The 144,179-nt window shown below is 39.7% G+C and overlaps 3 protein-coding genes across 3 annotated transcripts in view; 1 reads left to right on the top strand and 2 right to left on the bottom strand.

Annotated features, from left to right (window-relative positions):
• PRKAA2 (protein kinase AMP-activated catalytic subunit alpha 2) overlaps positions 1 to 49,289 on the top strand; it is a 73,268-nt gene extending 23,979 nt beyond the window's left edge. Inside the window, exons 2-9 of the mRNA XM_068964887.1 lie at positions 18,919 to 19,060; positions 31,853 to 31,946; positions 32,526 to 32,670; positions 33,904 to 33,991; positions 35,369 to 35,593; positions 44,980 to 45,484; positions 47,669 to 47,795; positions 49,051 to 49,289. Coding sequence (XP_068820988.1) covers positions 18,919 to 19,060; positions 31,853 to 31,946; positions 32,526 to 32,670; positions 33,904 to 33,991; positions 35,369 to 35,593; positions 44,980 to 45,484; positions 47,669 to 47,795; positions 49,051 to 49,289 — 1,565 coding nt within the window. The remainder of the gene's footprint in view (positions 1 to 18,918; positions 19,061 to 31,852; positions 31,947 to 32,525; positions 32,671 to 33,903; positions 33,992 to 35,368; positions 35,594 to 44,979; positions 45,485 to 47,668; positions 47,796 to 49,050) is intronic.
• Positions 49,290 to 62,127: 12,838 nt separating this feature from the next.
• On the bottom strand, positions 62,128 to 98,936 carry LOC138070258 (FYN-binding protein 2-like). The gene is made up of 10 exons (XM_068961403.1): positions 98,843 to 98,936; positions 91,709 to 91,820; positions 83,120 to 83,218; positions 80,422 to 80,450; positions 78,690 to 78,750; positions 69,322 to 69,405; positions 66,287 to 66,368; positions 62,928 to 63,084; positions 62,788 to 62,821; positions 62,128 to 62,233 (listed from the first exon to the last, which is right to left on the bottom strand). The coding sequence occupies exons 1-10, from the start codon at positions 98,934 to 98,936 to the stop codon at positions 62,212 to 62,214; spliced, it is 774 nt and encodes a 257-aa protein (XP_068817504.1). The 3' UTR covers positions 62,128 to 62,211.
• A 7,787-nt stretch (positions 98,937 to 106,723) lies between these two features.
• On the bottom strand, positions 106,724 to 140,063 carry LOC138070250 (FYN-binding protein 2-like). Its single transcript, XM_068961390.1, is given in 5 exon segments — positions 106,724 to 106,840; positions 110,198 to 110,312; positions 132,972 to 133,005; positions 135,228 to 135,389; positions 139,331 to 140,063. Coding segments are annotated over 5 exon segments (1,161 nt in total).
• Positions 140,064 to 144,179: the final 4,116 nt, after the last annotated feature.

Genomic DNA, 144,179 nt, shown 5'->3' with positions numbered 1-144,179 from the left:
TATTTCGTTAGATATGTTAATGTTCTAAATTATGTGATATTAAAATTGCATGGAGTATTTAAATGAATTAACATATCACAACACCCTTATGGCAGAAAGTGAAGAGGAACTAAAAAGCCTCTTGATGAAAGTGAAAGAGGACAGTGAAAAAGTTGGCTTAAAGCTCAACATTCAGAAAATGAAGATCATGGCATTTAGTCCCATCACTTCATGGGAAATAGGTGGGGAAACAGTGGAAACAGTGTCTGATTTTATTTGAGGGGGGGTGTCTCCAAAATCACTGCAGATGGTGATTGCAGCCGTGAAATTAAAAGACACTTACTTCTTGGAAGAAAAGTTATAACCAACCTAGATAGCATGTTGAAAAGCAGAGATAATACTTTGTCAGCAAAGGTCCATCTAGTCAAGGCTGTGGTTTTTCCAGTGGTCATGTATGGATGTGAGAGTTGGACTGTGAAGAAAGCTGAGCGCCGAAGAATTGATGCTTTTGAACTGTGGTGTTGGAGAAGACTCTTGAGAGTCCCTTGGGCTGCAAGGAGATCCAACCCATCCATCCTAAAGGAGACCAGTCCTGGGTATTCATTGGAAGGACTGATGCTGAGGCTAAAACTCCAGTACTTTGGCCACCTCATGTGGAGAGTTGACTCATTGGAAAAGACCTTGATGCTGGGAGGGATTGAGGGCAGGAGGAGAAGGGGACGATGGAGGATGAGATGGCTGGATGGCATCACTAACTCAATGCACATGAGTTTGGGTGAACTCCGGGAGTTGGTGATGGACAGGGAGGCCTGGCGTGCTGTGATTCACGGGGTCACAAAGAGTCAAACACGACTGAGCGACAGAACTGAACTGCACTGAACTGAGCTGATCTTGACAAATGGCTGAGCTTTCTCTGCTTGGATATCGGATGGTGCATGCTTCTGAGTTTTAATCCTGATGCTTCTCCTTCATAGTTGAACGACTGTGGGCAAATTCTTAACTGCTCTGTGCCCCATTGTCTTGGTTTATCATTTATTTCCAGCCTTGGTAATAGGAAAACAGTACAGGGGACCTTGCCTCCAGTCTCTTCCCCTGTAGTATTGAGAGATGAACTGAAGAATCAGTAGATGTTAGTGTTACACATCCTGTCAAAAAAGTATGCTCAGGGTACAGTAATATTAAAAAGGAAAATTTCAGTGTAGGCTTGAATGGTGAGAAAGGTGGAGATGAGAGGGGCTTCGTGGAGCAGATGACTGTTAGTTGAAAGAATTTGTATTGATTATTCCCAGTTATGCTCCCAGAACAATATAAAACAGTTTCACACTTCTGTATAACAGCTGTTCACCTTATCAAATTCTAAAAGGATAGATGGGTTTTCTATGTAGAGGATCATAGAAAACCCTAAAGACTCCACCAGAAAATTACTAGAGCTAATCAATGAATATAGTAAAGTTGCAGGATATAAAATTAACACACAGAAATCCCTTGCATTCCTATACACTAACAATGAGAAAACAGAAAGAGAAATTAAGGAAACAATTCTATTCACCATTGCAACAAAAAGAATAAAATACTTAGGAATATATCTACCTAAAGAAACAAAAGACCTATATATAGAAAACTATAAAATACTGGTGAAAGAAATCAAAGAGGACACAAATAGATGGAGAAATACACCGTGTTCATGGATCAGAAGAATCAATATAGTGAAAATGATTATATTACCCAAAGCAATCTGTAGATTCAGTGTAATCCCTATCAAGCTACCAATGGTATTTTTCAGAGAACTAGAACAAATAATTTCACAATTTGTATGGAAAAACAAAAAACCTTGAATAGCCAATGCAATCTTGAGAAAGAAGAATGGAACTGGAAGAATCAACCTCCCTGACTTCAGTCTCTACTACAAAGCCACAGTCATCAAGACAGTATGGTACTAGCACAAAGACAGAAATATAGATCAATGGAACAAAACAGAAAGCCCAGAGATAAATTCACACACCTATGGACACCTTATCTTTGACAAAGGAGGCAAGAATATACAATGGAGAAAAGACAATCTCTTTAACAAGTGGTTCTGGGAAAACTGGTCAACCACTTATAAAAGAATGAAGCTAGAACACTTTCTAACACCATACACAAAAATAAACTCAAAATGGATTAAAGATCTAAATGTAAGACCAGAAAATATTAAACTCCTAGAGGATAACATAGGCAAAACACTCCGACATAAACCACAGCAGGATTCTCTATGACCCACCTCCCAGAATATTGTAAATAAAAGCAAAAATAAGCAAATGGGACCTAATTAAAATTAAAAGCTTCTGCACAACAAAGAAAACTATAAGCAAAGTGAAAAGACAGCCTTCAGAATGGGAGAAAATAATAGCAAATGAAGTAACTGACAAACAACTAATATCAAAAATATTCAAGTAACTCCTGCAGCTCAATTCCAGAAAAATAAAAGACCCAATCAAAAAGTGTGCCAAAGAACTAAACAGACATTTCTCCAAAAAAGGCTTACAGATGACTAACAAACACATGAAAAGATGCTCAGCATCACTCATTATCAGAGAAATGCAAATCAAAACCACAATGAGGTACCATTTCACACCAGTCAGAATGGCTGTGATCCAAAAGTCTACAAGCAATACTTGCTAGAGAGGGTGTGGAGAAAAGGGAACCCTCTTACATTGTTGGTGGGAATGCAAACTAGTTCAGCCACTATGGAGAACAGCATGGAAATTCCTTAAAAAATGAAATAGAACTGCCATATGACCCAGCAATCCCACTGCTGGGCATACACACTGAGAAAACCAGAATTGAAAGAGACACATGTACCCCAATCAATGTTCATCGCAGCACTGTTTATAATAGCCAGAACATGGAAGCAACCTAGATGTCCATCAGCAGATGAATGGATAAGAAAGCTGTGGTACATATACACAATGGAGTATTACTCAGCCATTAAAAAGAATACATTTGAATCACTTCTAATGAGGTGAATGAAACTGGAACCTATTATACAGAGTGAAGTAAGCCAGAAAGAAAAACACCAGTACAGTATACTAACTCACATATATGGAATTTTGGACTCCGTGGGAGAGGGCGAGGGTGGGATGATATGGGAGAATGGCACTGAAACATGTAAAATATCATATGTGAAATGAATCACCAGTCCAGGTTTGATGCATGATACAGGGGCTGGTGCACTGGGATGACCCAGAGGGATGGGATGGGGAGGGAGGTGGGAGGGGCGTTCAGGATGGGGAACACATGTACACTCATGGTGGATTCAAGTCAATGTATGGCAAAACCAATGCAATATTGTAAAGTAAAATTAATTTAAAAAAATTTTTTTAAAAAAGGAGTCTGCCTGCCAAGCAGGAGACTTGGGTTCAGTCCCCGGAGAGGGAAATGGCAGCCCATTCCCGTGGTCTTGCCTCGGAAGTCCCATGGACAGGGGAGCCTGGTGGGCTACAGTCCACAGGGTCTCAAAGAGTCAGACACAACTTAGTGACTTTGCGACTCCATGGATTGTAGCCCATCTTCCTCTGTCCAGGGAGTTCTCCAGGCAGAAATGCTGAGGTGGGTTGCCATTCCCTTCTCTAGGGGATCTTCCTGACCCAGGACTTGAACCCGGGTCTCCTGCACTGCAGAAAGATTCTTTACCATCTGAGCTGCCAGGGAACCCCCAAACAACAACAATACTCTATTACAATAATGTAATGGATTATACATAATTATATGGTGAAAGTGAAGTCGCTCAGTCATGTTCGACTCTTTGTGACCCCATAGCCTACCAGGCTCCTCCGTCCATGGGATTTTCCAGGCAAGAGAACTGGAGTGGGTTGCCATTTCCTTCTCCAGGGGATCTTCCCGACCCAGGGATTGAACCCTAGTCTCCCACATTGTAGGCAGACGCTTACTCTATTACAAAATAAAAGTAAATAAGTAAAAAAAAAAAAAGGATAGATGTGGTAAGTCTATATGTTTCAGTCACTTTAGAGAGTATTTTGCATAATTAGGCTAGAGTTTGGGAAAAACAGAATGGACCACTGAGTGATAACTTTGTAGACTCCTTTAATCCAAGAAATTATATGAGCTATAAATTATAGTGTATTTCCATTAGTTCACAGATGGCAGTTCAGCAAAATTGGAAATTTGAAATGTTAAAACATTTTGCGTATTTTTCTGTTTTAGTTCCACACATAAGGAATGCCATATAATATTTCTCCTGTGACTGACTTCACTCAGTATGACAGTCTCTAGGTCCATCCATGTTGCTGCAAATGGCATTATTTCATTCTTTTTAATGGACAAGTAATACTCCATTTTAGATACATACCACTTCTTTATCCATTCCTCTGTCAGTGGACATTTTACAAATGAACTTACAAAACAGAAAGAGACTTACAGAGGAGTTTATGATTGCTGAGAGGAAGGGGGACTGAGGGAGTTTGGGATGGACCTGTACACACTGCTATATTTAAAATGGATAACTAACAAGGACCTATTGTATAGCATATGGAACTCTGGTCAATGTTATGTTGCAACCTGGCTGGGAGGGGGGTTTTTGGGAGAATGGATACATGTGTATGTATGGCTGAGTCCCTGTGCTGTTCATGTGAAACTTTCACAACATCGTTAATCAGCTATACCCCAATACAAAATAAAAAGTTTAAAAAATAAAAATTAAAATATTCTGGACAGGGTATTATTGAGACTCAGCTGCGAATGACAGGAATTTTCAAAATAAGAATGGCTTAAACAAGATAGTATTTTACTCACTTTTAACAGTCTGAGCAGGTAGTTCCAGGCTTTAGGATGGTGGAAGGATCTGAAGAAGCTGCTGCTAGGGACATTTCTGCTGGCATGTCATTGGGCAGAGCATAGTCACATGGCCATATCTACTTACAAGAGATACTGGAGGCAGTCTCTACTTTAGGTGGATATATATTCAGGTGTAATTTGGGAGTCATATGTCTAGGAAAGAAGACTGGAATAGATATTGGGGAACACCTTACAATGTGACAGTTAATTTGTTCACCACTTATATCCCAAGTGCTTGTAATTGCACTTGATACAGAGTGTGCCATAGTAGGCATTCGTTAAATAGTTGTTCCATGGATGAGTGTTCTTTATTGCTCCTGTCAAACTAGATATTGATCTGGATATTTATATATATGATATACACAGTAAATTATGGCAAATTTGTTCACCCTTGGTTTTTAAAAATGTTTTGCTTTTTTTAATCTGTGTTCTTTCTTCATAATTAAGGTATCCCTAAGTGTTTTCATATAGATTTGCTATCTATCATACAGAATCCTTTATTGCTGATGTTTCTTCTCACTAAAACTTGGAGACCTACTGAATCTCTCTTAACATGTGTCCTTGATCAGGATAGTCCTACCATGTGAATGGTGCTCAGTAAATGTTTTTAGATTGAATAAATGAGTGTTCCTGGCTTGGTTATGGCTGACTCTCTACGACCCTATGGCTGACTCTTTACGACCCACGAGGCTTCCCCACCCGTGGGATTTTCCTGAAAGGAATGCTGGAGTGGGTTGCCAATCCTCCTCCAGTGGATTTTCCCAACCCAGGGATCAAACCTGCATCTCCTACAGTGCACGTGGATTCTTTACCACTGAACCACTGGGGGAAGCCCAAATGAATGTTAAATGTTAATGAATCCAAACTTTCATCAGTTAATTTCCCTAGAAAAGTTTACAGCTGTAATACACATAAAAGAAATTCTTGGTCTTAAATCTGTTTATATGACAAGATTTTAAGAAATATTCATTCAGATTTCAGGTGGGATGTGATTATGAGACAACTATCTGTATTTAGTTATCACTAAGTACTAATTCACTTAAGTTATTAGGTAATAGAGGCTATTGTATTTCAGCAAAAAAGGGGGCATTCTTAATGCATTTGAATCTTTTGACCTCAGATAACCAATTAACTTATCATTGTGCTTAACTCTTTGAAGAGATGATGCCATTTCCTTCTTTTCTTTCTTTCTTTACTGGAGTATAGTTGGTTCACAGTGTTGTGTTAGTTTCAGGTGTACAGTACAGTTTTAGTTATATTAATACATGTGTTCCTGTATTTTCAGATTCATTGTCATTTAGGTTATCATTGAATATTGAGTAGATTTCCCTGTGCTATATATCAGTTCCTTGTTGGTAGTCTATCTTATATATAGTAGTATGTGTATGTTACAGCATCGGACCTTGCTTCTATCAACAGTCAAATCCACAACTGGGTATTGTTTTTGCTTTGGCTCCATCCTTTCATTCTTTCAGGAGTTATTTGTCCACTGATCTCCAGTAGCATATTGGGCACCTACTGACCTGGGGAGTTCCTCTTTCAGTATCCTATCATTTTGCCTTCTCATACTGTTCATGGGATTCTTAAGGCAAGAATACTGAAGTAGTTTGCCATTCCCTTCTCCAGTGAACCACATTCTGTCAGACCTCTCCACTATGACCCACCTGTCTTGGGTGGCCCCATGGGCATGGCTTAGTTTCATTGAGGTAGACAAGGCTGTGGTCCTAGTGTGATTAGATTAACTAGTTTTCTGTGATTATGGTTTCAGTGTGTTTGCCCTCTGATGCCCTCTTGCAACACCTACCATCTTAGTTGGGTTTCTCTTACCTTGGACGTGGAGTATCTCTTCACAGCTGCTCCAGCAAAGTGCAGCCACTGCTCCTTACCTTGGATGGGGGAAGTGGTCAGACAGGAGATGGCAAGAGTGCACGTCGACATTCTAAGAATCAGTGCACTAAAATGGACTGGAATGGGTGAATTTAACTCAGGTGATCATTATATCTACTACTGTGGGCAGGAATCCCTTAGAAGAAATGGAGTAGCCATCATGGTCAACAAAAGAGTCTGAAATGCAGTACTTAGATGGAATCTCAAAAAAAAACAGAATGATCTCTGTTCGTTTCCAAGGCAAACCATTCAATATCACAGTAATCCAAGTCTATGCCCCAACCAGTAACACTGAAGAAGCTGAAGTTGAGTGGCTCTATGAAGACCTACAAGACCTTTTAGAACTAATACCCCAAAAAGGTGTCCTTTTCATTATAGGGTACTGAAATGCAAAAGTAGGAAGTCAAGAAACACCTGGAGTAACAGGCAAATTTGGCCTTGGAATACAGAATGAAGCAGGGCAAAGACTAATAGAGTTTTGCCAAGAAAATGCACTGGTCATAGCAAACACCCTCTTCCAACAACACAAGAGAAGACTCTACACATGGACATCACCAGATAGTCAACACCAAAATCAGATTGATTGTATTCTTTGCAGCGAAAGATGGAGAAGCTCTATACAGTCAAGACCAGGAGCTGACTGTGGCTCAGATCATGAACTCCTTATTGTGAAATTCAGACTTCAATTGGAGAAAGTAGGGAAAACCGCTAGACCATTCAGGTATGACCTAAATCAAATCCTTTATGATTATACAGTGGAAGTGAGAAATAGATTTAAGGGCCTAGATCTGATAGACAGAGTACCTGATAAACTATGGATGGAGGTTCGTGACATTGTACAGGAGATAGGGATCAAGACTATCCCCATGGAAAAGAAATGCAAAAAAGCAAAATGGCTGTCTGAGGAGAACTTACAAATAGCTGTAAAAAGATGGGAAGCAAAAAGCAAAGGAGAAAAGGAAAGATATACCCATATGAACACAGAGTTCCAAAGAATAGCAAGGAGAGGTAAGAAAGCCTTCCTCAGCAATCAGTGCAAAGAAAGAAAAACAATAGAATGGGAAAGAATAGAGATGTCTTCAAGAAAATTAGAGACACCAAGGGAACATTTCATGCAAAGATGGGCTCCATAAAGGACAGAAATGGTAGGGTCCTAACAGAAGCAGAAGATATTAAGAAGAGGTGGCAAGAATACACAGAAGAACTGTATAAAAAAGATCTTCATGACTCAGATAATCACAATGGTATGATCATTCACCTAGAGCCAGACATCCTGGAATGTGAAGTCAAATGGGCCTTAGAAAGCATCACTACGAACAAAGCTAGTGGAGGTGATGGAATTCCAGTTGAGCTGTTTCAAATCCTGAAAGATGATGCTGTGAAAGTGCTGCACTCAATATGCCAGCAAATTTGGAAAACTCAGCAGTGTCCACAGGACTGGAAAAGGTCAAATTTCAGTCCAATCCCAAAGAAAGGAAATGCCAAAGAATGCTCAAACTACCACACAATTGCACTCATCTCACACGTTAGTAAAGTAATGCTCAAAATTCTCCAAGCCAGACTTCAGCAATATGTGAACCATGAATTTCCAGATGTTCAAGCTGGTTTTAGAAAAGGCAGAGGAACCAGAGATCAAATTGCCAACATCCGCTGGATCATCAAAAAAGCAAGAGAGTTCCAGAAACATCTATTAATAAAGCATCTATTTCTGCTTTATTGACTGTGCCAAAGCCTTTGACTGTGTGGATCACAGTAAACTGTGGGAAATTCTGAAAGAGATGGGAATACCAGACCACCTGACCTGCCTCTTGAGAAACCTGTATGCAGGTCAGGAAGCAACAGTTAGAACTGGATATGGAACAACAGACTGGTTTCAAATAGGAAAAGGAGTATATCAAGGCTGTATATTGTCACCCTGCTTATTTAACTTATATTCAGAGTACATCATGAGAAACGCTTGGCTGGAAGAAGCACAAGCTGGAATCAAGATTGCTGGGAGAAATATCAACAACAGATGACACCACCCTTATGGCAGAAAGTGAAGCGGAACTAAAAAGAGTCTTAATGAAAATGAAAGACTGGAGTGAAAAAGTTGGCCTAAAGCTCAACATTCAGAAAATGAAGATCATGGCATCTGGTCCCATCATTTAATGGGAAATAGATGGGGAAACAGTGGAAACAGTGACAGGCTTTTGCCAGGAGCCAGCGTGAGGAATCCCGCCTATGACAAGGTCATGCGGCAAGAGGTCTGATGGCATGGCTAATCAGACCTCAGGTTTTCCCCCTGGAATTTCCTGAGCATACACCCCCCAAAAAATAAGAATCTGCCTGCTTTTCCACTCTTCTGATATTCTCTGGAAAAAGTCAAATCAGGGCTTTAGTCTTCTGCATTTGAAAGGGATGTTTCAGTTAAAACCCCTCTGATAGCTCTCTAGCTTGCCTAACAGGTTCCCCAGACTGCTTACAGCTTGTGAATTGCTTACAACCCCCCAACAGCGAGAGGCACAAAGCTGAAAAGCATCTTAAAGATACAGAGCCTTTTCTAAAGAGTTAAAAATTATATTGGTAGAGGGTTTTCACTGTTGACTCAATGACTGCTGCCAGACCTCCATATTCTTTATCTTTTAGGCACCTGGAAGGATGTTACTCAATGTAAGCAGGATGTAGAAAAAGATACATAGTAGTTTTGATGTTAGCAACACTAGACTTTTGAGTTAATTGCTTCTCTTTTGCTGTAAATCACTGTACTCCCTCTACTTGTTGTAAGTTACTGTATCCTTGCTATGTAAGAATGTAACTTTATTTAGTGCTTTCTGAGAGTGGCACCAGACTTTGGGAAGATCAACACAAAAAAGTCTTCTAGTTAACAAACCCTTATCAGAAAAAAAGGCTGTAAAATGTTAATTGGCCCTTTTGGCTGGAAGATGATGTAAATTACCTAAGATTTGTGTATACAATTAGGTATGCAGAGAGAAAAGCCTGGTTTTAATAAGAGTCTGGACTGCTAATGCTGCATAACTTTGTGTTACCCATTGATCTCCATGTTTTATCAAAAGTATAAAAGGCCTTCTGAACAATAGAGGACAGAGCCAGTCGCTGGACTTGTTTCCCCCGTGTCTCTCTCTCTCCTTTTTTCCCTTTCCCTCCCTCTGCTCTTTACTTTAATTTTAGGCTGAATTTCCATCTGGGGCGTGGAGGCTCACCAAGTCCACTTACTTGCCCTGGCTGTTAAGACCTGCGCAAAAGGGAGCCTAAGGCGAGGCACCCTTAGATATTCAAGCGAGCGCCGGTGGCCCAATGTAGATGGTGCAAATTCCTTGTCTGGAATTTTATTGGTCTTCTGCGTAATCCAAGCTATTCAGCCCTCTTTCTCCACTTAATCTTCCTACTACACTATTTCTTCCTAATCTAATCTTATATTAATAAATAAATAAGTTTTCCTTGCCAACTCCGTCAATTCCCTGGATCCACCGGGGCTGGACCCTGGCAGACTTTATTTTGGGGGGCTCCAAAATCACTGCAGATGGTGCCTGCAGCCATGAAATTAAAAGACGCTTACTCCTTGGAAGGAAAGTTATGACCAACCTAGATAGCATGTTGAAAGCACAGACATTACTTTGCCAACAAAGGTCCGTTTAGTCAAGGCTGTGGTTTTTCCAGTGGTCATGTATGGATGCGAGAGTTGGACTGTGAAGAAAGCTGAGCACTGAAGAATTGATGCTTTTGAACTGTGGTGTTGGAGAAGACTCTTGAGAGTCCCTTGGACTGCAAGGAGATCCAACCAGTCTATTCTGAAGGAGATCAGCCCTGGGTGTTCTTTGGAAGGAATGATGCTAAAGCTGAAACTCCAGTACTTTGGCCACCTCATGCGAAGGGTTGACTCATTGGAAAAGACTCTGATGCTGGGAGGGATTGGGGGCAGGAGGAGAAGGGGACGACCGAGGATGAGATGGCTGGATGGCATCACTGACTCGATGGACATGAGTCTGAGTGAACTCCAGGAGTTGGTGATGGACAGGGAGGCCTGGCGTGCTGCAATTCATGGGGTCGCAAAGAGTCGAACACGACTGAGAGACTGAACTTACTGACTAACTAACTGATGTGTATGTTAACCCCAAGTTTCTGATTTATCCCTCCCTCCCAGGTTTCCCTTTGATAACCATAAGTTTGTTTTAGTATCTGTAGATCTTTTTCTGTTTTGTGAATAATTTCATTTATGTGATTAAGAGATTAGGTTCCTCATATGAGTGATATCATATGATATTTGTCTTTTCCTGTCTGACTTCATTTAGTAGGATAATCTCTAGGTCCATCCATGTTGCTGCACGTGGCATTATTTTGTTCTTTTTTTATGACTTAGTAATATGCCATTGTATGTGTGTACCACATCTTTATCCATTCCTCTGTTGATGAACACTTAGGTGGCTTTCATGTCTTTGCTCTTATAAATAGTGCTGCAGTGAACATTGGGGTGCATGTATTTTTTCTAATTTTGTTTTCTGCAGATATATAGAGTGGGAATTGCTGTGTTGTATGGTAGTTCTATTTTTAGTTTTTTAAGGAACCTCCATAGTGTTCTGCATAGTTATACCAATTTACATTCCCACCATCAGTGTAAGAGCGTTCCCCTTTCTCCAGTGTTTGTTAGTTTGTAGACATTTTAATGATGATGACCGTTCTGACCAGTGTGAGGTGATACCTCATTGTAGTTTTGATTTGCCTTTCTCTGATAATTAGTGATGTTGAGAACCTTTTCCTGTGCTTTTTGTCCATCTCTATGTCTTATTTGGAGAAAAGTCTATTTAGATCTGCCCATTTAAAAAATTTTTTTTTCATATTGAGCTGTATGAGCTGTTTATATTTTGGAGATTAATCCCTTGTCAGTTGAATTGATTGCAAATATTTTCTCCCGTTGTGTGGACTGTCTTTTGTTGATGGTTTCCTTTGCTGTGCAGAAGCAGTTAAATTTAATAGGTCCCATTTACTTAATTTTGCTTTTTTTTTTTTAAATTTAAATTTATTTATTTTTATTGGAGGCTAATTACTTTATTGTATTGGTTTTTGCTCTACAAGGTGGATCAAAGAAGATTTTGTCATGATTTGTGTCAAAGAATGTTCTGCCTATGTTTTCCTGTAAGAGTTTTATAGTGTTCAGTCTTACATTTAGGTATTTAACCCATTTTGAGTCTATTTTTTGTCAATGGTACAAGCAGATTTTCTGCTTTCATTCTCTTGCTTGAAGCTGTCCAGTTTTTCCAGCACCACTTATTGAAGAGATTGTCTTTTCTCCATTGTGCACTTTTGTGTCTTTGACATAGAGTAATTGATTATAGGTGCATGGGCATATTTTTGGGTTTTCTGTGCTGTTCTGTTGATCTGTATTTCTGGATTTTTCTTGCTGCCAGTATCACACTGTTTTGATTCCTCTAGCCTTGTAGTATAGTCTGAAGTCAGGGAGCCTGATTCCTCCAGCTCCATTTTTCTTTCTGAAGATTGCTTTGGCTATTCAAGACCTTTTGTGTTTCTATAAAAATTTAAAATTTTCTGCTAGTTCTGTGAAAAATCCCATTATGCCATTGGTAATTTGATAGAGATTGCATTGAATTTCTAGGTCGCCTTGGGCAGTGTAGTCATTTTGACAATATTGATATTTCCTATCCAAGCACATGGTATATCTTTCCATCTGTTTATATCATCCTCAATTTATTTCATCTGCATCTTATGGTTTCCATACTACAAGTCTTTTGTCTCCTTAGGTAGATTTATTATTAGATGTTTTATTCTTTTTGATGCAGTGATAAATTGGATTGCTTCCCTAATTTCTCTTTTTGATCTTTTGTTGTTACTCTATAGGAATGCAACAGATTTCTGTGTATTAATTTTGTTTCCTGCAACTTTATGAACTCTAGTAGTTTACTGGCAGCATCTTTAGGATTTTTTATGTATAGTATCATACCATCTGCATATAGTGACAGTTTTACTTGTTTTTCAGTTTGGATTCCTTTTATTGTTGTGGCCAGGACTTCCAAAACTATTGAATGAAAGTGGCAACAGTGGACGTACTTGTCTTGTTCCTGATCTCAGAGGAAATGCCTTCAGCTTTTCATCATTAAGCATGATGGTAGCTCTGGGTTTGTCATATATGGCCTTTACTATGTTGAGGTAGGTTTGTTTTGTGCTCACTTTCTGGAGAATTTTTATCATTTGTTGCATTTTATTGAAAGCTTTTTCTGCATCTATTCAGATGCACATACAGTCTTTATTCTTCAGTTTGTCAGTGTCGTGTATCACACTGATTGGTTTTCATATATTGAAGAATCTTGCATTCCTTGGAGAAATCCCCCTTGATCATGTTGTTTGATCCTTTTAATGTATTGTTGGATTTGATTTGCTAGTATTTTGTTCAGGATTTTTGGATCTATTTTCATCAGTGATAGCCTTCAATTTTTCTCTTTATTTTGGTGGCATCTTTGTCTGATTTTGATATCAGGGTATTGGTGGCCTCATAGAATGAGATTGGGAGTAATCCTTTCCTTGAAACTTTTTGGAAGAGTTTCTGAAAGATAGGTGTTAACTCTTCTCTAAATGTTTGGTAGAATTAGCCTGTGATCTGGTCCTGGACTTTTATTTGCTAGATTTTTTTTTTAACTTTTTATTTTGTTTTAGAGTATTGGTGCAGAGGTTAAAGTGTCTGCCTGCAATGTGGGAGACCTGGGTTCGATCCCTGGGTCGGGAAGATCCCCTGGAGAAGGAAATGGCAACCCACTCCAGTATTCTTGCCTGGAGAATCCCATGGAGGGAGGAGCTTGGTGGGCTACAGTCCACGGGTTGCAAAGAGTCGGACATGACTGAGCAACTTCACTTTCACTTTCATAGCTGATTAACAATGCTGTGACAGTTTCAGGTGGGAAACAAAGGGACTCAGCTATACACACACACACACACACACACACACACACACACACACACACACATATATGTACACATGTATCCATTCTCCCCATACTTCTCTCCCATCCAGGTTGCCACATAACATGGAGCAGAGTTCCTTGTGCTATATAGTAGATCCTTGTTGGTTATCCATTTTAAATATAGCAGTATGTACAGTGCTAACTGTTTTTTCCTAACTATTCCTTCCTCCCATCCTTTCCCCAGCAACCATAAATTCATTCTCTAAGTCTGTGAGTCTGTTTCTCTTTTGTAAATAAGTTCATTTGTATCATGTCTTTTCAGATTCTATGTAAAAAGGATGCAATACAGTGTTTCTGTTTCTCTGACTGACTGACTTCACTCAAGGTGACAATCTCTAGGTCCATCCATGTTGCTGCAAATGGCATTATTCATTCTTTTTAAAGGCTGAGTAATATTCTATTGTATATGTACCATCTCTGTCAATGGACATTAGGTCGCTTCCAGGTCTTGGCTTCATAGACAGTGCTTCATTGATCATTGGGATTCATGTATCCTTTTGGACCATGTTTTTCTCCAGATACATACTCCTGGGAGTGGGATTGCATGGTCATGTGCTTGCTAAGTTGCTTCAGTCGTGCCTGACTCTTTGGAACCATATGGACTGTAGCCCAACCAGGCTCCTCTGTCCGTGGGATTCTCCAGGCAAAAATGCTGGAGTGGGTTGCCATGCCCTCCTCCAGGGGATCTTTCCGACCCAGGGATTGAACCTGCATCTCTTAAGTCTCATGGATTGGCAGCCAGGTTCTTTACCACTAGCCCCACCTGGGAAGCTCCTGCAGGGTCATATGGTAGCTCTATTTTTAGTTTTTTAGGAAGCCTACGTACTATTCTCCATAGTGGCTGTACCAATTTACATTTCCACCAACAATTTAAGAGGGTTCCTTTTTTTGCACTCTCTTTCTGCTGGAAGATTTTTAATCAGTTTCAGTTTCATTAATTGTGATTGGTCTGTTCATATTTTCTGTTTCTTCCTGGTGCAGCCTAGTTCAGTCTTGGGAGTTTATACTTTTCTAAGAATTTGTCCATTTCTTCTAGGTTGTCTGTTTTATTGGTATATAATTGGTTGTTTGTAGTAGTCTCCTAAATGCCTTTTTCTTTTAATTTCTGTAGTATCCATTGTAGCATCTCCTTTTTCATTTCTAATTTTACTGATTTGCGCCCTCTCTTTTTCTTGATGAGTCTGGCTAAAGGTTTGTCAATTTTGTCTGTCTTTTTGAAACACCAGCTTTTAGTTTCATTGATCCTTTCTTTTGTTTTCTTCTCTAATTCATTTATTTCTACTCTGATGTTTATGGCTTCTTTCCTTCTGCTAGCTTTGGGTTTTGTTCTTCTTTCTCTAGTTGCTATAGGTATAAAATTAGGATGTTTATTTGAAATTTTTCTTGTTTCCTGAGGTAAGATTGTATTGTTACAAACCTCCTTCTCAGAATTGCTTTTGCTATATCCCATAGGTTTGTATCATGGTGTTTTTGTTGTCACCTGTCTTTAGGTTTGTTTTTTTTTTTTTAATTTCTTTGATTTCTGCTATGATTCATTGGCTATTTAGTAACATTGTTTATCCTCCATGTGAACGTGTCTTTTTTTCTTTTACGTTTTTTTTTCCGCCTGTAATGGATTTCTGATCTCATAGTGTTGTGGTCAGAAAAGATGCTTGATATGATTTTAATTTTCTTAAATTTCCTGAGGCTTAATTTGTAGTTCAAGATGTGATTTATCCTGGACAGTGTTCCATCTGCACTTGAGAGGAAAGTGTATTCTGTTGCTTTTGCAGAGAGTGTTCTATAATTATCAATTAAGTTCATCTGGTCTAATATGTCATTTAAGGCCTTTTGTCTTCTTATTGATTTTTCTGCTTCGGTGATCTGTCCATTGATGAAAGTGAGGTGTTAAAGTCCCCTATTACTGGCAATTTCTCCTTTAATGGCTGTTAGCATTTGCCTTATACATTGAGGTAGTCTTGTGGGGGGAGGGGGGGTGTAACATTTATAAATGTTACATCTTCTTGGAGTGATCTCTTGATCATTATGGATCCTTGTCCTTCCTTGTCTTTGTCAGCGGTATTTATTTTAAAGTCTGTTTTGTCTGATATGAGTATTGCTACTCTATCTTTCTTTTGATTTCTCTTTACATGGAATATCTTTTTCCATTCTCTCACTTTCAGTTTGTATGTCCCTAGATCTGAAGTGGATCTCTTGTAGACAGCATATATTTGGGTCTTGTTTTTATATCCATTCTACTAGTCTATGTTTTTTGTTTGAAGCATTTAATCCAATTACATTTAAGGTAATTATTGATAATGTATGTTCTTATCACCATTTTGTTAAGTGATTTAGCTTTTATTTTTGAAAGTGAAAGTGTTAGTCACTCAGTTGTGTCCGATTCTTTGTGGCCCTGTGGACTGTAGCCTGCCAGGCTCTTCTGTCCATGGAATTCTCCAGGCAAGAATACTGGAGTGTGTTGCCATTCCCTTCTCCAGGGATCTTCCCAACCCAGGGATTGAACGCAGGTGTCCTGCATTGCAGACATATTCTATACCATCTGAGCCACCAGGGGTCTTTTTTATTCCCTTCATTTTTTGTTCTCTTTCCTTGTGATTTGATATCGATCTTTAGTGTTGTGTTTGCTTTTTCTTTTTTGTATGTGTATCTATTATAGACTTTTTGTTTGTGATTCCGAAGAGGTTTTAGTATAGCAGTCTGTATATGTACAGGATTGTTTTAAGTTGCTGGTCTGTTCATTTCCAATACATTTTCAATATCCTGCATTTGTACTCTTTTCACAATCCCTGGTTTTGATATCAGATTTATGTGTGGGTAATTTCCCACCTTTGTTTTATGTTTGCCTTTACCAGTGATCTTTCTAATTTGTATTGTTCTTGTTTCCAGTTGTGGCATTTTATTTTTTGCCTAGGAAAGTACCTTGAGGGTTTATTGTGATGCTGGTTTTGATGGTGCTGAAGTCTCTTTTTAATTTTTGCTTGTTTGTAAAATCTGTTGATTTCTCTGTCAAATCTGAACAGTAGCCTTGAAGGGTAGAGTATTTTTGGTTTTGGTTTTTCCCCATCTGCACTTTGAATATATTGTAGTACTCTCTTCAGCCTGCAGAGTTTCTGCTGAAAAATCAGCTTATAACTTTATAGGGATTCTCTCATATATTATTTGTTGCTTTTCCCTTATTATTTTTAACATTTTTTCTGTCTTTAATTCTTGTCAGTTTGATTAATCTGTGTCTCAGCAGGTTCCTCCTTGAGTTTATCTTATAGGGGACTCTTTGTGCTTCCTGGATTTGAGTGTTTCTTTTCTCAGGTTAGGGAAGGTTTTGTCTGTAATAGCTTCAGGTATTTTCTCAGGCCCTCTCTCTCTCTCTTCTCCTCTGGGACCCCTGGGAGCCCAGGATGGTAGTGATGGCTTGTGCCTGTCCCTGGAGCTCCTGTAGGTGGTGATGGGGAGAGAAAATATGCTCACCATTCTTCTTTATCCATTCATTCATTTGTTGATCGACACAGGTAGTTTTCATATCTTTGCTTTTGTGAATAATACTGTGATGAACATGGTAGTATAGATACTTCTTTGATATCCTATTTTTATTTCCTTCAAATACCTACAAGGGGGTTGCATAATCATATTGTAGTTCTTTTTTTTAGCTTTTCAGGAACCTCTACACTGTTTTACATAGTGGTTACACCAATGTACATTTCTGCCATCAGTGCACAAGGGTTCCCCTTTCTCCACATCTTCACCAACATTGTTGTCTCTTCAGTTTTAATGACAGCTATTCTGACAAGTGTGAGGTGATAACTCATTGTAGGTTTGATTTGCATTGACTTGATAATTAGTCATGATTTACCTGATGATTACCTGAAGATTTTGTGTATTTGGCCATTTGTATACCTTGTTTGGCAAAAAGTTTATTTAGTTTCCTTATTCATTTTTCAAATCACATTTGTTTCTTTGCTCTTAAATTGTTAGATAATTTACATAATTTGGATATTAACCCCTTATCAGATGTGTAATTTGCAAATATTTTCTTCCATTTGGTAGATTGCCTTTTCATTTTGTGGATGGTTTCTTTTGCCATGAAGAGGCTTTTTAGTTTGATTTAATCCTACTCATTTATATTTGCTTTTGTTGCCTTTGCTTTTGTTATCAAGTTCAAAAAATTATTGCTAAGGTCAATTCTAGGAGATTACTTCATGTTTTTCTCTGGAAGTTTTATGGTTTTTTGTTTTAAATTTAAGTCTTTAATCCAGTTTGAGTTGATTTTTGTATAATGTATGAAATGAGGTCTACTTTCATTCTTTTGTATGTGGCTATCCAATATTCCTAGTGCCATTTATTGAAGAGATTATCCCTTCCCCTTTGTACGTTTTTGAGTCATTTGTCATAAATTAATTGACCTTAATTATGCATGAGCTAATTTTGGTGCTGTCTATTCTATTCCATTGATCTCTGTGTCTGGTTTTATGCCAAGACTGTGCTCTTTTAGTTATTACACCTTTGTAAGATAGTTTGAAATAAAGAAGTGTGATACATCTAGTATGTGCAAAATACTGTGCTAGACACTTCCTAGCAGATTCAGATGAATACTGACTGTCTTATTTGAGGAGGGTAAGAGCTACCAGCTCTTACCATATGATTTTTCAAGAACACAAATATATATAACAGCCTGAAAATGGTGAAGGAACATGAACTTTGTCAGTATACTGTGAAAGTTTGAAAGAAATAGAGATTCCATCAAATGTGGGAAAACAAGAAACCTTTATAGAAAAGGTGAAAAAGGGCTACATGTGAATTTTCTGATGAAATGGTACTGAAACTAGTTATGAGTTTTAATTTATTATAGCAATTATTTATTCTTTCATAATACAAGTGATTGAATTAACCAGAGAAGAGGAAGAGAGGAACAAAAAATAGTAATTCTATTCTATCCAAAAGATGTTTCAAATTCATACCTATACTTTTAGATATGAAAATGGAATTCAATAATCCTTTCCACAGATACTTAATTAACATCTCTGTGCTGGGTGCTGAGGATACAGAGAAGATAAGATACAGTTTCTGTCCTTCAGGAGCACATACTCCAGTAGAGTAGACAGACATGAAAAGAGGTTATTTTCTGTTCTATGCAATAAGTGATATTAAAGTGGTAAATATGAGGGAAAAAATTTGGAGTTACAATGGAAGGAAGCATGGATAAATGATTACATTGCTATGATGGCAAAGTTATTTTCCTTTTTCTTTTCTCTAGTTGGAGAGCATCAACTGACAGGCCATAAAGTGGCAGTTAAAATTTTAAATAGACAGAAGATTCGCAGTTTAGATGTTGTTGGAAAAATAAAACGAGAAATTCAAAATCTAAAACTCTTTCGTCATCCTCATATTATCAAACTGTAAGTATTTCTGCACCTGATTACATGAGAGAAACTGTCTCAAAATATCATATTTGAATTTATAAATAATTATCTATTTTTAGTTAAAACTTTCATAAATATACAGTTTTTCATATTTACATTTAACAAATGTAATTCATTTAACCTCATTATCCTTTTTTGCATGCTTCTGGTTTAGAATTAAAAGTCTAATTGTAAATTCTCTCTTATCTCTAGTATTCATGTAATTTAGGACTTTGCTATTTCTAGATTTATTTTATAATTGTTTTCTAGTCACTTCTAATAAACAGGATATTTTCTTTTTGGAAAAGGTAGAAAGTAACTGTTAAAGATTATCTGCCCATAATATTATTTGCAAAAATGTCATCATTACTTTAATTACTGATAATAAAGTCCTTAGGAAGGCAAATTAATATTTTTTTGGATAAAGCAAGTTACCAACTTAGAAGGTAAATAAATTAAGAGTTTAATAAATAAGTAAGTAATTTGAAAGATAATTAACATCATCTAGACTCATAGAAAATTTAGACATTAAGTATGCAGGATTATTCTTTTACATCATTTGAAGTTGTGTTTAAAGTGGCTGAAATAGCTCAGTTGGGAGAGCATTAGACTGAAGTTGTGTTTAATATTAATTGTGAAAATGTAATATGCTAAAACACTGAAGACTGTCTTTATTTTTTATCTTAAAGCTTGGACAGAGTTTAATAAAGTAAATATTAGTCTTGTTGAGTAACTGATAATGGCTAGAAACTGTATTGAGCATTTTACATATATAATTTCACTTCATCCTCTCACTAAGTGTGTAAGGGATATTATTATCTTCATTACACAGATAAGAAAATCACATATTTAAAGAGTATCAGCAACTTGACCAAGGTCAAATAGCTAGTAAGTTGCAGAGCTAGTCGTTAACTTAACATCTGATTTCAAATGGCATGCTATTAACCTCTATTCCAGGACTGAAAAAACTGAGAAGAAAAGCAGTATTAATATCTTGGAGACTTTGCTAGTTAGTTATTAGTTCAGTTCAGTTCAGTCACTCAGTCGTGTCCGACTCTTTGCGACCCCATGAATCGCAGCACGCCAGACCTCCCTGTCCATCACCAACTCCCGGAGTTCACTCAGACTCACGTCCATTGAGTCGGTGGTGCCATCCGGCCATCTCATCCTCTGTCGTTCCCTTCTCCTCCTGCCCCCAATCCCTCCCAGCATCATAGTCAGAGGTTATATTTAGTCTAAACTTTTTAGTGAGCTGTCTTTAGGTATCAACGTTGATGAGGAACAATCTGATAACCCTGTAGAGGTACTTTGTTTACCAATAACAAGATTGCATAACAGCTGTGGTAGACAATAGCGCCCCCGCTGACACCGCCCCCTCCTGCGCCAGAAAAAGGGAAGATGTCCTAATCTCCAGTGAGTGTGTTACATTACATGGCAAAGGAAAATTAAGGTTATGAATGGATTTAAGGTTGCTAATCATCTGACAGAAAGATTTTTCTTGGTTATCTGGGTGGTTCCAGGGTAATTCAGTAGTCCTTAAAAGTGGACAAGGAAATCATAAGCCAGAGGAAAATGATTTGAGATGGAAGCAAGGTCAGAGAGAAGGGATATGAAAAGGATTCAACTGGCTGTGCCTGGCTTTGAAGGTGGAGGAAGGGGGCCATGAGCCAAGGAATGCAGGCGACCTCTAAATACAAAAAAGTAGATTTCCCCTAGAGCCCCCAGAAGGCAATGAAGCCCTGCTGTGCCTTGATTTTAGCCCAGACAGGCATGTATCAGACTTTTCCCTTTAAAACTGTAACATAATACGGAATACATGTGTGTTGTTCTAAGCACACTAAGTTCTTAGTATGGCAGCAATAGAGAACCAATAGAGTAGCATTCTTGAAATCTTTAGGTGACTGGCTGATCCAGTTATTGCTAGGATTTGGGACACGCATTTAGTCTTTTCTATAACCAGATGTATTTATTGCTAGGGAACCAGTGCAAATTGGTATATTAAATGAAGGGGCCCCTCAGTGTATCTTACTGACAGCATAAATATGCCACTGACTCTTCAGAGGAGGCTTTTGCAGGGGTTTGGTGTGCCATTGGATGACCTGTGATGACTCAGTTTTCTCATCATTCCGATGAAGACTTCGTTCTAACAATAGGCTTCAGTGTCATTTGATCTTCATTTGAAGGTCACTTGATCATAAGCACAAAGAAGAAATGAGGTCCCTGAAATTGCATGGCTGTACTTGATTTTAAGGTTATATTATCTAAGACCTGTGGTCTAGATGATCCAAGTATATACAGGTTTTTAAAGATATCACAGGAATTAAAATATCACCTATGTTCGCTCTTCTATTCTTTGTTTCCTTAACTTTAAAATGGGGATACTACATGGGCTGTTTGAGAATTATTGCGTTCTCATTGTTATAATGCCTGCTGGTTGAAGTGCATTGACCCAGAAGCAGGGTCAGTGATTTCACTCCTCTCATGATTCCAAATGATTTTCAGTTAAGTGAACCAGTTCATGTTTGACTTCAACTTCATGTTAATAATTATTATATTCAAGTTAATGAATAATTGAGTGGATGAATTTAGCTTCTAAGATAAATCTCTTCGCTCTTCCTTCCTGAGTGGTCACTTCCTATAAGAGGGGAAAGCTGCTAAGCCAGGCTAAAACTGTCACATGCCAAAGTGAGAGTGGAGAAAGGAGAGATCTCTGTATTCTTTGTTTCTTGACCTCATCACATATATAATGCAAACCCTGAAAGATGCCAAGGAAACTTTGTTCATTTAGAGCATGAGTTCTAGTTGCTGTTTTTTTCCTATAAATAAATAATTTTGTAAGTAAGCAGTTGCAATTGTCAAAAGGACTTAAAAGCTTCTTTTTGATGTTATAGCTACTAGTGTTTTCTTGCTTCCATTTCTATAACTATTTATAGTTTTCTGACTTTGGTTTGACTACTTACCCCATTCTGTTTCAGAATTATTTCATTATGTTCTGTTTTGTGAAGGAGTACTAGGATGTTCTCAGGATTGGTTCGAAGGTTAAAGTTTTTGGCTACCAGCCTAAGCTTAGTCCATTCAACCACATTGCCTCTTTAATTGTGGATTTGATTTTTTGTTTTAAAAAGGCACTCATGTATCCTTGCTTCAGAATAAACTTGCTGACACAGCCTTCTAACAGTGTTAGTGATTTAAACAGGGAGAGAGACCTGATCCTTTTAGTGGTGTTGTTTGTTTTCTGCAATCTTGGACTATGCAAGTGAGCCAAGAATAGTTTCCTTGCTACAGAATGGACTTCTAGAATAAGCAAGAAAGTTTGAAAACTAAATACTGAAAATGAAGGTTGTATGTTGTATAACTTCTCTATTAACTCAAAATGAAAAAACCCACGGGGAGAAAATTAAAAGGAATAAACAGGATTGAAAGGAAACTCCAAACTTCCCACAAACTAGAATTTGTTGAATTGATTTTTGTCCTGGTTTTTCATTTCCCCATGGTTCTTAGGGAAATTTCACTTTAACTGGTCAAAGGATCAATACTTCCTAATTTGGCAAAGATGGTTTTTGCCTACCAACTTTTAAATATCTTTATCTTATCCACCTCATGGACAGCTTTTAACATTTTTCATGAACACCACCTGAAAATGTTGTAGTCCCTAGGTTTCTATGGCACCACGGTTTTCTGATTTTCTTTTTACATTCTTGCCTTTTCTTGAAACTTTCTTTTATGAACCCTTCATTGTCTGCCTGGCCATTAGATACTGATACACTTCAGCATTCTGAGCTAGTGTAATCTCAGTGAATCCTTTCTGGGTGAACTCGTCTGCTACCATGGTGTGATTTGTCATCTCTATCCTAAAAATTTACAAAACTATGTTTCTGCTGAATTCTGAACACATTCATTGAACTATTTATTGAGTGTTTCTGTTCTGAAATCAAAGAGCCATTTGAAACTAAGTTGAATTTTTTCATATATATGTATATGAAAAATTCATATTAGTTTATTGAATTCAGCTTAGTTTATATATGTATATAATTCAATTTAGTTTATATATATATATGTTTATGTGCATGAATGAAATAAATTTGTGTGCATGAATATTAGTTTATATACATTTTTGTATGCCTGAATGAAAATACTGATCACACAATTTCCAAAGCCTACAACTTGAGCGTCATATTTAATTCCTCTTCCCTTACCCCTTACATACAATTGATCATTAAGTTCTACTACTTCTTTTCCAGTGTCTCCTAAGTCTGCCCATTTCTCTCTGCTCTTATTGTTACCATTTTCTTACTTGTTGTATTTCAAGTGTTGCTTTGCTTGGAAAACTTTACCTATATCTCCCTTCCTCTAGGCTCCCAATTCCAACTTGTCCTTTAAATACCAGCTTTTAAATGCAGTTACCTCTAGAAAAACTACTTTGCCTTAGCCGTAACACACTGGGTCAAGTTTCATCCTCTCTGTTTCTAGAGCACCCAGAATTTCAGCTTTTCCAAAGCCCTGGACATTACATTGTAATTGCTCATTTTCTTTTTAGTATCTCCACAAGATTGAATTCTTTAGGTGCAAAACCAGTATTTGTTTTCATCTTTTATTCAGCCAATTTTTATCGGGTACCTAGTATCTGATAGGCACTGTTCTAAGGCTTTGGGAGTACAGTAGTAAAAGACAGGGTCTCTCTGTGCCCTTGAGATGTTTATGGCTGGCCTTATCTAGCAGTTCACAATAGCAAGTAAACAAATTAACCAGACTATCTTAGGCATTGATAAGTGCTATACGGAGAGTGAAACATGGTGCTGTCCTAGGGTGTGACGAGGAAGGAGGAGGTGCTAATTTAGATTAGGCTGTTAGCAAAGCCTCATTGAACAGAGATAAGGCTTAAGGATTATAAAGGTTTAAGGATTATAAAGATCTAGCCATTTGAAAATCTGGGGACAGTATTTGTAAAGCAACCTCAGAGGGGTGAAAGATTGAGTATTGTAGGAAAAAGAAGATGGCTATAATCTGTAATGTCGAGAAAGGAGTGAGTGATGGAAAGAGAGGTAATTCATGAGGTCAGAGAGTGGACATGGACCACATATCATAGGATCTTGAAGAATTTGCTGAGAGATTTAGATTTTGTTCAAGAAGCTGAGGGAGTGAGAAAGTTGGAGGAGAGACATGGCCATAGTGTAGAATGGGTACAGAGACAGAAATAGAAGCAGAGAGACCAGTTAGGAAGCTGTTGCTATGGTCCAGCTGGGAGATTAATGATGGCTTTAGCCAAAATGGTAGTGTAGATTTTTGCTGTCCAATACAGTAGCCACCAGCCATATGTGGCATAAATTTTAATTAAATTAAAAAGACTTTTGGTTCTCTGGTCATATTAGCCACATTTCAGGTGTTTTAATAGCCACGTGTGGCTAATGGCTATCATATTGGACAGTATGATAAAATATTTCCATCACTGAAGAAAAGTTCTGTTTGATGGCACTGGTCTAGCTGGAGATAAAACTGTCAATTCAATGTATATTTTAGAGGTAAAACTAATAAATTACTGAGGAAAAGAAAGGAAATGAGGAATCTTCTCCTTTTTTTTTGCCTAAGCAACTGGAATTTGACTTGACCAATTAGGTGTTGATGATGATACCATTTTCTGAAATAGAGGAGAACCATGTTGGGGGTTCAAGTGAATGTTAATGATCTGCCTTGGCTGTGTTAAGTTGAGCATCCCACTAGTTATCTAAGTGATAGTGAAGATTTGTGCCGTCAATATCATCTTTATCTCCTCAGCACCTAGTACAATAGTAGCTGTTCAGTGGTTACTCTGTGTACGAAGAAGTGGCATATGAACAAGGTCCTGATGGTTCTAGAAAAACAATGAAGCAAAAGAATGAAAGTGTAAGGAACATGGTATGGTGGGAACAAGTAGTCTGGTTTGTCTAATGCACAGACTGTTGTATAGCGACATGGAGGAAAATAAGGCCAGAAAGTTAGCTTGTTGATACATTCATTCAACAGATAGCACTGGGGATGCATCAGCAAACAAACAGATGTCAACAACAAAATCTTTGCTTTTATGGAGCTTATATTTGTGTGTGTGTGCGTGCACTTGTGTGTTTGTGGCATTGAAGAGTTAGACAATAAATCCTATATTAATAAAATATGTTATTATTAGACAGTAAATAGGTGAGGAAATATGCATGCAGATATTTGGAGGGAGGAAATAACAGATGGCGAAAACTGAACATACAAAGGCTATGAGGTGGAAATTGCTACAGGTGGTAGATCATAGGAGTAGAGTGATCTGGGGGAAATGGAGTAAGAGGTGTAGTCAGAGACACAGAGGGGAGCCAGACTGGATAAGGGTATACCAGACCATTGTAAGAGCTTTGGTTTTTAACTCTGAGTAAAAGGAAAGCCACTGGAAAGTTTTGACCAGTGGTGTGATATTATCTGACTTATGTTGAAGCAGAGAAATCAGATTAGGGGTCAGTTGCAGTATTCTAAGTGAAAGAGATGGTGGCCTGGATTAGAACATAATGTGGAGAATATTGAGAAGTAAGCATATTTTATATATATTTTCAAGGTAGAGAACAGGATTTGCTGACAGATGTAGGTTATGGGGACTTCCCTGGTGGCTCAGATGGTAAAGAATCTGCCTGCAATGCAGGAGACTTGGGTTCGATCCCTGGGTTGGGAAGTTCCCCTGGAGAAGGGCATAGCAACCCATTCCAGTATTCTGGTGTAGGGAATCCCTTGGACAGAAAAGCCTAGCAGGCTACAGTCCATGGGGTCACAAAGAGTGAGACACGACTGAGTGACTAAACACAGCACAGTAGGTTGTTAGACGAGAGAAGTCAAAGATGACTCCAAGGTTTGCTGTTGTGGACAAATAAAAAAGTGGAGCTGCCATTAATTGAAATAGAAAAGATTGTAGAATGAACAGATTTGCAGTGGGGCTTTAAAAGCAAGAATTTGATTTTTTTTGAAGTTGAAATACTTATTAATTATCCAACTAGAAATGCAAATAGTTTATTTGATATGTGAGTCTGAAGGTAAGGAAAAAGCTGTAAACTAGAGATAAATTTGGAAGTCATCAGCATATAGATGGTATTTAAGATATTTAAGGGCCAAAGACTAGATGAGATCCTCAAGGATGTGAATGTGGAGTGTGAATTCCATAACCCACTTCTTGCTCCATAAGAATTCAAGGGATTGACCTCTAGGGCACCATGACGTTAAGATGTCTGGGAGAGGGGGAGGAATCAGCAAAAGAGAATGAAAATGAGCAATTAAAATGGCTGGAGGAAAACCAAGAAAGTTTTTGGTGTCTCGAAGCCAATTGGAAAACATATTTGAAGAAAGAGAGATTATTAACTTTTCCTTATACTGTTGAGTATTGGGTAAGATGAGACTGAGAATTGACCATTAGATTTGGCAAGGTGGAAGGTGCTGGTGTCTTTGAAATTTGTTGGAATAGCGGAGGCAAAAACCTGTTAGGAAAGAATCTGAGATATAGAAGGGGAGATAGTAACAACAGCGTGTTCAGGGATTTTAGAGAAGAGAGACATAGGAGTGGTAGCTAGAGGGAAGTGTGAGACCTAAACAGTATTTGTTTTTTAAGATGGAAGATATTATAGAATGCTTGTGTGTCAAAGAGGACAATACAGTCAAGAAGGAGAGATTGATACAGGAGAAAGAATAGCTAATTGTAGAAACCAAGATCTTCAGAATGTGGGACAAAGGAATCCAGTGCATAATCAGAGGCATTAGTCTTAGTATGTGACCCTGGAGTAAGTGGCTGTGAGTAGAAGAGGGAAAGAGAATGAGAACTAAGCAGTCAAGGAAATTAGAGGGCATATATTGGACAGATCATCTACATGGATATCTTGTTCACCCAGAATGATGACAACGTTCAGTTCAGTTCAGTCGTTCAGTCATGTCTGATTCTTTGCAGCCCCGTGGACTGCAGCATACCAGGCCTCCTGTCCACCAGCAACTCCTGGAGTTTACTCAAATGCATGTCCATTGAGTCAGTGATGCCATCCAACCATCTCATCCTCTGTTGTCCCCTTCTCCTCCCCCCTTCAGTCTTCCCCAGCATCAGGGTCTTCTCAAATGAGTCAATTCGTCACATCAGGTGGCCAGAGTATTGGAGTTTCAGCTTCAACATCAGCCCTTCCAATGAATATTCAAGACTGATTTCCTTTAGGATGAACTGGTTGGATCTCCTTGCAGTCCGTGGGACTCTCAAGTCTTCTGCAACACCATAGTTCAAAAGCATCAATTCTTCGGCACTCAGCTTTCTTTATAGTCCAACTGTCACATCCATACATGACTCTGGGAAAAACCATAGCCTTGACTAGAGGGACCTTTGTTGGCAAAGTAACATTTCTGCTTTTTAATATGCTATCTAGGCTGGTCGTAACTTTCCTGCCAAGGAGTAAGTGTCTTTTAATTTCATGGCTGCAGTCACCATCTGCAGTGATTTTCAGTTCAGTTCAGTTCAGTTGCTCAGTCGTGTCCCGACTCTTTGCAACCCCATGAATCGCAGCACGCCAGGCCTCCCTGTCCATCACCATCTCCTGGAGTTCACTCAGACTCACGTCCATTGAGTCCATGATGCCATCCAGCCATCTCATCCTCGGTCGTCCCCTTCTCCTCCTGCCCCCAATCCCTCCCAGCATCAGAGTCTTTTCCAATGAGTCAACTCTTCACATGAGGTGGCCAAAGTACTGGATCTTCAGCTTTAGCATCATTCCTTCCAAAGAAATCCCAGGGTTGATCTCCTTCAGAATGGACTGGTTTGATCTCCTTGCAGTCCAAGGGACTCTCAAGAGTCTTCTCCAATACCACAGTTCAAACGCATCAATTCTTCAGAGCTCAGCCTTCTTCACAGTCCAACTCTCACATCCATACATGACCACAGGAAAAACCATAGCCTTGACTAGACAGTAGACCCCCCCAAAAAATAAAATCTGCCACTGTTGCCACTGTTTCTCCATCTATTGGTCATGAAGTGATGGGACTGGATGCCATGATCTTAGTTTTCTGAATGTTGAGCTTCAAGCCAACTTTTTCACTCTCCTCTTTCACTTTCATCAAGAGGCTCATTAGTTCTTCACTTTCTTCCATAAGGGTGGTGTCATCTGTGTATCTGAGGTTACTGATAGTTCTCCTGGAAATCTTGATCCCAGTTTGTGCTTCATAAAGCCCAGCGTTTCTCATGATTTACTTAGCAAGTAAGTTAAACAGGCACAGTGACAATATACAGCCTTGACATACTCCTTTTCCTATTTGGAACCAGTCTGTTGTTCTATGTCCAGTTCTAACTGTTGCTTCCTGACCTGCATGCAAATTTCTCAACAGGCAGGTCAGGTGGTCTGGTATTCCCATCTCTTGAAGAATTTTCCACAGTTTGTGGTGATGCACACAGTCAAAGGCTTTGGCATAGTCAATAAAGCAGAAATAGATGTTTTTCTGGAACTCTCTTGCTTTTTCGATGATCCAGCGGATGTTGGCAGTTTGATCTCTGGTTTCTCTGCCTTTTCTAAAACCAGCTTGAACATCTGGAAGTTCACGGTTCACTATTACTGAAGCCTGGCTTGGAGAATCTTGAGCATTACTTTCCTAGAGTGTGAGATGAGAGCAATTGTGCAGTAATTTGAGCATTCTTTGGCATTGCCTGTCTTAGGGATTGGAATGAAAACTGACCTTTTCCAGTCCTGTGGCCATTGCTGAGTTTTCCAGATTTGCTGGCATATTGACAACATTATTAGTGGGAAAAAAGACATTAAGTCAGACCAATGATATACTCAGAGGAATCAGCAGCTAAATTTATTGGAATCACTGCTTTTCTCTTATACCCAAAGATGTACAAAGCATAAAAGTGGCTGAGGCTCCTGTTGATAAATCAGATCAGCCTACAGTAAGGTGACACCGTGGATGCTCTTGCTGTTCACTGTTCATTTTATTCTATTAGTTTGGTGCCTGTTAGGATTGCTCGGAGAAGGCAATGGCACCCCACTCCAGTACTCTTGCCTGGAAAATCCCATGGACGGAGGAGCCTGGAAGGCTGCAGTCCATGGGATCGATAAGAGTCAGACACGACTGAGCGACTTCACTTTCACTTTTTATTTTCATGCATTGGAGAAGGACATGGCAACCCACTCCAGTGTTCTTGCCTGGAGAATCCCAGGGACAGGGGAGCCTGGTAGGAGGCCATCTATGGGGTCGCACAGAGTCAGACATGACTGAAGTGACTTAGCAGCAGTAGCAAGATTGCTTCTTTAGAACCTTTTTTCGCCCCTAGAGTTCTCAGGGTAAGTTCCCTGTTCACAGTTCATTTGAGAAGACTCAACCTTATTTGCCAGTTACATTAACCTATAGAAAGTGGGGGGTACCTTTTTCATCCCAAAAACTAGCGGCTGCTATTATAAATATTTCTTCTGAAAATCTGTAATCATTTTCAGATGTGGAAGCTATAAAAGTATAGCTTTTATATTTTACCTTTTTTTCTATTTCTTTTTATATTGAAGTATAGTTGGGTCACAATGTTGTTAACTATTTTACTTTTTACAGGTATTAATTTATATATGATGTGTCCTCTCTTACAATATATACTATGTAGTTATATCACCAATTTCTGGCCGTTTTTTCCTTCCTCTTTAAAGAATAGTAATCAGGACCACCATTTAGAGCTTTCTTTTTTGAACATTAATAATAAACAGCGCCCCATCTGGGAGAACTCGTTACCAAAAGCCTACCCTGCTTCTGACACATCTTGTGTGAAGGTATGCTGCCTGTAGGGTGGCATCTGGGCCACTTCTTAGCCCCTGCTTGTGCCTTCCACTGGGTGCCTTTAAGCCATGCACAACCACACAGCTATAAATAGCAGCTCTTAATAGAAACTCAGTGTAATTCAGATATTTCTAATAATCAACTAGATATAACTAATCCTTTGTAAACAAAGCAGAGTAGAACAGTTGTTCATTTATGTGTTAGATGCAACCATCATTGAAAACATTAATACTATAGTCAACATGTTTTTAAAGTTTTCAAAACTCTGGTAAATTGTGTGTGGATGTGGATGTTATAGTTTTTTAGGAAAAATTTTGACAAATAGAGCTAAGATTCTTTATTGTTTTATGTGCTCAGCTTTGAGTGCCTAGGACATATATATATTTTCACACGTATAAACACACACATACATACATCTGTTTAATTTTGTATTATGGAAGTTTCATAATGCATACCAAAAAAAAGTAAAGTGGTAAAGCCTTATATGTCTATCATTCAACTTCAGCAATTATCAGTGTATTACTTTTTCTGCTTCTTCCTGCTTCTCCCACCCCAAATTATTTTTAAGCAAATCCCAAATAGTATGTTTTTAATCTGTAAAGTAAAAGTGTGAAAGTGTTAGTCACTCAGTCATATCCAACTCTTTTTGACCCCATGAACTATGGACTGTAGCCCGCCAGGCTCGTCTGTCCATGGACTTTTTCAGACAAGAATACTGGAGTGGGTAGCCATTCCCTTCACCAGGGGATCTTCCTGACCCAGGGATCGAAGCTGGGTCTCTTGTATTGCAGGCACATTCTTTACCGTCTGAGTAAACTTTTAATCTGTAATCTCTTCAATATCTACTTTGGAAGGTAAAGGCTGTATTTTAATAAAATAAGCACAGTTTAGTATCATCTAATATTTTAAACAGTTAAATATTATCAACCAGTCATTCAGACTTTCTTTTCTTGTTTTATTAATAGTTTTTAAAGTTGGTCTGTCTGAACTAGAATCAAAGCTAGTCTATACAACATGTCTCTTAATTTACTTTTAATCTATACCTTCCTTTCCTGTTTTGAATTTTTTATCTTGAAGACGGGATCATTTGTCAACTTTAAGATTTTGCTGATTGTATCCATGTTGATAACATTTTCCTTTCCAAGAATATTTTTCACTGTTATTTAAATATAACATACCTCAACTCCATAGTTCAGTTCAGTCACTCAGTCATGTCTGACTCTCTGTGACCCCATGGACTGCAGTATGCCAGGCTTCCCTGTCTGTCACCAACTCCCAGAGCTTTCTCAAAGTCATGTCCATTGAGTTGGTGATCCCATCCAACTATCTCATTCTCTGTCGTCCCCTTCTCCTCCTGCCTTCAGTCTTTCCCAGCATCAGGGTCTTTTCTAATGAGTCAGTTCTTTGCATCAGATGGCCAAAGTATTGGAGGTTCAGCATCAATCCTTCCAATGAATATTCGGGGCTGAGATTGACTGGTTTGATCTCCTTGCTGACCAGGAGACTCAAGAATCTTCTCCAGCACCACAGTTCAAAAGCATCAATTCTTTGGCACTCATCTTCCCTTATAATTGAACTCTCACATCCATACATGACTACTGGAAAAACCATAGCTTTCACTAGATGAACCTTTGTTTGCAAAGTAACATCTCTGCTTTTTAATATGCTGTCTAGGTGGTCATAGTCCATCTCCATAGACTACAAACACATTTTTGCTTAAATGGAAAAATTAATTCTTAATTTAGTTGTCAAGGAATGGATGATTTCCTAGATTTTGTAAACATGAAAGGTGGGATCTGGAGGGAAGTCTGTAAGCTGAAGGACCTAACTGAGTTTTATGAACCTCCATGTTTATAACTCTGTGATTATTTTGATAACACTATATAATTTGTTGACATCTTAAAGTATTATAAAACACTAGAATATCAATTTATAGTAGGAATGAACACACTAGGCTGATTTTGGTTAAAGTAATATTTTTATTATATTTTTCATTGACAAAAAAAGATACCAGGTGATCAGTACTCCAACGGATTTTTTTATGGTAATGGAATATGTGTCTGGTGGTGAATTGTTTGACTACATCTGTAAACATGGACGGGTGAGTAACATTCTATCTAGTACAATAAACCCTTAAGCAAAAAAAAAAGAGGAAAGTAGTAAGAAATAGCAAACCATAAAGATATCTTCAAAGTTGAGATTATTTCTGTAATAATGTCTAACTAAACATACAGAGTATTAGATGTATTTTCTTTCTTAAAGCATGCACTTTATGACACACTGATTTTAGGAAATATATTCTACTTAATTGCCAACATGAAAAGCCTATGCTTTTCAAAGTGCAAAATCAGTTCCATAACATCATGCTGAAGCTTCAGATATTTCCTTTTCTTAGCAGTTTCACTTAAGTTCTATTTTAGATTGTTTTACGTGTGAAACATTGTGCACATTTAGTAGTAGTATTTGCAAATGAACTGTGACAAATAGCAGCAAAGAAAAGCCTGTCGATTAATATGTTGAGCTTGCATGCAAATTTTTGCCTTGTTTGTCTGATTTGTTGAGAATTCTAACACAATTCTAATTGCTTATTACTCAGTTATATTTAGGTTGATTGTGAAACTAAAACTTGCTACGTAGATGTCCCAAATGTTCTTGGTATACTTTCTTCTATACCTGATAGGTTGAAGAGATGGAAGCTCGGCGGCTCTTTCAGCAGATTCTGTCTGCCGTGGATTACTGTCATAGGCATATGGTTGTTCATCGAGACCTGAAACCAGAGAATGTGCTATTGGACGCACAGATGAATGCCAAGATAGCTGATTTTGGTATGTAACTCCAGAGTTGTTCAGAAGTGTACTAGCTGCCTTTACAAGTGTGACAGTACCAACTCTTAATGAGCTAAAACTTTGAATTTCAAGGATGTAAATCCTATATTGTGAAAAGGGATTAGTCACACAGTCTGCACACTAGCTTGTTCTGTTCATTTAAACCACTTTCTAAAAATGCAAGTACATCTAGAGAAGTTAGAGAGCTGGTATCAAGGTAAACCTACTCAATCTGAATTCCCTCCTGAGGAGATGAGACTTGACTGTTTTTTGTGAGGGTTATAAACCCCCTTTGAAAATCTAATGCAAGTACGGGCTTTTTCCTGATAAATGCACTTAAATGGAGGTTCGTGAAAATTTCCATGCAGTTGTGGAGCATTGTAATCCTTCTGAACTGATGGAGGAGGAATGTCAGTAGACTGCGTAGTAACATCTAACAGCTGTTGATAAAAGAATAGCAGTTTTTGTTGGGGGTAAAATAAAGGATAAAATGTAATTTTTATGACCAAACATTTTCTGGGATCAACATACCTGGACAGGGTGCCATAGTTGGGGAAAGGGTTTAGGAAGTGAGAGATTATAGAAAGAGATGAAAAGGTGCCAGAGTTCAGCATTATTTAGTTAACATTTTTGTCTGTACCTTATCTTTAAAAGTCAGGAAATTCCTTTCCCTATTTCTCTTTCTTCTCTAATCATAAACCTCATTTAGTGCTGTAGTTCAACTGGATTTTGGTTCAGTAGAATATTTTTTTTATGTTGAATTAAAGCTTTCCAAATTAAAAACCTTTGGAACATGATCTTTATAAATTGGAGCCTATCTGATTTCTACCTAGAGATATTTTTTTAAAAGGCCTATGAAAGCAGAATATAAAAAAGTGATAGTAATCTCTATTTTCTTTCACTTGGAGAAATGGGTAAGTAGTATTTTGATGCTTTTATGTTTGAAAAAGTATGCATAATTTAGAATAACCTCATATTTGAGAAATGAATCAACATTCTTACTTAGGAAAGGAATTTCAGTCTTATGTGTGATGTGCTTTAGCTTTTTTGGTCATGTATAAGCACTCTGAAATGGTCTCTTTCTAGTCTAACAAATACTTTCTACTGCTTTTTAAAATAAGTAGACATTATGATATTTGAGGCACTACAGACTTGATGTTATTCCTTTTGCATTAATCCATATTTACTTTAAACATATCTGGCACCAGCTAAACATACTACTTTTATTTTTAGGATTATCTAACATGATGTCAGATGGTGAATTTCTGCGAACTAGCTGCGGATCCCCAAATTATGCAGCACCTGAAGTCATCTCAGGCAGGTAATATAGTATATCAGTGAAAAGTAAGCTTTTCGTAATGTTTTGTTCATTCTGATTACATTTAACTTTAATATATTCTCTTTGGAAGATAAGGTTTTTAATAGAAGCACATTGTCCCTTTAATTTTTCCGTCATTGAAGACAAAAGAGTTATTTTAAACAATTTTTAAAACATTTAATTTTGATTTTGTTATGAATGTATTTAAGGAGTTTTTCCATTAAAATTGAAAAAAACTCTTGATTTTTTTTTTTCATTTTAGGCAATTGCAGCTAGGAAAGCAAACATTTGCTAGTGTCATTATTTACTTATCAGACACAGTCTTTTAATCGTACTTTATATACTCTTATAAAGCATGCAGAGTATATTTATGTTGTCTTTGGAAGAATGAGGTTTTGAGGGGAGACGTTATTGTCATTTCATGAAAGCAAACTGCACAGGAGAAGACTAATTATTCTTGTAACTTACTCATTGATACATTTTTTAAATGTTTATACAGATTGCAGTGATAAACTCAAGTCTTCTTTGGTGTCCAGTGTCTGATCTTAGATTAACAGAATTCTGTGAGAGAAAATATAAAACAGTTATCATTGCATATATAGGAGCTTGGGCTACATAGCAAACACTGTAAACATTGGATAGTGATTTTTATTGAAATGGATTATACTGTTTTAATTGGAATTCTAGAGATTTACTTTATTACCTGAGGCTCGGGTTTGAGTTTGGTAATGTGCCGTCAGGGGAATTTTAACACTGTAGAAAGGTGAGAGACAAAAGGAACAACATTCTAGGCATAGGTTTTCTGGATAAAGGTCATCTCAGCCCCATGAGCCACCAGGTGATTTGAATGAGAGTAGTAGGTATGCAGGATAATGTGATACAGCATGAATACCATGAAAGAGAACTAGTTAGGTACTTTACTATTTCAAATATTCTTTAAAATAGGTCTGTCAGGCATAAACATTCTATTTTTTATGCATTGTCTTGTCTTTTAATTGCTTTATGTAAGAAGATTTAGCCTATACACTATATAGTATTGCTTTTCTTAAAGTTTATGGTCATCCACTTTGATGTTTCTATCAAAAATCAACCATAGAACGTTTTATACTTTTTAATTAGTAAGTTCAGTTTAGTTTGCATCAAGTACACATAAGTACTACTTTCTTTTGGGAAATTTGAATAGCAGTGGGTTAGACCAGTTGTTCTCCCTGGGGAACAACCATTGAGTGTTGGGGAGTGGCCACGGATTGCATTGAAGAGCTTGGAAAGCAATACATTCGGAGTCCGCACGGTGTACACAGGTACACGGAGAAGAAGTGGGGTGCATGCAGTTGCGAAGTGACGCTTACATTTCAGTTTTGTGTTGTCGTCTCCCCCTAGGCTGTACGCAGGTCCTGAAGTGGATATCTGGAGCTGCGGCGTTATTTTGTATGCTCTTCTTTGTGGCACCCTCCCATTTGATGATGAGCATGTGCCTACACTGTTTAAGAAGATCCGAGGGGGTGTTTTTTACATCCCAGAGTATCTCAATCGTTCTGTTGCCACTCTCCTGATGCATATGCTGCAGGTTGATCCCCTGAAACGAGCAACTATCAAAGACATAAGGTGAATATTCTTTTTGTGACTATTAAGTACGTATTCTAGTATTAATATTAGTACCACTAACTGAACGCTTGCTTTATGTTAGGCACTGTAACACTTTATACGAATTTTACTTTCCTTATTATATAAACCTGGCCCTGTCATTCAACTTTTAATTATTTCAGATTGTGTCCCAAACTTTTCAGTTAAAGTAGCAAAGCATACAAGGCCTGTCATAGTAAGGCTATGCTTACTTCTTCCTGCTCTTACCCCTTGTACCAGAGCTCCAGCCACAGTGAACTTTTCCTTGTTCCTCAAATATAATGATGCATATTTTATGCCTTCATGTCTTTGTTTATATTACTCCTTTGCCTCTAATACCTTTTCTGCCCTTTCGGACCTGAAAGATTTCCATTCGTCCTTTAAAATTTCTGCTCACTTATTACCTGCCTGGTGAAATCACTCCTGATTCTCCAGGGCATTGTCAGTCGCTTGCACTTCTGTGATTTCCACACTTTGTTCATGCGTTCATTCTCATTTCGTATCTAGCTGTTTTCAGTGTATCTTTCTCCTCTCTTGTAATTATAAAAGGGTAGAGGGAGTGTCTTAGCACCTTTGTATATACAGTGCTAGAAGGCCTAAAAATACAGTAAACATTCAGAAAGTATTTGAATACGTTTCCAATGGAAAAAAACAGGGTGAGAGTTATATATTTTACATAGAGTTGATGAAATAAACCATAAAGAGTTTTGCTAAGATTTTGAATCCAAAAATAGCCTCTAGTGGGTTTGCTGTGAAGGATTTCTTGTTATGTGAGAAACTCTGGAAAGTGCAGTTGCTGGTATTACTGTGAATATGACCTTTATATAGCACACACAAGTCAGGATGATTCATTGCCCTCTGTGTTTTATTTATCAGTCATATTTCTTAGAGGGTTTTTTGTTCTTACCTAACATTTCATCAGGTATTTATTTGCAAATGCATTCTTTTAACATCTTTCCTGAATACTCTGCCTTGTCTTCATAAGTCAGACTATGACTCTTGAAATATTTAAATGATGGCTAAGGTAGTTTGTGTGACTGCTGCTGACCTCTTTTGCATTTTTGTTGCATTTGTGTCTTCTTCCCTCAGCCTCTGTTAGTGTTCCAGGCCTCATACATAAAAATGTAAAATTGTATATTAGTACCATATTTAGTTTTGGAATGGAAATGAACAACTTAGCAGGGGAAAATTCTTTTGTGTTCATAGTTCTTTAGAGTAAATAGGTCACTTAGTTAGCTTTTCCTTAGAGCATTAAATATGCTAATATGTATATATTCTTGTACCTGTTCACATCAGCACATATACTTAGAATAATAAAAGTACTGATTCTGTTCTATTAAACAGGTACCTGTATATTCACAAGCTTTAGAACAATGTAAATAAAAACTTAACAGGATAAGTTGATTTACATATATGTGCGTGGTGTAAAAGAGTGGCAACCATCTCAGTACTTAAAATTGTTGTTGTTCAGTCGCTCAGTCATGTCTGACTCTGTGACCCCATGGACTGCATCATGCCAGGCGTCCCTGTCCTTCACCATCTCCTGGAACTTGTACAAACTCATGTCCACTGAGTCAGTGATGCCATCCAACCATCTTGTCCTCTGTCATTCCCTTCTCCTTCTGCCTTCAATCTTTCCTAATATCAGGGTCTTTTCTAATGAGTCAGCTCTTCACATCAGGTGGTCAAAATATTGGAGCTTCAGCTTCAGCATCAGTCCCTCCAATGAATATTCAGGACTTATTTCCTTTAGGAATGACTGGTTTGATCTCCTTGCAGTCTAAGGAACTCTCAGGAGTCTTCTCCAACACCACAGTTCAAAAGCATCAATTCTTTGGTGCTCAGCCTTCTTTATGGCCCAACTGTCTCATCCATACATGACTACTGGAAAACCATAACTTTAACTAGACGGGCCATTGTCAGCAAAGTAATGCCTCTGCTTTTTAATATGCTGTCCAGGTTTGTCATAGCTTTTCTTCCAAGGAGCAAGTGTCTTTTAATTTCAGTAGTAACTTGAATTTATAGTTTTCATCACTTTAAAATTTCTTCATATTCCGTATTTAATGTTTGGAAATTCTTCGTTTGACAAAATATACTTCAACAGAAAGAGTCACTAATTTATTGAATGATTTTATATAACAGGTATTTTGCTAGATACTTGACATATTTTCTTGCATTGATTCTTAACAGGTAGCTCTTATTTTTCTTAATGCTTATAGTATTTCCTTTTTTGAAACAATATATATTTCCTGTCTTTCTGGCTGCTTTGTGCCTTAGCTGTGGCACAGGGGCTCTCCGTCATGACATGCAGGATTCTCTCTAGCTGTAGCACAATGGCTCAGTAGTTGCAGTGCTTGGGTTTTCTAGTTGTGTGTGGACTCAGTTGCTCTGTGGCGTGTGGGACCTTAGTTCCCGGACCAAGGACTGAATCCATGTCCCATGCATTGGAAGGCAGATTCTTAACCACTGGACCACTAGGGAAGTTCCAAGTTTTAATAGGTAGCTATTGTTATTCTCATTTTACAAAAGTAGGGCTCAGAAATTGCCTGATTTCAGAACTTGTACTATTTCAGCTAATCCGTATTGCTACACCAGTCCTATGACATCCATCCTTTCTCCAACATACCATGATAATGTTATATTTCTGTCATGCTACGACATTCTCTTTTATAGTTACAGGCTTACCTAGTTTTATGGTGCTTCACTTTTTTTGCGCTGTGTAGATACTGTATTTTTTTTTTTCAAATTAAAGGTTTGTGGAAGCCTCATCTGATGATGGTTAGCATTTTTTAGCAATAAAGTGTTTTTTAATTAAGGTACATACATTGTTTTGGGGGCATAACGTTTTTGCAAACTTAATAGTCCACAGATACTCTAAGCATAATTTTTTATGACATTCATTTATTTCAGTAGAATAAAACTATAAGCAACATGAAAATGTAAAGTGCTACATAAAAGCCCCATAGTAATAAAATTTGAAAGGTTTCATTGACTTAAACAGTTACAGGTAAAAGAGACTTTATATATATTTTCAAGTATGCTATTTTAACTACCTTGATATGTGCTTTGTTGGTCAGAGAAAAAGCCAATGAGTTACCTAAATCTGAGGACTGAGGGAAGGAATCCTAACCCTTTACCTACTAGATCACACATCAATTTTGGCCTTATCCTATAAATAAGCCCTTATTCTATAAATTATATAAACATAATTTTTATATGCAGTGGGAAACCTAAATATTGGTGGCTAGCTTTATTGCAATATTCACTTTATTGCAGTGTTCTAGAACCAAGCCCTCAATATCTGTAAGGTATGCTTTTATTTTTGTATATATATTTTTTCTTCTCTTAAGATGGTAGGCAATTGGAGGTTAGAAAATACATCTGTATTTATTTGTTCATTTAATCATTTTTATTTACTTAACAGTTATTTAACATCTGCTTTGTTCAAGGTCCTATGCTAATTGCTGGGAATATTGGTAGGCAAGACAGACATTGTCTTCAGGAAACACATCTTTAAGTGCTTTAAGCTTAGTATTGCTGTTAATGTTGTTATGGTTAAAATGAAAGATCTGAAGTTCAACTGTCTAATCACAAATTCTGATTCTTTGTTTACTAGCTATTGGCATATTTCCTGCCTCACTGTGTTTTAGTTACATTGTTTATGGTGGATTTGTTGGGAGGATAGTCTTAGGTTAAAACATAAGAATTTACTATTTCTATAGGTCTAGACACAGTTGAATGTTAGAAACTACAAATATTCATTCTAATGTAATTCAAATTTTTAGAATAATACCCAGCATATAATATTAGCCATTAATACTATCCTAAAGTGAATATATAAGGACCTTTTAGCTGCACTTACAGAGAAGGCAGTGGCACCCCACTCCAGTACTCTTGCCTGGAAAATCCCATGGGAGGAGCCTGGTAGGCTGCAGTCCATGGCGTCGCTAAGAGTCGGACACAACTGAGCAGCTTCACTTTCACTTTTCACTTTCATGCATTGGAGAAAGAAAAGGCAACCTACTCCAGTGTTCTTGCCTGGAGAATCCCAGGAACGGAGGAGCCTAGTGGGCCACCATCTATGGGGTCGCACAGAGTTGGACACGACTGAAGTGACTTAGCAGAGCTGCACTTAAAGAAGTTTGTGCACACTGTGAAATTTATACAATTTGATTGGAGTCATTATAGCTCATTTAGTCTTAAGTCTTATATAAAAGTCAGGTATTAGGCAGCAGTGACAGAAAGATGGTTTCTGGAGGCTGTGTAGTAACCCATCTGAAATGAATTGATTTTGTTTCAGGTGAACCTTCATGAACATCCTGGTTACTACTTACCTTGTTTAGAAATTGACTCCTTAAAATTAAAAGCTGGGTGTATGACTTTTTTTTTTTTTTTTACATGTTCAGGGTTGCTTTATTATCATTAATTTTTTTTAATTTTTATTAAAATATAGTTGGTTTACAATATTGTATTACTTTCAAGTGTATAGTACAGTGACTCAGTTACACACACACACAGACACACACATACACACATGTATATATCTTCCTTTTCAGATTCTTTTCCCTTATAGGTTACTTCAAAATACTGAGTATAGTTCCCTGTTCTGTACAGTAGGTTCTTGTTGGTTATCTATTTTATGTATAGTACTGTGTATATGTTAATCCCAATCACCTAATTTATCCTCCCCTCATCCCAAAGTATGGCTTTTTAATTGGCACTGTTATTATTATGCGGAACTGTGGTTCTTTTTCTGAATTAATTAGAAATGAAAATTTAGATTATTTCTGTTGTTTTTATAAACATTTATTTTATTGATATAATTCACAAACCATAAATTTGTTTCTTTAAATTCAGTGGTTTTTAGTATGTTCACAGAGTTGTATAGTCATCACCACTCTCTGATCCCAGAGTTTTCTCATCCCCCAAAGACGCTCTGTACTCACTTCCTCCTCCTTGCAGCCCCTGACAACCACTCATCTACTTTCTGTCTTTATGGATTTGCCTCTTCTGGACATTTCATATAAATAGAATCACAGCATGTGGCCTTTTGAGTCTGGCTTCTTTCACTTAGCATGTTTCTAAGGTTCTTTCATGGTATAGAGTATCAGTACTCAACTAATGTTTTGCTTGAAAAATATTCTGTTGTTTAGATAAACTACATTTTGTTTATCCATTTATTACTTATTGGATATTTGAGTTGTTTCTAATTTTGGTTCCTATAATGTTGCCATGAACATTTATGTATATATTTTTAAATGGTCATATGTTTTTGTTTCTCTTGCATAGATGCCTGGAATTTGTAATTGTTGTACACTGTTGTGGCTCTAATTTACTTAGTGATTTTACTTAACTAATTCTGTTAAGTCTGTATTCTTTGTCAAGGGTGGCCTCTGCTTCGCTAGCTTAATGGTCAGCTAATTGCTAGAGAAAGATTTCCTTAAAGGCCTTGATCTAATCAGTCTCTCAGCCTTTGCTGAGGGATTCTGTGTCCTTGTTGGGGTGTGTCTTTGGCATTTTAATGAGAAGTTCATCACTCTGCATTAGTCTTGATTCCTTCTAGCTTAGAGCCTCGGAGTCAATCAGTGATGAGAACTCAGGGGCTTTCTTGGGCATGAACAACAGTCCTGCATTTGTGAATTCTAGGATTTTAAGAGTATTTTAAGGACTCCTATGAAACTTCAGTTCAGTTCAGTCACTCAGTTGTGGCCGACTCTTTGCGACCCCATGAATCACAGCACGCCAGGCCTCCCTGTCCATCACCAACTCCCGGAGTTCACTCAGATTCACGTCCATTGAGTCAGTGATGCCATCCAGCCATCTCATCCTCTGTCGTCCCCTTCTCCTCCTGCCCCCAATCCCTCCCAGCATCAGAGTCTTTTCCAATGAGTCAACTCTTTGCATGAGGTGGCCTAAGTACTGGAGTTTCAGCTTTAGCATCATTCCTTCCAAAGAAATCTCAGGGCTGATCTCCTTCAGGATGGATTGGCTAGATCTCCTTGCAGTCCAAGGGACTCTCAAGAGTCTTCTCCAACACCACAGTTCAAAAGCATCAATTCTTTGGCGCTCAGCTTTCTTCACAGTCCAACTCTCACATCCATACATGACTACTGGAAAAACCATAGCCTTGACTAGATGAACCTTAGTCGGCAAAGTAATGTCTCTGCTTTTGAATATGCTATCTAGGTTGGTCATAACTTTTCTTCCAAGGACTAAGTGTCTTAATTTCATGGCTGCAGTCACCATCTGCAGTGATTTTGGAGCCCTATGAAACTTAGTACCTAACTTTTCCTTTCAAGGGTTTTGATCAGCTTCTTGTTTGCTCCAATTCTTTTTTTGCTGTTTTGTCAGCTGGGATGTTAGACAGTTGCCACTGGTTGTTTCTGACAAGTGTTCTGGACAAAAGGCTGTTTGCAGATGGAACGCTAGGTCAGGTCAGATGAAGACAGGGCTTGACAGAAGAGGTTTCCAGAGATCTGCCAGCCCTGTCTAATAATGACATTTCTCTGGGAATAGGACTTTTGGAGAACTTTAAGTCTGTTCTCCCCATTTGCCTCCCAGTGGTTCTAGGTGCTGGTTTTGGGGGTTAAAATGATTGTGAGGCTGTTGGTTTTCAAGGCAGCCATAGAAATGGGGAAGAGGAAATGGATATTAGGTAACTGAAAGTGTCACAAATCTCACTGTTCTTACTAAGACACAACCATTTTTTTAAAAAACAAACACTCCTCAGATTATTACAAGCCTTTGGTTAATTTCCAGAGTTCTGAAAATAGTTAATATTGACAGTTTCTGCTAATAATCTCATTGCTTTAATAGAAGAATGAATTTTTGGAGTTTATCCAAAAGTGTTTATCTACCCTATTTCAAAATTTGATGTTTTAAAAATGCTAGATTTGTAGCAATTTATTTTTTTATATTATTCCTTTTCAAAAAATTAGTACTTCCTGGTCATTTGATCACTAAATGTTTATTTGTGCTGGTAGTGTTCGGTCACCTCAGTCGTGTCTGACTCTGTGAACCAGTGGACTGTAGTCCGCCAGGCTTCTCTGTCCACAGGATATTCCAAGCAAGAATGCTGGAGTAGGTTGCCATATCCTTCTTCGGGGGATCTTCCCGACCCAGGGACTGAAATTGCGTCTCTTACATCTCCTGCGTTGGCAGGCGGGTTCTTTACCCCTGGCACCACCTGGGAAGCCCAAATGTTTATTTAGTGCTTATTATTATCATGATATAGCAATTAAATACTTTAATGAATTCACTTTTTACTTCTTTGTCTATTCATCATTCCGCATTTATTGAGCATTTGCTCTGTACTGGCTACTGAAACGGAGGTGAATAAAGCATGGTCCCTGTTTCAAGGTGCTCTCAGTTTAGTATAAAAATCTGTAACAACTGTGAGAAAGTATGAGTGTTATAATAGTATCATTTACTAGCAGCTGTAGAAGTTGCACCTCTGTATATATCCACAAGACATGGCACACCATCATTTCTCACTTGGACTATTGCAGTAGCATCTTCCTCCTCATCGTTATTAATCTTTTCAATTCAGTTACTTTATCACAAGCAGAATGATCTTCAAAGAATGCAAATTAGATCATGTCACCCCTGCTTCTTTAACACCTTTATTATTATCATCAACCATAGGTTCAGTTCCAAAATCGTTTTTATAGCCTACAGCTGTCAGAAAAACCTGATATCTTTTGCCACTCCAACCAGTGACTTATTATGATTTCATGATTCTGGCCTCAGTTCAGTTCCTTGAACATAGGAAAGCTTTTTTTTTTAACCTCAGAATCTTTGCATATATTGTTTGTTTTGCTGGGAATATCTATTCCCCAGCTCTGCTTAGCTGACTTTTAATCATTCTGATTTCTGCTTAAATATTATTGAGAGTGGCTTCCTTAAGCACTTACCTCCCATTCTGAGTTATACACTCTTATTTTACCTTGTGCTTTTCACTCGTAATTTTTATCACAGGGTTTTTGTATTTGTGTATTTGTAATTCTGTGTTTATTTTTGAGAGTATTTGTTTAGTCTGTTTTCAGCTAGAATGTAATCTCTGTGTGAATGAGTGTACATTTTTACCATAGTATGATCTGAATTTAGCTTAGGGAGTGCACACTTTACCCTGTAGCAATGGTTACACAGTCTTGAAGAAATAGTGTATGTTAGTTAAATGAAAAGGGATGAGATATTCTAGGGTGTCAGTAGTAAACATCATGTGTAAAGGGCTGGAATAGTGTGAAAATAAGATCTAGGAGACTAGGTTCTCAAATGTTTGGGTTTGAATACCTGCCCCCCAAGTCTTAAAATTGAGGACTCTGGGGGGGGTCTTTTTGTAATGCAGGTTATTTTTATCAATTTCATATTATAAATCAAAAGTGAAAAATTTTTTAAATAGTTAATTCACTTAAAAATAATAGTAAACCTATTACATGTTATCTGAATAATATGTCTCCTATGAAAAATAACCTTATTTTCCAAAACAAAATATGATGACAAGAGTACCATTATTTTACATTTTTCAAATCCTCTTAATCAGAGACAGCAGCTAGGTTTTCATACCTACTTCTTCATTCATCTATTGCAATATGTTGTATTAGTTGAAGTCTAGGAAACATATCTGATCTCAGATATTGCTGGAAAAGGGAGGAACATTTTCATAGTCTTTCACATAGTTAGATATTTTCCTTTGATATTAAATCAAAGCTTAATATGTTAATTGCAATATCAAATCAGAAAACATACCAGTGAACTTTTGTACTTTATTACACTGAAATCCACAGGTCTGTTTTGCCTTTTGAGTGGAGCTTCTGCCCGCGTATGATTATATAACATCTTGCATTGGTCATATGGAAAATATTGGGTTAGTGAGATAGCCTGGTGGTCAGAATGGTAACACATTCCATTATAAACTATCAAATCATAGTCATTATCCTCTTCACTCTAAAAGTAGAAAAGTGTCTTAAATATTGAGAAGCTGTCAAACTTATGGAAACATATAAATTATTCTGTTATATACAATTCTATATATACATAGAATTTTGTTATAAGCTGAATTCTAACATTTTACTTGAAAGCTTGAATTTCATCACTGGCACCAAATACTGCCAGTTGTTTCCTTTGAAGTGACAGACTTATTTCAAAAATAAGTCTTTTTGTGAAAATATCAGTAAAATACCCAAGTCTGAATAATCATAGTTACTCTAGAGCAAGGGTTAATGAACTTACCTAAGGGTCCCATAGTTAGTAAGTGACTAGAGACCCAGGTCTTTCTGATTCTGATATATTGTATTGCCCCATGTCTAAATTATTTGGGACTTGCCAAAGCATGTTCTTACAATAGTGTATTGTGGTATCTTTCCTAGAGAGCATGAATGGTTTAAACAAGATTTGCCCAGTTACTTATTTCCTGAAGACCCCTCCTATGATGCTAACGTCATTGATGATGAGGCTGTGAAAGAAGTGTGTGAAAAATTTGAGTGTACAGAATCAGAAGTAATGAACAGTTTATATAGTGGTGACCCTCAAGACCAGCTTGCAGTGGCTTATCATCTTATCATTGACAATCGGAGAATAATGAACCAAGCCAGTGAGTTCTACCTCGCCTCTAGTCCCCCTACCGGTTCTTTTATGGATGATAGTACCATGCATATTCCCCCAGGCCTGAAACCTCATCCAGAAAGGATGCCACCTCTTATAGCAGACAGCCCCAAAGCACGATGTCCACTGGATGCACTGAATACAACTAAGCCCAAATCTTTAGCTGTGAAAAAAGCCAAGTGGCATCTTGGAATCCGAAGTCAAAGCAAACCATATGACATTATGGCTGAAGTTTACCGAGCTATGAAGCAGCTGGATTTTGAATGGAAGGTAGGAAATTATAGTATATGAAGATCATTTGTAGAAGCCATTTTCTGTATAGTAAGCCTATCTGAGGTGCTGAATTGAATACTAAAATCAATAAAAAGTTGGTTTTGATGTGAATTTAGTGGTCTCAATAAATAAATGGGCTGATAAATCCTATTCTTTCCAATAATGTACCATGTGCATTCAAAACAAAACAAATCTTTGTAAGGATGAAGAACTGATGATGTTGGGAACCTATATATTTTTGAATTAGAGAATAGCATTCTTGGCTGAGAAACATGGTTTTAATCAACTTGAAATCCCTTGAGAAAATAGTCCACCTGTTTTAGCATGTATCATAACAGAAGTCATGTGTCTTCAAAGATAGTATATTTTTACCTTTCTCTGTCTTTTTAAGAGCAGGGGTTTTTTTTGTTTTTTTTTTTTTGTTTGTTTTTTGTTTTTTGCCAGTAGCTGTAGCACAAGTAGTTGATACACATTTTACCATCAGGGCATGTTTATTTAGTAAACAAATACTTTTCTGTAAGTTTAGAAAATTTCCTATTTGGCTAGTATTTTTAGTCCTTAGTTATGATGTATTTTTGTTACTCTCATCCCACATTTTGCTTTATTAGTATTTTTTTGTTTTTTATTAGTACTCAAATTCATTTCAATTCTATTTGACTATATGTGGGGGGATCTGTTTTTCTTTTTCAAGTATCTTTTAGTATCTTCAAGTATCTTTGTTCCTTTCTTGAGGACTGTGAATGTACTTTTAAGGGAAGAAAAACATACTCAAACATACCTCGTAAATATTCATTTGACATGTTTTTATTTCATTATTTGTATATGGAATGAATAAACAATAGTGATTGTGAAAGTTGCTCAGTCATGTCTGACTCTTTGTGACCCATGGACTATACAGTCCATGGAATTCTCCAGGCCAGAATACTGGAGAGGGTAGCCTTTCCCTTGGAGAAGGCAGTGGCACCCCCCTCCAGTACTCTTGCCTGGAAAATCCCATGGACAGAGGAGTCTGGTATGCTGCAGTCCATGGGGTTGCTAAGAGTCAGGCACAATTGAGCAACTTCACTTTCACTTTTCACTTTCATGCATTGGAGAAGGAAATGGCAACCCACTCCAGTATTCTTGCCTGGAGAATCCTGGGGACAGAGGAGCCTAGTGGGCTGCCGTCTGTGGGGTCGCACAGAGTCGGACACGACTGAAGCGACTTAGCAGCAGCAGCAGCAGCAACCTTTCCCTTCTCCAGGGAATCTTCCCAATCCAGAGATCAAACCCAGGTCTCCCACATTGCCGGTGGATTCTTTACCAGCTGAGACACAAAGGAAGTCCAAGAAGACTGGAGTGGGTAGCCTATCCCTTCTCCAGCGGATCTTCCTGACCCAGGAATCAAACTGGGGTCTCTTGCATCAAAGGCAGATGCTTTACCAACTGAGCAATGAGGGAATAAACAATAATATTTCCTTAATACCATTTAAGAAAGATCTCCCTTTTCTGAACAGTTTTATTTAGTTAGTTAAAAACTTGGAACTAATTTGATAAAGTATTTTGAAAACTAGAATCTTCTTTATCTGAGTTGCAGTTTTATTATCCTCAAAAGGCAAATAATACCTTCCTCACAAGATTACTATGATACTTAAACTTTGTGACAGTACCTATTAACAGTGCCTGATTCAAACCATTAACATGTTATATCTCCTTTTTCTGTCTGTTCTATATTCATGATTAAAGGTATTCAAATTGAGACAGGGAAACCAAAATATTTTGGCAGCCAAAATATGGTTTAGAGTGGAGGCGTGTCTGGAAAGAAGGCTAGACTCTTAGAGTCTCTGAGCTCCCTTTCAATTTTAATTGCTGTACACAGTACTGTTGAAAGCAAAAGTCAGTCAGTCATGTCCGACCCTTTGCGACCCCATGAACTGTAGCCTGCCAGGCCCCTCTGTCCGTGGAATTCTCCAGTCAAGAATACCTCAGTGGGTAGCAGTTCCCCACACAGTACTGTTAGTGGGGATTACATAAATACTAAACTACTATGTAATGTAAAAAAAAATCATTCAGAAATTTGTTCTCTACCCCACCCTTTCCAATTATTTGTTTAGACATTATTCTTTGCAGTAAAAAATAATGGAAATATTTTATAGTTTTTTATTTTGAATGTTTTTCCATAAAGAAGATTTTTCATTTTAGGTAGTGAATGCATACCATCTACGTGTAAGAAGAAGAAATCCAGTGACTGGCAATTATGTGAAAATGAGCTTACAGCTGTACCTGGTTGACAATAGAAGCTATCTTTTGGACTTTAAAAGCATTGATGGTAAGGAAGCCATGCAAGCATGAGCTCTGAGAAGATAAAACTTGGCACTAGTTGACAAGATGTTAAATCATCTCAAAGACATGGTGGGTAGTCTTCTATACTGGTTTTTAGTAATCTAGATTTAACTAAGAATGTAAGTGAAACAAAAAGGATTGAAGATGAGGAAAATCTCTAATCTAGCACTTCTTCTGGAGAAATGCTTCCTCATTTAAAAAAAAAAAAGTCATTTGAAGTATTGACTGTGGAGAAAAATAAGAATAAGGAAATAGTTTTCACCTACAGTTAGCTGAATTAGGTTCTTTGTCACACTTCTCCTTTCATGTTTTATCAGTAAGCATTATAATATCTAAAATTCCCTGTTGATTAGCTTCTTTTATCTTGGGTGGCCATGGGGTCCAGATAGGCCTCTCCTGGGATTTGGGTTGGATTTTATGCCCATGGCCATCCAAGAGGCAAAGGAGTCAGGGGAAGTGGTCATGTCCAAGGATCTAGTATGAGTCGAGAGTCATACTTGGCTGAGCAAATGTGCTTATTCTGCTCAGAGGCCCCAGTGGGATGTGAGCAGAATAAACCAAGGGTCCACTGCTGGACGGAATCAGAGGAAAACCAAATTCAGAGTTAAGGAAGCTGTTTTCAAGTTTATTCTTAAACTGCCATCAACTATAGCTGTGTCTATATGGTCCCTAGAACCCCTTTATCAAAAGTACCCAGAGTTCTTACTAAAAGGCAGATTCTTGGGAACTCTCCCAAACCTAGCAAATCTGAATCTCTGGAGATGGGTCCTTGGGGAACTGGGAATCAGCATTTTTAACAAGATTTCCTTTGCCCCTTCCCCCAGGCAATTGCAGTGTTCTCTGAAGAATCAGTGCAATTGTAATTTCTGTTTTTATCTTATTTTTTATTGTTGTTGATACACTGCAAGAAAATAATCCTCCAAAGGTGTGCTTTCTTCAGATAAAAGGGTATGAGGAACCTTTGACTTCACAGTTGCTGTCAAACAGTATGTTGAAAAGGATTTAGTCATCACATTTAGACTGTGTGGCAGTGTTACTGTTGGATAGTGATGTCTTTCACAGTTGTAGGAGGGAAAAGTTTTTGCCACCCCTACTCCTAAAACCCTGCAACATGACATTGGCTCCCAGGATGCCCTTAGCTCAGATGTGTTCACTTAATATTCTGAATAAGATACCCTCATAGGAAGGGCTGGGGCGAATACACTGTTCATGGTAAATTGCTCTTCTTTGGTCCATTTCAGATGAGGTGGTGGAGCAGAGGTCTGGTTCCTCAACGCCTCAGCGGTCCTGTTCTGCTGCTGGCTTACACAGGCCACGGTCCAGTTTGGATTCTGTAACTGCGGAGGGCCATTCACTCTCTGGCTCTCTCACGGGCTCCTTGACCGGAAGCACGTCGTCCTCTGTCTCACCTCGCCTGGGCAGTCACACCATGGATTTTTTTGAAATGTGTGCCAGTCTGATCACTACTTTAGCACGCTGATGATCTTTCCCTAGTTTTTTTTCTGTTATTGCACTGTGAAAATCAGATATATTCTTTAAATTATTATTTTACTTATGGATATCACATACTCTGAACTACTGGTTAAGGGCCGTGACTGTCTTCAGGGGACACAGTACGTCTGAAATTTACTGAAAAGAAAAGGTCTGACATTTTATTTTCTGTAGATATCTGTAATTCTGTTCTGCCTATTATAAATTCACATAGGCAGTATCTTTAATATGTGAACACTGATGAATATTATTGTTAACCTAAAATTGTGGATTCACTACAGATGATTAATATACCTTCACTGGTGAACCGTCTCAGTCAACAGGTAGTTTGGCAACATCTTGCTTTACTGTTTAGTGTAGGTAAATCCAGTTTGCTTCCTAAATTTCAGCAGGCTTTAAGCTGTGTTTATGCACAAGATTTAAAAATAACATAAATATTAGTAAGATAGTATTTAAATGTTGAAATCTTAAGAGCCAGCTCCCCCTCCCCCAAATTTTAGAACCAAATTCTACTATCAGTTTCTGCAGATATTGCCCAGTGTTCAACAGAAGGGCCGTGGTCCTGAAACCAGTAATGGTCATTTCCAGGTTCCTTCAAAACAGCTATAACCAACCAGAGGTTTTATCTTGAGATTTTCCTGAATAACATATATAAGAGCCTTCAAGGTTCTACTCAGTACTGGAACATCTGGAATTACAACTTTTGTCTTTTTCATAAACGTGTATCATTTTACAACATGCCTTCAAAATCTACCTTTCTCAAGTTCTTTTCCACTGTATTTATTTTTGTACTCCACCGAGCATGATGAAATAGTTAAATGAAACAAAGCAAACTATTGACAGTCCCTTGGAGAGTCTCTTGTCTCTCCCTGCGTGTGCTGGTGAAGAGCGTGTGCCTGTCCTTCTGCATCCGTCATGCCTGTTACTCACCAGGAGTTTGTTGCTGTAGTCACCCCACTCCCTCGCCTTCCCTAATCACCTTTGTCTTTGTTTGCTGTTTGATCCTTAGTGGCTGATGGACTTCGTTTTGAAATCCTCTCTGGTTCTCTTTCTTTGTTCTACATCTTGGTTGCTAGCCATCCAATTTGAAACACTGTTCTGGCCCTAAGGGCTTTTGTGTACTTCCAAAGCTTGGTAGGCTTGTGACCTTCACTGTTGAACCTGTTAGGGCAGGGAAGCCTTAAACATTCAAAAAAATTCTCTCTTGAATAAATATATGTGTTGTTTACATATATACATTATATGTATTTGTATACCAGTGCTTTTAAAGGAAAACCAAACTTTTTTTTTTGGCTTTGTGCAAGTTTTTTTAAGGCTTAAAAAAAAAAACCCTATATAAAAAGCAGGGTAGATAATAGCCCATTGATGATATTCTGTTTTAGTAAAAAAATATTTAATTTTTAAATTATGTATAATTTATCTAATTTGTATTTATTCATCTTGTTCAGTATGTTGTAATTAACAGTCTCATTCACCGGACTTACCCTAGAAATGATTAAGTGATTAAGCTCTTGAAAACAAAAAGTGAACACTTCCTTGACAGGTTTCTCTCTCTTTGCCAAAAAAAATAATGTGTTTTCTACCAAGAAGCAAATGAGAATGTTAAACCAAATTTCTCTTGTGTTTGGGAAAGACAAGTATGTCTGTCTTTAAAGAGTTTTGAGTCAGGAGTTTGCAGTGTGTCACATAATATTGTTTAGCAGAACTTTAAAAAATGGTATTACATAACTTTTAAGTATGACTTAATATCAAAATACAAGGAATCCTTGTTTGGCAATTTGAGAAAGAGTGGGGTTGCAGTTAAGGTGTTTTAAAAATTTAAACCTTTGAAAGATTGCCATCTAGTGGCATCAAAATAAACTTTTTTGTGTATATTTTTATAGGGATTAGCAGTCCTGCTGCATTAATCTTGATGTGTATATACATCTGGCAAAATTTTGGCCCCAATGAATGTGTAAATACCTCTTTTGGGAAACACAGGGCCACCTCATAATATTTGCCTGTTAATGGGATGACCTTCAAAATAAATTAATCTGACTCCTTACTTCCAATGACAAAATCCCTAATAATTTTGAAGGCAGAGAAACAGTAGGAAGGAATCCAGTGGCATTTTAACTTCCTTAGTTTAATGAATCAGATGTTAGAAACATATTAAAATTGCTTTATATGGTTATGTTTTTAAAAGTTAAACTATTTACTATTTTTTCATTCTTGCCAGTATTTATGAATATCTACATTTCGATAGCTACGTGTTTTCAGAGAACCAAGGGTCACAGTTTGGGTTCTTGTGTGCTGAGGTTTTTAGAGACAGCTCTTCTGTGAATGTAGATGGTGTAATACATTGGTCTGCAGAGAGATTACAGGAGGCGCAGTCCAGCATAATAGGTCTAGAACATTTTCATAGAATCTCTTTGCTGCTCATACAGGGCGAGGGAAAGAATCAGTTGCTAAATTCCCATGTTTCAGTCTTGTAACCTGGATGAGTGTGGATGTGGTATGTGGTAGACAGACCGTGGGTAGGAACACTTTCTTCATGTTATGATTTTGAGGAAGAACTCTATTATTAGGCTACAGATAAAGTCTCGGCTATATCATGAAAATGGAGTCCACAGTGGTTCTAGAACAGCATTTCTGAAACTGCATTCTGTGAGATGCTCTGCAAAAAGGGGGTTTCATTGAGCAAGTCTGATAAATGAAACATGTTACTCTCCTGCTTGAAGATGACAAAGTCAATGTGACCATTAAAGACTTTGACCAGTCCTTCTGTGGAAAAAGAAAATCATTTAAATTTGTTTAATCCTGCTTTGTCCAAATTAATTTAAACACTGTTTTAAACTTACTATTCCCTGGGGGGAAAAGCATATTCAGAAAATATGATTTTAAGAAAATTATTTACCAGGTTGCCATAATTAGGTAGATACAAATTAAGATTTCTTTTGCCCTTATCAGTTGTTGGAGAGAATCTGATTCAAAATCAGAATTATTTTAATCTTGAGCGAACACTGGGTTCGTGGAATTTTCCATGCCTACAACTTATTTCATAGCACTTTGATTGTCTTAATCAGGTTTGGTATTTTGTGGAGAGCAAAATTTATTCTTTTTTGTGTTGAACGGATAACTGAAAAACCTTAAATAAGATTACTTCTAAAAATGGTGTAAGAGACTAGTGACTAATGCGTTGGCTCAATGGGTAATGAGTCAATAGCTTTGATTCCTTCTTTCAGAAAGTGTAATCAGTGAACGTTTTCTGAACACTTTTATATAAGACACCAAATTTAGATCTAATTCCGGTTATTCTTCAATGAAGGAAAAAACAACATCCCAAATTATATATGTAGGGTGGGAGGCAAGACTATTACAAGTTGGGCTTTTGTTTTGATCAACAGGCTTTTGAGACACTTTTGTAACCTCTGGTGTTTGCATTCCTTGATACTTGCTAGCCGTAAAGAGAATCCAGGAGCCTAAATTATTTGGAAGTAACAGTATTCCATATCAGGCAATTGGCTATAGGTAGTACAGACAGTTCTCCCCTTTCCTTTCTGCAAATAGGTTTCCTGTGACAGTTACATAATCCTGGGCTTACTTTCTCTTATTCCCTAGCCAGTTTGTACTCAGGGAATACAAATTGATTTTTATATTAGATGAGACATAATTGAGAAAATAATCATAGACAACTGTTACAGATTCTTTGACTACTTGGATTTATCTGAAAATGTACATTTTATTGAATTAATCTAAGCAATGTACCTTCGATTTTATAAACTAAATGATCTTGGAATCTGCCTGCCATAGGCACTGCATCTTTGTCTCTTCACTGATTAATAATTTAAAATCTTGTTAATAAGTGTGAAATCTAAGTATCTAAATGCTAGACACTCACAGTTTTGTCTGTTTTTATTTCTTTTTAAAAGACCTCCACGTTTTCAGTTTGGCATTTCTTTACCTGATACTTTTGTCACTCTGTGACTTTTTAAATAGAGAATGTACTTTTTAAAAGTAATAGATCTCAGAGACTCTAAAATTCTGGATGAGGGATCTGTGCAATTTGTTTGTAAGTCACATCCTGTGTTGGGCCTCATTTGTATAACCTCTGAAGTGGAAGGGATAGATTAAAAGACCTCTGGGTTACCTTTGAGCTTTAAAATTGTCTCTTCTCTGCCTTTTCATATGATTTGTATTAGCGTTCACTTTTTACATGCTGAGAGATTGTATACTAATGTGAATGATCTATATTTGCTTGGTGAGGTATTTTGAAGATACATACTTGAATGTTTTTCTAAACACAGCTGCCCCCCTGGAATACAAATGACAAAATCATCCAGAAAACCAAATATGTTAAAATATTAATAGCATGTATGTGTACTTGCCATAAAGCAAAAGATGACAAATTTGGAGTGATGGAAGTGTTCTATACATTTTAATGGTGATCGTGGCTCAGCTGATAAAGAATCTGCCTGCAATGCAGGAGACCTGGGTTCGATCCCTGGATTGGGAAGATCCCCTGGAGAAGGAAAAGGCTACCCACTCCAGTATTCTGGCCTGGAGAATTTCTTGGACAGTATCGTCCATGGGATCGCAGAGTCGGACACGACTGAGCGACTTTCATGTCACTTTAGATCCAGAGACCCTCCATATCTATTAACTTATTCAATACGTTACAATCACCTTGTGTGTTAATGATTTTCCAAATGAGAAAGCATGACCAGAAAGCTTTTCACAAGCTTTAATGCTATATAATGTTCAATGATGATCACTTTATGTGCCCCCTTCCCTTGGGGGAAACAGTTTGAATCACTGAAACATCTTAGTAGCTAAGTAATAAAAATAAACACAGACGCATTGCTTTCAAGTCTTAGAGTGACATGAAGTAGTCTTAATATTTTTTAGTTTATTAGAATGAGTTGATTGTACTAACTAGACGTATTTATGATTATATATTGATTTTTGTTAAGTACTTTTAAGTTATTGAGGGTGCTTAAAACTACTGAAGAAACTTTTTAGGCCATGATTCTTCCTTTATTTATGTGATTCTTATAGCACAGTGCTTTTTTAAAAAGTAAAGCCAGCCCTAACTCCCATCTTAGATTATCATAATTTTTTACTATTAATCTAAATTAGGCTTATCTAAATTTCATATACAAATTGGTAATTTTTCATTTCATATGCATATTAGATGATAAGATACTATTCTCATAGAGTATATTTCTATTCACAAACTACCAAGTATTATCAGCTTGATACAGATTCTTCCAGACCTTATAGAAATTTGAAATGTAATTTATGTTTGAGCTTTTAAGAGTATATCTTATTTATACAAGTTGCTGGCATCCTTACCAGCCTTATCCATATACAATTATAATGCATATGATGCCACTGAACAGTAATAACATGAAGAACAGGACCCACAGTGTAGACTAGATTAAGTTTTAATTCAGCTTTTTCAGCCATAACCTGATAAGAATCAGGCTGAGTCTAGAAGTGATCAGATTGTGGGACTGTATTAACTTTGTGAGTCAGTGTTTACTGCCAGCCTTGCACAGCAATGCCAGTTTGCAGCCATGGTTGTGTATGTGACTTTCTGTGACTACTGTTTATATATAAAGCAGTTCAGATGTTATGGAAGTAGCTCATGATTTTATCTGGACAAACAGGGTATGTAAATTTAAGTTACATTTGAAAAAGTGCAATTAAGGAAATCCTAGCGTAGAAAGCTCTTTGGAGGAAAAAGTGAAGTGTTTATAGGACATTCTAGCATGACAACACTTTTAAACATATATAGAATTTTGACAAAGTTCATACAGTGTGAACTTTTTAATTCCAGGTTTGCTACTTTGTGTTGGTTTATAATTTCAAGGAAGGAATAGGAACATTCTACCCAAGGAGAACTGCACAGTTCATTTTTTGCTGTTAATTTAAGCTTGCATATTTCACAAGTAAAAGTCCTTTTTAAATTTTGTTAAAAAGAAAAACCATTTTTCTAGACAGGTAATGGTTTCCTAAGGTGGAAAAGAGAAATAGATCCCACTAAAAAAGCAAAACACCTTAATTAATTGTGCCTTCTTTCTTAAATTGTAGGAATAATAATTAGTTAACAACGTATTTAAACTATATTTTTTCCCTAATTCCCCTCATTTTTACTTGTCTGTCCACAGTCACATGGTTTGTCTTTGCCTGTTTGTGTTTGGGTTCCTTTGGCCAGGCCTCACTGTCATTGTCAGAAATTGTCCACTAGCTGTGTCTGTCTGTGTCGCTTCACTTTTTAAGTCACCTTGGTAAAAGTTTGGCTGCCTTCTCATGGTTTTAAAATGAAAGCAATGAATAGCAATCTTTATATTTCAACCCTTTAAAAAGTTTGTAAAGGAAAGAAATAATGCAGAGCAAAGAACAAAATCTAATTTGGAATCTGATTCTCAGTTTGGCTGCTGTGGCAGCAGCAGGTCATTTAACCTCATTTAATGTTTTCATCTATAAAATATGGGTGTAACCTACCTCACAGATACGTGTGAGAAACTGTTGGGAGGCCCTTGTTTAAATACAGGGTTTATCATCATATTTAATGTAAATCCCTTTTTTTTTAAATAGATATCTTTGATACTGATAGGATGAGTATCTTGATTTTAGGTAAGTTATGTGGTAAGAATGTAGAAGAATGTTTAGGAACACAATTTCACAAATTATGGTATTCTTATTTTTAAGTGACTTTTGAAATTTCTTGAAAATATCAAATATTCAAATATTAAATGTCTTTTGTTGCAAGAGATATTCAGAACTTCTTAATATGTTGGCTGAAGATGCCTTAACATACCAAATTACAGTGTTTTCTCGAGACTACTCACAAATATCTATGGTTGTACAATGTTTTGAGTGTTTAATGTAAAATTGTTATAGAACTGTGAACTCTGAGCATAGTAATCTTAATATTGTTTTAGGAAGAATGCTTATGTTCAATATCATATATGCTTAAATATCATACAGTGACTTTGGAATACAACAAACAAAACTGAAAGTTGACAGCCATTAGGTTGTTGTGTCCATGACAATCAGAAGAAAATATAAGATTGGATATTGTTCCAAAGAATTTCAAGAACATCTTGGGGAAAAAAATTCCACAGGCTGATATATTTACCCACCAAAGCACTTGATTACATATCTAGTAAGATAATTTTTTTAACTGTTAAAATTGGGATCGTGTTTTATAATTCATTTAAGAAATGGAAACAAAAAAAAAGACCAGACTTTTAGTGCTTTTGTGTTTTAATAACCATAGATGCAAATTTCAGTTTTGTTATATATATATATTGTGAATGTTAAATGATCAGTGGAAGGATCTGTCTTCTAGCAACTGTGTGCTATGGGTGTCCTCTTGAATTACACAGCATTTCATAGTTACAGGTTCTCGCTAGTTAATATTTGCACTGTATAAGCTCACAGGTAACAAACACAAGAGAGAAATGATTGCTTCCAAGCTTTTTTCACAAAATCAAATTAAAGTCTCTGGTTAATTTGAAAGCTCTTTTGTTTCTATTCAGTCATTGATACTCTGCATGTCAATTAATAGTTGCAGACAAAGCTGTTGTAGAACTTGGCTGCCTCTGACCCCTTGGCGACTCCACACCATCTTTGTCCACTTTTGTCTTCCTTGTTGTGCACTGTAGTCTCTAACTTTAGCCACTGTATTAGTTTCCTATTGCTGCCATAAGAAGTTACTATAAACATGGTGACTTAACACAAATTTATTATCTTACAGTTCTGTAAGTCAGAAGTCCGGTGGGCTTAGCTGGTGTTTCTGCATCAAGGCAACGCAGGCTGACAACCGCAGCAGCAGTAGGGAAAAGTTCTGGGCAGAATCTGTTTCAAGGCTTATTCAAGTTGGGGGTGAATTCAGTTCCATGCTGCTGTGGGACTGCAAGCCCGTTTCCCTTCTGGCTCTTCGCTGGGAATCACTTGCAGTTTCTAGAGACCAGCATCATTGCCTGGTCCTTGGCTCCTTTCATCCTCAAAGCAAGACACAGAGGGCTCACGCTTCAGACATGTCCTGCCTCTTCTTCACTACATCTCTGACTGACGGACTGTCTGGTTGTCAAGGTCCATGCTAGTAAATAGGGCTCACTTGAATAATCTCCCTATTTTAAGGTCAACTGGTGAGCAAACTTAATTTCATGTAAAAAGTTCCTTTCTCCCAAGTCACATAACATATGTATAGGTATTAAAGCCAGGATAAGAAGATCCCTGAAGCCAAAATTCTGCTTATCATAGGAGAGAAAGGGAAAGGCCTAGATGACTTCAGGCTTACAACAGAATTTTACACTGAAGGCTTCTGAGAATAGAGAACAATGTAGAGGTGGCCCTATGTGCTTATGATGGTCACCTCCCATAGACTTTCTGAAAAATATCCAAGTTGAGATTTATAAGATTTCTATTTGCTTCCTCAAACTTCAGTACTTTTCTGATATCCTACAATAAGCATCTATTACCTATACAATTTAGGAAATAAAGGGAAAAGGTATTCACAGTAACTAAAACAAACATGTTCTCTTCAAATTTTGGATAAAGAAAAAAGAACTTATAAATCTCAACTTGGATGTTTTTCAGAAAGTATACAGGAGGTGACCATCATGAGCACATAGGACCACATCTGCATTGCTTGTTCTCTATTCTCAGCAGCCATCAGTGTAAAAACCATTGAAAGCCTGAAGTCTTACCCTTGTTACCCAAAAATAACCACTTCTTAGCAATTTGTCTTTATGTATTGACGTTTTTCTCTTCCTCTTCTTCCCTCTAGAATCCCATGTTTTAAAAGTTCTGAACATATGTGGGAGAGGCCCTGCTACAGAGAATGCTATGGCGGCTTGGAAGACCAGGTGTGTCAGAGGTACTAAAAAGGAAGGGATGGCTCTGTCGGTGCATGTTAGCAGGTTGCTGGTGGCCTAGCCTATACATGAATGAGGGTATCATTAACCTCTCTTAGGTCCAGGTCCCTTTGCAAGCTGTCTTTTTCTCTGACAGAGTGTTGTCATCTCTAATGATATCTTTTGATACAAAATTAAAAAGTTAAATAGAAACTCAGTCTTTCCATTGAAATGTTTTGCTAGATTAGGGTTTCTAGGAGACAAATGACATCTGCTTGAGACATCACTGAAATTACAGTTATAATGTTTGTATTAAGGGACTTTGTAGATTAATAGCATTGAAACTGAACTTCACACACTGTAATTTAAAGAATGGAAGGAATGTGGCTGATCATGAAATAGAAATAACTACTTTGATGTAGATGGAATGTTTTTCCTAAAAATGTATTCCATATCAGTAGTTATTAGGTATTTGTTTATATTAGACTAAATGGTTTATACTTTAAAAACATAAAGAAGTGTTGTTTCAAAAACCTGTTAAGTATATCTATTTGAAATTTTTATATCTTAGCCATTTTTTTTGAAAGATTGGATTATTTTATTAACATCTTCAGTTCAGTCGCTCAGTCGTGTCCAACTCTTTGCAACTCCATGAATCGCAGCACGCCAGGCCTCCCTGTCTATCACCATCTCCCAGAGTTCACCCAAACTCATGTCCATTGAGTCGGTGATGCCATCCAGCCATCTCATCCTCTGTTGTCCCCTTCTCCTCCTGCCCCCAATCCCTCCCAGCATCAGAGTCTTTTCCAGTGAGTCAGCTCTTCACATGAGGTGGCCAAAGTATTGGAGTTTCAGCCTCAGCATCAGTCCTTCCAAAGAACACCCAGGGCTGATCTCCTTTAGAATCAGTTGGATCTGATTCTAAATCAGTTGGATCTGGTTGGATCTCCTTGCAGTCCAAGGGACTCTCAAGAGTCTTCTCCAACACCACAGTTCAAAAGCATCAGTTCTTTGGCGCTCAGCTTTCTTCACAGTCCAACTTTCACATCCATACATGACCACTGGAAAAACCATATCCTTGACTAGATGGACCTTTGTTGGCAAAGTAATGTCTCTGCTTTTGAATATGCTGTCTAGGTTGGTCATAACTTTTCTTCCAGGGAGTAAGTGTCTTTGAATTTCATGGCTGCAGTCACCATCTGCAGTGATTTTGGAGCCCAAAAAAACAAAGTCTGACAGTGTTCCACTGTTTCCCCATCTATTTCCCATGAGGTGATGGGACCAGATGCCATGATCTTCATTTTCTGAATGTTGAGCTTTAAGCCAACTTGTTCACTCTCCTCTTTTACTTTCATCAAGAGGCTTTTTAGTTCCTCTTCACTTTCTGCCATAAGGGTGGTATCATCTGCATATCTGAGGTTATTGATATTTCTCCCAGCAATCTTGATTCCAGCTTGTGCTTCTTCCAGCCCAGCATTTCTCATGATGTACTCTGCATCTTATTATCATCCAATTTTAACAGAATTCACTGAAACCAACATGCTTCTTTTTCATTATATGATTTTTATCCTCTTTTCTTGGCTAGTAGATTTGCTAGCATAAAAGATTTCTTACTAAATTATAGTGATTCTTTTGCTATCCCATGGACTGCAGCCCACCAGGCTCCTTTCTGTACATGGGATTTCCCAGGCAAGAATACTGAAGTGGGTTGTCATTTCCTTCTCTGGGGAGTAATGATGACAGTTTTTCCCTAACAATGTTTCTGGGAGCCCTGGGGTCCATCAGAAGTGGCTGCACTCCTTAGGAAATAGAGCAGATGGCCTGATGCACCTAAGGTCACCTTGGATTGATTATGAGGCCATATCACACTCACACGGTTTATGCAGTGATGTACACATCAGCCTTTTTGCCTTGATCTCCCTTACAGATGATTTTCTGAATTTAAGAGGTTGAGATATCCTAGCCATTCTTTCAAGTCTTAATTTCAAAAACCTGTTTTTGTGTTCAACATCTTCCAACTTCACAAAAGGCCAGGTAATAACCACACTTATACAGTATTCTGTATTAAGGGTTTTAGGACACTTATTTATTTATATTATTACATTACAGCCTGACAACAATCCTGAGAAGTAGACAAGGTGAGTGCTGTTAGCGCTGCTTTACTGATGAGGAAATAAGAGACTCAGAGCTAAGTCACAGACTCAGAATACAAGGCCATGCTGCGAGACAGAACGTGAATGGGACAGAGCTGTGTCAGGTGAAACTGAGTCCCGCTGTTGCCTCAGGATCCAAGGGCATGTGTTGGTGAGGTGGCAAGAGTGTTAAGTAGGTTTTGGTCCTCTTTTGTATAGGATTATTGCATGAATGGTCTCTGCTCAACACAGCCTTGCACTCCCTCTCACTCAGCTTGGGCCACACCAGTCCTTGTCCCTACAGTGCCCACAGTGTGGGAGAGGGCTGCAGTTGCCTGGCTGCCCTGCCTCTCAAAGTAGTAAATTTAATTTGGGGGCTTAGGCGGGTGCAAGCAGAAATATATTCCCAGTCTTTGGTGTCAGCCTTAATCTCGTCTCCCAAAAGAGAAATCTCATCGTCACGTCTCCGTTCTGTCTCTCTCTTGCCTCTCCCTCTAATGGGGCTCCTGTACCATATATACTTCTACTGCGGCTGTCTTAAATTAAGGCCTAGGGCTCTTTCGCCTTGGATGTTGCAAAGATGACTAGTCTTCCTCATGCTTATCTGTCATCCATAATCAGTCAACCACATTGCCGTGATTCTTTTTTCCTTTTCTCTCTAGACATCTGGTGTTGTCTTCCTGCTTAAGACCTCTGGATGGTTCCTACTCTCTAGAGGAAAAAGTCCAAGTGACCTCTGTTACATTCTAGCCCTGGCTTACCCCATTTCAGCTCTTCTACTTCCAACCAGATAGACTAGACTCCTTCTACTTTGAATTTCTTCCTGGTCACCAGGGAGAGCATCGATTTCTCTGTGTCTTGTCCAGAAAATATGTTTAAAGACCAAGTTTTGGTGTCACCTATATGTTGTTATAACTGTTATTTGTAATCATCTCTCCACCTATTTTCCTCTCTAAGCCCTATGAATAATTTTGATACTTTTCATCTGGAATAAGCTTGGCCTTTCTTGGCACATGCCATTTGGAACAAGAAAAAAAAGAAGATACAAGAACCTAGAAGCTTAAAAAATAGTGTCACAGTATAGAGGATGAGGCCATGGATCATGCCCTTGCAGGTCGGAGTCACCCTGCCTAACATGCCATGTACATCATTTGAAAAATAGAATGTTATTTACAGCTCAGCTTATTTTTACTCTCTGTAAGTAAAAAATACTTATAAATTATTTTAATACATGTTAAGGCATAAACAAAACAATATCCTGTTGTCCAAAGTAAAAAATGGTTATTTTAAACTGATATAGTATAAAATTTAAATGTTTAAACATATTTAGGCAATTCTCAAAATGTTGGGTGAATTTAGGAAAAAACTACTTTTCAGCATCCTATTCCCAAAGAAACCAATTTTTGGCGACATTTGTTAGATTTTTAGTTTTATGATAAAAATCAATGTAGAAATGTCCTCCTGCTTTAGGATTATACCTGAAATCGGAGTATTTGAAAGATGTTGGTTACATTATTTACTTTTCAGAATTAAATTACACCCAATTTAAATGCACAACATCTTCTTGAAATTATAAACACTCGTGTACTAATATTAGAAGCATTAGAAGCAAACCAACCATCTGCACAAGTGACTAGGTGCCATAAGGCGTGATTTCTAACTTTGGACATGGCTCATTAAACAAGTGCTCAAATGCCAACACACACTGTTTCGCATTTTGAGCCAGCAGTGAAATACATACTGAAATAGATATTGAAAGATAACTGTGTAGTAGTGAAACCAACATCTAAATGTGGAGGACTTTTCTTTTAACGAAAACTTCCACAGATTCCACTGTCTCACGCTGGCAACATAAACTAACGTAAAGCAGGGCTGAGACCTTAGAACTAGTTCACACTCGAGCAGGCCATACTGCTTGATCTTGATCTCTCTAAGGTGACCAGACTTGTTGCCTGAGGGAAAAAAGGAGAAATAAACAAACACTTTGAAATACAGGCCCATGGAAGAGTAAGAGATTTGGGAGGAATTTCTTATTCAGTTTAATATTCTTATACGCCTTTAAAATGTTTACAAATATGCTCTTTAGAGAAATCTGATAACGTACTCAGGAGTGGCAGACAAAAAAAATTACTCTTCCAAGTAATTTTTATAGAAGAAAGAATTAGTTGCTCAGTTGTATCCGATTCTTTGTGACCCCATGGACTGTTGTAGCCTACCAGGCTCCTCTGTCCATGGGATTCTCTAGGTAAGAATACTGGAGTGGGTTGCCATTTCCTTCTGCAGGGGATCTTCCTGACACAGGGATTGAACCTGGGTCTCCCACATTGCAGGCAGATTCTTTACCATCTGAGCCACCAGGGAAGTCCTCCTTATAGAATAGAGCATTGCATATTTACAAACTTTTCCTGAAGTATATATATGCAATAGTCTTTCCTTGAGACTCATGTACACAGTAATGTATTAAGTATTCAGAATTTGATTTAAAGTATAAAGTCAAACCACTTACTTGAAATCTAGATGTTCAATTAGCACATATCCATCTATAGAAATAAAAATCACTATTACTAATCTGAAAGTTATAATGCTTTGAGTTTTTTTTTCAAAAGCAGTGATTGAAATCTTATGGGCAATAACCTAGTAACTTACATTTGCCTTCAGAATTGCGGCATATCACTAGATTTTCTTCAGTGATATCAATGACATCCAGTTCTTCTCCAGGGGTTATTGGCAAGTCACATATTCCGTTTCTTGAATTATTGGAACACACCACTGCTGTGTTGATGACAGTAATCTCTTTGTCATACTGAAAGAAAAAATTACTAATCAGAATATGCTTGTGTAGATTTATTCTTTTTCATTATAACATTAATGGAAGACATACTATGGTAACCTCAAAATAAACTCAAGAGGCCAGATATTTGTTAACTAATGTCTAAGGAAAAAGAAAATAGCAAGATATTTAGGGAAAGAAAGGTTATTTAAAGAAATATAATATGTTTATTTATCATCACAAACCTTTACATTTGTTTGGTAAGATCATATTTTCAAAATGTTTTCATACCCATTCTCTAATTGAAGTAGAAGGAATTCTGGGAGGTGAGAAGGTGGTAACATTGGTGTAAACTAAGTATTGTGAATGGTATATTAATTGTTCCAGTAATGAAGTCAATCAGTAAACCCAGGAAAGGACAAGTTATAAAAAGAGGGAAACAGAAAGCCTCTTTGTGTAGTAGTGCTTTAGAGTTTATAATGTTCTTATATATACAGCATTTCTAGATGGCACTCTTTCCACCCTTCCTTTCTAGTGGGCTCATATATTCTTGCATACATGTATTAATAGCTGCAATACATGTATAAATAGCTACACATATTTTAAAGAGGTAGGAATGGTGTGTGCCTCCCTGAGAGCTCAGTTGGTAAAGAATCCGCCTGCAATGCAGGAGACCCCAGTTTGATTCCTGGGTCTGGAAGATCTGCTGGAGAAGGGATAGGCTACCCACTGCAGTGTTCTTGGGCTTCCATTGTGGCTCAACTGGTAAAGAATCAGCCTCCAACGTGGGAGACCTAGGTTCAATCCCTGGGTTGGGAAGATCCCTGGAGAAGGGAAAGGCTACCCAATCCAGTATTCTGGCCTGGAGAATTCCATGGACTAAGTCCATGGGGTCTCAAAGAGTCAGACACGACTGAGCGACTTTCACTTAAGGAATGGTGTGTGGGAGCAGGTCCCACTATCCTTTTGTGGTTAAAGACAAACACTTGTGGAACAACTGAGGGATTTGATTTCTGGCCTTAGGAGAGTTTGTTTGGGGGTGTGTGTGTGTGTGTGTGTGTGTGTGTGTGTGCGTGCGTGCGTGCGTGCGTGCGTGCGTGTGTGTGTGTGTTATTAACTAGCCAACCTATCCATGTACAGGTATACCACCTTTTAATGTATTAAAATCCACTTATTGGAAAAAGTTCTAGAATATGTAGCTTATGCTTACAGATGTCTACTTCAATAAATAGGGTAGCCACACATCTTCCTTTGCTCAGGATAGTCTCTGTTTATATTTAATGTCTCTAGTTATAAATCCTTATTATGATTAAGTGTGCCTCCTTCCCCTCAGAAGTGTCCTGGATTTGGATGATGAATTATGCTGGGTACCAAATGTGATCTAATCCACAAGACAGGTCTTTCTTTTGCCTAACAGAGTAATAGCTTCCTAACTGATCTTACCCTTTTCAGACCACCGTTCACGATGATTGCTTAAAATGCAAATCTGATTTCTTAAAATAAAATTCTAAAAACTCTTCATTCAAACCCAGATTTCTTAGTTTGACATTTAGGGTCCTTTGCACAACATCATTCCCCATCCCCCTCTTTCTTTTCCCTGCATTGAAGCCTCATCAAGCTATATGATAATCCTGAATGCACTGTGTACCTTCCATATTTCCAATGCATTGCTCTTGCTGTTTTCTCTGCCTGAAATGCTTTTTTTCTCTTAAGCACTATTCATGAAGGCTTTCATGACTGCCATGTATAACTTACTGTCTTAACTGCACTTTGTATGTACCCCATGATGACATTTAATCAACATATTGTCTCCTAAAATAAAAATTGGAAGCAGTTTTATCCATCCTTGCACCCTCAATGCCTGACACAGATGAAGCACCCAATATTTTGGTTGGGTGTGATTTGAGATGAGTAAAAATTATTGAAACTGTATAGTTTTTTTAATAATATATCAAGGAGACTCACCACAGGTGACTGGGAAGAATAGACTCAAGAGAATGGGAATTTCTGCTGCCTATGAGAGCATCAGAAATACAGTGGTGAATAAAAGCACTAGATGGAACATAGGGCCCTTTCAACAAGTAATTGTTACACATTCATTTTTCAACTAATCAAATAACATCATGGTTTACAGTAAGTAATTTCATATTATAATTTATAGATCTAGTAACTCAAATTAGCTTGGTTCAAGCAGAACTTATTAATGATTAAAAAGTATTTGTGTTTATTCCTAAATTGAGTCCAAAAACATTTTTATACAGTTTAGGTACTACTATTACGCTTGCTACATGGACATGATACATAATATAACCTCTGTCCTCCAGGAATTCAAAGTTTAACTGATGAACATGTATTGCAATAATGCTAATGTTTTGTGATAAGCTAGAGGTTTGCTCAGGTATAAAGTATTGTAGAGGAAGAGCAATTTCATTAATCAGCAAGTGTGAGTTCCTAGAGGAGATGCCTGGACTAGGTCATCACAGATGAACAGGTGCTAGTCAGATGGAGAAGCAGCAAGGGTGCACTGGACAGTGGAACGGATCAGGTCAACGTCTAGAGGAAGGAAATAGCGGGACAAGGATGCAGGTGGATGTTCACTCGAGAAACAGAACGAGGCGCCAAGTGCAAGCTGGAAGAATGGCACGAAATAAAACCGGGAAGACGAAGGTCATGACGCGAAGAGCTTTGTATAACTCTCTCTCAGTCCAATGTCTGGTACGCGGGAGATGTTCAATATATGTTTCTTAATAATTCTCACTGTGACAGTAATCACATGAAATCAAAAGGGAGGAGTGTCTGAACCTTGAAATTACAGAAAAATGCCCCATGGACTCAATGACAGAGTTGTTTAATCATTTAGTGTATCCATTTTTATGTTGGGAGCTAAGGGGGAACTTGAACAAGACAAAAATCTGTCCTTTAAAAGGGACTCAAGACTTAGTTCAGACTACACACACACACACATACACACACACACTTTGGCTCAAGGAGTTAGGGAAGAGTAGATGACATTTGAATAGAGTCTTAAAGAACAACTTAGCAGTTTTTCCAGGCAGAGGACATAGCATGTACAAAGGCATGATAATACAGAAATGTATTGAGAAAAATTAACCTATCACATGTTTAATCAAAGATCATGACAGTCCCAGAGAGGCAGATGTGCACCACACTTAACAGAATTTTTTTTTTTAATTTTAATTCCTCTGCTAATGTTTACCTTCAGAGAAGAACATACCTTGAATCTCTCTCTAAAAAGTCTTTCTTCTCTTTTCATCCTATCCTTCTCTAAATTTTGCTTCTTGGTTTTGAAGAAACTCCTAGATGGCAAGAAATGTGCAGGTAGAGTTAAGTGTTACTATATATAAAAAACTCTTTAAGCTTCCAAAGCTATAAACTCATTCTACTCCAGGATAAATTCAGGTATAATTCTGTGTATAATTTTATACCATCTTATTGTTGCCTCTTCTTTCTCAAATCCATCTGCATACCTGCCTCCAGAGTCATCTTTGTAAAATTTAATTGATCATATCACTCTCTTGCTTAAAACCTTCTGGTCTATCTCTGCTGCCTCTACTGTAAGATAAAGTCAGGTCCCATTGTATTTATTTCAGGGTATTTTATAATCTGGCCCAACCCTCCTTTCCAGCTGTCCTTTTCCATATAACATTCAAAGTCTACATGGAACATCTTAGAAGGTGGGCTGTCATTTCCATGCCTTTATACCAGGAAACTGCCCTCAAGCTTCTCTGAGAACTAGCCATCATCCTGATTAATAAAGGGATAATAAAAGGGTTGCACTAAAATTGCACTAAAAACATAATCCTTACTTATTGGTAGAGTAAGTTATGGTAAAAAAAAAATCATTTAAAAAGGAACAAAGAATGCATAGAAATTGATATATCAATCTACAGGAATAATGTTAAACTCAGTATTGCATTTTCAAATTACTCAGTTGAAGAAAACAACTATAATATCAGTTTGTTGTAAGAAATAAAGCACTTGAAGATTGTTTCCTTAAACGATTTACGTATAGTCATTAAAATAGTGGGTTTCCCCAATAGCTCAGAGGGTAAAGAATCCACCTGCAATGCAGGAGACATAGGGTATGTGGGTTTGATCCCTGGGTCGGGAAGATCCCCTGGAGTAGGAAATGGCAACCTACTCTAGCATTCTTGCCTGGAGAATCCCATGGACTGAGGAAGCTTTTTCTTTTTGGCAGGAGATGGGGAAAGTAAAAAATTTCACTGATATTTCATTTCTTGGAATTTTGTTTTGCCATGCTATGCAAAATTAAAAGATGCTTGCTCCTTGGATGAAAATCTATGACAGACCTAGACAGCATATTAAAAAGCAGAGACATCACTTTGCAACAAAGGTCCGTATAGTCAAAGCTATGGTTTTTCCAGTAGTCGTGTACTAATGTAAAAGTTGGGCCATAATAAAGGCTGAGTGCTGATGAATCAATGGTTTCAAAGTGTGGTGCTGGAGGTGATGATTAAGAGTCCCCTTGGACAGCAAGGAGATCAAACCAGTAAATCCTAAAGGAACTCAACCCTGAATATTCATTGGAAGGACTGATGCTGAAGCTCCAATACTTTGGCCACCTGATGTGAAGAGCAGACTTATTGGAAAAGACCCTGATGCTCGGAAGGACTGAGGGCAGGAGGAGAAGTGGGAGACAGAGGATGAGATGGTTGGATGGCATCACTGACTCAATGGACATGAGTTTCAGCAAACTCTGGGGGATGGTGAAGGATGGAGAAGCCTGGTGTGCTGCAGTCCATGGTGTTGCAAAAAGTTGGACATGATTGAGTGACTGAACAACAAAATGCAAAAGTAGAAGTGTGATGTTTAAGGTAGAAAGATGCTTTTGTAGTCTTGAATACATCTTTCCAACTTGGGAAAAGTAAATTACATCAAGTCTAAACTTAAAAACTTAGAGAAGGCCCATCCTCACCCTATGCCATCCTCTGAGTTTAAATTTGGTATAGATTGATGTCTGATTTCTTCTTGGGTGCCCCTCTAGGACTTTTCTAGACAGATTTCCCAGAGCAGACAGACCATACAGTGTTTTCAGCCCAGTGACTGTTTAGACAAGGATTTCCCCAAGACATTACTTAAAGTCCCTCAGCTCCTGCCCTAGATCCCAGCAACTGAGAAGACTGAAGCACAGAGCACTAAGTCACCATCAGAGATAGTAAAAAACATCACCTCCCCCCACAGCCACCTAGGAAATTGAATCACATGAATAAAGGATAGATCTTGAGTCAATAAAACAGTTTTATTTGTAACACTAATGTAGTGATCGCTAGAATTATATTGTATCAAGAAGAAAAGTTATGACCAACCTAGATAGTATATTCAAAAGCAGAGACATTACTTTGCCGACTAAGGTCCGTCTAGTCAAGCTATGGTTTTTCCTGTGGTCACGTATGGATGTGAGAGTTGGACTGTGAAGAAGGCTGAGCGCTGAAGAATTGATGCGTTTGAACTGTGGTGTTGGAGAAGACTCTTGAGGGTCCCTTGGACTGCACGGAGATCCAACCAGTCCATTCTGAAGGAGATCAACCCTGGGATTTCTTTGGAAGGAGTGATCCTAAAGCTGAAGCTCCAGTACTTTGGCCACCTCATGCGAAGAGTTGACTCATTGGAAAAGACTCTGATGCTGGGAGGGATTGGGGGCAGGAGAAGGGGATGACCGAGGATGAGATGGCTGGATGGCATCACAGACTCGATGGACGTGAGTCTGAGTGAACTCCGGGAGATGGTGATGGACAGGGAGGCCTGGTGTGCTGCGATTCATGGGGTCGCAAAGAGTCGGACACAACTGAGCAACTGAACTGAACTGAACTGACTGAACTGATGTTAGGGAAATCAGCCTTGCTATGTGATACCCAGTTTCTCTTCTCAAGGCATCATTCAAGTTCTAAATGGTATATTATTTAAGTTCATTCTTACAGGAAAAAGGTTCCTACAGCCTAGAGGAAGACGGGAAATTTTTCATCCTTTGATAAAAAATGATGGCTAGAATTCTTTTCTTGCTCCCTATCTACCAAAAGCAGGAATGATAAATGTGTGTGACACTTCACATTTTCATATTCTCTTTCTCCTTTAATCCTCTCTGTTGTACTGTAATATAGATGTTAATATTCTCATTCAGTAGACGAGGAATCCAAATATCAAATTTAATAAACTGACAAGATCACACAGCTAGTAAGAGGTATAAACTGCAACAGAAAAGCTGTAGTGTGAGTGCACTTGTGTGCTTACCTTTCTGATTCTTTAGCACCTTTTTTCTTTTTTTCTTTCAATGTCAAAAACTTCGGCTTCCAAGATTTTCCTTTAACTTCATCACTGAGAAGAAAAATATTTTGTGCAAGTAAATTAAGGTGTCTTCGTGGAACCATCAATAGTTTTTGGGCAATTATGTTTCACCAAAAAATTAGAAAGTGATCTAGAAGTATGTTTTGATAATCTATGGCAAGGCCAGAGAGTAAATATTTTACGCTTTGCAAGGCCTGCTATCTATCATAACAATTTGACATTGCTATTGTTACTATATTCATAAAAAGAAGTGGCTGGCCATATCTAGCTCCCAGGCCATAGCTTGCTAACGTCTGATCTGTGGCAATCCAAATTTGAAACCAGAATCTGAAAAATAATAGATATACTATATTGCTTTGCTATACACCCAAAACTAACACATTGTGAATCAAATATGCTCTAATATAAAATAAAAATAAAAAACAAAAAGCAAATCTGAAGCCAGAAGCAAGAGATCAACTTGTTTATAATCATACTTTCTCTCCTTTCTGAGCCTTAGTTTCTTCACCTATATAGAACATGAATGATAAAATGGACCCTCACTATGAGACAGGACTATCCCAATTAGTGTTTAGCAGAAAAAGATGCAGAGAGTGGAGAGGGTATTACGGAAGAAACAATTTTTGAGCACCTGTGTGTCAAGTCTTACATTGGCATTTTACATATCTTAACTAATGTGTTTTTTACAGTAAGCATTGCAACAATCAGTGTTTCATAACGTTTTACAAAGTGGGAAATAGATGATCTTCGTAACTTATCATGGTCACAGAAACAGTGCTTTGAACCCAGTGGCTTTGTATCCAAGTGTGCTTGACAACAAAGTCTACAGTCTTTGATCATGCCTGCTGCTTCAAAATGTTTCTTCACTTATTTAGTTCAGTCACTCAGTTGTGTCCAACTCTTTGGGACCCCATGGACTGTAGCACGCCAGGCCTCCCTGTCTATCACCAACTTCTAGAGTTTAACCAAATTCATGTCCATTGAGTCAGTGATGCCATCCAACCATCTCATCCTCTGTCGTCCCCTACTCCTCCCGCCTTCAGTCTTTCCCAGCATTCAGGGTCTTTTCCAGTGAGTCAGCTCTTTGCATCAGGTGGCCAAAGTATTGGAGTTTCTGCTTCAACATCAGTCCTTCCAATGAATGCTCAGGACGGATCTCCCTCAGGATGGACTGGTTGGATCTCCTTGCAGACCAAGAGACTCTCAAGAGTCTAATCCAACACCACAGTTCAAAAGCATCAATTCTTCGGTGCTCAGCTTTCTTTATAGTCCAACTCTCACATCCATACATGACTACTGGAAGAACCATAGCCTTGACTAGATGGACCTTTGTTGGAAAAGTACTATTTCTGCTTTTTAATATACTGTCTAGGTTGGTCATAACTTTCCTGCCAAGGAGTAAGCGTCTTTTAATTTCATGGCTGCAGTGATTTTGGGGCCCAAAACAATAAAGTCTGCCACTGTTTCCCCATCGGTATGCCACGAAGTGATGGGACTGGATGCCATGATTGTAGTTTTCTGAACGTTGAGCTTTAAGTCAACTTGTTCACTCTCCTCTTTCACCTTCATCAAGAGGTTCTTTAGTTCTTCACTTTCTGCTAAAAGGGTGGTGTCATCTGCATCTCTGAGGTTACTGATATTTTTCCCGGCAATCTTGACTCCAGCTTGTGCTTCATCCAGCCCAGCATTTCTCATGATGTACTCTGCATATAAGTTAAATAAGTAGGGTGACAATACACAGCCTTGACGTACTCCTTTTCCTATTTGGAACCAGTCTGTTGTTCCATGTCCAGTTCGCACTGTTGCTTCCTGACCTGCATATATTTTTCTCAAGAAGCAGGTCAGGGGGTCTGGTATTCCTATCTCTTTCAGAATTTTCCACAGTTTATTGTGATCCACACAGTCAAAGTCTTTGGTGTAGTCAATAAAACAGAAATAGATGTTTTTCTGAAACTCATGCTTTTTTGATGATCCAGCAGATGTTGGCAATTAATATGTTCATCATTGATGTGAGCAAAACTGACCCTTCCTCTGTCAACCATTTGTATGTATGTGGTGTCTGCACATCAGAACACAGTAACTCTTCACTGGGTAAATTAGAATCACAAGGATACTATGTCAGAGGAATTTTAAAAGTTCTTAGCGACACTGTGTCACCATTCCCTTCAGATTATGGTCCAAGTGTCTGACAGAATATTAAGGATGTGGCATCTAACCAGCATTAAAGATGCAGCCTAGGAATATGAGACTAACAGACATAGACTACTATATGTAAAACAGATAAGCAGCAAGGATATACTGTGCAGCATAGGAAATTGTATTCCATATAATACCCTGATGGGACATAATCAGAAAAAAATAAGCTTGATCACTGTGCTGTACACTTGAAACTAACACAATATTGTAAGTCAACTATAGTTCAATAAAATAGAAAGATGCAGCTTAGCCAAGGCTTTCAAGAACTTGCTTAGGGATCTTGTATAAAAGGCTTTCCAGGACTTGCCTAGGGATCTCCCATCACTCTTTGCTCAACGTCCATTGCCTTTGGAGTCTATAACAAGGAAGGAGCTCAGCAGTTACTTTTCTACCTGTCTGATGTTCATTCATTTATATCTCCATTTTAGGTTCACAAAAGATGGGATCCAGACAAGGATTCCAGATGTATCTACTACAAGCTTATCACAATGCTAGGCAAAGAGGAAGTGTTCAGTGAGAATTCATGCATGGACTTGTTAGGAAGGAGCTATAGCTGTGTGGGAGAAGGCAATGGCAACCCACTCCAGTACTCTTGCCTGGAAAATCCCATGGATGGAGGAGCCTGGTAGGCTACAGTCCACAGGGTCGCCAAGAGTCGGACACGACTGAGCGACTTCACTTTCACTTTTCACTTTCATGCATTGGAGAAGGAAACGGCAACCCACTCTAGTGTTCTTGCCTGGAGAATCCCAGGAACAGTGGAGCCTGGTGGGCTGCCATCTGTGGGATCACACAGTCAGACATGACTGAAGCAACTTAGCAGCAGCATAGCTATGTGTGCAGGGAGTAGGCAAAGCAAATGCCTACTGAACAGTTTATTTTCTTTACTTATTATAAAGCACTGTATCCTGAGTATTTAAAAAACTGGAAGCAGAACTATAAAAGAGACAAATTAAGCATAATCTGACCTCTCAAAGGTCCAAATTTCCTTCTAAACATTTTCTAAGCACTTCTAAGAACTGAATTGTGATCAAAACTATATATATAATTTTGCATTCTGCTATTTTTCAATTATAGTGAAAGCATTTACCCATGTCACTGGAAACTATTTTACATACACTTAAGTGGTCATGTTGACTAATATTCCTAGTGAATTTAGGTGGTATTAAACATTTCTTTTTATATACAGCCCTGAGATAGACATTTTATATATAATTTTAATGTTTCCATTATTTTTTACTAGAGCTAATTGCTTGTAGCAGACTTGCAGAAAGGGTTTGGGCATTGTAGATACATAGTACCATATTGTTCTTTGGGAAAAGTTATTAACACTTTTTACCCCTGCTAGCCATGTGACCATTATGGTCAACTCTTTGCCTCTCTGCAACTTGTTTTAGCTTTTATAGGGATCTAGTTAGAGAGCTTAATGAATTTGACAGGACAAGGATTGTTTTTTTGTCATATCACAGGCTGAAACTAAGGTTCAGAGAAGTAAGAAGACATGCCACAGGCCCCACTAGTGCCAGACTGCAGAAGGTGCTCCAGTGTCCTTTTCAAGATCCCCCTCTGCTTCCTTTCCTTGGTGACTCTAGGAGAGATTCTAATGAACAAAAGGAGATGAAAAGCAGAGGTGTGGATTATCTAGAAACAATTCAATCCAGAGTTGTTTAGGCATCTCTTCCACCTAATACCTACCAGGACATGACATACAAACTATCCAAGCTTACAAGAACTCAGATATCATCTTCCATCTCCCTTCTCACCCCAAATTGTGCTGTTTTCCATCAGTGTTCCATCTGCTACAAATGTCTTTAATAATTGATTCATCTGAGGCCATACTACAGAAGATATACTCCATCACATGAAATAGAAAATGGTCAGGTTTCACTAGGCTTAAGTGACTTCATAAGTATCATTTAATCACAAAATATCTTCATTTTTATCACCATCTCAGAACACATTTTGATCACTTTTTCATCTTAGCAACTTTAATAATATTCCAAAAACACAAGAGAAGACTCTACACATGGACATCACCAGATGGTCAACACCAAAGTCAGATTGATTATATTCTTTGCAGACAAAGATGGAGAAGCTCTAGACAGTCAGCAAAAACAAGACCAGGAGCTGACTGTGGCTCAGATCATGAGCTCCTTATTGCCAAATTCAGACTTAAATTGAAGAAAGTAAGGGAAACCACTAGACCATTCAGGTATGACCTAAATCAAATCCCTTATGATTATACAGTGGAAGTGAGAAATAGATTTAAGGGACTAGATCTGACAGATAGAGTGCCTGATGAACTAAGGACTGAAGTTCGTGACATTGTACAGGAGACAGGGATCAAGTCCATCCCCATGGAAAAGAAATGCAAAAAAGCAAAATGGCTGTCTGAGGAGGACTTACAAATAGCTGTGAAAAGAATAGAAGAGAAAAGGAAAGATATAAGCATCTGAATGCACAGTTCCAAAGAATAGCAAGGAGAGATAAGAAAGCCTTCCTCAGTGATCAGTGCAAAGAACTCGAGGGAAAAACAAAATGGGAAAGATAGAGATCTCTTCAAGAAAATTAGAGACACCAAGGGACCATTTCATGCAAAGATGGGCTCCATAAAGGACAGTAATGGTAGGGTCCTAACAGAAGCAGAAGATATTAAGAAGAGGTGGCAGGAATACACAGAAGAACTGTACAAAAAAGATCTTCAAGACCAAGATAATCACGATGGTGTGATCACTCACCTAGAGCCAGACATCCTGGAATGTGAAATCAAGTGGGCCTTTGAAAGCATCCCTACGGACAAAGCTAGTGGAGGAGATGGGATTCCAGTTGAGCTATTTCAAATCCTGAAAGATGCTGTGGAAGTGCTGCACGTAATATGCCAGCCAATTTGGAAAACTCAGCAGTGGCCACAGGACTGGAAAAGGTCAGTTTTCATTCCAATCCCAAAGAAAGGCAATGCCAAAGAAAGCTCAAACTACCGCACAATTGCGCTCATCTCACACGTTAGTAAAGTAATGCTCAAAATTCTCCAAGTCAGGCTTCAGCAATACATGAACCATGAACTTCCAGATGTTCAAGTTGGTTTTAGAAAAGGCAGAGGAACCAGAGATCAAATTGCCAACATCTGCTGGATCATCGAAAAAGCAAGAGTTCCAGAAACATCTATTAATAAAGCATCTATTTCTGCTTTATTGACTATGCCAAAGCCTTTGACTGTGTGGATCACAGTAAACTGTGGGAAATTCTGAAAGAGATGGGCATACCAGACCACCTGACCTGCCTCTTCAAAAACCTGTATGCAGGTCAGGAAGCAACAGTTAGAACTGGACATGGAAAAACAGACTGGTTCCAAATAGGAAAAGGAGTACGTCAAGGCTGTATATTATCACCCTGCTTATTTAACTTATATGCAGAGTACATCATGAGAAACGCTGGGCTGGAAGAAGCACAAGCTGGAATCAAGATTGCCGGGAGAAATATCAATAACCTCAGATGTGCAGATGACACCACACTTAAGGCAGAAAGTGAAGAGGAACTAAAAAGCCTCTTGATGAAAGTGAAAGAGGAGAGTGAAAAAGTTGGCTTAAAGCTCAACATTCAGAAAACGAAGATCATGGCATCTGGTCCCATCACTTCATGGCAAATAGATGGGGAACAGTGGAAATAGTGTCAGACTTTATCTTTTGGGGCTCCAAAATCACTGCAGATGGTGACTGCAGCCATGAAATTAAAAGACGCTTACTCCTTGGAAGAAAAGTTATGACCAACTGAGACAGCATATTCAAAAGCAGAGACATTACTTTGCCAACAAAGGTCCGTCTAGTCAAGGCTGTGGTTTTTCCAGTGGTCATGTATGCATGTGAGAGTTGGACTGTGAAGAATGCTGACCACTGAAGAATTGATGCTCTTGAAGTGTGGTGTTGGAGAAGACTCTTGAGAGTCCCTTGGACTGCAAGGAGATCCAACCAGTCCATTCTAAAGGAGATCAGCCCTGGGTGTTCTTTGGAAGGAATGATGCTAAAGCTGAAACTCCAGTACTTTGGCCACCTCATGTGAAGAGTTGACTCATTGGAAAAGACTCTGATGCTGGGAGGGATTGGGGGCAGGAGGAAAAGGGGACAACAGAGGATAAGATGGCTGGATGGCATCATGGACTCGATGGACGTGAGTCTGAGTGAACTCCGGGAGTTGGTGATGGACAGGGAGGCCTGGCGTGCTGCAAATCATGGGGTCGCAGAGTCGGACATGACTGAGGGACTGAACTGAACTGAATAAATATTTTGAACCCAACCTTCCCTCCAAAGCTTTCTGCAGAAGGGTCTAGGTCAAGTTACTCTTCCTAAAGTGTGACTCTAAGTATGTTGTCCTCTTGCCCAGAGTTCTGGACTCCCTTATTCAGCAGAGAAAATGTTAGTCACTCAGTTGTTTCTGACTCTTTGTGAACCCATGGACTACAACAAGCCAGACTCCTCTGTCCATGAAATTATCTAGGCAAGAATACTGAGGTGGGTTGCCATGCCCTCCTTCAGGGGATCTTCCCAATCCAGGGATTAAACCAGTGTCTCCTGCAGCAGGAGGATTCTTTACCCACTGAGCCACCTGGGAAGCCTATTTGGCAGGCAGGCAAAAGAATTTTCTGTAAATAGGGCTCTCCCAATACAAAACTACTAGGTCCTGGATAAAGGTTGTTTGTGTTTGTTTTTAACAAATTGCTATACTTTGCCCTGGTATTAAGTCCTGCATACTATATTCTAATAACCCCCAGCAAATAAACTGAAACTAGACAGAGCAGTAAGGAATATGCAAGCACAGAAGACAAGGAAACTGCTGTCCTGAGGAAAATGCTGTCAGCACCATGATATTTCAGAAGATTAAACTTTACGTCAAGGGCAAGGTAGGAGTTAAGACAGGTCATTATATTAGATTTTTTTTAAGCCAATTTAGCTATATTTATACAAGCCATGGTGAACAAGAATATGGAAATCAGAAAAAAGATTAAAAATTTATACTAGGGAAATACGAAAAGAAAGATCAAGATAAAGATCATGAAAGATCAAGATAAAATATCACTAGATTAGCTTAGTGTGGCAGTGAAGAGAGTGGATTGGGAGTCCAGTTGCCAGGGTTTGAATCCTTATTGGCTACATGAGCTTGGGCAAATAACCTAACCTCCGTGTCTCCGCCTGTTGTTTTTTTTTTTTTTTTTTTTGGTAAGGATGGACTTCTATTTTTTTGTTGAAAGTCTTGAGGACTACAAATTACGTGCTAAAAGTAGATCACTATGTAGAAACGTAATGAGTACATTTTGCCTGTGTATAAAAGCTTTATCAAAGTCATTCCTTTAATAATTTCACCCCATTCACAGTGGTATCAGTTATAAAGTGCTCTTCTTCATAAGGTTATTATACCTTTATTTCAAACTATATTACATGGTATTCCCTCAACAGAAACTTTTAAACACCAAATTCTTGGCTCATAAGAATGGCACCTGTGAAAGGGCAATTCCCCCGCAGTCTGTGGTGGCATTATTCCAAGTTTGTTTCTTTCACCAATCAAAAAAGCTTTCAAAATGTTCACTTTTAATATGAAGTCTTTCCAACAGAAAGTGTGGCCACATTTTGTTTTCTTACAACTCCAACTTTGTATTCCAGGGCTCTCCCCCATCTCCTGCCAAGTTAACATTTCCTGCTCATGACACCACTTTCCTGATCACGTGCCTCATGGTCCAGTGAAGCTTCCCAAACACACGTCTTCCATGTACACGCTGCCCTCCTCTCTCCCACAGCAAATCATCCCCACTTCTCTCTCTCAATCCCCAGTCTCCAACTGACAAAATGTTTCCTGTCCTTGCTTGCTTCAGCTTGGCACAGGCTTTCCGGATCCCCTAAAAATGGAAATGTCTGCTTATTTTGACCATAAATCATTTTGCAAATTTTTTGAAAGCAGGTCTTTCTTCATTAACCAATTTAACAAACTATCTTTTGGTATAGAGGCCACATGATACTTTGGATTAGAAAGCCCAGGCCCCACCTCAGGAAGTTTCCATGTAGAGGAAGAGACAGGGAAGAAATAAGACCAATACAACCGTGAAAAGAATGTTCTGATTAAAAGGGGTACATAACCCAAAATAGGTACCCAAAAGCTCTCTGAGCTTTTGCTTCCTGGGGAAAGCAAAATTTGAATTCAGGTTTAAATAATAAAGTACTCAGCCAAGCAAAAAGCATGGCAAAGTGTGTTATGGGCAGAACAATTCTTTCATTCTTAAATTCTAACCTTGGAAAGCCTTTTCCCAGATATCTACCCTAAAATGACTATCAGCCTCCTCCCAACACACATAGCATATGCCCAGTCTCTTTCAGAATATCCAAAGCAATCAAATTCCCATGTTTAATGATCCATCATTTATTTATCTGTCCAATCAGAAAGGAATAGGAATTATAACTGTTTTATTCACTGTATTATACCCAACACTTAGCACAGTGCCTGTTCAGTAAATATTTGTTGGATGAATTGAAGAAGTTGGAGCAAACATGAAAGTTTAGACATGCTGGATAGCTTGATGAGTTCAAGTACTACCCAGATAATACAGTGTGGATGGAACACAGGAATAATGGGTGAGTGGCAAGTACAGTTGAGGTTGAGAGTTTGCCAGGGCTGTATCAATAATGAATTTTCTGTCTTCTTAAGCAGTTTCAATTTCATTCTGCCACTGCAGTAATCCAGCTGAGAAACAATAGGTGCCTGCATGTGGCTGGTAGTGAGGATGGGAACCAGGAACACTTTGAAAGATTTCAGTTATTTAGGCTTTGAGAACGTTGGTTCTGCCAGCTGGTGCTTGCCATCTTCCATAGGAAGCTATTAAATAAGTGTTGTATTGAAACGAGTTTCAAGGTGATAGATTCAAAGGTAAGAAACAAAGCTCCAGTGAGTTTTGAAACACCTACCACTGTTAGGTCATCTGTATTATTCATTGTTCCCCCTTCCTAGTGGAAGCAGGATATTACAACTTGACTTTTCACCCAAGGATCTAAAGAGATGGTCCTCTGACCATAGTTAACAAAACGTCAGGAAATGGGTTAAACACCAGCAGAGATGACCAATGCAGTAAATTGACTTACTTTGGCTGTTTTCCATTTATGGCCACATCATCGTAGATAATAACTTCCTGAGACCTAAGTTCTAGCATCAAGATAGGATAAAAATAGTCTGTTATTTGATACAGTTTATACAATCCCTGACTTTACAAATTATACACAATTACTTTTCCACATGTATCTCTGAACCTGTTTTATCAAAATCTGATCATAGACTATAGATACGCTGAAAGGATCAAGGAACAAAAAAAGAATCCATTTGGGAAAAATTCAACTGAGGATTAAAAAAGAGATGTCCTGGTATCTGAAACACATGCATAAATATTTATATCAATTTGACTTCATGCAACTTTCTAAAAAATATGAGTTGCTGAAGGGATCATTTTAGACTGGGTTCCCATCAACCTGGAACTGGACAAAGATGTTACACTGCTAGAATAAGAGAGGGCTGAATTTCAAGGGGAAAACACCAACTTAATAGACATTAATGTTCTTCCATGATTTTTATTTCAAATCATTGACAACTGCTTCTTTAAAATAATCCTGTGTAAAATTGAACCTAACTTAGTGTATAATCATAATTAGACATTTTCAGTTTAGGATATTCACATTCCTTAGCGCTCTACATAGAACTCCATAACGTTCAAGTGACTTACCACTTGAACTAGTTAGAAACCTTTTGGCATAATTATTCACAATTCATGTTCAATTATTCATAAATTTGGATGGAGGTAAAATGCATGCCTGTAATGGCACCCCACTCCAGTCCTCTTGCCTGGAAAATCCCAAGGACAGCGGAGCCTGGTGGGCTGCAGTCCATGGGGTCGCACAGAGTCGGACATGACCGAGCGACTTCACTTTCACTTTTCACTTTCATGCATTGGAGAAGGAAATGGCAACCCATTCCAGTGTTCTTGCCTGGAGAATCCCAAGGATGAGGGAACCTGGTAGGCTGCCATCTATGGGGTCGCACAAAGTCGGACACGACTGAAGCGACTTAGCAGCAGTAGCAGTACTAAGTAGACTTTTAAAAAAATAGACCAAGGATTATTTTAGGAGATGTAATTATACCAGTTTTATATAATTATTTGTTATTTAGTGCAGCAAACTCATATTTGTGGAATATAAAATACACTTTAATTGCCAAGTCAGAGTAAAACCAAAGTAGCCTCTATCACTAGAGCCCATAAACTAAACCTAACAAACAACAAAACACATGGCCCTCCCTCATTAACACATTCAACTTACAGAATGTGATTGAGAGTGAGCACACTATATGTCAGGCACTGTGCTGATTTGTGCACTGTTCCTTTTATAGCAAAGCAAACAATATTCCAGTGACTCACCCTTGATTCAATTAGTATGTATACTGGAAAGTGTTCATGTTCAAATTACTGTGTCTTAATTAGGGTGAGCTGACTGTGGCAAAATGTAAAACGCACACACTTTGTGTATTCAGAGACGAGTACAAATCCTAGGTCACTAAAATAGGGATGTTAGTCTGAGAATCTTCCTACAAAGGGATAATGCATCTATTTCTTAGATATTAAGGGGCGCCTGGTCTATAGGAGGCACTTGAGAAATGTCACCCATCTTCCCCAAAGTAAGTAATACTATGATGTAAAATATCTTCCTTGATTTTAATGTATCAATTTTTCATTACATGTGGAATTCAGAGAGGATTAGTACTTCTTTCTTAGACTGAAAACGTCAGTGCTGAGTAATTTTGTTCCAGCAATAAGTGAATGTCACTTACCTAAATCAGGCAGTGAAAGGGAAAATGCCCTGTTAATTGACAAAAGACACAAAGGGTTAAGGGAAAAGCCATATTCAGAAATGTTCATTGATAACATCTCAAACAACATAGTGATGACTAGGTTTCTTGATTTGGATGCTTTTGGGGAAAAAAATGTCAATATGAAGCAAACCTTCCCTGCAGCTTTATTCTGATCACCTCTCCCCTTCCTGTAAATGAGCTTATTTATCCCCAGTGACCATCCTTACCCACTTTCCTAATGGGACAGTCTCAGGCTCTCCCACAGCTCTTCTCTGTCCACAGGATCCTATTTCTCCTTTCTAGCCTTCCAGGATGCCAATCAGATATATCCAGTGTGTGGGACACAAGGTGAGAGAGATGACCCTCTGGAGATGCTGGACTCTGACTATGTACAGGTTTAAACAGAGAGGTGACTTAAGGGCAGAATGCCAGGCCAGATGGAGATGGAAGATGGTAAATGTGCCAAGTAGGAGAGGATACTTGGCTAAGTAGATTGTCCGGTTTTCCTCAAATCTCATAGTTAAGGAGACCACATGGAAAGAAGTATGATGTGGTAGGGAAAAAATTCATGTGTTTTAAGCAACTAATTTAAGCTCAGTCCTATGGGCCTGGCAACAAAAGGTAAATAAAGTTCTGTGTTATCTTGGTATGTCTCCATGGCAATAATTGAAAAATTAAGGTAAAGAGGCAAAGTTTTGCAAAATTTAAGGGGAAAAAATCTTTTCAGACCTTACTAAAAATGGTAGATTTTCCCCTGAATGTAGTGAATTTATCTTTATAGAGGTGTGCAGACACAGAGATTTGGCCTCTTAGGAATAGCTGCAGAGAAGCTTGTGTAATGGGTTGTACTAGGTAATATGGACCCTTCTTACCCCGAGATTCTCTGACTGTAAGGAAAAGGATTTCTTGTAATAGATCTTACAAGATTTGCACAGGATGTTTTGGAAACACAGAAGAGAAACTGGTAATACAGGTTTGGGATTCACGGAATGCATCACAGAAGGGATAATATTTGACCAAATTTTAAGAGAAGACTAGAACTCTGATAATCAAAGGAAGACAGAGGAGCGCAGATGGCATTTCAGACCTATGGATATCATGGTTAAAAGCAAGGAGGCATGAAATACCATGGTGTACATATAGGGTATGTGTTATGGGGTGGAGCTGAGAGTAAATCTGAGTAAGATGGAGCTGGACAAGTAGGAAGGGGACTGCCATAATAGTATTTACTTGCAATGAAAAAGGATTGGATATTTGTTCTGAAAGTCATAAACAGTCACTGAATAGTTCTAAGAAAAAGGAAATCACATTTACATGTAAAAAACATCAGCATTCTCACCTGGATTAAATTTTTAAGGGGCTGCAGGCACCATGCTAATAATTTTTGTCAGAAGCATCTAACCTGCTAAGGTCAGGGTGTGCCTTTAAGGGTCTCACCGGCCACTAGGACTAGACTCTGTCTTCCATGTTTAGGGCTACAATTTGTAAACCTCATGTACTGTATAAATCTCTTGGTAGATCTAGATCCAACATACAGTTAGACTTAAATTCATGTCCCTTTAAGGTTTATCATTGAAAAGAACTTCAAGATAAAATAACAAATTCCATGTCAACATATGTAGTGACCGGGGGCAAATTATTTTACCACCCCGTGCTCTCATAAAATACAGATCTATGTCTATGTTTCTCTCCCTTCCTCTCTGAAGTGCCTTCAGAGACCACGCAATCTCCTATTATAAGCTAAAAGAAATGTGGTCCCTATGGATGCAAAATGGAAGTGACTTGCCCATAGTTGCACACTGAATAAATGGAAGAGCTGAAACGAGAATCCAGAATCCAGTCTCTCCTACACATGAATTGTAACCTTCTCAATTCCCATTGGTAATTAGCTAGGGTGAACTTGGAGGGTCCCTTCCACAGCTAAGACTGAGATACATGGACCATTCAGCTGAAAAGTTCATCTCCCCTCTCCACACACTACCTCTCTCAAGAGAGGCAAATTAGAATATGGAAGTGTAGACAAAAACCACTGGATCCTGTAGGACTGAGAAAGCATGCTGCTGCTTCTAAGTCACTTCAGTCGTGTGCGACTCTGTGTGACCCCATAGACAGCAGCCCACCAGGCTCTCCTGTCCCTGGGATTCTCCAGGCAAGAACACTGGAGTGGGTTGCCATGTCCTTCTCCAATGCATGAAAGTGAAAAGTGAAAGTGAAGTCGCTCAGTCGTGTCCGACCCTCAGCGACCCCATGGACTGCAGCCTTCCAGGCTCCTCTGTCCGTGGGATTTTCCAGGCAAGAGTACTGGAGTGGGGTGCCATTGCCTTCTCCAAAAGAATGTAATTAATAACGTAATGCTCAGTAGTAACAACAGGAATATATGCCAAGGATGACGAGGAAGTTCCTTTCCTGGACTTTTTAAGACTTTCCTTCTACCTTTTTGTTCACAATCTTCCCTTGTCAATTTTTTCAAAAAGGACATTGTCACTTTCTCACTAGCATGTGTGTGTGTGAGGCACTCAATACTGGCAAGGAGGAGGTAGGTGATAACCAGGGCTTTGGTTTTAGCGTCTGGTACCCCTTTCACTAGAAGAACAGGATGGAGACTAACAGCTGTGTAACTACCAGGGTGGCACTGCTAATCCTCTCCTAGAAAGAGAAATAAAAAGGGACTTTTTACCTTATATTTTCTTTTGAATTGATTTTCTTCACTTTAAATCTACCCTTTTCTTTCTTGAAGAACTTCTGCAGTCTTTTAAGTGATGCTTTTCCATCTGAACTAAGAGGAATCAGAGACTATAAATAACACATAAACAAACATATAACACATAAACATATTTACAAACATAAATACTGTTTGAGAGAGTACTGGGGATGGGAAGCTGCTGTAGTAAAATAGATCAGAGACTTCAGTCTCATTACTATTAATAAAACACACCCACTTAAAGAAGAGCAGGAAAATACCTTGTCAACCCCTATGTTCTTCTTTTTTTAGATTCTGATAGGAATTAGCACATACCAGCTATGAAGGAAATTATTACATTTCAATACAAACTTTCACCTACTCCAGATGGTCTTTATTTTACAGAGTTTATGGAGCAAAGTCTTCCTTTTAGAGACCATGACTCAGGGACCTATACATTAGTGAAATTCCTGGCTCCTGAGATTCATATCACTGATCTTTAACTTATAGGATGATAATATAACAGTGATGCTACACTGACTGCCTGCTTAATGATTAAAATTTGTCCAAATATGCCCTGATTTTTTGGGGTGGGGAAAGGTTAGTGAAAGTGGATGATACACCCACATCATCCCACCCAGCATAAATGCCCTATTTTCCTTTCAACCTTCAAACTTTTGCTTTTGACTGCTGCTATTTTCCTTCCCACATTGTACCCCTAATAACTGAATTTGATTAATAATCCCATTTGAGCAAATATTGATAACACTGAATTATTACATATTAAATTAAGCCCCAATTCCAGAGATAGCCTCATTAGCTTGAAAAGACACAGGTAAATGAAAAGACACAGGTAAATCATAACCATTGATTTCTTCCTGGAAAAAAACTGAAGCATTTTATTGCTATTTATTTCTTCTTTCTCACTTACTCCCTAATGCAATATCAAAGTCTTCTATTTGGGGAGATGGACATTTTCTCAAAAGAAAAAGCAGCATGCTTAAAAATTACAAGATATGATTATATACAATTACAAATAACCTACTGATAACAGTATTTTATTACAACAGCTTATCTCCACTGTCTATGAAAATCTTCCCTAAAGATGGAGTGGGTAGTGATGGAGGTCTTTTCCTAAACTTCGGTTTTCCCAGACTAGCAGGAAATACCCTTAGGTATGAAGTCAAGAAAAAGAGAAACTTGCTCTATCTTTGGGTGGTTGCTCTTTGTTTTGTAGACGTCTTCATACATTTGTTCACTATTTGCTTTTGAAATTAAAACAATATATTTATAATGGCAGTGATGCAGATTCATATTTGACACAAAATTATGGATACCTACCAGGTGCTAGGTACTCTGATCTTTTGTTTGTGAAATAGTTTTTATGGCAACATATGCACATGTTTTTACAAGCAGGTGGTAAAATTAAGTAAACGCTATAAAAGTATGTACAAACAAAAATTAATATTTGCTTCTACCATGTTTCCATGTTTGTTCTCATTTAGTGAGAGAAAGTTAATTTATTAACAGATTCCTTCCTTGACCCTCCCCCTTTGCATATTTTACATTTAGCAATCAGTCTACTAAACACCAGACGTTGTGCTGAACGCTGGAGAAGTAATGGAGACAACCAGACACATCTTGAACAATCCTCCTCTATAGCATGGCTTTCACCCCATCCAACACATAGGCTTAAATACACAGATATACTTTGAATCTACCCTGGCAATGAAGGATTTTCAAGTTCAGAACTTAATCCACATTGAGTTTAGGAGAGTCACTTAACTTCTCTATGCCTCAATTTCCTTTTTTAAAAATGAGGGTACTGTGTTTAATGATCTCTAGACTGCTCTCCATCTCTGACATTCTAAGAAGGACAAAACAAAAACCAGTAGCATTTGATTATCCCTCCTCCATTACCTTTTCATTCATTTAAAAGATTTTTTAAATATCTTAACATGTGCCTGGCATTATGACATGGGTAAGGAAAAACGGTAAGTGTAAAGAAGAAAATCATCTAAGAGGGAAGACAGCTAATAAAGAATCACATAAATATAGAATTTTTAATAACTGTGACAAGTGCTGTTAAAGAAAGGGTAATGGTAATACTATAAGACTACATACTTAGGAGAATATTCCCTAGGGAATAATGATTGAGCTGAGATCAGAAGAAATATTAAGAGTCACTTACACAAAGGGGCACAGAAGAGGAACGAAAATTCCAGGGAGAGGGAGTAGCATATGCAAACACTCAGCAGGGGGAGCTTAGCAAGTGTGAGAAATTAAAAGGTCACCATGACTGCATCTCAAAGATGAAGACCGAGCATGTGTGAGAAGAGGCTGGAGGGGTAGGTAGGGACACTCAAGTCCTCTATACATGTTCATGTCAATTGTAAAAGTATTGGGAATATACTACAAAGCTACAGTAATCAAGAGAGTATGGTACTGGCACAAAAACAGACACATAGAGCAATGGAACAGAATAGAAAGCTGAAAAACCCACACACTTATGGTCCATTAACTGATGATGAAGAAGGCAAGAATATACAATGGAGAAAAGACAGTATTTTCAATAAGTGGTGCTGGGAAAACTGGAAGAAAACATAGGCTCTTTGACATAAGTCTTAGCAATGTATTTTTGCTATTTGGATTTGTATATTTTGCTATTTGTATTTTTGCTATTTATTTTTGTATTTGGAGCCAGATCTGTCTCCTCAGGCAAGGGATGCAAAACCAAAAACAAATGGGAGCTATTCAAACTTAAAAGCTTTTGCATGGCAAATAAAAACATTAACAAGACCAAAAGACCACCTACTAAATAGGAGAAGATATTTGCAAATGATACGGCTGGTAAGGGATTAACATCCAAAATATATAACAAGCACTTAAAACTCAATATGAAAAAAAAAAAAAAAGCAACTCAATTAAAAACAGACAGAAGGCCTAAATAGACATCTTTTCAAAAGAGACAAACAGATAGCCAATAGACACAAGGAAAGATGCTCAGTATCACTGATCATCAAGGAAATGCAAATCAAAAGCACAGTGAGATAGCACCTCACATCAGTCAGAATGGCTATTGTTAAAAAGATGGCAAAAGATCTTGGTGAGGATGTGGAGGAAAGGGAACCCTCACACTGTTGGTGGGAATGTAAATTGCTACCACTACTATGGAAAACAGGATGGAGTTTCCTCAAAAAATTAAAACTGTTGTAGAATCCAGCAGTTCCACTCTTGAGTATATCTGAAGAAGATGAAGATACCTAATTCAAAAAGATATACAGACCCTAATGTTCATAGCAACATTATCTACAATGGCCAAGATATGGACGCAACCTCAGTATCCATAAACAGATGAATGGATAAAGAAGATGTAGCGTACACACATACACATAAGAATACTAAGCCATAAAAAAAATGAAATTTTTGCCATTTTCAGCAACATGGGTGAACTTGGAGAATATTATGCTTAAACATACAGAGAGACAAATACTGTATGTTTTCACTTACAAGTGGAATCTCTGAAATAAAAAATAAGTAAAAGAATGAAACAGACTTGCAGATACAGAGAACCAATGGCTACTGACCTGCCTGTAAGTGTTTGAGGGTCTCCTGTAGAGGTGTGAGTCAGCAATGGCCTGACACAGGGACGGGGCACTGGCAGCAGCAGTCCTGGGAGGCACAATGTGTGGCATAAATTCTCTTGGAGGAGGTCACCATTAGCCCTACCATAAAGCTGCTGGATGGGTGACCCACAAACTGAAGAACAATTATAACAAAGAAGTTCTCTTGCTGTTGGAGGTTCTAGGCTCCACATCATATTCCCCCACTTGGGGATCTGGGAAAGGGACTGGAAATCCCCAGGGAATCTGAACATCAGCAGGATTTGATTATAGAACTTCCACAGGATTGGGGTAAACAGAGACTCTTGGAGGGCACAAACAAAACCTTGTGTACACCAGAACCCAAGGGAAAGGAGCAGTGCCCCATAAGAGACTGAGCCAGACCTGCCTGTGAGTGTTTGAGGGTCTCCTGCAGAGGCGTGACCTGCGATGGGGTCAGGGGCAGCAGCAGTACTGGGAGGTGTGGTGTGTTGGCCTAAGTCCTCTCGGAGGAGGTCGCCATTATCCCTACCATAGAACCTCTGCCTCTAACACAGAGATTGCAGACTCCCAGGACTGGGTCACCTCAGGCCAGACAACTAACAGGGAAGGAGCACAGCCCCACCCATCAGCAGAAAACTGGATTAAAGATTTACTGAACATGGCTCTGCCCACCTGAGCAAGACCCAGTTTCCCCAACAGCCTGTCCCTCCCATCAGGAAGCTTGTACAAGCCTCTTATCCATCAGAGGGCAGACAGAAGAAGAAATATAATCCCATGGCCTCCAGAACAAAAACTGCAATCACAGAAAACTAACCAAAACAATCACCTGGATCACAGACTTGTGTAACTCAATGAAACTATGAGACATGCCATTTAGGGCCACCCAAGACAGGTCATGGTGGAGAGTTCTGACAAAATGTGGTCAAATGGAGAAGGAAATGGCAAACCAGTATTCTTGCCTTGAGAACCCCCATGAACAATATGAAAAGGCAAAAAGTTATGACAGCAGAAGATGAGTCCCCCAGGTTGGTAGGTGTCCAATATGCTACTGGGGAATAGTGGAGAACTAGCTCCAGAAAGAATGAAGAGGCTGAGCCAAAGTGGAAATGATGCCCTGTTGTGGATGTGTCTAGTGGTGAAAGTAAAGTCCAATACTGTGAAGAACAATTTGAGTAGGAACCTAGAATGTTAGGTCCATGAATCAAGGTAAACTGGATGTGGTCAAATAGGATATGGCAAGAGTAAACATTTATGTTTTAGAAATTAGTGAACTAAAATGGATGGGAATGGGTGAATTTAATTCAGATGACCATTATATCTACTACTGTGGGCAAGAATTCTTGAGAAGAAATGGAGTACCTCTCATAGTCAACAAAAAGAGTCCAAAATGCATTACTTGCATGCAGTCTCAAAAATGACAGAATGATCTCGGTTCGTTTCCAAGGCAAACCATTCAACATCATGGTAATCCAAGTCTATGCCCCAACCACTGATGCTGAAAAGCTGAAGTTGAATGGTTCTATGAAGACCTACAAGATCTTCTAGAATTAATACCCCCAAAAGATGTCCTTTTCATCATAGAGGATTGGAATGCAAAAGTAGAAAGTCAAGAGATACCTGGAGTAACACTCAACTTTGATCTTGGAGTATGAACTGAAGCAGGGCAAAGGCTAACAGAGTTTTGCCAAGAGAACCCACTGGTCATAGCAAACACCCTCTTCCAACAACACAAGTGATGACTCTACACATGGACATCACCAGATGGTCAACACCGAAATCAGATTGATTATATTATTTGCAGCCAAAGATGGAGACGTTCTATACAGTCAGCAAAAACAAGACCTGGAGCTGAATGTGGCTCAGATCATGAACTCCTTATTGCAAAATTCAGGCTTAAATTGGAGAAAGTAGGGAAAACCACTAGACCATTCAGGTATGATCTAAATCAAATCCCTTATGATTATACAGTGAAAGTGATAAATAGATTCAAGGGATTAGATCTGAGAGACAGAGTGCCTGAAGAAATACGAATGGAGGTTCATAATTTTGTATAGGAAGTGGTGACCAACACAATCCCCAGGGAAAAGAACTGAAACAAGGCAAAATGGTTGCCTGGGGAGGCCTTACAAATAGCTGAGAAAAGAAGAGAAGTGGAAGGCAAAGAAGAAAGGGAAGGATATACCCAACTGAATTCAGAGTTCCAAAGAACAGCAAGGAGAGAGAAGAAAGCCTTAAGTAAATAATGCAAAGATATAAAGGAAAACAATAGAATGGGAAACACTAGAAATCTCTTCAGGAAAATTATATACCAAGGGAACATTTCATGCAAAGATGGGCACAATAAAGGACAGAAATATCAACGACCTAATAGAAGCAGAAGAGATTAAGAAGAGGTGCAAGAATACACAGAAGAACTGTACCAAAAATTTCTTAATGACCTGGATAACCATGACGATGTGGTCACTCACCTAGAGCCAAACATCCAGGAGTGTGAAGTCAAGTGGACCTTAGGGAGCATTACTATGAACAAAGCTAGCAGACATGATAGAATTCCAGTTGAGGTATTTGAAATCCTAAAAGATGAGCTGTGAAAGTGCTGCACTCAATATGCCAGCAAATTTGGAACTCAGAAGTGGCTACAAGACTGGAAAAGGTCAGTTTTCATTCCAATCCCAAAGAAGGGCAATGCCAAAGAATATTCAAACTACCACACAATTGTGCTTATTTCACATGCTAGCAAGGTCATGCTCAATATCTTTCTAGCTAGGTTTAATCAGTACGTGAACTGAGAACTTCCAGATGTTCGAACTGGATTTAGAAAAGGCAGGTGAACCAGAGTTCAAATTGCCAACATTGTTGGATTGCAGAAAAAGCAAGAGAACTTCAGAAAAATTTCTACTTTTGCTTCATTGACTATGTTAAAGCCTTTGATTGTGTGGATCACAACAAACTGTGGGAAAATCTGAAAGAGATGGGAATACCAGACCACATTACATGCTTCCTGAGAAACTTGCATGCAGGTCAAGAAGCAACAGTTCGAACTGGACATGGAACAGTGAACTGGTTCAAAAATGGGTACAATATATATCAAGGCTGTATATTGTCACCCAGCTTATTTAACTTCTGTGCTGAGTACATCATGTGAAATGCTGGGCGGGATGAATCACAAGCTGGAATCAAGATTGCTTGGAGAAATATCAACAACCTCAGGTATGCAGATGATACTACTCTAAAGGCAGAAAGTGAAGAGAAACTTAAGAGCCTCTTGGTGAAGGTTGAAAGAGGAGAATGAAAAAGGTGACTTAAACTCTACATTCAAAAAATTAAAATTATGGACTCCAGTACCATCACTTCATGGCAAACAGATGGGGAAAAGTGGAAACAGTGGCAGATTTTCTTTTCTTGGGCTGCAAAATCACGGAGGATGGTGACTGCAGCTACGAAATTATTAAAAGACACTTGCTCCCTGGAAGAAAAGCTATGACAAACCCAGACAGCATATTAAAGAGCAGAGACCTCACTTTACTGACAAAGTTTGGTACAGTCAAAGCTATGATTTTCCAGTAGTTATGTACGGATGTGAGAAAAGTGAAGTCGCTCAGTCGTGTCCAACTCTTTGCGACCCCACGGACACCAGGCTCCTCCATCCATGGGATCTTCTAGGCAAGAATACTGGAGTGGGTTGCATTTCCTTCTCCAGGGAATCTTCCTGACCCAGGGATCGAGCCCAGGTCTCCCGCATCGTACACAGACGCTTTACCATCTGAGCCACCAGGGATGTGAGAGTTTGACCATAAGGAAGGCTGAATGCCGAAGAATTGATGGTTTCCAATTGTGGTGTTGGAGAAGACTCTTGAGAGTCCCTTGAACAGCAAGGAGATCAAACCAGTCGATCCTAAAGGAAATCAACCTTGAATATTCATTGGAAGGACTGACTCTGAAGCTCCAATACTTTGGCCACCTGATGCGAAGAGTTGACTCATTGGGAAAGACCCTGATGCTGGGAAAGATTGAGGGCAGGAAGAGAAGGGGGTGATAGAGGATGAGATGGTTAGATGGCATCACTGACTCAATGGACATGAATTGGGGCAAACTCTGGGATATAGTGAAGGACAGAGAAGCCTGATGTGCTGCAGTCCATGGTGTTGCAGAGTCAGACACAACATAATGACTGAACAGCAATAACAGTGGTTACCAGAGGGAAGAAGAGGGGAGGACAGGGCAGGTTGGGGAGGATTGGAAGAGCATTAAGGTATACAAACTGCTACCTATAAAATAAATAAGATACAAGATATAAGGATATAATGTATAGCACAGGGACTATGACCAGTATTTTATAATAACTTTAAATGGAGTATAATCTATAAAAATATTGAATCTTCTGTGTTGTACACTTGAAACTAATGTTGTGAATCAACTATACTTCAATTTAAAACATATTGAGAATCCATAGAAGTATTACAAGTAAAACACATTCTATCATCAGTCTTGGATTGTGAGGAGATCAGAAAGTTTCATACCAAAGTTGCTTCATTGTCACAAAAGACCCATTACCGGCATCTTCCTGATTCTAAATGCATCTATTCATACATACCTTGAATCACTTTTATTAGTCTATCATCACTTTACCCAAATGGCATTAATACAAGTATATAAGATACCTTATTACTAATGTGCCACAGAAATTCAGCAATTCCTACTGACAGTTTCAAATATCTTCTTATACTTACCATTATGTAAGATAAATGAATTAGAGAAATCTGACTTTGCTCTATGGGGAGAAAAGATACAAAGACCATTGACCTATTGTGTTGTACTTTTTTTGGCCATACCAGCATTTGTGATCTTAGTTCCCTGACCAGGAATCAAACCCACACCCCTTGCATTGGAAGCATGGAGTCTTATCCACTTGACCACCAGAGAAGCACATGTATTTTACAGTCTCAGCACGTTCATCTCACTGCAGGGCTGAAATGCTTACCTCCTACTCCCAGAGCACTCAACATCGTCATCGTTCTCTGAAATGGAATTTGGCTTAATGGCTCCTTGGCCCTGGGTTTCTTTAGTCATCTCCAAGGCCTTCACATAACCACCTGCAAGGAAAACAGAGAACCCCCTGAGAATATTTCATCAACCACTCTCCTAAATGCGTTCACATACATCAAGAATACAAAAAGGCAGATTAAGTTAGCTAACACTGGAAAATAACTTTGGTTTGGATGATCCTGTGGCAAGCCACCTCACCTTACTGAGCCTCAGTTATGGTTCTCTCAAGCTGGGATAATGATGGTAACCCCTACTCTCAGATGACTGTGGCAAGGAGTAATACATCTTTATGAAAGGTGCTAATTACCCAGTAGGCCAATGACCCCTCCTTCTTCTTGGAGGGTTCTTCCTCTAATCCCCAACCTCAAATGTTGAAGTCTGCCACAGTACAGCCTCTGTGGTTTCTCTTCCTACATTTAGATGCCTTTATCCAGTTTTGTCAAAGAAGGCAATGGCACCCCACTCCAGTACTCTTGCCTGGAAAATCCCAAGGATGGAGGAGCCTGGTGGGCTGCAGTCCATGGGGTTGCTAAGAGTCAGACATGACTGAGCGACTTCACTTTCACTTTTCACTTTCATGCACTGGAGAAGAAAATGGCAACCCACTCCAGTGTTCTTGCCTGGAGAATCCCAGGGATGGGAGAGCCTGGTGGGCTGCTGTCTATGGGGTCACATAGAGTCAGACACGACTGAAGTGACTTGGCAGCAGCAGCAGCATCCAGTTTTGTAGTGTTTTTTTTTCCTTAAAGTAAAATTTCTTAGGTTGATTGAGTACACGCCAACATTTATTATTCATTAATGATAGCATCAGTGAGATAGTATGCCAGGTTGAAAATGTCTAGGGATTGTTTGCACAAGTAGCTAGCCTGTTAACTGCAGAATTTGGTTTATTTCACAGGGCTGTAAACTTGTCATAGCCATAAAACTGCCACCTTTTTATCAGTTGGCATAGGTTAATATTTAGAGCATTGGTGATTCAGAACCATTTTCAGATATGAACTATTTATCAGAAATAAGTAGTAATATATCTGATAAATAGCAACAGGCACATTGACTTTTGTCTGTTAATTAAAAGCACCAGACAACAAGATTTTATCTATCTTTTATCTTCTGATAAGAAGTCAATTAGCACATCAGCCCCAAACCCCAAATCTCAATGAATGTCAGCTCCCAGAGGCACAAAGGCCCTGCTTTTCCTTACAGTTATCAGTAAGTTTCTCTAGCACAAATATTTTTTTTAATTAAGAATACCATTTATGTTTTTAACTTTTTATTTTATAAGCAAAGATGCTCTTATTTCCGGATTTTTTTTTAATTTCTTTCCTTTCGGCTGAAGCAAAATTTTATGGCTTCATTTTAAAAACATAAAGAAGAAAGTGAAGTTGCTCATTCGTGTCCAACTCTTTGCAACCCCATGGACTGCAGCCTACCAGGCTGCTCTGTCCATGGCATTTTCCAGGCAAGAGTACTGGAGTGGGTTGCCATTTCCTTCTCCAGGGGATCTTCCTGACCCAAGGATCGAACACGGGTCTCCCGCATTGTAGGCAGACGCTTTACCGTCTGAGCTACCAAGGAAGCCTTAAAAAAAAACATAGACAACTTAAAAACATAGACAACTCCCAAATTTACATCTCTAACCTAGACACCTTTCTCATGAGTTCTAGATACTTCGTCAGCCTTCACACTGCTTCCATTTGGTTGTCTCAACATATTACATTCCAAACCAAACTTTTTACTTTCTGCAAATGTGTTCTTCCTGAAGTCAGCCTTATCTCAATGATGAGTGGCAACCCACCTTTCTAGTTGCTCAGGTCCAAAACCTTGAAGACATTCTTGACTCCTGTATTATATCCCACCTCCAATCACAGCCATCCATCAGCTTGACTTTCACATTTATATCCTGAATCCAAAAATACACATCTCAACTCAACCATGGTACTCTCCTCCAAGCTACCATTGTCTTTCACTTAAATTATTGCAACAAACTCATAACAGGTCCCAGATTCTTCCTCTATGTTCTTTCAAGACAGCAGCCAAGATGATTCTTTAAAATACAAGTCAGATCGTTTCTGTTCTTGTGCTCACAACCTTTCACTGTTTTTTGTTTTTTGTTTTTTTTCTTAATATTACTTAGAATAAATGCCAATGTTCTTCCAATGGTCTACAAAAGCCCCTGGTCCTTTGTTATATCTCTGACCTCATCTCCTACCACAGTCTCCTTCCTCACAGCTCCAGCCACACCAGCCTCCTTGCTATTCTACCAGCACATCTAATAGGCTTGCCCAGGATAGCTGCATTCCTTCCCCACTCTCCCTAGAATATACTGGATAGATATGGCTCTGTTCCTCATCTGCTCTGTGTCTTTGAGGTCATCTGTCAGCCCTTTAAAACTGCAATGTCCACTTCCTATACCTACTTCCTTAATTCTATTTTGCTTTATTATATTTTCTCTATTAAAATTCCACGTAGTGAATATTTTATTGTTTATATTTATCGTCTGTCTCCTCTGGTCAGAATGCAACCTCCATAATTTTTGTCTGGTTTGTTTACTGCTATACCCCCAATGCCTAGAACAATTCTGGGGACATAAAAGGCCCTTAAATGTTTTTACTATTGAATGATTTGAATGCATATGTCCTCTAATTAGAGAGTGTTATGCTTATAGTATTTACAGATATTTTGAAATATATACTTAGTGTTTTATTACATACATTTTATTTGTTCTGTTTTTCCTTCATTTTCCTTGTGTTTGACTGACTGAGGTTTCTTCTCTTTTTCTTCATTCTGTTTTTCTTGTTTGGAAAGTACACACTCTATGTCTGTCTTTTGACCATTATGTTAGTAAAATTATGGTATGACAGACAGGAAAGGGCACAAATCATGAGTAGAGCTCAATAAATTTTCCCAAAGTGAATATGAGGATCGGATGGTAACAGATTTTTTTTCCTTTACCCAGCACCAGGAGCAAATGAGCAAATTTCCTTCTGCTCCCTGGGGTTTGTCTTTAATGTTCTCTTCTTTTTTTTAATGGAAGGGAGGAGTTCTTTTTATTTTGTTCATTTTTTTCCAAGAGAGACCCATTCGTGTAGAAGGAATTAGAAAAACAACTGTATTTTTTTCCCTCAAAACTTTCCTCTCTGTTTTCATGCCCACTTTCCTTGACTAAGCATTTCGTGCTCCTCATCACAAATACTGCAGAGAACTGCTCAGGGGGGTTAGCACACGTCTATTACAGGCTTCCTTTGTGCTTTAGCAGTATGTACAGATTACTTAGAAGAATTTTCTTCAGACTGTTTTTAGCATAGTGTAATCCCGAAGTCTGTCGTGACTCTTCAAGGACAATACATAATTGCTTGAAAATGGCTTTCAGCCCCATGTTTAGGCCTCTCCTTTAACTCTTATTTACTTCAGCTTGTTTTCCTCCCTTTCTGCCCTTCCATGTTTTTCTATAGTCCACATTAGTCTATCCATTTTTCATCTAAAGACATGTTTTTTGATTCAGTACTGCCTCTGTGCTTTCTCGTGTGTCATTTATCTCATTAGAAATGTCTTTATTTGTCCTATTTAATTTTTAAAAAATGTTTATGGTTTAAGAGCACTTGAGGTCTCCTCTTGTAAATTTATAAGTATGTAATACAGTATTGTTAACAACAGGCATAGTGCTATCCATTCTGTGTGGACATAATTCTTTGAGGTCCCAGCTTTATACAGCAGTCTCCTATTGTATGAGCTTCCCAGGTGGCTCCGTGTTAAAGAATCCACATGTCAGTGCAGGAGACACAGGTTTGATCCCTGGGTCAGGAAGATCCCCTGAAGGAGGAAAAGGCAACCCACTCCAGTATTCTTGCCTGGAGAACCCCATGGACAGAGGAGCCTGGCGAGCTGCACTCCATGGGTCACAAAAGAGTCCGATATGAATGGGTATGCACACATGCACGCTCCTATTAGACACTCCCTTTGGGCAGGCCCTGGGATATAGCTCCTGTCCTCTGCACACCATGCATTCAAAACAGGAGAACAAAGGATTCCGAGCTCAGTGAAAGGCCTCAGGGCAAGAGCAGCTTTGGTGCTCACTCATTTCTCAGGGTTCCTGGTTCCTGCAGGCATGTGGATACTTCCTTTTAAGTCAGTTCTGTGATGCTGTAATGAACTGTCCCCTCCACTCCCAATTTTCTTCTTCACTTTAGTTGTTTTAGTCAGAAGAATCATTAAGATTGTCAAATCTGCCATACTCTCTCACTGAAGTCTGATTTATTATTTCATTCTTCCCTTTAACAAAGTTTTGTTGGTTGCAGGTTGCAGAGATACAGAGAAAAATGTCAACTGGACTCCTACCCCAAGATGTTCACAGTGAACCACAGGAAACAAACACGTATACGATGAGTTATAAAGTAAAGCATGCTGTAATTGTTTCAGAAAAGCAAGTGAGCAAAGAGAACTGACAGTTATTTAGCAATAAACCAGATACTTTTGTTAGGTAGTTAGAATAGGGAAGAGAGTCCAGAATGGCAGTGGCTAAAAGATAAGGAAGAGAAAACCCGCGAAAAAAGAACAAATGGATCGCGTCTTTGGATCGACGTGCCCTCACGCCTCGAAGATGGATTTTCCTGCTATCTTCTAAACAAAATAGAGCTGTAACACTGAGCTAGAACACTGATTTGTCTAAGACAAAGACGCGAAGAGAAGAGCACCCCAGTGCGCAGGAGAGAGAGCGAGCGAGCTTTGGCTCCTCTTCTTATGTTTTTCTCTCCCTGGGCCTGTCCTATGTAAACTGGGCCAGCCAGGAGTGCTGTCTGTTCTCCCTGAGGTCCTCACTCCAGGCCTCGGAACTTCCTTTGTTCTACTTTCGCGGGCTTTTCTCTTCCTTATCTTTTAGCCACCGCCATTCTGGACTCTTTTCCCTATTCTAACTACCTAACACTTTATATTGGAGAAGGAAATGGCAACCCACTCCAGTACCCTTGCCTGGAAAATCCCATGGACAGAGAGACTGGTATGCTAGAGTCCATGGGGTCGCAAAGAGTCAGACATGACTGAGCAACACTTTATATGCACTGACAAAGAGCCCTGGGAAATAAATAGTACTGTCCCCACGTGTACATAAAAGTACGTGAACTTCCCAGAGTTGTAGGATTAATACATAGTGGTTTGGTGTCCCAGAATGCTTGAATCTGAAAAGAACCAAATACATCACTTTTCTGACAAAGGTCATTTCTGGTAGTCATGTACAGATGTGAGAGTTGGATCTCATAAAGAAGGCTGAATGCAGAAGAACTGATGCTTTTGAATTTTGCTGGAGAAGACTCTTGAGAGTCCCTTGGAAAGCAAGTAGATCAAACCAGTCCATCCTACAGGAAATCAACCCTAAATATTCATTGGAAGGACTGATGCTGAAGCTCCAATACTTTGGCCACCTTGCAAAGAGACGATTCACTGGAAAAGACCCTGAGGCTGGGAAAGATTGAGAGCAGGAGGAGAAGGGGATGACAGAGGATGATATAGTTGGATGTTATTGACTCAATGGATATGAGTTTGAGCAAACTCTGGGAGATAGTGAAGGACAGGGAAGGCTGGCATGCTGCAGTCCATGGGGTCACAAAGAGTCAGACACGACTTAGTGACTGAAGAACGAAAACCTACTATGGAAAACTGGTCATTCCATTGCTGTTTTGGTGTCCTGGAAACAGAGAGGAATGAGCAATTATGGTCCCTGGAGAATGGGAAAGTGGAGTCTAGGTGTAAGGAAGGTAAGGAGGGCCTCAGAAGAACTGACTTTGGAGATGGATCCTGAAAGATGGCTAAGACATCAGCAGGTAGAGGGTGGGCAGAAAGGCATTTCAGACATAGAAAAGAGTTCAGGCAAAGTGATGGGGCACTTACGCACATGTCACAGTCAGTTAACTTAGAATAACAGTGTATAGGGAAGGAAGTGCATGGCAGGGATGCAGTCAGCTAGCCTAGAGGCAGATTTTATAGGGCCTGAGTCAATCTCATGATTGTAATATATTCTTATAACTTTGATTGTAACACGTTATGACATGTCAGTGGTTTGCCGTGCCTTATTGGACTGGAGTAGACATCTGTTTTGTCTATTCAGTGTCTACTTTTTTCCCTATGATAACAGTTCTTAACTTGGGGCCTTCAATCTGAAATGATACTGTTTTGGTAGAACTAATTCTGCCTCCAGCTACAGATGTGAATTTATGACAGAGGCCTGGGTCAGTCAGAGCATCCTATCCCACATTCATGATGATTGGATCAAGACTGGCATGTGACACAAGCAAGGCAGTAAGACTCAAATCTGGACCTTTTCTGAAAACTGTTGAGAGGATAACCATTTCCAGCTTTCTGTTGGGGTTCCTAAGAGGATAGATAGCGTGCAAATCTGTCACTGCCAGGTGCCAGCTTGTCTCCACAAGGGTAGAGTTTGCTTGAAGATGGAGCCAAGAGGGAGGGGGACAAAGCCAGGAGCAAAAAAAAGTAATACTGAGTCCCTGGGATACTGTTTGTGTCCCTGAGTCCAGCCATGTCCAGACCTTTTGCTAGGTGAGCCTCCTTCTCTTTTGCTTAACACAGTATGATTTTATTACAGTTACTTGCAATCAAGAGTTTGATTCACATGAAGATAAAAATTCAACCTGAATAAAGTCAAATAATAGTATCATACTATGTCATCAAAGTGTCAATGTCTTGAGTCTACAAAAAATAACAGGTTCTGGAAGATATAAGAAGAAATGAGTAAACATTCAACTGTGTACCTATTATGCAACATACTGTCAGATTTGGTCTGTGCCAAGCCCCAGTGAGATCTGTATTATGATCCCTTTTTAGTAAATGAAGAAATTGAGGAATATGAAGGATTATGTTACACAGCTAATAAGTTTAAGAGCCTTAATTTGAACTCGGGCCTTCTACCTCTAAATCTAGCACAGCTGCCTCACTCAGGCAAGTGATTTGATGTATAATAGATGCTAGGTGAATATTTATAAAATCAATTAAAATCTTGGTCACATACAGCTTTACAATAATTCAGTAATGGTAAAAAGAACCAGGAAAAAATGAAACTCACAGGAGTCTATCGGGTGCCTGGCCGGCTGGAAGTCCTCAGGGCAAGCCTCCTCCTGGATGATGTCCATTGCAGCATCCTGCTTTCTGGCCGGCATGGTTCTCCCACCTGCGTGGTCTTCTGCCATCTGGGTTTTCCCAGGTATGCCTTCATAGATATCCACCTAAACCCATGCAACAAGGACAGTCCTGCACTTAACTATTGGTTTTTCACTTACTAATGCTATTCTGTATTCATTCATTCCTCCCAGCTAGTCATTGTTCGCTGTTTTACCTAACACAGTCTCATTTCCCTAAGTTTCATAAGGGCACATACAATGTCTTTTGTTCCCCTCTGAACAGCCATCAGATGTCTGGCTTGGAGGCAGCCCCACAGGATGCAATCAGGCTATAATGGCAGGCTGACCATGGAATAGGCTCTTGATATATCTTATCTTTTCACTTTCATGCATTGGAGAAGGAAATGGCAACCCATTTCAGTGTTCTTGCTAGGAGAATCCCAGGGACGGGGGAGCCTGGTGGGCTGGCGTCTATGGGGTCGCACAGAGTCGGACACGACTGAAGTGACTTAGCAGCAGCAGCATATCTTATCTTACTTGATCTTCATGACATCTCATTCAAAAAATACCATGATTTTTCTTGATAAAGAATTTAGAAAGGTTAAATAACTGGCCCCTGGTCTCACAGCTAGTCATCTGCCCAGGCAGGACTGGATCCCAGAGCCCTGTGCTCTTGGCTACCAGGGAAACACTGAAAAAGGGAGCACCCACCCAAGCTTTTGCTCTTCCATGGTCAGTATCCTGAATCACATCAGATTTCTCTGGTGGCTCAGTGGTCAAGAATCTACCTGCAATGCAGAAGCTGCAGGAGATGTGGGTTCAATCCCTGAGTCAGAGAGATTCCCTAGAGGAAGACATGGCAACCCACTATAGTATTCTTGCCTGGAGGATCCCATGGACGGAAGAGCCTGACTGGCTACAGTCCACAGGGTTGCACCGAGTCGGATTCAGCTGACCGACTGAGCACGCACACACCCTTAATCATGCTCCTCTGTCGCCGTTCTCATCATGAAACACTCCGATGAACCCTTCCTGATCTATGGTCCCACCACCCATCTTAATACATTATGCCACTCCCGTCTCTGGTCCCTATCTTTCATTATTAACGACTTCTCCGAATTATGCTGCTTTGTTATATTCTGTAAACATTCAGCCTATTCCAGTGGGGCCTCTGGGCCTACACCTCAGTTCAGGCCCATACCACCACCAAGATGTCTGATTTACCCATGCCCTGCATGTGGAATAATGTGATAGGCCCATCTCAAACAGGCATCCCAAGTGTTCTGAACCCTGGTAACAGCCCTGGTGGTATCTATTGTTTAAGCCTCTGACTGTTTTGAAGGAGATAGTGTCCATTGGATGTGGATATACACATATACAGTGTTTCCTATCAACAAACAGTGTTAACTGATCAGTTAATTAACAACAATATACTTCATTTCCATGGTAGCTTACAGCTTACAAAGCACCTTCATCTACACTATTTCATTATCAAAAATAAGATAATTCAGATGGGAGTGGGGATGGTAATCAGATAGGGGTTATTTATTCTCATTTTACACATGAGATGCCTAAGCTCAGAGATTAGGTCCCTCTTAAGCAGAGCCTCAGAGCACAGAATTTCAGGAGGCCCTCCCATCAGGTTCCACAAGAGCAGGGTGGGGACCTGAGTTGTCTCTTTGAATTTGCCTTCCGGGTATCTCGCTGAACTCACACTAATCTCAGCCCAGTTTATGAGACCTGCTTCACAGCTAATAAGAAAGAAATCGGAGGCTAGAGTTTGGTGCTCTGGTCCTGTCAATTTCTTTTATAAGACACCCAACACCCACTCCATCTTCTGTCTTTCTGGAGAGTTGCATGGTTCAGCCTCTAAAAAGTCACTCCATGAACGGAACCTGTTATATGGATGGCCTGGACTGTTTGATCTGGAACCCTAGAATTACAGATACCTTGAAAAGATGGTCTAACTGTAGATCTTCTGTGTTTTGAAGCTTCAATTGGTATGGTTCTTTTTCCTTCATCTGTTTATCTTCATCTTCATGTTGGGGTCTGAAAAGTGAAGCGATACCAGGGAAAAAGTGAAGATGAGAGAGTTTTGATGATAGTGTACCCCTCAACCCTCAATGAAATGAATGAGGGAAATGAATTTAAACAGAGCTGAACCCTCCTCTTCCTTCCCCCTTCTCCTTCCCTTTCTCCTCCTTTTCTTCTTCTTTAAAGATGAGAGGCCCAGGATCAAGTCAACCATAGAAAATTTCCCCGCACATCTGGCTGTTCCAATCAATGCCAGAGTGAATTCCTGCTTAAAATCTAACTTCCCATTGGCTGATGGATAAAATATCAGCCCCACTGTGATTTGACCCCCACCCTTCTTTCCAGCTCCATCCTCTGCTTCTTCTCTCCATGTTTATGCTAATCGACACTCTAATTCCCCAAACTTTTCACCCTATTTTCAGCAACTCTTCCTTCATATTTGCCAGTTCCTTTTTCAGTCATGCCTTCCCCATCTTATACTGCAGAGAAACAGAGCACCCTTTCCAGTCTGTCTAAACCAGCTCCCCTCTGAGAAGCGTTGCCTGACTCTCTTTTATCCCTCTATTGTATATTAAAATGTACAGTCTACAGATCTGCTTCTGGCTCTTCCATTTTTCCTTGACACTAACTAAAAATCAGAGCTCTGTTAAATCACATGTGTACCGCCAGCACTAATGCTTTGTAACCCGCAGTAGCAAAGTCTTCCAGCTAGCATTCCCTCATGAAAGGCATGACTACCACACACCTATATACTGCCAATAGCTGCAGTGGAGGAGTAGAGGGAGGGAGTCAAGGTAAAGAGTATAGTCAACAAGCTGAGGACCGGGGACAGAACACTGAGGAGCATCAGCATCCAGATGTGAGCGTCTGTTTCTGGCAACATAGTGAAGTAGAGAGCTCTACAGCCACTTTTACATGGAAGGCAGAGACAGAGAGCCCTCAGAGAAAAGCAGAAGTGGTCGTGCAGGAAGGAGAAACACCAGGAGAGGGAAATATTCTGTGACAATGGGAAGAATTTTAAAGTTTCACTCATCCAATGACTGGTGACTCTTATCCACCATCAAGACCACTAGTTCTAGAACAGGGGCTGTGGAGGGAGGGCTGGGATCCAGCCCCTATTCTACCTCTAAGAACCTAAGATGAACGTTTCTAAAAGTCAAATGTTTCCATCTATAAATGAAAAGTCATAATGCTAGTCTCCACAGTTGCCATGAAAGTGAAATTTGATAAAAATGTTGAAAGCCTAACGCTGCTTCCAGCATGTAATTGGCTCTCCTAACTGTCAGTGTCCTTTTCTTCATCACAGCATCTGCTGAGTTAGAATTACCCAAGGCTTCTCTTCCCATTGCTGACATTTTTCCTAAGGCATTTACCTGCCTTGCTGATGTACATGTCCTCTGTAATCCATCTTTTATCCCCCGGGTTTTGTCCAGTAGTTTCTACATGGCTGGATCTCCATAAATAACTGTCAAATTACATTTAATGTTGTGACTCCTAGGAATGCTAGGGGTATATTATTTCTGCTTTAAAACTCTTTTGTGGCTTCCGCTGACTTATAGAATAAGGTTTAAAACTGTGCCATCCAAGAGGTCACTGTTCCCATGTGACTTTTGAACATCTGAAATGTGTATGGTCCAAACTCAAGCTGTCCGTGTAAAACACATCTGGATCTTTAACACTTGGTGTGAAGAAAAGGATTTAAAATATTTCAGTAGAAACTTTAATGCTGATTACATGGTGAAATGATAATGTTTTGGATATATTAGGATCATTTCTTTTTTTCTTTTTTTGCTTTTTAGAAGATAGCTACTAGAGACATTTTAAGTGACATATGTGGTTTGCTTTATATTTCCACCGGACAGGATTGGTCTGAATGATTAATTAGGGAATGCAGGTCCTCCTGGATCTTGCTCTGTATATGATCTCATTCCTGCTGCTCCACGCCGCACTTTATGCTCAAGCATCATCCAGCTCTTCGTGGACACCTGTACTGGCCTCACTGTGCAATACTGCATCTTTGCCCCGCACTGTGTCCCCTGCCTGGAACAGGCATCCTGCCATTTTCACCCAGCCAGTTCCTACATGTTTTCATGATTCAGCTCAGCCGTCACTCTTGCAGAAAGCATGCCTACCACCTCACTTCTGTGTTTTCATAACTTTTAACAGTGATTATCTGATATTGTAAATTCCTACTTCCACGGTCATTTTCCCCTCCAAGTGACCCCCTCACCCCTACCACTCTGGTCTTCATTCTTAAGCTGAACTAAGTATAGGGAATACATTCTATTATTCATTTCTGTACCTGAGAATCTAGCAGTGTCTGAACAGAGAAAAAGCTCAATAAATGTGGAACTAAGTAGCTAATCATCTGACATGTGCTTACTCTGTGCCCAGCACTGTGTTAGGTGCCAAAGGGTAATCACAGGACTCCTGAATTCAAGGTCAGGCAGGAGCTCAAGGAGAGAGATGAAGCAGGGTTTTCCTCCATGATCCAGCTTATGTGTTTTTAGCCTCAGCCAGGAAATGCTGATACATGCTCCTCCAGAGCTCACAGGCCATGTTTATTTGAATGCATTATAAATAACTTCCACGGGTGGGTGGTGAGAGAGACAGGCAGGCTCCGAAGGATCAGGCAAAAGCACTGCTATTTGCCAAGCCCAGGTCTGGATCAAGAACGAGAAAAACGGGTCTTGCCCACAAGGAGCTCAGAGAAGGGGAGAGTGAGGATGAACTCGCATCTTAGCAAACAAAGGACAGACATGATGTTAGTGCAAACATGGGTGTGTCTTACAGCAGCACCACAGGGAAGGGACTAGAGGAGAAGAAGGAGGAAGGCTTCTTACAGGAGGGGTCATTTGATGGTTAGTAGCTAAGTCTGCCAGATCATCAAGTTGAGCTGAATGAAGGAAATGAGCAAAGGCAAAGAGACCTGAAACAGCACGGTGCGTTTTGGAAATTGTCAATTCTTTGGGACCCACGTGATTGTCATATGCCTGTTTGACTGTATTTCTCTAACTGGGGAACCCCCAAGGGTAGTGGCTAGCTCTCTGTCACTGCCCCAGCCCCTGAAAGTGAAAGCTGCTCAGTTGTGTCTGACTCACTGTCACGCCATGGACTATACAGTCCATGGCATTCTCCAGACCAGATTACTGGAGTGGGTAGCTGTTCCCTTCTCCAGGGGATCTTCCCAACCCAGGGATCAAACCCAGGTCTCCCACATTGCAGGTGGATTCTTTACCAGCTGAGCCACCAGGGAAGCCCAAGAATACTGGAGTGGGTAACCTATCCCTTCTCCAGTGGCTCTTCCTGACCCAGGAATCAAACCAGGATCTCCTGCACTGTGGGCAGATTCTTCACCAGCTGAGTTACCAGGGAACCCCCAGCCCTTGTGGTTAGCAAATGGCCAGCATGTTGGGGACTCAGCAAGCCTCTGCTGAGTGAGTATAGAGTGAGCTAGAATGAGGTGAACCCAAAAGGCCAGGCAGGACCCTTGAGCACCTTCTCTGTACCAGACACCTTGCAGGGTACTAGGGGTGCTGAACCAGGTCAGGCACTAGAGACAACTGGCCCATTTAGGAAAAACAGTTCTGTCATCAGAGGGTCAGTGGCTAATTGATGCTTTTCCTTTTGAAGATATAACTCACGTAAGTTCTTGATGGTAAAAACTCTTCCAAGCCTGAAAATAAAGAGAAAAATGGTTATTTTCATAAATCTACCCACATCAAACCCCAACCAGGCCTCTGTTGCTTGGTTACAGATCATTAGAGACATGACCAAACGGTGAGCCTCAGTACAAAGCAAAGTAGATGCTGACAACAAAATGCTTCATGAACTGTTGCCAGTGGAGCTGAAGATCAGTCAAAAAAAAAAACAAACAGGTATTTCTAAAGTCATGGTGCATGCCAGAGGTAATGTATAATTTGACTTAGAAAATTAAGTTGTTCTCTGCATGCCCATATAGGAATGCATCTGTAGAATAAAGAACTTTTAAACCCCATGAGGAAATATGAATTGTGATATTTGAGCAATGTTCCAGTGAGCAAAATTGGTACAGGCTTTCTTCCTTTCCTAATCACACACCACCTGATCAAAACCCAGCTCGTGTGTGATCTAGACTTGGCACCATTAAACTTAGGCCCCAGTGGCCACAACCTAGCCCTCATTTAGTCATTTGTCATATATCATTCACAATCTGGAATCTAGCCAAGAACCCGAAGAGAACAGAAAATAAGCATCCAAAACGCTGCTGCAGAGTCCACGCCCAAGAGCTCACATCCCTTCCTTTGAGGAGAGGCTCCCGGTTTGCATTCAGGGACCACTGGCTCTCATTTTCCACACAATTCTAACAGATTGGATGGCAACACTTGTAGAAAGACAAGTTCGAGGGACCTTGCCTTATATCTCTGCTACATTACTTACAGTTATTCAACTTCTCTGAGCCTTGAGTTCTCATCTGTAAAAAGCAGTGATGCCAGCTCACAGGGTGGCTGTGAGGATTACATGATGCCATGCATACACAGGTGAAAAAATGAAAGTGTTAGTCACTCAGTTGTGTCTGACTCTTTGTGACCTCATGGACTGTAGCTCGCCAGGCCCCTCTGTCCATGGGATTCTCCAAGCAAGAATACTGGAGTGGGTAGTCATTCCCTTCTCCAGAGGATCTTCCCCACCCAGGGATCAAACATGGGTCTCCCACATTGCAGGCATATTCTTTGCATCTGAGCCACCATACACAGAGGTACCTGCCCCCAGACAAGGACCTGGTGTGTACTGGACCACATGGAAACTCACTGCTGGACACAAAGAGGTTGACAGGAGAAGGAAATAACAGTTGATAGAAATAATAAAACAACTACAGCATATAGACAATGGAAGTTTGGTGTGAAGGCAACTCATTCTGAACACCTGCAAGGGCCTAAGAGCATCTCAAGAAAAACATGAACAGTGCCCATTCAGCCCCTTATGTTTCAGAGAACTCCAAGTCAACAAGAAATGGAGAAATCAGATTCCAGCCACCGAGCTCAAAAACATGAGATGAACATAATATATGTCTGAAGGTTGAAAGAAAAATATTTTCATGCTTTTTAAATTTTGAATGGGATAAAATTGTGGTTATTTGGAAAGCTCCATTGTGCAGAAAAGTTTATCATTTGCTGATACTGCCAGGTAAGTGAAGCATCTTTCTACTTTCATTAATAGTAATGATTAATAATATTAATGATTAATGATTATTATTAATGATTGATTAATATTAATAATATTAATGATTAATAATCATTTCTAGTTTTATATTTCTAAAGTGTATCACAAATGAACAATCCTTTTCAGTAATCATAAGAAAAGCAAAGCAGAAAGATGAAGGACCTTGAGTAAACACACCCAGTGAGGAAGGAGTAGTACCTGAACTGACCCAGTTAAAACAGTAAGTACCTACTGTGTGCTGAGTGCTGGACTAGGTGCTCACCTGCTTCATCCAGCTTAGTTCACTCAGCAACTCGGTGGAGCAACTGTTGGTCTCATTACTTATTGAGCAGCTACTACTGCACAAGGCTTATGCTTCCTGCCATTCCAGGGAACACACCATTTTACAGAAGACACAGCTGAAGCGCAGAGAGGTAAAGTGCCTGGGATAGATTCCAGCACTTACTATTAAACTGCCTGAATTTACCTCTTTTCATTCTCACAATGACTTCTGATGGGGGTGTTCCTATGGCCACATGTGAGGAAATGGAGGTTCCAGGTCACATAGCCAGAAGCCAGAATCAAAGCCCGTGATTCTGCTTGGGCCCTAATCAAGTTGCTAGCACTATGCCCACCAGGAGTCCAAAAACTATGCCTTCAACGGTCTGGTCATTCTCATGGAAGCACATGCTGTACAAATTTGGCATGTGACGAGGAACTCCTCTCTCCTGAAGGGACAGTTATTAGAAGCCAGTTGGCACTGACCGCCTTACATCAGGTGCCAGGAATATGTAACTACCGCCTTTTCCCATCCTAACACGGTTTCCATCTCTGATCATACTGGGCTCAGACTTCAGAATCTTAGCAGGCAAAGTCTAAAAATGCCTCTGAAATTGCACAGAAACACAAAACGAAGAGCTTTCCTCCCTCATGAAGGAAACTACTTCCGAATCAACTCTGCACACTTGCTTTAGCTATGAAGCTGATAAGAAGAAAAGAAACTGTACCTTTCGGAGTTCTTCAATTCTGACTTTATAAGCTGCTAAAATAAACATGAGACAGTTATTTCAAGGCAATCTCTCACAGCATCCATTTCTTACACAGTACCCCCAGATTAAAGCAATTATGGACGGTGGCAGAGTTCAGTTTTCCCAACCCTCAGAACAATCAATGTATGCGAAGCCCGTCCACAAGGTTTGGGAAATTCTCAGGTCATTGATCATGGTATCTTTCCTTTGGGGATTTCAGGGATGGAAAGTACAGTCAATGAAAACATTTGAAACAGTTGTCAGCTTCCTTTTTGTGAAGCAGATTCATACTTCATTGTGAAGAGAAAGGACTGCAATTGAGTGGTAGCATTCAGAAGGCAGACCTGAAAGGAAAGGGAAAGGGAATAAGCCCACAGACCCCAGGGCCCACTTCATCAAATCCAGCTCCACCGTGTGCCTAAAAGTGGCTCCATAAGCACTTTGTTTCCATGGTACAGCTGGCTGTCAACTAAGGCTCAAATACCTTTCAATTTTTCCAAAAGTTTTGTGGATTTTTTAATGACATGATGCCAGATTTAATCATTAATTAATATAAGTAGTAGCAAACAGTGGGGTTCAGAGCTCAGTCTTGCCATTTCCTACCTGTGGAATTACAGACAAATTACTTCCTTTTTTTGAACCTCAGATTGCTTATCAGTGAAATGGGGCCAACTGGTATCTGCCTTCCAGAGTTCATGGGAAGATTAACGCAGATGATGTGAGAAATGTGACCCTAGCAGAGCACCAGACATTGTATAGAAAATGATATAGTTTAAATAAAATTGCTAAGCTAACTTTTCTTTGCTTAAAAGTTTTCTGTAAACATTTCACCTACTGATAGTACATAATAAATGAGACTTTCCCTGTTCCTTTTCTCTTTCTTGCTGCAGGAGTCCTAAAGGTTTAGTTGACAGAACTGACCAAACAACAACACACATTTCTAAGCCATTTTTACTCTACATATACAGTTCGTTCATAAATTATTTAAATGAAATCAGTTTCTCTTTAGGGACTATCAGCATGTGATTGTTGACACAAGGACCTAAAATTCTGTGTGGCAGATTAATAACCTGTACTTCAACTTTGGTAATTATACACTTATTTTCACCAATTTTTGAATCAACACATTTTATTCTATTACTTGTTTTAAAAACATTTAAGAATATTTGCTTATGATGCAGTTGGCCCCATCCTTTTCAAGTATGGATTTATTTTCCACTTTTAAAAAATGATAATCTCCTTTTCTCCCCCTCCTTCAATATATTCACCCTTCTGTGTTTTTGAAAGAATTAACAAATCACAATATCTTTGCTTCTACCGGTCACCTGATGAGGAGGGAGATATTATTATTCTTAGAAATGAAAAAAACAAGGCCCAGAGAGAACTTACTTGCTAAGGCTAAGAAGCAAAGATAACACACACACAATTAATAATGCATTCATAACTTGATACTGTTTTTTTTAAATTTAAACAAAGTGGATGTTCTCTCAACAGTAAGTGTTGCCATCAAAACTTGCTCCCAAGTAGGAAAATAAAGTTTAAACGATCATAACTCAGGGGGTCAGGAAAGGACTAGGAATTATAACAGGAGCATGTAACCCTCACATCAGAGCCCTCACTTAGCTTCCACGGGGAATTAACTCTCTTCCCACCAAATGGCTTTGTCCCAGCTGGGAGGAAAATGACAAACGGCAGAAGCTGGTCTTCAGCAACCCTTCACCTGTACCCCAGTACGGCACACTAGTACCACATCAAGGCCATGCCTTCCAGACCCTCAGCTCTTTGTCCAGAGTAACTAACCGGGAAACTCCCTGCATGAGTTTCTAACTCCCTGTGTCACTTTGCAAAAGTCCCTTTCCCGTGTTTTACACAAGGAGGTGAGACAATTACTACTAATATTAGAACAATAATAATAATTAAAAAAAGAGCTGACAGGTTCTTTTTTTCATGATAATCACTACTATATCTGATATACTGATGAGGAACAGACACTCAGAAAAGTGAAATAACTTGCCCAGGGTTGCTCAGTAAGGAAATGGCTTTCAACCTGTCTCCTAGCCATGGAATCATTCATTCATTTAAACACAATATTCAGTCAGTTCAGTTCAGTCTCACAGTCATGTCCGACTCTTTGTGACCCCATGAATTGCAGCACACCAGGCCTCCCTGTCCATCACCAACTCCTGGAGTTCACTCAAACTCATGTCCATTGAGTTGGTGATGTCATCCAGCCATCTCATCCTCTGTCATCCCCTTCTCCTCCTGCCCCCAATCCCTCCCAACATTAGAGTCTTTTCCAATTAATCAACTCTTCACATGAGGTGGCCAAAGTACTGGAGTTTCAGCTTTAGCATCAGTCCTTCCAATAAACACCCAGGACTGATCTCCTTCAGAATAGACTGGTTGGATCTCCTTGCAGCCCAAGGGAATTTCAAGAGTCTTCTCCAACACCACAATTCAAAAACATCAATTCTTCGGCACTCAGCTTTCTTCACAGTCCAACTCTCACATCCATACATGACCACAGGAAAAACCATAGCCTTGACTAGACGGACCTTTGTTGGCAAAGTAATGTCTCTGCTTTTGAATATGCTGTCTAGGTTGGTCATAACTTTTCTTCCAAGGAGTAAGCGTCTTTTAATTTCATGGCTGCAATCACCATCTGCAGTGATTTTGGAGCCCCAAAAAATAAAGTCTGACACTATTTCCACTCTTTCCCCATCTATTTGCCATGAAGTGATGGGACCAGATGCCATAATCTTCATTTTCTGAATGTTGAGCTTTAAGCCAACTTTTTCACTCTCCTCTTTCACTTTCATCAAGAGGCTGTTTAGTTCCTCTTCACTTTCTGCCATAAGGGTGGTGTCATCTGCATATCTGAGGTTATTGATATTTCTCCCGGCAATCTTGATTCCAGCTTGTGCTTCTTCCAGCCCAAAGTTTCTCATGATGTACTCTGCATAGAAGTTAAATAAGCAGGGTGACAAGATACAGCCTTGACGTGCTCCTTTTCCTATTTGGAACCAGTCTGTGGTCAGGAAGCAAACACAATATTACAGGAGCATAAACGACACTTCTCTGGTTGACGTTATCCCCAGGGGTTTCCAGGACCCCCTTAGGACAGCTCTTGGCTCTAGGAAGCACATTCTGAAAGGCACTGTCTAGATGAGCTCTGAGGACAATTCCACAGAGCTTTCGAACAGCCTAAATCCTGCTTCCCATCACCTAGTTGGTATGAAGTTTCAGGAAGTCACATTTTCTGAGCTAGGCACCCTGAAGGGGTGACCTTCTGTTTTTCTTGGCATTGTTCAAGAGACAGACTCACCCAAAGGTGATGGCAAAAGCCTTCTCTTCCTTTCCTTCTCCCTCTCTTCTCCCTAGAAAGGCTGTATTTAAAGATTCCTCACGCTTGGTGAGCAGAGGAAGGAAGAAATCCATTCTGAGCTAATTTTTTCTCCAGGTTTACTGATTCTTCTGTTCCTTCCACTCTGCTATTGAGCTTTTTTTTTCTTTACTGTACTTTTTAGTTCTAAAATTTCCATTTGTGTTTTCTTCACATCTCCCATTTCTCTACAGAGATATCCCCTATTTTTGGATAAGACTTTTGTCTCAATTTGCTTCAATCATATTTATAATTCTCACTGAAGCATGCTTATAATAGCTGCTTTAAAGCCTTTGTCAGACAATTCTAACACTTCAGTCATCCCAACGTTGGCATATGTCAATCATCTCTTTTTGCTTAAGTTGAGACTTTGCTGGCTGTTGGTATGAGTGATTTTCAATTGAACTGTGACCTGTTAGAGTATTATGTTGCGAGACTCTGGATACTATTTAAGCCTTCTGTTTCAGCTAGGATGGCAGCAGAAGTACAGAGGACTGCCTTTTTCCTGCCAGGTGGGGGTAGAGGTGTAGGTTCCCCATTTCTTGGTGTTGTTGATATCCAAGTAAAGCAAGGGCTCCTCATCACTTCTGAGCAAGAGTAGGTGCTCTGGCCCCCTGCCAAGCTTCTGCTGGTAACCCTCTGGCTGGGAGGGGTGGGAGGGCTTGTTATCACTCCGAGCATAGCCTCTACTGATCCCACAGGGAGAGGGTGCCTTATTGCTGAGAGTGTATGAAGGTCTTGACCCTCCACAAGGTCTGCTCTGGTGCTGTCCCGACAGGGAGGGGAAGGGACGCCTTGTTATTGCTGGGGGGAGGGCTGGAGTCCGCGTCCCCATGTGCTCTTCACTGACCTTCACTGTAGGTGGAGTTTGTTACCCTGGCAGGGACGAAGTCCCAGCTCCCTACTTCACCTTCTTGACCAGCAGAAGGGCTGCGGTGCATCATCACAGCCTGATAAGGGTGGATATCCAGGCTCCCCACTCGGCCTTGGCTGGTGGCAGTGGGGCCAGTTTGTTATTTTCTGTGACATTTAGCTGGGATAAAATAGTTGTTGTCTAGAGGCTTTCTGTTTTTCTAGGCTTCCCTTTTACTGGTCCTTTGGCTAGAAAGAGCAGGCTTCTGTTGGAGTTGCTTTGTCTGTGTCCTGTGGTGTTTCTGGGTTGCCAGCTTCTTCAGCTCCGAGGCTGGGATATATGAAGCAAGAAGAAATCCCAGGGAACTCACCACTTATCCTTCTTTGGGTCCAGAGGTGCCTAGCTGGTCTACCTTCTTTCTACCTTTTCACAGTGTTCTAGTTTTCTTATGTTTGTATATAAAAATATACAATATAAATATATATGTATATATTTGTTTTAAATATACAGTATCCAGGGGTTTTAGCTGTACTTAGCAGGAGCACTAGGGAAAAGCATATGTGCTCCATCCTCTCAGAGAAGAGTTCACTTGACTTTAATGCATTACCTTCTCAAACACACAGAACAGTTACACAAAGAAGATATTATATCCATTTAGTAGACAAATACACTGAGATTTGTACATCTTTCAAGCAGTAAGTGTAAAGAGGATGAAACACATGGGGAAATGTCAAATGAACATGGACAAGTGGGGGTGAAATCGCCTATTTCCTTCCCTTTTTTTGCCTACAGGGGAACTACCCCTTGCCTCTTTAGAGAGGAGCAGGGAAAGAAGTGTGGGCTAAAACAGCATCCTTTCCATCCCAGACTAGGGTTCCCTGGCTTCCACAGAGAATCTCCTGGCAAGCTTCTGTCCTATCCCCCACAGGATGCCATCCTGGCTGGGGAAGCCCTCACCATCCGCGCCGTTCTCCCTCTCCCCACTTCCAATTGTCCTTTGCACAGTGACCTCTCAATTGCATCAGTGGCTTATTTTCTGAGCCCTTTCTCTTTTCAGTCATGAACACTTATCTCCTCAGCAGCACTGAGGGACACAAAGGATTCCTCGGTGAAAGACTAAGGAGAGGCCTGGGTTAGCAGTTCCTTCGTTGGGTACCCCAAATAATATCCCCAACAGCCCCACCTTGAACATCTGTGGCCTGGAGAGAACACATGCAGAACTCTGGTCCAGCTTCCTTCCTTCCAGTCCTCAGCTTCACCCTACACACGAAGGACCTTGCCTATGTCACCCTTATCCTCTCCTGCCCCACCATAAACAGGTCTCTCTGCAGCTCCATCTGTCCTGAGCTGGAAGGATCCAGGGAAGAGACCCAAGCAGCATCTTAGAGACCCACCTGCAGGAGGGCATTCGGGGGGTCTCCTGAAGTCCAGAGGGAAGCTGCAGGGGAGCATCCCCTTGGCCCTGTGAGCACTTGGCTTTGTAGGAAAACATGCAGCTGGGATGCAGTCCAACTGGGGCTCACACCCTTTCTATTCAAAGTGCAGTCTGTGGACCAGTGGCATCAGGGTGCCTTCAGAAATGCAGAATCTCTGGCCCAACCCAGAGCAACTGACCCAGAATCTACGTTACAACAAGATGCCCAGAAAATTCATGTGAACATTAGAGTTTAAGAAGCCTTGCTTTTAAGGCAGGGGCCCAGGCCCCCCAACTATGAGGCAGTACTGCCTTCTGGGTTGATGCAGACAGTAGTTCCACTTCTTAAGCTAGTATTTTACAAGCCAGTTTGGAGAATCTAGAGCTTACCCAGTCTAGGAGAAAGTTTTTGTTCTTTGACCCCTTATTTCCTGGGGGGAGAATGGAAATTTCAGTGGGCTCCAACTCTTACCCATGAACTTCCTAAGCACATGTTCCCAGGCAAATGACTTCCTCTCCCAGAGCCCTGGGCTTCCTGTCTGTACAATAAACAGGTTGAAGGCGGGGATCTCTAACTCTCCTTTCAGGGAAGTCAAACACGCTTGAATGAGAAGCAGCATAAAACTATGGGAAAAGCATGGATCTTACAGGCAGTCTGGGCCGTTGCCCAGTAGAGCCCTTCCACATATTACTTGTGTGACCGTATGCAGCTCAGTCTCTCTAATTTTCAGTTTTCTGTCTCTAAAAGTGGGTGAATACAATGGCTATATCAACAGGCACGTGCACAGAGGACCTTTAACAGGACTGTGGCCCACAGCACAGCTCAGTAAATACTAGTGTTTAGTCTAGCACTAATATTTATGCCTTTTGTAGAGAACTGGTTGATTCTATTGATATAGGCAGAACAAAGACACAGAATCCTGAAGAGATGCTATGAGTTTCTGATTCTTCGCCATCTTGCCTGGGACAGTCTTTTTTCATGGAAAGGTCTGAGCTTTGTCAGTAATACCAGAGGCAGGAAGACCCAGCTCCGAACCAGTTGTCAGATCCATTTAATGAATCCTCTGCTCCTATTCAGGCTAAACACAAGGACCTCATTCCCCTAGTCTGTTATCTCCCTTTTCCACAGGGAGTTACCAGGGGACTTCGAGACAGACATCAAGAGAAGAGAGATGAAGTTTCCATGGGAGGAGAAGGAAGAAAAATGAATCACCATAACTTGATTTTCCCTCCCATATATCTACAAAAGGCAAAATGTCTAAGTAGATTGGTGAAGGAAAGGAGAAAGTAATGAGAAGGCAGCACTAGGGGCTGGGAGATAGCCCTGACGCAGAGCTGGGTTTATTTATATAGTTAAGAGGCTAGCAGAGGGGAGAAAAGAGAAACGTGACAGTAAAGCGCATGGTTGTTAACTTTTAAACTTAGAGTTAGCTGGGGGAAATACCATTTTGGACATATTTTCATTCCATACAGGATTACAATATTAATTGGCTTAGCACACTTACAATCAGCAAAATTTTTTGCGGTGCACAGGTTAATGGAGTTGCTGGAGTGTCTCAGATAGGAAATTGTTGCCTCATAATTATGTGGTTCTTCAAATTCAGCACTGAGAAGCGTGGAGAAAAAAAAGGTTACTTAAAGCAAAACATTTTTAAAACACATTTTCAAACTCTGGGTATTTTTTTTTCCTCATTAGAGAAGTAATATAAGTAAGTCTGGCCAATGCGGTGACCTATGGCCAACATGGAAGGCACACCACCCCCACTTTAAATACAGATTTCTGGATGAAATATAACAGTGTAAAGAATTATATCAAGAACGCATAATTTACCTAGAGATCAGTAAGGTGAAAACCCCCAGGTGCCAGACAGAGAGAGGAGATTCGCAATTAAAGTGTCAGTGAGAACTGCGGCCAAGGGGCTCCATGGGAAACTGGGACCAAATTAAAAAAATCCCAGTGACTAGATGCTGGGGATTTAAATTCAGTCTGAGCCACAGGCCTCAACTGAATGGGAAGCTGGAACTGAGCTAAAAGAATAAGGTCCAGGATCACAAAACGCCATCTCATCTGTAAAACTCATCGTAATAACCATGCACCCTCCCAAGGAGCAAACAGGAAAGCCTCCTATCTGAGGAGGGCAGTTGCAGCTCCAAGAGTCACCCAGGAGAAGGAAGAAACTCTGCAGCCCAGCACCGAGGGCACGGGGTTCTGAATGCATACTATGTGTGCTCCTGAGACACGGAGCCAACCTGCTGTTAGAAGCCAAATCCACCCCCCGCCCCCACCACCACCAGCTCCCCTGTAAAGGAAACCTGAAGTCATTCTGTAAAGATGCTCCCACACTCATAGCACCTGTGGTTTCCCAAGGGAAGAATCCCCACTCAAAACAGGCTTATAATGGAAAACTGCTAATCACACAAGAAGATGAGCCACTATAGGTACTCAGAAGATCGAATGAAGAGCCTGTTGTTCAGAATGGAGTAAGCTAGAAAGAGAAAAACAAATATCGTATATTGACGCATATATATGGAAACTAGAAAAATAGTACTGATGAAAATATTTGCAGGGAAGGAATGGAGATGCAGACATAAAGAACAGATTTGTGGACACAAAAGCAGCAGGAGACAGTAGAATGAAATGAGAAAGTAGCACTCACATATATACACTACCCCGTGTAAAACAGAAAGCTAGTGAGAAAGTGAAGGTGAAAGTCGCTCACTCATGCCCGACTCTTTGCAACTCCATAAACTATACAGTCCATGGACTTCTCCAGGCCAGAAGACCAGAGTGGGTGGCCTTTCCCTTCTCCAGGGGCTCTTCCCAACCTAGGGACCAAACCCAGGTCCCCCACAGTGCAGGCAGATTCTTTAGCAGCTGAGCCACAAGAGAAGCCCAAGTATACTGGAGTGGGTAGCCTATCCCTTCTCCAGCAGATCTTTTCCAATTAATTTGCCAAATTTCCCTAAAATTTGGCAAATTCCGACCCAGGAATTGAACCAGGGTCTCCTGCATTGCAGGTGGATTCTTTACCAACTGGGCTATCAGAGACAATAGCTAGTGGAAAGCTGCTATGTGGTACAGGGAGCCCAGCCAGGCACTCTGTGGTGATCAAGAGGGGTGGAAAGGGAGAAGGGAGGAAAGTTCACAAGGGAGGGGATATATATGTGTGTGTGTGTGTGTATGTATAAATAGTTATGGCTGATTCACACTGTTTTACAGCAAGAACCAACACAACAGTGTAAAGCAATTACCTTCCAATTAAAGAATAAATTTTAAAAAGAATAAAGTAGAATTAAAATGCTAAATAATAATTATTGAAGATTGTGAAACAGGGCTATGAGAATTATTCTCAGGCACCATTCAGGAGCAGGATAGAGATTTTGATTATCATTAGACTTAGTTAACTGTGGATGTCAAACTTTGTCACCACAAAAAGAATAGAAATAGAATGTTTAACTTCTTAAGTGGCAGAAGTTCAGTTCAGTTGCTCGGTCATGTCTGACTCTTTGCAACCTCATGGAATGCAGCATGCCAGGCCTCCTTTTCCATCACCAACTCCCAGAGTTTACTCAAATTCATATCCATTGAGTCAGTGATGCCATCCAACCATCTCATCCTCTGTTGTCCCATTCTCCTCCTGCCCCCAATCTTTCCCAGCATCAGGGTCTTTTCAAATGAGTCAGCTCTTCACACCAGGTGGCCAAAGTACTGGAGTTTCAGCTTCAACATCAGTCCTTCCAATCAATATTCAGGACTGATTTCTTTTAGGATGGACTGGTTGGATACCCTTGCAGTCTAGAGGACTCTCAAGAGTCTTCTCCAACACCATAGTTCAAAAGCATCAATTCTTCAGCACTCAGTTTTCTTTATAGTCCAACTCTCACATCCATACATGACTACTGGAAAAACCATAGCCTTGACTAGACAGACCTTTGTTGGCAAAGTACTATCTCTGCTTTTTAATATGCTGTCTAGGTTGGTCATAACTTTCCTTCCAAGGAGTAAGTGTCTTTTAATTTCATGGCTGCCATCAAACATCTACAGAGATTTGGGAGCCCAAAAATAATAAAGTCTGACACTGTTTCCACTGTTTCCCCATCTATTTGCCATGAAGTGATGGGACAAGATGCCATGATCTTAGTTTTGTGAATGTTGAGCTTTAAGCCAACTTGTTCACTCTCCTCTTTCACTTTCATCAAGAGGCTCATTAGCTCTTCTTCACTTTCTGCCATAAGGGTGGTGTCATCTGCATATCTGAGGTTATTGATATTTCTCCTAGCAATCTTGATTCCAGCTTGTGCTTCTTCCAGCCCAGCATTTCTCATGATGTACTCTGCATATAAGTTAAATAAGCAGGGTGACAATATACAGCCTTGACATACTCCTTTTCCTATTTGGAACTAGTCTGTTGTTCCATGTCCAGTTCTAACTGTTGCTTCCTGACCTGCATACAGGTTTCTGAAGAGGCAGGTCAGGTGGTCTGGTATTCCCATCTATTGAAGAATTTTCCACAGTTTGTGGTAATCCACACAGTCAAAGGCTTTAGCATAGTCAATAAAGCAGAAATAGATGTTTTTCTGGAACTCTCTGGCTTTTTTGATGATCCAGCAGATGTTCGCAATTGATCTCTGGTTCCTCTACCTTTTCTAAAACCAGCTTGAACATTTGGTTCATGGTTCATGTATTTTTGAAGCCTGGCTTGGAGATTTTTGAGCATTACTTTACTAGTGTGTGAGATGAGTGCAATTATGCGATACTTTGAGCATTATTTGCCATTGCCTTTCTTTGGGATTGTAATGAAAACTAACCTTTTCCAGTCCTGTGGCCACTGCTGAGTTTTCCAAATTTGCTGGCATATTGAGTGCAGCACTTTTACAGCATCATCTTTTAGGATTTGAAATAGCTCAACTGGAATTCCATCACCTCCACTAGCTTTGTTTGTAATGATGCTTTCTAAGGCCCACTTGACTTCACATTCCAGGATGTCTGGCTCTAGGTGAGTGATCACACCATCGTGATTATCTGGGTTGTGAAGATCTTTTTGTACAGTTCTTCTGTCTATTCTTGCCACCTCTTCTTAATATCTTCTGCTTCTGTTGGGTCCATACCATTTCTCTACTTTATTGTGCCCATCTTTGCATGAAATGTTTCCTTGGTATCTCTAATTTTCTTGAAAAAAATCTATAGTCTTTCCCATTCTATTGTTTTCCTCTATTTCTAAGTGGTAGAAGGAAAATACTAAATGAGAAAGATTCAATATTAAGAAGGCAGGAAAGGATAAATGAACATAAGGCAGTTGCATGGTAAGTCTAAAACATAAAATATAATAGGAAAAAGTCCAGACTGATCAAGAATCACAAAAAAATGCACATAGATTAGTCTACTGTAAGGAAAATGGAGAGTATCTGACTGGATGTTGGAAAAAATCTTGGTAATGCTGTTGAAAATTGCCAGATAAACCAAAGCTCCCATATCAATGGAGAAAGCATATAAAGCAAACTTTCCAAAAGAAAGCTTAGGTAGGTGTATTAATATCAGACCATGCTTTAGCATGACTGATCAAGACAGTGAGGGAAGGCACACGCATATCTGTACACACACAAACTACAGGAATGAAAGGGGACAAAACTAGAGCTTGTTCCAGACTTTCAGAAATCCAAGAAAAAAATTAAGATCCGCTCTCTGCCAATGCATTTGAAATTTTAGGGAAATTTGGCAAATTAATAGGGAAATATAAAATTACCACAGAGACTGAAGAAGAACCAGAAAGACTAGTAGGCCAACAAACCATTAAAGGGCTCGGATCAATCATCCTCACACCCACCTCCACACTCAATGCATCTCTCTCCTTTTCGTCCACTATGTTTTATGAGAAAATTTTAGCAAAGTTTCAGAGGATAGAAAAAGAGAAAAACTACTTTACTCATTTTCGGAGGATAGTGTAATTTTGATATGAAAATCACAAAAAGTTCAAACAATGAAATAAAAATAAAGCCCAGTTTCATGTAAGAAACTTTAGTCCAAACTCACTAAGTACTAAATAAATGAATTAGTATTAAAATCAACTTAAGAATAACTAAAATTTATTCCAAGACTTCAAGGAAGCCTCAACATCAGAAAATCTATCACTACAATGAATCACACTGAAACAATGAGAGAAACTCTCAACTATTTTAATAGATATAAAAAAATTTCCATGTAAATAAACTCTCTCAACTAGGTTAAATGCCAACAGATACCACACTTAATAATGAAGTCTAATAAACTTTAGTTGATATCTAAACTCTATCAGGAATGCCTGAAATAGGAAAATGTCAAATCCATAGAAAATTGAACAAAAGGATATGAAAGACATCACAGAAGAAAAAAATTGATCATTTACAAAAGTAAATTTGAAGTCTTATGGTCAACAGGAAGATGGAGCCAAGACAATGAGAATCTCATTTACATCCATCAGTTTAGCAAGAATCCCCCAACTGGAAAAGCACATTTGGCCAGAACACGGAGAAACTCTTTATACTGGTTTGAGAGGACAGCCACTTTGAGAGATAAGTTTTCAATACCTATTATAGTAAAACTGAAGTTTCTTATTATTATTTAGCAATTTCTACTTTAAGTAAATAACCTAGAGAAACTTGCTTATATTCACCTGGAAATACATAAGGATGATCACTGCAATATCATTGGGAAATGTGAAGATAAGAAACAATTTCAATATCCCTCAGTCAGAAAATACATGAATTATGATACATTCAGAGGTTAAAGTGCCTGCCCACAGAGCAGGAGACCTGGGTTCGAACCCTAGGTGGGGAAGATCCCCTGGAGAAAGAAATGGCAACCCACTCCAGTATTCTTGCCTGGAAAATCCCATCGAGGGAGGAGCCTGGTAGGCTACAGTCCACGGGGTCACAGAGAGTTGGACACAATGAATGACTTCACTTTCACTTTCTTTCACATGATGAAATATATATAGTATGCAATTATAATGACTAAACTAGCTGTACATGCATCAGCATAGATAGGATATGAAAACAGCTTTGAAAAAATTCAAGTTTCAGAAGGATAAACAAGATGCTGTGCATACAAAAATGTAAAATTCTGTATCTTTAACAGATATCTGAGTTTGTAGCTGAAGAATAAGAAATGCAAATGGATACACTCTAATATTCATAGTTGGAGTTGCTCTGGGAAGAAAGAAATGGGACTAGGGAGTGAAAGAAGAGGGCTTCCTACAACTGTATCTACAGCAAACGGAAAATCACTTCTTCACCTGGACTGTGGCTAGGCGAGAGACAAACGAATCACCCATAACCCTTCCACCACCACACAAGTGAGCGCTTTTCGTTTTGGTATTCTTCTAGATTCCCGCCCTATTTCTGTAGTTATAGACAGTGGAAAGGCTGGACTTCCTCCTCTGTTTCCCTACATTTTTTTTTTTATATTATAAGCATATTCCACTCGATTCCCTATCTATATTTGACCACTTTGGTTATTTCAGGTTTTTCTTTCATAATCTCTGTAATATTTTAAGATATGGATGGACAGTTCATTTTGCTGAAGAGGAAAAATTATGAACTCTAATGCATCAGTAATTTCTTCCCTCACTATTTTGTTCCCTTCCCCCTGCATAAAATAATCGAGAAAAATGTTCTTAAATTATAGACTATGCCATGCATCTTATGCTCCAGTGACCTAACAATCTCCATGGGTCTATGGTAAATTAACTTTATTAATTAGAAACAATTTGTGGAAATGTTGAAAGAAATGTCTAATCAATTTCTTGGACTACTTTTGTCAGAAATGAATAAATATCTGACTTCAGATAATCATAAAGAATTTCAACAGAGCATAAAAAAAATCATCTTTCAGATCAGTTGTCTTTAGAGAGAAGCAGTCCTAGGATTTATGTTAAAAGGGAAAAAAGACACTGTACATGTATTTAAACTTCCCTTTCTGCCATCTGAGAATGTCTTTTATCTTTTTCCTGGTCCATTAAAACAAGATCTGAGATACACCTTGATGTAATATGACATGGGTCAATATAATGAACCTGGATTTCTGGGAAGAAATAATTCTATAATTTACATATATCTATGCTTCAATGTCTTTGTTTCCACATTTATTACAATATTTGTGTACAGTCTCTATCTAGGACTTTAGACATCATCGGGAGGCAACACAGAATTACTGACAGACTCGGAGCTTGGGGTCAGATAGATTTGAATTTGAATCCTCTCTCTTCCATTTTCTAGTTTTAAAAGTATTGAATACATACCTTAAATCTTCAGTTTCCTACTCCACAAAACAGTAATAATAAAATCTACTTGAAAGGTATACTATAGATATTGAATGAAATATCTGCCCTCTGCATATAGGCATTCCACAAAAATTGTGCTACAAATTTATTATATTATTAAAATTACAGTATTTTAAAAAAGAAGTGCTGAGGTTTGCATTTTGGAAAGTTCCTTTTATTACTTGCATATAGCATCAGGTTTTTATCTTTTTTCTGACTTTCTTATAGAAAACCTCTAGTAATTTAAACATTACATAATAAAATATGAATGCTTCTTAATGATACCTTCAACCTTATGTTCCTGGAAAAATAAGAACCCTGTAAATGCAGTGGAAATGTTAAAGATGAGTTGTGAAAGCAAATATTTTCTAACTCTATTTGGACCCTTAGAAACCTATTTTCTAAACAGATTTTTGGGCTCTCAGGATGAAACACAGACTTGTGACTTCCTCTTGCCAAGTCCACCCCTGGGCTACCATCCTCCTTTGAAGAAAACCTCTGTATCAGACTGTACATGCTAGGAAAGCAGCTCACATAGCATATTCAAACACCAACTCACTTCGTCAAACAGTGAAGTTTTCCACGACAGGATCAGCTGCTAATTTTTGAGGGTACTACATGCTGGACACTGTACCTAGATTCATCCCATCCACCTCTCACTGGTTGTGTGATCTCACTGGTTGGGTCACCAGCAGTTCAGTGGTGGAATAACTGAGTTAACATGTGGGAAATGCCTGACAGGCACATTTCCATGCTCACCTTCTCCTATGCTACACTGCACAAGGATGTCAACAAGTTTCACTGCAAGACAGTTCCGGAAAATCTAAAGAACCTGAATTGAAATAGAAAAGACTGAGACTTAATGACAAAACCAGCGTGCCCTGCTTTTCATCTGTTTTATTAGGGGTGTGGACCTAAGTTGAAAATCCAACTTATTCCATTTTTTCAATGGTCCACCAGTTCTAGAAGTAGGAAGAAGAGTTGTAGCTTAGCCAGCAGCTGCTCCCTGTGACATTCTACAGGTTCCTGGTGACAAGGAAGGATGAGACCATCTGATCTCTCAATTACCCAAAGTCCCAAAGTGGAAAAGTTTCTGTCTCCAATAAATACTTCTTGTAAGACTAACCTCCCCATAGGTTTTTACCCTAAGAAATTCCTGAATGAAAGAATTAATTCTTGAATCAAATGACTGGTAATTAGAATACAAACAACGGCATCCATTCTGTCTAAACTGGATCTCGAAATGCATTTGTGCGAGGTTTACAAAATTGCATGGAAAAATTTTTATTTAAATTTTTCCTCATAAGCTATTCCAACCTCTGTCTTCTAAATATTAGATAATGGTTAAAAGATGAAGTAGTTACCAGAATGGCTATAAGGAGAGACACACTTCTGGAAATAGAGGCTTTTTGGGTGGAATCTCCACACCTCTAGCCAGCTTTACCTGGCTGTGACCCTGCATACATAGTTGGATCCAAGTCTCTTCTTCCTTTAATCCTGTTTCTGATGAGGATGAGCTGATTGTCATTATGCTGTGTTTAGCACAGTGCTTGGCACAAAGAGTTCACTACTTCCATTAACAGTAACATTTACCACCATTTCCCCCTCTACACACATTAACCACTTGGACTGTAGCTTCTACTGCCTCTATCACCAGTTCTTCCACTTCTACCATTTTTACAGAACACACACACACACACACACACACACACACACACACACACCTCTACATATACATCTTTGTATTTGATTTTACTATCATTTTACACATGAGTTTATGTAGCCTATATATGTTTATGCACATATACATGTATACCCATGTGTGTATGCATGCCCAGTTCCTACCCCTGCATGCTTCACAACTTCACAGATTCTACTGTGACTGTACAATAGCATCAACAGCAAACAATGTCATTCGGCTCTGGAAGCTAGGTATTTGCTTCTAATTCATGAATGGGTAAGTCAACTCTCTCTACATAAGGGCCACCAAAGTACAGTGACTAAAGGGATGGTTAATTTTATGTGTCAACTTGACTGGTCACAGAGTGTCCTGATAAAGATTATTTCTAGAACTGTTTAGAGGGTGTTTCTGGATGAAGTTAGCATTTGAGTCAGTGGGCTCAGTAGAGCAGACTGCCCTCCCTAATACAAGTAGGCAATCCATTGAGGTGTGAACAGAGGCAAAAGAGGAGGAAAGAGGAATCCACTCAGTTTGTCCTGGCTCATCTGCTGATCTGGGTCATGTCAGCTCATCTTCTCCTGCCCTTGGACTGTGATTTATCCCATCTGCTACCCTGTTCTCAGGCTGTTGGACTTGGAATTATACCACTGGCTTTTCTGCTTATAGATGGCAGGTCATGGGACTTCTTGGCCTCTATAACTGTGTGACCCAATTCCTCATACTTAATAAATAATGAAATATTATATATGTCATATATGCAATCTAATATGTAATGCATAAATACATAAAATACATACCCTACTGGTTCTGTTCCTCTGGAGAACCCTGACTAATACAATGACCTTGTAAATGTTATTAGAGTAATCTCAGTTTCAGGAGTAATATTATTAACTCTGAAACTACTTTGTCAAACCACTGGTCTCATCCGTAAGGAGGGCATGTCAACAGTAATAATAGCTAATAACTTTTATTCCCTTACTTTGTGCTAGGCACTGTCCCAAGTATATATCTCAATTTATTTGATTCTCAATTGACCCTATGGAGATACTATCACTTTTTCCATGTTCAAATGAGAAAACTGAGGCACAATCCAGGTCACAGAGTAGTAAGCAGCAAAGCAGAGATTAGAAGCTAGATATTTGAGTGCAGAATCTTGGGTCCCAATCACTCTGTTGTAGAATTTCTCGGAAAAATAAAAGTGCCAGCTGAGGTCAAACAGAGCATGAACACTCCTATGCAATGGAAGTCAGTGCAGGAGGAGGTCATTGGCACACACCGCAGAGAGGACCCAAGAGGACCGAACAAACTATGAAGCAAAGCCATGATGAGAGGCCATCGTGTGCACTGAAGACAGGGACGCACAGAAGCTCCGAGATTTCTCACTCATTAACTCACGTGCCCTCATTCCCTCAAACTCTATTCACGCTAATGTTACATACATTCTCTCCTTGAATCCTCTCAGTAGCACATGTGGAAACTGAGGCTTGGAGAGCTTCAGTAACTCACTCAAGACAGCACCACTGTGGGTCAGGAAAACAGGCCTTCTAATTCCTAGCCCATTGCTCTTTTCCTTGGAACTACAGGAACAAGGAAAAATGAGAAATGAAAATGACGAAGCCCAGAGTGACAGTGAAGGTCAAGGAGCTTAAAAGTGGGTTTTAGATGATATTTTTCAAAATTTCGTTAGGCTGATCCAACGGTTTCACAGATCAGTTCTTCTATATAGCAGTCAGTATATGGGGAACATGTGACAAGGCAGTTACTCTATTTCTCTGTGCCTGATACTATCACTTATAAGAATAGTATTACTTACCCTTAATAGTATTACTTAACAGAATCAATGAAATCACTGATGAACTTAGGAACGACTCTTTAAACACACCCTGACTTCTACTAATGTAACCACTAAGCAATTTCTCAATAATCCAGTGGCAACTTTCACTGCATGAATAAAAATGACCCCAAGCCCTCATTTTTATTATTAAGGCCAAGCTTTAAAATACCTGAGTTTCAGAGTGTCTGCTTTGAGGTAGGATATCATATCTGAGAGCATTTGTTTTAAGAAGTGAAAGGCAGGGTCATCCCCTGAGCTACTGCCAGGCTTTCCTAGGAAATAGACCTCCTGAAGCCAGCCGCTGCCTGCAGCCCTAGACATTGTTACAGGCAAACCCTGCACTCCAAACACATGACAAATTGCTGCCGTTCATCAAGTGTTTACAACATTGCTGGGAACTTTGTGGAATTATAGATACATATCTTGATCCTCACAGCGACCCAAAACAGGTAGGATTTATTGATTTCTCCATTTTCCCATGTGAGGAAATCAGAGGCCCAGAGATATTAAATAACTCTTCTAAGATCACACAGCTAGTGTGGAGCTCAAAACATAAACCTAAGGCTATCTGACCACAAAGTCTATGCTCTTAACTCCTTATAACACATTCCTTCGATCTTCTTGTTTTCAAGTATTGCTGTGTTGTTCAATTTTTTTAAATCTCAAAATTATGTAGCTGATAAGAAAGAAGTATTTGATTCTCTCCCTGCTTTCAAAGAATTTATAATTTAGACAGAGAGCTGAACTACACCCAAGAATCTAGAAAATAACAAAAATAGACTGTATATAATTGAGTCTCAAGCTAAGAACCATCTGAGTCCATTATATTATTCAGCCAGTATTGGCTGAACTATTATTACATGCTACACAGACTGCCACTATGCATTCTAATTATGCCAAGTTACTGTGGTTCCTCGACACATCAGGATGTTTCTTGCCTCTGAGCTTTTTCTTGTGTGGTTCCCCTGCTTGTAACAACCTTGCCTCCAATGTCCTTTCCACAAACTTTCATTTATTCTTTTTTCTTTTCAGCTTGGTAATTTTCCTTTATTTTGATGACTAACAAGTGAATAGGCCTTTTTTTACACTACTTTTTTTGTTGGAGTACAGTGGCTTTACAATGTTGTGTTAGTTTCTACTGTACAGCAAAATGAATCAGCTATACATATACGCGTATCCTCTCTTTTGAATTTCTTTCCCATTTAGGTCACCACAGAGTATTCAGTAGAGTTCTCTGTGCTATACAGAAGCCCTTACTTATTCTTTAAGGCACTAATTAAGTATCATTTTTCTCTGATCCTTCAACAGTTTATTCTCCATACAGCAGTCAGGACGATCCTTTAAAAAGATAGCTTAGACAACCTTGCTTATGATATTTAATTCAAAAACAACAAAACAATGTTAATTCATGTTGATGTATGGCAAAAATCATCACAATATCATAAAGTAACTATCTTCTAATTAAACAAAAAGTAACAACAAAACCATTGAATGCCTCACGTGTATGATCTCAGCCCTAGCAACCTCTCCAAACTCCTCCCTACGACCCTCTTTCTCCCTCATTACACTCTAACCGCACTGGTCTCCTCTCTGTTTTACAAGGATGCCCTCCACTCTCCTACATCAAGGACTTTGCAAATGCTGTTCCTGCTTCCTGGAATGTTTCTGTATGGCCAGCTGCCTCTCAACCGCTAGGTCTCACCTTAGAAGTGTGGCCATGTCAAGTTATTTAGCCTGTGACTCACGTTTTCTCATTTATAAAATCTATAATCATTGTATCTACTTCTTAAAGATTGTCACAAATGAAATCGTTCACATCCTTAGAACGGACACTATGTCAGCATTGACTGCAATTTCTAATACTGTCATTGTTCCATTGTTGTCACAATGGCTCCCTAGGCTATCTGCCTGTTTCTACCTGCTTCTTCACTATATGTTATTTACACAGCATCCAGACTGATCTTCCCCAAATAAATGTCAGCTCACTACCTGGCTTCCCAACGCATTTAGAGCAAACTCCAAACTCAGTTCATGGCTTCTAAGAATCACCACTACCACTGCCCTAGCACACTGAGTTTTAGCTCTACTCCTTGCCTTTTTCGTTCTTGAAACTCATTGAGAGTGGTTCTCGCTTGAGAGTGCACCCCGGCTGTCCCTCTCTTGGAACATCTTCCAGACCTCCATGATGGGGGCCCAAATGTCACCACTTCAGGAAGGCTTTTCCTGATGGTCCTCCACCTCCTTGGTTTCATTGCCAATCCCATTTTATTATCCTAATATGCTTTTTTCTTTATAAAAGCAGACTCATAGACACAGGAAACAAACTAGTGGTTACCAGTTGTAGGGGGAGGGTCAGGTACAAACTATCGGACGTAAGGCAGGCTACGATGATATACGACACAACAGAGGGAATATAGCCAATATCTGTAACAACGGTAAGTGGAGTGTAACCTTTAAAACTTATATATATATTTTTCCTCATAGCATGTACCACTGTTCAAGTAAGAACTACAGCCGTATCTTATTTGACCACCATGTCATTTCTCTGTTATCACTGTTTTACTTGAGTGCCCTAGGAAAGGCACTCATTCCCTGGGATCTATTCTTCTTAGCCATAACATAGGTCCTAGACGTGATCACATAATCTGCTCAGCCCTGGAAGACACTTCTATTCCCCACTCTGTGTGGGGTAGAAATACCAAAAACACAAACACAAAAGTATGTTCGAAAGTACCAGGTTGAAGGAGGCCATCCAGACATTGAAAACAGGCTTATATTATCTTTTAAAGACTACTGTCAAAATGAAAATCAAAATTAAATGTTTGGGAGAGAATATGGTGGACTCCTAAAATCTACCCACAGACCCTCACATGAGAGAAACATTGTACTATTGAATCTATTCTCTTGAAATAAAGAGCTTCTCTGTTAGTGTCTGAATCAGAGATTTCCTGACTCAGGACTCCCCTCTGACTCTTAACAGGAAAAAAAACCCCATAATTATAGCTAATGAATAAAATATTAGCCAACAGTCAACTCTGCTAAGTACTGACATAGACTCAGAGCTGATTGCTGCCCTGGGACTAACCTGCTTTGCTCACTCACACAAATAGAAGCTGCTTATTCAAGAGGCATGCCAACTAGCTTGGTTTGCGTGAAAGAGTGATGACAAAGGATAAACTCCAAAGAGTCATTTCATTAATGTGATATTAATATTCTATAGAGAAGAAGAAAGGGCGAGGCCAAGGGTTGAAGAAACTAAGATTCATTGATCATCTTCTGTGTATTCCCAAGCTTTATATAATCTATATTATTTAGTCTTTGTGACAATCAATGAAGTAAATATTTCTATGTTCACTTTAGAGACATGCATATCAAAGCTCAGCTGTTCACTGACTTGTATTAGAGGCAGGGTTGAACCCATGCTAATTTGGCTCTGGGCCTGTACTTGCTCCATTACACAATGCCGCTTATATGTAATACACAGTATAAAGGGGCTTAGAAGTAAAAATGGCTATTGTAAATGCATTGAGTTCCTAAAAAGAGGATTACAAAATATATCTGCAGAGATACAGCAAAAACATAGACCCCTGTTTTGTGAATAATGGTTAAAAACAATAAGAGTTTGAGATTAGGGAAGAATATAGTCCTTAGATATTTTAAAAAAACATCAGGTAAAGAAAAAATAAAGGGACTTCCCTGCTGATTCAGTGGTTAAGAATAACTATAGTTATAGTTAGCTATAACTAATCCTCATTAGCTATAACTATGGGTTTTTTCCTATTAGGAAGAGTCAGAGGGTAGTCCTGAGTCAGGGAATCTCTGATTCAGACACTAAAACAGAGAGAAGCTCTTTATTTCAGGGGATGCAGGTTCGATACCTGGTCAGGGAACGAAGGTCCCACATGCCTCTGAGCAACTAAGCCCTCGTGCCAAAACTAGAGAGGTCGTCCGCTGAAATGAAAGATCTGCAGGATGCCATGAAGATCCCAGCTGCCACAGCTTAAGGCCCAATGTGGCCAAAAGATAAAAAAATCTTTTTTAAAGAAAGGAGTAGAGACGACACCCATTGCATCAATCAGCAGATCCAGGATAGATGATTGAGAGTGTAGAGTAAGGAAGTCGTTTCTTTTCCAGCCCAACTTCAAGAACTTTTGAATAAACAAACAAATGTGTGTGTGGGCACATGTAAGATATTTTTTATACACTGCTGTATTCTCAGTGTAGTCTCAATATAAGAGGACTTGGCATATGGTAGAGGCGCAACAAATATGTGTTAAATGAATAAAATCTGCCCTCCCAAAAGAAAAACACTGAAATCTCCAGGCAATGAGCTCCCCATCAAAGGATTTTTGAAGAGAATAAGGTTCTGAACATGAATCCCTGCCCTTGATGAGAGGTTATGTAACAGCCAAGCAAACTTTCCTCAACACTCTCTAGACACTTTGTAATGCACTAAACAGTTTAAAACTATTATTTCATTCAACCCATGCCACAACTGCATGTGTTAGGAACTATTAATATCCCATTTTACATAAGTAAAACTGAGGTTTGCAGAAGTTAAGACATTTGCCCAAGACTACATAAACGTTAAGTGGCAAGACTGAGATTAAAAGCTCAGATTTTTGTTGCTATTATGCTATATGGCCTGTTGCATCAGATAACTGCCAGGCCCCCTTCCAGTAATGAGATCTGACATATTCTATTTCTAATCTAATATCTTCATTGACGATTAATACCATGAACATGGAAGATGTTCTTCCTAAACAAGCAGCAGTTTCCATGGAAGTTGTATCTAAGAATGCTCAGCATCATGGCATTTACTTGTTCAAAGTAATTTCTTAGCATTACAAGATAAAATTGAAAACCCCTAGCATGGCACTTAATGTGTTTCAGAATTCAATGTCATGTCTTACTTTTCCACATCAGCATCCTTCTTCTGTTTATATCCTCTTCTCTACCACCTTGCTTTCAATCATGTTCTAGCTCTATAGTGAACATCCATTGCTCTGTCCTTCGGTCTGTCCAGCCATCCATTCTTACGTCTACCTACTATAAGTCAAGAATGTCATTATTTCTGGGAATAATACTCTACCCTCACCTGCCTTAGAAAGTGAAAGTGCTAACAGCTCAATCATGTCTGACTCTTTGCTACCCCATGGACTATAGCCCGCCAGGCTCCTATGTCTATGGAATTCTTCAGGCAAGAACACTGGAGTGGGTAGCCATTCCCTTTTCCAGGGTATCTTCCTGACCCCGGAGTCAAACCCAGGTCTCCTGCATCGCAGGCAGGTTCTTTACTGTCTGAGCTACAGAGTCTCACAGAAGGGAACAAATCAGTAGACCTATGTAATCCTGACCTATCATTACAGGATACATTTCAAGTTCTTTTTACTTCCATGAAGCCACACCTAAGTATTCTGGTCTCTCTTCATCTCTTGTCTTTCATACCATCACTGAAGTATAGCGAGTCTCATTTTAGATGAGATTATGTTTTAAAGTCAAAGGAAACTGTTTAAAGTCAAACTGAAACTGTGCTTGTAAATCCCTTAGCAAGAAGGTGTCACACCAGAGACTGACCAGTTTCTCAATACTTGCCTATCACAGTAAGTTTGCCCCACTGCCCTGCATGTTGAAATGGATGATTAAAATGCCAGAGAAGAAGTCAGCTTAGTTCAGAGCCAAGCTATACAGAAAATGCATATCGAGCTGAACACTACTATCACAGCACACTCATAATCATACTGAGATGCTCATAGTATTCAAGGCCGGAGGGAAGCAAGACCAACTTAGAGCACAGCAGAAGTACATTGTCCCCTCAAACTGTGACACTGGGGCCCACGTTCATAGAGTAAATAGTACAGATCATCTCCTGGGCTGTCTAATTTTTTCTCTCTTTCACACAAACGCACATAGAAAGCAGCTGACTTACCCTGTGTCATCACTGAACTCCTTCAAACAGGCCATTGAACTAAGGGTTCCCAAAGCACATGAATTTTACCTAGCTCCATGCAGTTTGTTCCTTGTTGAACCAGATCATCTCATCCAATCCTTGGTGTACAGAATCCTCCATTATTTGGTTCCTATCTCCCTCTAACAACACATTCCTTCCCATTTCTTACTATACTTTCTATACTCTAAACTCAACTAGTTTAGTTTCCAAAAGAAAACAGGATACTCCACACTTTTTGGTTCTGCTTATGATGTCTTTTCCTGTGTTTTCTGACAGATGTTTATCCTTAATACTTAGTTCAAATGTTGCATCTTCACTGTTAGGTTGATTGAATTAATGTCTCTATTCTTCATCCCTTCCCAGATCCCTGCCCAATGCCATGTAACCGTTCAGTGTTTTACTCTAACTCAGTATTTGCAAGATTGCCTAGAGAGCCTGCAACATATCCACCAGGAAGTTGAGCCTAGCCCAGATCAACTGAACCCATACTCGCTGTGTTTACTATTGTTATATTGTTATTATGTAGTATTATGGTAGTAATAGCGAACTGATATGTTTTCTATAAAAAAAAAAAACTTCCCTGACCCTCCCAAGGAAAAGCGATCTCTCCACATTTTTGCAACCTCTGAAACTTGTACCTTTCTCAATTATAAGATGTAATACATTCTACTATTATCAACATTTAATGAGTGAATAGGTAGTATGATCATTTTTAGGTTTAGTTTTCCTTCTAAGACTGACCTTCTTGAGAACAGGAGCACCTTTGTGAAGGAGTTAAGGTGATACACTCAAAACAGTTGGGGCATATCTATTAGTACAGCCCTTATGGAATACTGCATGGGGTTCCTCAGAAAATTAAAAATTGAAGTGCCATATGATCCAGAAATCCTACTCCTCAGTATACACCCAAAGGAAATGAAAACAGGATCTCAAACAGATACCTGCACTCCTATGAAGACTGCCGTATTACTCACAATGGCCAAGATATGGAAACAACCGAAATGTCTATAAACAGAAGAATGGGTACAGAAGATGTGAGAGCGATATATATAATATATATGTGTATATAGTAGATATATACGTGTGTAAATGTGATAGATAACAAATGTTAAAGATACATGAATGTCATATATTATAAATGTGATATACGTATGTGTATATATAAAGATGGATATATATAGATATGGAATATTATTCAGCCTTGAAAAGAAGGCCATCTTGCCATTTGCAACATGGATGAACCTCAAGGGCATTATGCTAAATAAGTCAGAAAAGACAAATACTATGTGATATCACTTATATGTGGAATCTTAAAAAAATAAAATACCTGAACTTGTAAAAGCAGAAAGTAGAATGGTGGTTAGCAGAGACCGAGGAGCGGGGAAACTGGAGGTGTTAAGAGTACAAACTTGCAGCATAAATTCTGGAGACTCAATGCACAATGTACTTTGTTCCTCTTGATAATCCTGACAATTTTTTGTCAGGATTATAGTTTAAAAAAATGTTCTATTATAAACTTAAACTTGCTGAGACTAGAATTTTAACTGTTTTCAAAAGAAATGATAATTATGTAAGGTGATAAAGGTGTTAGCTAGTGTTAGTTAATGCTACCACAGTAACAATCTTGTGAAATATGTGTATTGAACCAATATATTGTGCTTTCGAACTTACACAGTTATACATATCCATTATATCTCAGCTTAAAAAAAATAGTTTGGGAACATGTGGGTTAGAATCATGGCTCTGCAAGTGGCAAATTTTCTGAGCCCAAGTATCTCTAGCTATGAAATGAAAACAGAGCCAGCAACTTCACAGCCTTCTTGAGAAGAGGACACGAGAACCTCAGTATAAAGTGGTCAGCTCAACGCATGACACATCAGAGGGCACAATACTCAGACTGACAGTTCCATGGCAAGAGTATTACAGTGAGTGCACCAAAGCCAGAAAGTCCTTTGTCCCATTGAAAGTGAAGTTGCTCAGTTGCATCCGACTCTTTGCAACCCCATGGACTGTAGCCTACCAGGCTCCTCCATCCATGGAATTTTCCAGGCAAGAATACTGGACGGGTTGCCATTTCCTTCTCCAGGGGATCTTACTAGCTGCCCACAGCACTCTGTAGCCTCTAATCCGATTTATTACTAGGAGGCTCATGTTTCAATTTACTGAGCCCAACTGTACTGTAAATAAAAGGACCTCAGAGACCCATCTTTGCAACTTAACATCAGCACAGTTGTTAAATGCAATTTATTTAATCTCTCATTTAATCGAAAGTTGCAGTTGGTTGCAGTTTGTTATTTCTTCTTCCCTAACTCTTCTGAGAAATACAGACACCTGACCTGTGCTTATTGCCTGCTTTGGGGCAGGCTAAGCAGCCTTGTTGATGGGCTGCATTGCTGCACAATTAAGAAATGGGTACTTACCTCACTGGAGGCAAGTTGCCTTCTTTCGCAGCTTCTGCAAGAGCAAGAGGCAGGGCAAAAAAAAGACATGTTAGTGGCAGTCTGTTTAAGTGAACTGTTTGTACAATGACCTGACCCCCTCCCACCACCAAAGAAAATGTAGAGGTGCAGCTCACCCGCCCCACCCCAGCACCCAGGGACTGCCAGGGCCTGCATGCAGGATTCACACACACTTTATGGTGCTTAGCTATGACTGCAGTCTCTTTATATTAGACTTTTACTTCCTTGGGCCCCGAAACTCCTATGGGATTTATCTCTTAATTTCTTGTTTCTTTAAATTTTTTTTAAATTAAACTTTCCACTTTGAGATAATTGTAGGTTTACATGCAATAGTAAGAAATAATACAGAGGGACCCCCCTATACTCCTTACCCAGTTTCCTCAATGGTATGAGACCTAGGTTGATGTTCTCGCTTTCCCTTTGCCCTGTGGATGTCCACTCCCTCTAACAGCACTTGTTGTAACTAATCTCTTGTTTCTATCACAGAGTCCGGCAAAGAAGAGTGCAGCTGCTCGACGCATGCTTGAGGTAATGGTAAGCGTGCCTTCCCTGAGCACTTACTGTTGCGCTGGGCACTGTTCAGCCTTCCCAGGCCTCATCTCATCTCTCCTTACAATCATCCTACAAGAGGAGTGTCACTATCATCCCCATTTTACAGATAAGGACAATGAAGCTCAGTGGGTCCCACAACCAAACCGAAATAGCCAGTGATGAGGGAGCTGGGATTTAATAAAATTTAATAAAATGGGGAGCCCATTTTATTCCCAAAACCTTAGTCCTCTGTTCTCTGACAACTTTTCTCTCTTTCAGAGAGATGGTTTGAGGCCTGAATTATTTAATGTTCATAAAAATCAAACCACCCTCTTTGATATGGAGATAGCCATATTATCAAAGTATACTTAGAAGAGCTCTATTTCTCGTTACAGAATTTCCTTTTAGGATATGACTTAAGGTAACTTTTAGCAGTGGTTCTCAAAGCATGGCCCCCAGACCAGCTATATCAGTGTCTCCCAGTGTACTTGCTAAAAATGTGAATTCTCAAATGCTCCAAACCCAGACCAGACTTCTCCAATGGCTCAGCGGTAAAGAAGCCACCTGGAATGCAGGAGACAAAGGAGATGCAGGTTCGATCCCTGGGTCAGGAAGATCCCCTGGAGGAGGAAGTGGCAACCCACTCCAGTATTCTTGCCAAAGAAATCCCATGGACAGGGTCTGACAGGCTACAGTCCAAAGAGTTGCAGAGTCGAACATGACTGAGCAACTAAGCACAAACCCAGACCAGTTGACTTAGAACTCTGGGTTCAGGCCCAGAAAGCTATATTTTAACAAGTCCTCCAGTTGGTTCTGATGCATGCTGATGTTTGAGAACCACTGAGTTAAAGAAATTTCACCCTGAGGTTGCCCAAAGCAGTCAAATGAGCAATCAGCAAGCTGAGAAGAAACGAATGAAGAATTAGGTCTTTCAGTGTACTGTTCACTGGTGCTCGTGGCCACAGTAAGAAAAATGCTAGCACCGCACTACACATCACCCCACAGTGTACGTGTACCTCGGGTTTCATTAGAGCAAATGTGAGCAAAGGTGTTGACAGTGTCAGTGGGATCAGGCTACGGGGGATGGAAGGGGGTGAGAAGGTTCCCTTACATAGCAGAGGAAAACACACAAGAGCACAGAAAGAAGGCTGCCAAGCAGGGACGCTGCAGTCTATGGCACGAGGGCTAGCGGGGGCAGCGGTGGGGCCCTTCAGTCCATTCCTGAACACCGACCACAGTGGCCCAGGGGACTCCCATCAGGATCCCAGGTCAAGTTCACACTGAGTTTCCTCCCTCCGCTCCCTCCCCCTCTCCTACTCCACTTGGCTGTGTTGACAACACAGGCTTTGTAGGAAAACAAAGACTCCCTGCCTCCCTCTTCAGCTACTTTTCTTTTTCTTCCTCTTGGACAGATTCCCAGTGATCAAACGCAAAGCTCTCAGGGGAAGCAGGCTGGCCCAGGAGCGATAAGGGGCCAATTCCCCCAGATCTGCCATTTCACGGGCGAGCTGCCACAGCCTCTACGTGAGAATAAGCAGTGATGGATGTCCAGCCCCACAGAAAAGCAGTTTGGCACCGTCCCTTGGGAGCGGATGCAGCGGGGGGAGGTGACAGGGAGACGGGGGCACGGGAGCCATGACTGCCCGTGGCTGGCTGTGCAGGGGCCCTGTGTGTGTGTTTTCTTACCTTCCCCATCGGGCTTGGAAAGAGCAGCTGCCTGCCTCTGGAAGGCCTGGAGGGTCACGACTGGGGGCCTTGGCGGCTTTGGGGGAGGAGGACCCAGGGACTCGACGGAAGGCAGTGGCTTGGTATTGGGGAGTTGTGGATGCCTGACATCCGGCTGTTCCTCTGGGCACAAAGAGTCCAAAATATAGGTTATTATCTCCATTTCATGGTTGGCCTCAGTCTCACTCCCCTCCCACCTATTCTCCACCCAGTAGCTAGAGTGTCCTGATCAACATGTGAACCCAAGCTCACCACCATCCCAGCTGCCCAGAGGATGAAGCTCAGTCTCCTCAGCTGCTGTCCACTCACTCCATCCTTTGGTATTAAAACACCACACAGCATCAGTCTACACTTTTTTTTCTTACTACACCTTACCATCCTGCTTCCCCAACCTTCAGTCCCAACATCTTTTGCTCACACCACTGGCTTCTCAGTTTTCCAGATTTCATAAATATTTTTTGCAGCTTCTTTTTCTTTTCATTTTTTTATTCTATTTTTAATTCACCTTTTTATTTGAAGTATAGTTAGTTTACAAAGTTGTGTTTGTGCAGCATAGTGAGTCACACGTTTGTGTATGCATATGTGTATAAAGTTGTGTTCATTTCAGGTATACAGCAAAATGACTCAGTTTTTATATGTGTATAAGATCCTTTTCTTATTCCTTTGTAAGTTATTACAAGTCCAGATTTTATTTCAAAAGCCTTAAATAGCTCTCAAATAATCAAGAGTTTGTTCATTCCGCCTGATGCGAAGAGCTGACTCATTTGAAAAGGCCCTGATGCTGGGAAAGATTGAGGGCAGGAGAAGGAGATGACAGAGGATGAGATGGGTTGATGGCATCACTGACATAATGGACATGGGTTTGGGTGGACTCCGGGAGCTGATGATGGACAGGGAGGCCTAGCGTGCTGTGGTTCATGGGGTCGCAAAGAGTCGGACACGACTGAGCGACTGAACTGAACTGTTCATGCCATTCTTGTTCTGGTATGCTGTCCCTTTACTCCTCCCTTGGTGAACTTTGACTCATTCTTTAAGACCCTCCTCCGGTGATACCTTTCCTGATTTCTACCAGAAAACCGACTCATAATCAACCACTCTTTGTTCAGTATCACCTAGCATATTGTTGCCACCTCTCCATCAGTGCTGTGACAGGTGAGAAGGGCTGGTCGATCTTCCCACTGAATGTAGGCTCCTAGAGGGAAGGCACTAAGCCCTAGTGATCTCTCAGTGCCAAGCACAGGCCCAGTATCGGCAGGAATGCACAGTGACGATGGACAGATGGACAGTGACAGTGACTATTCCCTGAAAGGATTCCTCAAGCACTCATGAGGGGCAAACAATATGGGGGACACGAAGAGGAGTCACAACTGGTCTCTTGCTTTCCAGGGCTCCAAAATCCAGAACAGGTTTCAAGGCTGGCTTTGTGGTGCCTGGGCACCTGTGGATTCTATATCCTGTAATTTCCAGGACAGTCCCAATTTTACGTATTTTATTCTTCTGCACTGATGAGCTAACCAACAGAAATTCCAACCTTATATATAAATATTGTATATGCTTTTTACACTGAAAACAGCACAAAATCTTATATTATTCAAGTGCCTTGACTTTTGGTTGACAAAATACAGTGGCTGACCACATGGTAAAACTAAAGAAACTTGGCTAGTGTTTTACAAAAACATCAGTGCGAACCCCTCAAAGCCCTGCTCTCCTCTGCAGTCAAGGAGCAGGGGTCCTTCTAGCCCTACTAGCAGGGGTTACACAGGGCCAAAGTTCCTTTCTTCTAAGACTTGACGTATAAGCTGCAAAGTCAGAGATTTTAGTCTTTATCAGATAATAGAGAAGACAGTAAAATGAATGATCACTTACTTACTAACTGAGCTCCTAATTTTTATCAGGCACTGTGCTAAGCAATTTTCATGGGTTATCCCATTTGATCCTCCCAACAGCTCTGTCAGGTAGGTTATCTAGACCTTTCTTTCCTCCCATCTCTCCTTGCTCCCATTCATCCTTTCTTCCTCCCTATTCCTTCATCAACAATAATTTACTATATTCCAAGCATTGTTCTAGGGGCTGGAACTAGAGTTAAAGACAAGAAAAGATAGAGTCCTGCCCTCAAGAATTTTCATTCCAATAGGAGGAGGCTGATGATAAACACACAAACAAATAAACAGATAAGAAAACTATAACAGGGCAGTGATGGGGGACAAATAAGGATTTTGGGATTAACATGTACACATTGCTATACATAAAATAGATAACCAACAAGGACCTACTGACAAGCACAGGGAATTAAAGTCAGTATCTTGTATTAACCTATACAGGAAAAGAATCTTAAAAAGAATAGAAGTGTGTATATATATATATATATATACACACACACACACATATATATATATAACTGAATCATTTGCTGTACATCTGAAACTAACACAATGTTGTAAATCAACTATACTTCAATTTAAAAAAAAGTAAACAGAGAAAATCACAGCATTCTATTAATTCTATAAAGGAAATAAAACAGGATGATATGAAAGAATGTGAATTCTTGGTGGTGAGGTAATAGACTTTAGATAGAGATCTTTGGCTAGAGAAGGCTTATCTGGGAAAGTGTCATTTGAACTTAGACCTAAAGGTAACGAAGGAAAGATCAAAGAAAACGATTATATAGGAAGGAGGAACAGAAATCATAAGGTCCTGAGTCATAATGAAGTCTGTTCACAAAACAGCAAGGAATTCCAGGATGTCGTCTATTGGCTAGCGAGCCAGGGAAAGACAGCAGGAAGTAAGTCGGAGACATAAGCAGGGACCAAAAGAAGCAGAGCTATGAAGTCAGTAGTAAGTAGTTTAGATGCTATTCTGAGTGGAAGAGAAACCAAACAGGATTTTGTAAGCAAGACAGCCAGGCAGCCAGCCATCCATTTATTCAAAAAATACTTTCTTGAGAACTCATTGAAACTGGCCTTGTTCTTTTAGGTTCTGGGGATACAACGGTAAAGAAGACAGTTTTTATTCTCACTTAACTTATACTTTACTGAGGTAAACAAATAGATAACAAACTAGATAGGGGTAAGTGAGAGAAAACTAAAGCCAGGTAAGAAAAAGACTGCTGGAGGTGGGTGGCTATTTCAGATAGAGTGATCCACAAGGTCCACAAACAGCAGGTGGTACTAAGCGGAGACCGTGATAAAGTGAAGGAGTGAGATGTCAAAGTCCTACAGGAAAAGTGTTCCAGACAGAGCGAGCAGCAAGTACAAAGGCCCTGGGGTGGAACTAGCTTGGTATATCAGGAATAGAAAGAAGGTCAATGTGGTGAGAGAGGAAAGAGTACGAGATGCTGGCAAGGAGCAAACTGTATGAGCCACAGTAAGTCAGCTGAAGTTGAAATGAGCAGGGGAGTGATATGGTTGGATTAATGCTTTAGAGCATCACTGTACCTGTGAGGAGGAGCATAGAATGCAAGAGGGCACGAGTGTGAAAGCGTGGAGACCAGCTGGACCTTGCAGTGGTCCAAGCAAGAGATGGTCCGTATTGGTGCAGACTTGAGCAGAAGGCAGAAATGGAAGCAAGTCAGGAGATTCAGAACGTGTTTTGGTGACAGAACCAAGAACTTGCTGCAAACAATGATTAGTTACAAACAAAGAGGCAGGGAGGTGGGGTGGGTGAGGGGAATAGAATATGATTCCTAGATTTTTGACTTGAGCAAATAGGAGGGTGGTTGTGCTACTTACTAAGGCAAGGAAGACTGGCAATGGATCGATTGATAGGAAAGGAAACCAGGCTTTGTGAAGTTAAGCAGACTGCCCCAGTTCAGGCATCTTGTAAGAAGCAGAGCTAAAGGATTCAAATCTGGGTTTGTCCCACCTGTCTGTCTGCATAATTCCTGGAGATTAATCACTTAATCCAAACCTGAAATTATAATCTGGCAGATGAGCTTAGAATATCTGTGCTAGAGTGTGGGACAAACACTGCCCAGGCCACATATGAGACCACCCATGCCAGTAAGCTCTAAATTAGAAAAACACAGTGATCCCTCCCCCTAGGCCTGTGGGGACTTGATTTCTCACCTGGGGTCTGGCTGGTGAGCTTTTTGTCATAGACAGGGTGACAGATGCTCCCTGTCAAGCTCCTCTCAGGACTGGAGTTTGCTCTGCTCTCCCTGCTACATTGAGAAGGTCGGACGGTGGGATCTTCAGAGATGGCACACAATCTCCTTTGGGCCATCAGGTGCCTGTGGGAAGGTAGGGACTGGGCTTCTTTTATTTCCATATCTTCCCTGGGCTCCTCTGGAGTCGGCTTGATACTTTTCTGCTCTTTTAGATGGAAGGCCCTGCTTCCACAACTGGCAGGGAGAAAGACGGATGATGTCTCACTTTTCTGAGATAAAATCTCCCAGCTCCAGAGCTTGTTTCTGAAGCTATCATTCACCATGACTTTCTTCTTATTGGCTATCTCATCATTTGCCTGACATACATCTAACAGCAGAGGAGCCTTCTGTGAGCTTACTGCAGAACCAGGAAAACTCAAAAGTTCCAGGTAATTAGAACATTTCTGAGTCTCGCTCTTCTGAGTCTCCTTCACTTGCTGGGGATCACCATCAGCACAGTTGGGTGAGTGCTGATTGTGGCTGGATGAGGGGGGTTTCCCACTGGCCAAAGTCTTCATGGACTGTCTGCTTCCAAAGTCTCCCTTTCGAGAAACACCTGCTGGGAATTTGCTAGGTCCTGAAAGAGATGATGCATCAAGATTTTGAAATTTGGCTCGAAGTTCCTTGAAGTTTCTTAATCCTTCCTAGAGCATAAAAGAAAAGAAAGAAGCAGCACCATTAGCTGACTTCACTGTGCTTGCCAAGAGGCTCTAGGTGCTGATGTAATGCCATTGCTTATCTATTGAGTAGTATCAGTAATGCTACTGTCTATTTGAGGCAGAGTGAAACCAACCACGTGCTGTTTGAAACACTGCAGGTGTGCCTAATTTCTTCACAACATACAAAGAATAGATATATAGCACTAACAATTGTTGATAAACCCCTTGATATAAACTTTTGGTGGCTCTCTGCTGCCTGTCCAAATAAATCCCTTCATGTGGCATTTAAGAACCAAAGTTGTGGATTTATGATCTCAGCCATAGATCAACATGTGTCTGTGTGCTTAGTAACTCAGTTGTGTCTGCCTCTGTGACCTCATGGACTGTAGCCCTCCAGGCTCTTCTGCCCATGGGATTTTCCTGGCAAAAATACTGCAGTAGATTGCCATTTTCTCCTCCAGGGGGTCTTCTCAACCCATGGATTGAACCCACATCTCTGGCATCTCCTGCACTGGCAGATGGATTCTTTACCACCACTTAACCCTGATGTTGGGAGAGATTGAAGGTGGGAGGAGAAGGGTATGACAGAGGATGAGATGGTTGGATGGCATCACCGACTCAATGGACATGAGTTTGAGTAAGCTCCAGGAGTTGGTGATGGACAGGGAGGCCTGGTGTGCTGCAGTCCATGGGGTCTCAAAGAGTCAGACACGACTGAGCAACTGAACTGAACTGAACTGAAGCCAAAAGGATAATTGACAAGTTTCTAGAAACTTTATCCTCTCTGCCACCCTGCTTATGTGTTCCTGCTCCCCCAGTGCATCCCCCCATCTACTTGTCAACTGCTTTCTTGCAACAGTAATGCCCACCTTCTCCACAAAATTTGCCCTGTGGCTGACAGGTAGGCTCACTCCTTCCCTGGCTCCATGTTGCCTGGCTACTGAGCTCAACATCATAGGGTGGAGACAAGAGCAGTCTTTGGAAGCTGACAGGTACGTGTTCCATTTCTGACTCCACTCTTTATCATCTAGGCAAATACTTTGGGAAACTTGGTATCATCAGTGAAGTCTCATCATAAAAATAACTTGCAAGCTGTAGAAGGATGAGGGCTGCCATATGTAGAGAGTCCATCACAGTGCCTGCTGCTGCTGCTAAGTCCCTTCAGTCGTGTCCGACTCTGTGCGACCCCAGAGACAGCAGCCCCCCAGGCTCCCCTGTCCCTGGGATTCTCCAGGCAAGAACACTGGAGTGGGTTGCCATTTCCTTCTCCAGTGCATGAAAGTGAAAAGCGAACGTGAAGTCGCTCAGTCATGTCTGACTCTTAGCGACCCCGTGGACTATAGCCCACCAGGCTCCTCCATCCATGGGATTTTCCAGGCAAGAGTACTGGAGTGGGGTGCCAGTGCCTGGCACATAGTAAATAAAAGCTACTTAAAAGGGATGAGATGATGCTCTTGTATTTTTGACTCTCCTTGGGAAATTGTGTTCTACTTTAAATTCCACCCAAATTCAGTGAATGAAAATGGTGGTAGTAACAGCAGGCCAACCCTTGGAGCAGAGGAAGGGACACGCACAGGATCATACAGTAAGTTGGTGGTCTATGTAGGTGGGATTGGGCTCGAGGCCTGTGCATTGCTCTTCCCAGTCCCCTCCCCTCCCTCACTAAATTTACTTTTGTAAATGCATTTTGTCATTTTCTGTCTTCAGAGGAGGTGGTGGGTGGATAGAGCATAGGAGGACATCTAATGGAGCCATTTCCAAAGTACGAGCCACCAACTTCTTCCGATCATCTCAAGGGTCTTAATTTTAGGCATACAGACAATCTCCATGCAGTTAACTTTGGATTTTGCCTGCTGAAGGAATAACTGTTGGGTGACCTTTCCTCACTGTGTTTACAGTTGACTCACACCTGCCCTCAGAAGATTCAGGAAGGGAGGAATATTGAACAGGAAGTATGAAGCAGGTGTCTGGAAACATGCTCTTCCCTCTTTCTTCAACCCTCCCTCCATCCCCTTCCTTCTTTTCCTCCTCTCTCTCTCTCACTCACACACACATACATACCCCTACACACACATTTATAGCTTTCTTCACAAACTTCCAAGGGTTAATTTCTGATATTTCAACCAGCAGTCGAGTTGATTCCATTGACCTTCCTCTCCCCTTATGTGGTAGCAGCCAGTGCTGGGCATGGAATCAGGAGATCCGAATATGATGCTCAGCTTTGCCATTCTCCAGTCATGTGCCTTGGACAATTTACTTTACTTTTCTGAGGCTTAAGCTCCTCACTATAAAATGAGGATATCCTACTAACAGTTCAGGGTTGTAGCAAGGCTCACATGACATGACAGATGTATATACCTCAGTGGTTAACATTTTTTAAATTGTGGTAAAATACACTTAACTTTAAACTTAGCACTATAGCCATTTTTAAGTATACAGTATAGTACAGTAATGTTCAGTATAGTCACACTGTAGTGAATGTCCGGGACTCTTCCCATCTTGGAAGCTGGACCACTACATTCATTAAACAACAGCTTCCCCTTCCCCCTCCCCCGGGGAGAGCTGGGACAGAGGGGAAAGACAGTACAGACACTGGTCTGTGGCAGGCAGGACAGTGTAAGACCGACATGAATGGTCTGTGCTGCAGCTCTGCAAGCCCCAGCCTGAGTCACGTTCACTGGTGTGGAAGGGGTTGGGTACTGGAATGTGGGGTTTGGAGAGTGGGCTCAGGAAGAGAACAGCTACTGGCTGCAAACAGACAGATCTGAAGAGGCAGGAATAAGGAGTTCCACAATCAGGAATGTTTGTGAAAGAACTCTGGGCCACCAGAAAAGCAAAATGCCAATGTTGAGTGGTACACAAGAGGCAGGGCCACCACTGTGCCCCCTTCCCCTGTCCCCTGCCTTGGTGGGCACGAGGAGGAGCACCCACCTAAGCAGGCTCCCACTTCCCTCCTACCAATACCTCCTCTGGCCCTGCTGGCCCCAGTGGGCTTGCACACCCTGCCCATTGCTGCCTCCACCCCCACTGGCCTTAGAGGGGTCTCAGGTACAGGTGCTAGTGGGAGGAACACACGCAGAGGTGGGACTGAAGCCACAGGTAAGCCCCTGGGGTCATGCAACAAAGGAAGAAGAGCTGGATTCTCTTGTCGTGGCTGCAAGAACCATAGATTTATACCTCTGCTGCTGGCTTTGAAAACTTAGCACCTGCAGAATATCTGAATGGAGGCGTGCTCCTGCATCTGGGATGGGTCTAGCTTTAGCAGCTGTGGGCTATGTGGGCATACACACAAGGGGACTGGAGCAGGTCAGAATCCGAGCTGTCTCCATTAACTCCCACCGTGGATCCAGGCACACGATTACCGCAGTCCTGGGATGACTTTGGTGGATCTACACTAGTGGATGGTGAAAACCATGCCTGAGAAAAACCAGGAGCAATTGCCACTGTAACCACGGTTAAGGTGGGGCTGAGAGCAGTTCCAACAATAGTGTAATTTGTGAGTCAGCACAAGAGGTGAAAATTGACACAACAGAATACGCACACAGGTAAATAGCTCCGGAGGAAGAAAACTCAGTGACTTTTCTCCCAGTGGGAGCGCTCCAATTCTGCCTCTCTCACACTGCAGATCAGAAACACAGCCCAGAGACAGATCTGGGGACCTCTACTCCAATAACTAGGGAGCAGACTTGCCCCTGACAGGACAGTAACAACACAGAGAAAGTGGGGGTCGGGAGCTTTGCTCAGTATCCATCGCAGGCTCAGGTCACCACATCATCAGTCATCTCCTATCAAGGGGATAATGGCCAGCATACACTGAGGAAAGGGGTAGTAGACATCTGTACTAAAAACAGTCCTCACATCAAAAAATATAAAACACCCAGACTACACAGGGACATTCCCATATAAAAAACAGCCTTCCAAGGCAGTGTGAGGGTCAGGAATTGAAAAGCCCTCTGAGTATTTGGCTTTGAAGGCCACCAGGGCCTGCATGCAGGAGCTCCACAGGGCTGGGAGAAACAGAAACTTCTCTCTTGCAGGTTGCACACAAGGTCTCACGTGCACTGGAAACCAGCACAAAGCAGTACCTCTCCATGAACTGGGGCTAGACCT

The sequence above is a fragment of the Capricornis sumatraensis genome, chromosome 2 (assembly GCF_032405125.1).
Source record: "Capricornis sumatraensis isolate serow.1 chromosome 2, serow.2, whole genome shotgun sequence".
NCBI classification, from domain to species: Eukaryota; Metazoa; Chordata; class Mammalia; order Artiodactyla; family Bovidae; genus Capricornis; species Capricornis sumatraensis.
This window is presented reverse-complemented; position numbering and strand designations above follow the sequence as displayed.

What these genes read in the sequence shown, in the direction of transcription:
- LOC138070258 (XM_068961403.1), bottom strand. Translation starts at nt 98,936, where the DNA reads ATGCCGGCCAGAAAGCAGGATGCTGCAATGGACATCATCCAGGAGGAG. An exon ending in AATTCAAAAGAAAATATAAG is followed by an intron (nt 80,451 to 83,119) that starts GTAAAAAGTCCC and finishes GTCAATTAACAG; the next exon opens with GGCATTTTCCCTTTCACTGC. An exon ending in CCTTTCACTGCCTGATTTAG is followed by an intron (nt 78,751 to 80,421) that starts GTAAGTGACATT and finishes TCTTGATGCTAG; the next exon opens with AACTTAGGTCTCAGGAAGTT.